General features: G+C 39.4%; 2 protein-coding genes across 3 annotated transcripts; both read right to left on the bottom strand.

The window, feature by feature from the left end:
- Positions 1 to 16,820: 16,820 nt before the first annotated feature.
- LOC140481644 (ephrin-B2-like) lies at positions 16,821 to 72,842 on the bottom strand. Of its 2 annotated transcripts, XM_072578160.1 has the most exons (5): positions 72,107 to 72,842; positions 45,972 to 46,255; positions 26,497 to 26,589; positions 24,892 to 24,990; positions 16,821 to 20,181 (listed from the first exon to the last, which is right to left on the bottom strand). In XM_072578160.1, the coding sequence occupies exons 1-5, from the start codon at positions 72,226 to 72,228 to the stop codon at positions 19,769 to 19,771; spliced, it is 1,011 nt and encodes a 336-aa protein (XP_072434261.1). In that variant the 5' UTR covers positions 72,229 to 72,842; the 3' UTR covers positions 16,821 to 19,768. The 2 variants fall into 2 exon arrangements, with proteins under 2 accessions (XP_072434261.1, XP_072434262.1); XM_072578161.1 differs by lacking the exon at positions 24,892 to 24,990.
- Positions 72,843 to 96,771: 23,929 nt separating this feature from the next.
- LOC140481645 (arginine and glutamate-rich protein 1-like) lies at positions 96,772 to 123,779 on the bottom strand. Its single transcript, XM_072578162.1, has 4 exons — positions 123,224 to 123,779; positions 104,596 to 104,821; positions 100,792 to 100,875; positions 96,772 to 97,663 (listed from the first exon to the last, which is right to left on the bottom strand). The coding sequence occupies exons 1-4, from the start codon at positions 123,526 to 123,528 to the stop codon at positions 97,496 to 97,498; spliced, it is 783 nt and encodes a 260-aa protein (XP_072434263.1). The 5' UTR covers positions 123,529 to 123,779; the 3' UTR covers positions 96,772 to 97,495.
- Between the last annotated feature and the right edge of the window lie 20,400 nt (positions 123,780 to 144,179).

A 144,179-nucleotide genomic window follows, 5' to 3' on the forward strand; every position in this document is an offset into this window, starting at 1 on the left:
ATCTTTTGAAATCAGGTCCCCAGAACATTAGCTGAGTTTCTAGATTAATAGTCCAGTGGTAATACCATTGCCTCTAATGTTTGGTCAAGCCATTTTTTAAGTTTACAGAATTTCTGTCTGTATACCTCTGCATCAACAGCTATGCACTTAAAATAATGGACTTCATTTGCTTAAAGTCAGTATCACTCCTCTCAAGAGACATCCATCTTTTCCACATCAAATTCGGGATTAAATAAACAAACGTGAAAACTTGAGACTTCAGTTAGTTAGATCTGCTTTCCTCTGCAGACCTGCTTTCACAGTTCAAGTTGTCTCAGTTGGAACTTTCTTTCTCTTCCTCTTTCCTATCCCTGGGTTTTCTTTCTTCTAGCCATTCTCATTCCTGCCTTTCCCTCTCTCTCAATATCTCTCTTGGTTTTTCTCTTCTATGTCTTTCTCCTTTCCTTCCTCATCTTAGTTATTGTTCCAAAGATGTGCAGGTTAGATGTGATGACCATGATAATGCTGGGTTATGGGGATAAGGTGCGGGAAATAGCTCTGGGTAGGATGCTCTTTGGAGGGTCAGCAGAGACTTGATGGGTTGAATAGCCTCTTTCTGCACTCCAGGAACTCTATGATTTGATAACTGTATTCCATTTTGTCTCTTTCACTACAGATAAAAACAAGGACTGCAGATGCTGGAAACCAGATTCTAGATTAGAGTGGTGCTGGAAAAGCACAGCAGTTCAGGCAGCATTTGAGGAGCAGGAAAATCAACGTTTCAGGCAAAAGCCCTTCATCAGGAATACAGGCAGAGTGCTTGCAAGGTGGAGAGATAAATGGGAATTTATCTCTCCACCCTGCAGGCACTATGCCTCTATTCCTGATGAAGGGCTTTTGCCTGAAATGTCGATTTTCCTGCTTCTCGGATGCTGCCTAAACTGCTAAGCTTTTCCAGCAGCACTCCAATCTAGAATCTCTTTCACTACAATCAGGTTCTAAATCTAGTTTGCTGCTTGTTCTGCAATTACTGTTTTCCAGACTTTGGATGAAATTCCACCTCTAAGTATGTAGCTACTCATTTTAATTCTTCTTAGGAAAGGCTTTTAGTTTTTCATAATTTATTTCATTCTTCAATATGAAAGCATTAGTATCAAATATGAACATGTTAGCATTTTTATATCTTAGACACTCAAGAACAACTCTGTTTCAGTTTCTCTATTTAAAAAAAAACTGCTTTTCAAGCAGCAATTAATTTGGTCCACTCAATTCTGGCATTCACTCTGGAAATATCATGCTGAACCCCCATATTTGTCATGGCAGGTGAAATGGGGAAATTGACTCTCCTTTTTTTAAACACCCTTCTTTCAGTCACAACAAATATTTTTATTTCTTCTTTCGCACACAGCTGTTACACTTCAAGTAAAGATGTAGTTTGCCAGGTCAAAATGAAGCAGCCAATTACAAAGTTTTCCCAAGTGAAAGAAAGAGAAATTTTATTATCTACTAACTCCCAAACAGGAAAACAACATCAGATACATTAAAATATAGGCAATATATTTAAATGGGAAAGAGTTTAATACAAATAGGAAGAATAAAGACTGTGTAGTTTAAAAGTCTTTGGAGCTTTTAAAGTTTTAAATTTTTAATCTGAGACGATCATTGTTTAGTTGAGATTCTCTGCAGTTGTGAAGTTTGTTTTGGTGAACATTTATTTCCTAGTTTGCTTTTTCACTGTGCTCTGTCTTTTCAGATGGAGGGAGAGAGGGAATCTTCCTTATCTTACTTTCAAATCCATTTTCCTTCTCTCTTTTGCTATTCAAAATCAGCTTGTGAAAAACAGTTCATTTAAGGTTCTTGAGTCTGCCCCTATTGTCTCTCTAAGCAACATACTGCACAGTCAACCTTACAAGAACAACATGTGAAACTATCAAACAAGGGTGAGTCAAAACAGAAGCTGCAAATTTTTTGACACATACTCTTTTGCTTGGTGCCAGTGTTTTTATATAAAATAGTGATTTCAGTGCAAAAGTCTTATTTATTTCAAATTGGTGCCTTGACCTTGCTTCAATCTGAAGTCAAGTGACCACAACAGCCATTTTAGGTCAGTTTTGTCTTTCTTTTCAAAACAATTTCAGTCTATGAAAGATCTTAGATACAACAACAAATGATGTAAGTTAAAATTTAATAATCCATATTTACCACTGTCTAAACAGTGATTTGTTGCATGTGGTTGCAATGATATAAAGGACTTAACGCTAATGATTGTCATAAGCTTCACCCCTTTGATAATATTATATGGTCTTGGGCGGAGAACAGCTAAGGATATCAAAGCAGTAAAATCAACCATTTGCTTCTTCTTCAATTGTCTCTGTAACAATATTGATCATATTAACGTAACATGTACATTGATGTTATTGGGAGTACAGCTGATGATATTATAGCTTACCAAAGTATAAAACAAGCCACAAATATTTTTGATGAAGTTCTAAACACATTGATAATTGCTTCAATCTCAAGGCAAATGAAATTCTCAAATTAGCAATATTAAATAAAAGAGTTCAACATCTTTACAATTCCATGAATAATTAGATTAATGATCCTTACTGATTAGCAGTAAAATGCGACAATGGAGATTTAAAGTCAGAATTAAAAGAAGGCAGAATTGTGTTGGATTTGCTGATGGGACTTTATTAGTTTTATTACAGTCAAAGGAAAATTGGACTCTAAAGGAAGCTTCTCAGAAGCTGCATAATCAATCATAAGAGGAGAATATCAATTTTATCACAGGAGTTTAGCAGGATCCATTCTGTTCTCTAGGTACAAAATGTTTAAGGAAACACATAATAAGCAGGTGCAGTGAATAAGACAAGCATCAGATATTAACAGTCAGCGTCAGTACCATGGATCAAGAAAATCTCATAAGCATAAACGGCGTCAGATATTCAAAAACAATGTTTTAACTGTAAAACAATAGATCATTTTCAGAAAATGTATTAAAGTACAACAAGTGTAACTATGTGATTAGTGGCCTGATCTTGAATAAACATTCTTTATAGCCAACAACAATGCAACTGCAAGGTCTTAAGAGGCATAGTACTTAAGATTAAAGATAAGTTACAAGCAACTCTGCAACACAAGGGTATCATTTAATGGACAATTTATACATACTTCACAATCAAGAATTCTCATTCTTGAACAAGATTGCATGTTTTGATCATAATCTATTTTAATTGGTGGAAGGAGTCAAATTAGTTAAAGTCAAGGAACAAACAGATCAAGGTACATTTGGTCATGGAACAGCAGATCAAAAGATATCCAGCAAAGGATTTCACAGGACTCACCAGACTCATGGCAGAACCCAAACCGAAGGTAGAATTCATCAAGATTCACAACGTTGGTTTCAAAAATTCATACACTTAGCAACATAGAAACCTGTGACTTTAGCAAATTGGCAGAAGTATTTTCCACTGCCATCAACACCAAAAAAAGTCCATACGCCAAGGCTCAGCAATGTTTGTGGGAAAACACAAGCAATTAGGTAACCAATGTCTAAGCATATTCCACATGCTGCAAAGCGTAGCACAGCCTAGTGAACAAATAGCAATGTCAGATTTGATTATCGTATTAGATACTGAGGTGATACAAGTTCAAGCAGCATATTTCAATTTTTTTTTATTCTTCCAGGAAGAATTCACAGTGTTAGGAGTAGATATCATGTCAAGAAAGAAGTAATCATCAAATCATAAAACTGAGATAGCAAACATTCTGGTTTCACTATTTATAAAAACGCCGAAAGAATATCAATGGATTCAACCTGAAATACTGAATCTAACCACTTCTAAGCACATAGATTTGGGAATAAAGGAACATAGATTTACTGATGAAGGGTTTATGCCTGAAACATCAAGTCTCCTGCTCCTTGGATGTTCCCTGACCTGCTTTGTTTTTCCAGCACCACACTCTCAACATAGGAACAGGAGTAGGCTATACAGCCCTTCAGCCTGTTCTACCTTTAAGTGAGATCATGGTTGATATGAGGCCTAATTCCATATACCTGCATTAGGCCCATACCCCTTAATATCTTTGGTTAACAAAGATTCATCAATCTCAGACATAAAATGAGCAACTAACCCAGTGTCCACTGCTATTTGTGGAAGAGAGTTCCAAGCACCTGCCACCCCCTCTGTACAGAAGTGCTTCCTAACCTCTGTCCTGAACACTCTGGTCCTAATTATCAGACTAAGCCCCCTAATTCGAGAATCCTAATCAGTGGAAATAATTTACCTTTATCTACTCTGACTTTTCTTTATAATACCTTGAAGGCTTTGATCAGATCACCACTTAATCTTCCTAGTTCTAGAGAAAACAGACCCAATTTGTATTATCTCTCCTCATAAAGTAAAGGGAAGATTGTTTAGAACAGAGGTAAGGATAAAATTCTTCAGCCAGAGAGTGGTGAATATATGAAATTCACTGCCACAGAAGGCTGTGGAGACCAGGTCATTGAATGTATTAAGACAGAGATAGTTAGGTTCTTGAGTGTCAAAGAGATCAAGGGTTACAGGGAGAAGGTGGGAGAATGGGATTGAGAAACTTATCAGTCATGATTGAATGGCGGAGCAGATTTAATGGACTAACTTCTGGTTCAATGTCTTATGGTCGTCCGTCTTATAACTGCTGAAGTCCAGCATCATTCTTGTAAACCTAAAGTGTACTCCTCCCAAGGTCAATATATCCTTCTGGAGGTGTGGTGCCCAGGTCTGCTCACAGTAACTCCAAGTGGGGTCGAACTAGAGTTTTGTATAACTGCAGTATAACATCTGTACTCAGGTCCTATAGATCTAAAGACCAGCATTCCATTAGCTCCCTTGATTATTTTCTGCACCTGTTTGTGACACTTTTAAGGTCTCTGCACCTGAACCCCCACGTTGAGCAAATTACTAGCAAATTAACAATAAAAGCGGTGCACACAGTTTGAAAGTGGGGTGCATACAATTTCATCATTTAGAAAGGACAACCAATTTCCACAGATTCAGGCAACAGTCAAGAATAAGTTACATGGATCAGAGATCCAGGATACTTTGAAAAAGAATGTATCTGCCTGAATCGTGCAGCCATTCTCCTCAAAGCAAAAGTCATGAGATTAAATGTTCTCCATATATTAGAGTGGAGCAATTGCCTGTGTGAGATGGAGAGATGTCATCAGTGAGGTAAATCCAAGAGATAAAAGGTTAAAGGGATTTTCAGACCTCACTCTATCACAACAGAATCAAAGATAATAAACTTCAACCCACAGCTCCACAAAGTAAGGAGAAAACAATTATTTTTATTCGCTCGTAGGGCATGGGTGTCACTGGCTGCGTCAATATTTATTGCCCAGCCCTATTGTTCTTGAGAAGGTGGTGATGAGCTGCCTTCTTGAACTGCTGCAGTCCATGTGTTGTAGGTTGATCCCAATGTCCTCAGGGATGGAATTCCAGGATTTTGATGCAGCAACAATGAAGGAACAGTGATATATTTCCAAGTCAGGATGGTGAGTCGCTTGGAAGGGATCTTGCAGATCATGGTTTTCCCTTATGTCTGCTGCCCCTGTCCTTCTAGATGGAAGTGATGGTGGGTTCAGAAGGTGCTGTTTAAAAATCTTTGATGCACCTTTTAGAATCTTGCGATCACTTGAATTTTTTTAACTTGGACACTTGGGGGGAAATGGAGTAGTAATATAAGTAATTACATGCACAATAACTATTCATTATGGAGGAAAAAAAGCTTCAAATTAACATCCACTTAAGCAACTCTAGATTTTGCCAGCTGATGGTAATGTTGGATATGACAACAATAGTTTGTTTTGGTGAATCGTCATCTCTTCAGAACCTACTGCTTTCCTAATTCATTAGGCCATCATCATTGCTGTAAATATATTCTGCTGTTGCTTGTAATAAAGAAAAATAAAGTGTTTGATACACTTAGTTCCTGTCAGAACCTCAAGCTGACTCATGCTACCTCACAATCAATTAAGCCCTTTTTTGGCACATCCTTTATCATCTAGGGGAGCAATGTGATTAATTTTCACCAGCAAGATTTCACAAGCAACACAAAGAAAATTATTTGTTGTAATATTGGTTGAGGCGCATATGTTGCCCAGGACATTGGGAATGCACCTTTCTTTGTCCTTAGGAGATTTTGTGTGACCTAAAGGAAGCAGCTGGGACTCGGTTTGATATCCTATCCAATATTTAGCATCTTTGTCATTCCCTAGAGTGAAAGAACTACCAGAGAGAGAACCAAAGGTAGCACTTGTCATTCCTTCAGAAAGGTTGTTACTATTATAATCTACAAGGTCTCTGAAACCTACTATTAATAGACACTCAATTAAAATTACTACCTGTGATCAGAATCCTTCATTTCTTATCTGGCCCATAATTCAGTATTGAATTTATAAGTTCCTTTTCATGTTATGAGTGTTCACTATAGTGAGAATTGTGAGGAATTTAATTAATCACTTTTTAAAAGTCAAAATATTCAAAGTTGTTATTAATTTTTATCTCCAAGAACTCTTCATATTACCTGCATTCTCCAGGCATTCCACTTTTTTTGTTAAATATTACCTGCCCTTCAAGAAAACATGTTGGTTCAGATTTATTGCCTTAACTCATTATATGCTTTTAAATTCCTTCCTTCACAACAAAGTTAAATATTTTCCTACTATAAATGTCAAGCAAATAGGCCAGTATCTCCCAGAAGCAACATTTTGACCTTTTTAAAAGGCTGTTATTGCATCTAGTGTTTTGTAATCATCCAATGCTATCCTTGTACCCAATAATACCTAGCCTCATTTATTTTATTATTCTTACAGCTTGTTTTATACTTAGCCATGGCCCAAATCTGGTTCGAATTATCTTGTGGCCCTGTGTCTATATAAGGGGAATGTTGTGCACGTTGTAATATGTTTTTTTTGAGAGCATTTGATAAGGTGCCACAAAAGAGATTTGTTTTGGAAATTGAACCAGATGTTATTCAAAGGAATTTCATCACACTGATAGCCGGAAGGTGGGTGACAGACAGAGAATAGGAATACATACAAATTTTTGTTTTAGATATGGGGAATGTTTGCGATGATGAACCACAGGAAATTGTGCTGAGATTTCTCTTCTGATTTGAATTTACATAAATCACTTGGACAAAGGCACACAAGGAGGGGTCTCAAGTTTGTTGATGGTACCAAATTCATCAACTTGTCCTGAAGGCATGGAATTTGTCCAAGATAGATTTCCAGACCCACATCCCAGATCATGATCAGCCAGGTCACCAGTGGTCTTCACTAGGAGTTCTTGTCGCTCAAAGCAACCACAATCAAAATAACCTCTGTGTAATTCTATAATTGCACCACCGATTTAATGAATAAAGAACTTGTATTCAAAAAGCACCTTCCAAGACCTCAAGACATCTCAAAGAAATAGTTTTGATGCATAGTCACTGTTGCAATGTATAAAATGTGGAAGTCAATTGGCACACATCAAGATCTATAAACAGAAGTGTGATAAGGATGAGAGAATATGTTTCAGTGATACTGATTGAGAAATAATAGCTTTTGTTTGCATCCAGCTGACTTTCAATGAGTTGAGGAACCCATTTGACTTCCAACTCATGAAGCATAAAAGATGCTATGATACTGTTTTGAAGAAGAACATGGGACTCATGTTCTTGTGAGTGTGTGTGTGTGTGAGAGAGAGAGAGTGTGTGTGTATGTATGTGTGTGAGTGAGTGAGTGAGTGAGTGTGTGTGTGTGTGTATACCTCATGCCCATACCCATACCCTGTGATACTGCTTCATGGTGACCAACACAGAGGTTCTTTGCTGGTAACCTGCTCTGACTTCCATGTCAAGAATTCTTGGCATTGAGTTTTCTTGCAGTGGGTTGTGGGATTGAAAATTGCATCTTAATGAGGTGAACTGCGCAGTTAATAACATTGTTAAGAACCAATGATTACTTAATACCTAACTGGCCACTGCCCAGTGAAAATCTGGCCATCCAAGTACAGACTTTTCACTATTTAGGGTGGCACAGTGGTTCAGGGACCCCAGTTCGATTGCAGCCTTGGCTGACTGTCTGTATGGAGTTGGCACATTCTCCCCATGTCTGCATGGGTTTCCTTCTGGTGCTCTGGTTTCCTCCCAAAGTCCAAAAATGTGTAGGTTCGTTGGATTAGTCATACTAAATTGCCTATAGTGTAGGTTAGGTGGATTAGCAGTGGGAAATACAGGGTTACTGGGATGAGGCGAGTCTGTGTGGAATGCTCTTTGGAACATCGGTGTGGAGTCGATAAGTTGACTGGCTTGCTACCACACTGAAAGGAGTCTATGAATGTGCATAGGCCAATCAGTGGGCCAACATATTGGTTTCAACTTCCACAATGTGCTACCATGCACAGACCTCGGAGATTCACACAGTACAAAAATTATAATTTGAGGGAATGTTGGTGTCTGCACTTCAAACATTCTCTTATCAAAACTTTTCCTACTTTTAAAGAAAAATCTCAAGTGGAAGAAATTACTCCCAAAATGCAAGACTCCTTTGGTACTACACAGATGTATCGATCTAGATAAAAGGGCAGCACAGTGGCACAGTGGTTAGCAATGCTACCTCACAGCGCCAGGGACTCGGATTCAATTCTCGCCTCAGGCAACTGTCTGTGTGCAGTTTGCACGTTCGCCCCGTGTCTACGTGGGTTTCCTCCGGGTGCTCCGGTTTCCTCCCACAGTCACAAAAAATGTGCAGGTTAGGTGAATTGGCCTTGCTAAATTGCCTGTAGTGTTTGGTGCAGGGGTAAATGTAGGGGAATGGGTCTGGGAGGTCCACTCTTCGAAGGGTTGGTGTGGACTTGTTGGGCTGAAGGGCCTGTTTCCACACTGTAGGTAATCTAAAACATTTCAGTGTCTGGAGCAGGAAGCAAATCCACAGCCTCCTTAATCAGGATACGCAATCTGGACCCAGCAGCTGAGTCTCTGCTCTTTTTGTCACTCATTTAACTCTTAGATTTCAAGAGGTAGTTGTTACCCATTGCCAATGCACACCATTAGATAAATATTCAAATGTCGGGTTCCTCTGGAGCGACTTAAGAGACAATCCCATAACTCTGCTGCACCTGCAAGACAATATTGGAAGCAGGTGGGTCCCAGACAACAGCAGACTGGGAATGGTGAGCATTTTGAGAAAAATACAAGTTTCCTTGTTGACCAGTGGAAACTGTTGGGTTCCCTTGGGCCATTATGAAGAAACAGTGAGCCTCTGCTGTAGTGTTCCCCCTGGGATGCCTCCAATTGAAGCACAAGTCATCTTGCCAGCCTATTCCCCAACCTATCCACAATCCCCCCCACCCCCCCGACCACAGCTGCTTACACACCAGAAACTGTTCCCTTCAATCCCCTGATGGCAATAATCATGTCATTCCTGCCACATTTCGGTGGGAGAGTCAGACTGGGAATATTTATTCGTTCAGAAGCTCAACAGGCCCGTTGTCACCAAACAGATCTGAGTCTCACCCTTCCCAGCACATTGCACTCATGACTAAGATAAAAGCAACTGTTAAGCTGCAAAATGATGCAGACTGGTGATGTATTGGGTACCTTTGCAGCTGATGGGAGTGCGAGGTGCAATTCTATGAAACAGTTCATTTAGAACTTAGAGCACTGAAAGGCATTCGACTGCAAATATAGGCCAATTCTGAACAGAGTGGAGAAACAAGAGACATGGAGGTGTTGATAAAGCGATCTTTAAAGTGGAAATACAGGCGAGAAATAGCTGTCAAAAATAGTGAAATTCTGTGTTTTAAAAGTCACTGCCAGTAAGAGATGTTACACTGATGAAGAAAGACTTGGAAAATCGTAGAGTGTTTTTTCTTCACCTCTCTCAGCTTCTTTTTAAACTACAGTCAGAAGCAATCCCCTGTCACGGCTCACTCAACTGACTGTAATTGCTATTTCGAAATGGCCTTTGTATTACTACTTGTTATCAACTTGTTAATAGTTAAGCTGCAATACTCCCAATTACAGCTACTTTATGTGGAGCACCTGTAACAAATAGCTGAAAGTATTTAAATCTCACAGCCTATAAATGTAACAGTCTTTGAAAGATTTATTGTCCTGATCTAATACTTGCTCATTACATTCTGTTCCCAATGATCAGTACGTTGAGTTTGAAACATTCTTTCCTATTAGCTAGAAGATTAATTTAACAGTTTCATTAAACTCCTGTGATGTGAATAATTCAAAGTAAACATCTTTAATGTTCATCGTTGATCAAATTACTCTCTTAATATTTAATAGATGAGTAACCAGTTGCAGTATTTGTAATAGTGTCTGGCGCTTTAAAGTCTGAGGTATTTTATAGCTAAATCCTTTCTTTGAAAGTTAATTTTGTGGATTCTATTAAGGGAATAGAAAGAAGAAAAGAAAGAACTTGCACTTATACTTTATACTTATCTTAACCTCAGGATATTCCACAGCCCCTGATAGCAAATAAAGAGCATCAGGCTTTTCATTTCAAAGTAAGTGGTGAAAATCGAGAAATTTCCCAGCTCTGCGTGCTCGCCTTGGGAAATAGTTCCTCATAAGATGAAAAGTGCATTCCATGGGCGGCATGGTGGCTCAGTGGTTAGCACTGTTGCCTCACAGCGCCAGAGACCTGGGTTCGATTCCAGCCTCAGGTGATTGTCTGTGTGGAGCTTGTACATTCTCCCTGTGTCTGTTTGGGTTTCTTCTGGGTGCACTGGTTTCCTCCTACAATCCAAAAGGTGTTTAAAAAGCATCTGGATGGGTATATGAATAGGAAGAGTTTGGAGCGATATGGGCTAGGTGCTGGCAGGTGATATTAGATTGGGTTGGGATATCTGTCCAGCATGGATGAGTTGGATTGAAGAGTCTGTTTCCATGCTGTATATCTGTATGACTCTATGTGCAGGTTAGGTGAATTGGCCATGCTAAATTGCCCATAGTGTTAAGGGGTGTGTGGGTTAGGTGCATTAATCGGGGAAAAATGGGTTACTATTTGGAGGGTTGGTGTGAACATGTTGGGCCAAATGTTTCCACGCTGTAGGGATTCTATATTACTAATGCGTGCTAGAGTCAGGCCAACTCCCCAATGACAATTCAAAGGCTGCTGAGTGCCAGTTTGCTGGGACTTTGTCATCGATATTTTCTTCAATATTAAGCACTACATCCTAAAGATTCATATCCCCTCCCTATGTCCTATCCATGTTGACTCAAGCCGCTGACCCATCCGAAAAGGCCCCCAATGCCAACTCAATGCATTTCCAATGCCCATTCACCCATTATAAACTCTGAGCAGAACCAGGTAATTTTAGGTAATCATGACAGGAGGAAAAGCTAAAAGAAAGGCTGTTCATATACTTTGAAAAACTATTATTGTTACAATGGTAGTCAATGCAATCTTTAAAGTATCAAATACAGAAGATATAAGCAATTAACGACTGTTTATTTTGTGCAGATAAAATGGAGCCATTGACAAAATATATCAAATCATACAATGTTTTCCCTTGTGTGTACCTCCTTCAAATAAAAAAATTGAAATGTTTCAAGGGGGTTGAAGTATAAGAGTAGGGAAGTCTTACTGCAACTGTACAAGGTGCTGGTAAGGCCACATCTGGAGCACTGTGAGTAGTTTTGGTTGCCTTATTTAACAAAAGATATCATTTCCCTGAAGGCAGCCAGAGAGAGTTCACTAGGATGATCTCTGATATGAAGGGATTGTCTTATGAGCAAAAATTAAGCAGCTTGGGACTCTATTCACTGGAGTTTAGAAAATGAGAGGTGTTCTCAATGAAATGTACAGGATCCTTAAGGAGGCATGACAGGGTAATTGCGGATGGGGGATGTTTCCCCTCATGGGAGATTCTAGGACCAGGGGCATAGTCTCCAAATTAAGGTCCAGTAATTTAAGGTTAAGATGAGGAGGAATTCCTTCTCTCAGTCAGTTGTGAGTCTTTGGGACTCCTTGCCTCAGAGAGCTGTGGGGGGAGCATTCATAAATATGTTAGCTGAGATAGATAGATTCTTGAACGGTAGGGGAATCAGGAATATGGGGAAAGGGCAGGAGACTGTGCGTGAGGAGCGTCAGATCAACCATGACTCTTGAATGGTGAAGCAGGCTCAATGGGCCGAATGGCCTGCTCCTGTTCCTTTTTTTATGGTCTTTATAAATGTGAGCTCCCAGCGTCTACCACTTAGAAAGAGAAGAGCAGCAGACACATGGGAACATAGTTACCATCAAGGCTTCCTCAAAATTCGTACCATCCTTACTTGGACTAAGTTGTTCTTCCTTCAATTTCTGCGAGGACAAAAATCTGGCATTCCTTCCTAACAGTTCTGTGGATGTAACTGAGATCATCTTAGACAATGTGGTTCAATGCCACTTCTTCAACATTGCTACCATAAGCATCGGGGATACCAGTCATTTGCAGTATGTGTTCAGTTTTTCCATCAGGGCTACTGTTAATGATGTAAGTTATTTAAATGCACACAACAAATGAGCCTTGTTACACTTCATCAAGGCAGGAAACAAGTGCAAAGAGGTCTATTTTGAAGTGTCAACTTCAATTTAAAAAATCATTAGAATTAAGTTAGAAAGATATACAGCTCGTAAACAGGTCCTTTGGTCCAACTTGTCTATGTTGACCAGAAATCCTAAATAAATCTAGTCCCATTTGCCAGCTTTTGGCCCATATCCCACCAATTCCAATTCATATACCCATCTAGGTGCCTTTTATACGTTGAGTCTATATTGTAATATTAGTCCTATAATGGTGCTTTTTAAAAAAAATTCAGGGAATGTGGGCATCATTGGCCAGGCTAACATTTATTGTCCACTGGTCTTGAGAAGTTGGTAGTTAGCCATTCTCTTTAACAGTTACAGATCATATGGTGTATGTACACTGAGAATGCTCTGAGGGAGGAAGTTTTGGTCCAATAACAGTGAATGAACAGTGATACACTTCTAAGTCATAGTGTTAATGTCAATGACATTAGAAATACAGAAACCCATCTAAATATTCAGGAGAAAAACTGAAAGCGCCGCAGATGCTGTAAATCAGAAACAAAAACAGAAGTTGCTGGAAAAGATCAGCAGGTCTGGCAGCATTTGTGCAGAGAAATCAGAGTTAACGTTTCGGGTTCAGCATTCTGAAGAAGGGTCACTGGGCCTGAACAGTTAACATTGATTTCTCTTCACAGATGCTGCCAGACCTGCTGAGCTTTTCCAGCAACTTCTGTTTTTGTTTGTGGTTGCAAATATTCTGGAGACTTGGGTATGAATCCCATCAGGGCAGATGGTGACATTTGAATACAAGATGAACCTGGAATAAAAAGCCAACCTGATGAACACCATGTAACTACCGTCAATTGTTGTAAAAGAAATCTGGTTCACTAATTTCCTTTAGAGAAGGAAATAAGCTTTCTTTACCTAGTCTGGACCAGGTGGGTCGAGACCAACTCTTAACTGTTTCTGGTAATTAAGTACGGGCAATAAATGGTAACCAAACTGATACTCGCATCTCATGAAACAATTTATGGGTGCAAACGTTCCTTGCCAATTACCAAAGGAAATCTGAACGGTGTGCTGCATTTGGAAAAGGATTGTTTCAGTATCTGAGGAGTCCCAAATTATGCTGAATACTGTGCAATCATGTGAACTTCCCCACCTCTGATCTTACAATGGAAAGAAGGTCATTGATGAAGTAGCTAAAAGTGATTGAGGTGAAGGCACGACCGTGGAGTATGTCTGTGGTGTCCTGAAGCTGAAATAACTGATCTCCAACAACCAGAGTCATCTTCCTTTGGGCTTGGTATGACCCCATTCAACAGAGAGTTGTCCACCTAATTCCCATGTAATCCAGTTTTGCTAAGTCTTGTTGATGGCACACTTGGTCAGATACTTTGGCCAACATTTATCCCCCAGTGAACATCACAAAGCCAGATTATCTGACCATTACATTACTTCTTTAAAAAAAATTTAAGAACTATTTTGTGTACTGGGAGAAATAAAAGAACCCAGAGCACCAACTCTGACATTTTCACGCAGGATTCCTGCAAGCAGGATATTTGGAATGATTTATTCCTGGAGATGCCAAGTGTCACTGCTGTTGTCATGACGATTCTCCAAGCAGCATAAAGCCATATTTGCTATGAAAATGCTTTGGTGATGTCATTGTACTTTCAGTGCATGTTCCTAAGCAAAATGTAAAAGCTAACTTCTACTGATCCTACTTCTTGTCCCCTTTCTCTTCCACACACCAATCATGATGGTAATTTCACTGGAGTGCACCTTCATAAATACTGTTAGTCTTCCAGCATGTCTACATTAAATACTCTTGTAAGCTTCCAGGGAAATGGTGCCCTTCAAAATAGCGTATTTTGTAAAGAGCATGAAGTGAAGTGTATTAAATGTTTGGAAATGAAGAGGCATTTACAGACGCTGAAAAAACAAAGCACCACTTATAATATTCTTAACCTACAAATATGTCCCTGACCCTGAATAAAGACTTAAAAGAGTTTTAATTAATCATGAAAATAAATATATGATAGACTAATTTCTCATTAAACAAAATCCCAATCTGTGATCAATAACAATCAATCTCTATACTGCATCCTGACTAGTAATCTTAAATTGCACAGGAGAATGGGTTAAAATAGCTGTGATTCCAAATTGCCCCCACTCAGCACACTGACACTATCTCCACTTATATCAGTCTCAACAGTTAATATACTGTCAACATTGGCTGAGGAGAACTGCATTCCTAATCTCATATTTTGCACAAATAAAGTAGTTACAAGAATAACACTGCAAAATTATTCTGCATATTTCCTTTAACATTGTTTTGGTAGCAATTTACATATTTCTGAACTTTACTTCAGAAATAATACATGTTGCAGTAGAGCATGCATAGTATTTTTTTCCAATTGCTTTGAAGAATGTGGGAAATTCCCAGCCCTGATTATTTTGGGCTATGCTGAAGAAATGTTCCAAGATTAATTCCATTATTACATGTGCACAGCAGCTCCTTTGTACAGTCAGCATTTATACAGATCAGGAAAAATTCAAGGTGTATTTTCAATTAGTTGATCTCAGAACAACAAGATAAGAGTAGTAAAATTAGCCTTAGGATACCTGGTTTAAGGAGGGCATAATCAGAACAGCAATCATAGTTAGCCAGTAATTCTGCATGTTTGAGTTTTGCCAATAAATAGGATCAGGCTGATTTGTGATGCCTTTATGGTTGAAATGCTCTGTTGGTCTTATAACTTTGCATGCAAAATGGCTATTTATTTACACGACTAGAGTGAGCTCACTACCTGTATGTTCCCAAGCAAAAGTCCAAACCACTTGCTTTACCTGCACATTAGCCTTAAGCATTCCTTGCACAAGTTCATCCAAAACTCTACAAACACTTACAATTTTCAGGCCTTTTAAAAATATTCCGCTTTTCTATGCTTGCTGTCAAAGTGAATAAGCTCACAGCTCCCAACAGTATATTCCATTTGTCACCTTATATCCACTTACTGGTCTTTTTAAATATTCTTGGAAATCTTTTATGCCATTCTCACGTTTACTTTCCATCTGATTTTATAGACTCAGAAGACTTAGATATATTATCTTCAACATTAATATATAAAGTGTAAATAGCTGACGATCCAGAGCTAACATTTGTGTCACTCTATTAGTTACAGCCTGCCAACTTGAAAACATTCTATTTATTCCTATATTTTGCTTCCTGTCCATTATTGAACCCTCCAACTTTTGTTAATATGCCCAAACTCCATGAGCCCTCATATGACATATTGAGTATTTGTGTGATATTTTATTGAAAGCCACATTGAAAATACAAGTTTATGATGTTAAATGGCCTCCCTGGAACTAGCCTATTACCTACATCCTCAAAAAGACTCTAATTATTCTTGTGAAGCTTTTCACAAGTCACATTCCCAACCAGAAAGTAGAAGAATATATTCCATGAAGACTTGCATAAAAACAAGCCTTTTTTTTAGCTTTCTCCTGATTAATGTCCTTCCTTGGAACATGCTGCGATATCATGAAGAACTGAGTCATACATCTTGCTATTTCTATCCATTATTTTTATCAGATTGGCAATTATGGAGAGACCTCACAAATATGTCCCAACACATTGATAGCAAACAGCAAGAAGAATCAACAATTTCCTTTGTTGACTATGCTATTATTTTATGGCATCCTGCTCAGGTTTCCAAATTTTAAAGCCCCATACTCTGGAATTACTTGGAAACCAGGTTGGTATGGATGAGTTGGGCCATAGGATCTGTTTCCATGCTGCAAGGCTCTAAATCTTCCAGCCACTGTCCACCTGCAAGATGCTGCTTAAAGCCCACATCTTGCACCAAATATTTAGTCACGTCGCATCCAACCCTCCTTTCTTTGGCTCAGGGTCCACTTTTTCTTCTGATTGGGTCTCTGTCGAGCAGTTTCTACACTGAAGGCACTCCCATCAATGCAAGTTGTTGATGATTTGTGTATGAACTTCAAAGATAAGTGTCAACAGGCACTTGATGTTACAGCCAAATCCAGTCATCTGCTCATTTAACATGTACAAGTATGCTTTCAGCATGTTAGTGGTCAGAAATTGGAACACTGGCTGTTTTTTCCCTCTCTCTAACCCTGGGGCACTGAAAACACAACTTCATAATTCAATCTCCTGCATTTTATTTGAAACGTAATGAGCCATTTTAAAAGACCTTTGTTTTGTGAGATTTCAGGAAGTATAAGGAGGAGAAAAAAAAAATGAACCTCAGGCAAATTTCCATAGGAAAAAAAGTCTTTTATTTAAAAACAATTTCAGTTTGTAACAGACTTATGGAATGTGATTTTAATTTTGTTCATTTTTCCTTGGACTGCAGGAGGGTGAAGGTGAAAATTAAGTCAGTTTCAGGAAAAAAAAGGTTGAAAAATCAGATGAAAAGGGGAAAATGAGGAGAAAGCAACATTCAATATTTATAAAGCAAGCTTAATACTGTGTGTACAAACTGGACGAAGAAACAATTAAATAAATATTCATGGCACAAATATGCAGCGGTCAATTTGGTAACCTTATCAATTTTCATTTCTCTCCATTTTTAAACAGTGCAAAGGATGACACTGCTTTGAAAACCAGCTATAGCTAAAAATACATTGCAAAAAATTCAGATTTTATACAAAACATCCTCCTTAGAATTTGTTTAAAAAAAATCTTCTATTTACACAGACATTTTACTTTAAGGAAAATTAAGTCATGCTCTGCTGTGAAATTCTGTTACTAAAAAGGTGAATAAGGCTATTTTAATTCTCCCTTCCCTCCCTGCCCAAATTGTTGTACGTTAAAATATTCCACATATTTACAGCTTCTTCACAACTAGCCTCGGTGTAGTGTGTGGTGCAAATTCTAAAACCAGGTGATAGGAACGAATGCTTCTGCAAAGGCAGTTGCAGTGACATTCATCTGGCAAGGAAGGGTAAGTAAGACAAACTATATGGGATCTGAATAAAGTGCCTTACTCTATATCGGACATGGAACCACTGCACATTTTACAAACCAGACATCCCATAACTCCCCGCGCTGGATTTTTTTTTTCAAAATTGGAAACTTGTTGTTTTCAGAGTCTGGCTTAAAGTGAAAACAAAGTCAGGCACAGATCACCCACGAAGTGTTTCATAAAGAACAAACAAAATCTATATAATTGAGAAGTGTCTCTGCTAATGTGTTTCTTGTATTGAAGGCCTATAAAAATACATTTTACATGGAAATGGTGAAAAATCGGATGTGCAGATAATGTACTTAATTGCCACGGCAACAATTTAAGTACACGCAAACTGTTTCACCTTTGTCGCCACTGTAAATTTTAGGCTCAAGAGTTAGGTTGGACGACCATTCTAGGTTAGCCTTGGGATTCCTCAGCCCAGTCTTTTCCAACAGCTAATGCTGCACACTCTTTGAATTTTAAGTTACAAGATATCACAGTTTGGACAGTGTCACGCAATAACTAATACATAGCCTGCACTACACGTCACCACAGGAGTGAAGATGATCTTGGAATGAAATTTCCCAGTGCCAGGCTACTACTGATTGATATTAGTTTAAGAAAATTGCTTTCTAAAAATTAGGCCTACATGTAAACTAAATAGATCCAGGCTGGAAAGCCCTCCAATTCTTGCAAATAAAAAGCAGGAGCAATTTCCCAGCTTTTGTTCCTTAAGAAGTCTTATGATGACTCTATTTTTGTATTTGTTATTTATGGAAACATGATTCCATTCCCAGCAGCAAGTGTCCAAATGTTTTATGGCGATGTTATGACCATCCAGACAGACTAATGTTCAAATGATCTTCATTTGCCCTCTGTGCGTTCTTACAGAGCAATGCTTACTACAACAATTGGCCCACAATATTCTGCTTCATGGGTCTGGTTTCTGATCACTTCTTCTCCCTTCTCCATTAAATGAAGAATACTTGATTTTTTTTTTGTCTCAATAGTACTCCAAGGATAAGGCCTTAAAGGAAACTGCAGCAGTATTTCAGCCACAGTGATAAGCTGTACCACGTAATTCAGAGACTGCTCCACAGTCTATTCATATAAATCAAACCATAAGGCAGTATATTTCCTCAGACTGTTTGTTTGTACCACTGTCACACTGTTCTTAAAAAGCATCGTCACTAGTGCCACTCCTGCCTTTTATCACTGATGTGTGCTCTCCCCTTTAATGTGTCAGTAAAGCACCACACAGATGGAGGGCTTTCATTTCTCTTTCTTTCTCTAATTCAGTTTTGTTATTACTTTAGTTCATGTAAAGTGCAGCCTTACATGCTTGTCACCATGTCGACAGCCTACATCTTGGAACTTTTAGTACCAAAGTGCTCCCTAAATAACCTACCTCTACACTTGCTTCTCAGATTCAAAAAGGCAGCAGCATACAACTGCAAATGCAGTTAAATGTCACAGGTGAACATGGTCTCCTGTTCTTGGCCGTCATGTGCTATGTATGACTGGAGGGACTCCTACCTGTATGTGGACATAATGTATCACTTTCTGTATGACTGCTTAAAGTTGGCTGCTTTATACTGAGCACTACCACTGGTGACTGGGATGTTCGATTCAAGTTAATGTTACGGTACTTTTTAGAAATTTCCTGATGTTACAGTGATCGCGTTTGAAGGCAAAGAGGCCTTCAAGTTAACAAGTAATACTGGTAACAAGAAAATAAGGAGACAGAATAAAAACCAAAAGTACAGAAGACCAACAGAGGTGGATTTATGAAATCCGGTTATTATAAAAGATAACAGTCCAGGGAAAGTGGAGACTGACTATTTTCTATTGCTGAATATCCAAAGCTTAAAATGTTACTAATTATAAATACAGTGATAGATAGTTCAAACATCCCTTTGCCTCTTGCTTTCTGGTATGTTTTAAGCATATGGTCCAGAAATTAATAGTAAGAGCAAAAGGTGGAATAGTTTGGTTGAGTCCCTAACTCAACTTTTCTCCGGCTTGCTGCTCCTGTTATTTGTAAGCAGTTTCCTACACATCATACACACTAACCAACTCTCTCTTCAGCTGAATTTCCTGCAAGTTTCCACCTTCCCCTTTAAATCTCCTACACATTTGAAGTCAATCCTGGTGCAAAGAAAAGTCACCACTAATTTCAGCAGAAGACCCAGGTATGCAACAAGCCAAAAAATTTTCTCCAGGATCCCAAACCAGCCCCAGTTCTGGCAGATCAGACCTTGTAGTATATATTTGCTGGGCTTTGTGGTGGCATCTCCTGAACTATATACACAGGATGTCCATAGTCTCCACTGACTTTTTCATAGTGAGGGCAGAAAGCGCTGTCCGCAGTCCTTAATGGAATGATAATATCACTAGGTTCGGAGCCATTGTTGTTGCCTCCCCTTTTGGGGGTGGCCAATGTGCTGAGGGAGAGAGTAGTGGTGTGTTGCGGGGAATGCTTTCTGTGTCGTCTCTTGTACTTCAGCAGGAGGACCACCAACATGATGATGATGATAATGAAGATCACGCATCCAGATCCAATGCCTGCAAATAGGGCCACATCGGGGCTGAGGAATCTCCCCTGGTCCGGGTCTCTAGGCGCAGTCGAAGGTTTATTCTCACCACTCAATGAGCGTGTCCCACCTGCAAACAAAAATAACTGTTTGAATAATTTGATTCTTCAAAACAAAAAGCCCTTTAAAATAACCACTTCTCTCCCACGATTAAAATAATTGAGGGTGCAGTTTCCAAAGAATGAATACTTTCGGTCATCCGGTTTGATATTATTTGAATCAGCGAACCAGAAATCTGTGCACTACAAGGCAGGTTTAGTGATTCCACCAGTAGATATGGTCAGAAGTCACACAACACCAGGTTATAGTCCAACAGATTTATATGAAATCACAAGCTTTCAGAGTGCTGAACTTTGTCAGGTTCACCTCCATTAGATATGTTGCTGATGGAAGTAAGCTTTGCAGAGAAAATATATTAATGTGAAATAATTACTAAATTAATACTTTGCATACTTCCTTTAATATATCAATTGACTTTGAACAGTCCACCAAAACAAAGGGAATTTGGTCTTCAGTAAAAAAACGAAGCTTTGGTAATTGAGTTTATCCCCTGGTTAGCCAAACACAGATACCAGTGGGCAAAGATAAATATTTAAAATGACGTATGCCTACACATTATCCCTGGACCTTGTTTTTATGAATAAATCTTCATCAGTCAGCAACGCAGAATGGAGCTGACAGCTTCACTTAAAACAGATGCAGGCTTGCCTGAGGCAGTATGGGAAGAGTAAGAAAATGTAAATCCTTAAGACAATTATCCCTAGTCATACTGTCTGACTAGCTACAGCCCCTTTGCTGCTGATGCTGAATGTATTAGTCATTCCATATGCTGATAAACAAGCCAGACTATTCATTCAGCAATAGGACTATGTGTTTGAGATTTCTTTTTTTTTCTCAGAAGACTTGTCTTTATCTAACTTACAGTTCCAAATGTAACAGACCATAAAATTAATTTATATGGCATTTTTTCCTTGTAAAGCAGAACTTTGTAACTGACAATTATATTCCATCTTTGTAAATCCACTTGACTGGTAATCTCTTTCCCTTGTCATGTTGGATCTGTTCCAAATCTACTTTGGAAAATTTTGTTACAAGTAAGTGTCTCCACTTCCAATTCCCATAACCTGGTGCACTTGAATGGATTGTGAAGGTAACCAGGTGATGTACTCCCAGAAGAGTATGTTACATCAGCTACACTTCTCCACTGGTTTCATTGAAATTGAGGAAGATTCTGGGGGTGAGGTACAGAGTCCACAGTGTTTATTTACTGTAAAAACTAGTCAAAATGCTGAACTGAAAAGAGCAAGGCAGAAAACAAAATATGATCTTTTGACTTTTCAAATATTTTAAGGATGAAGAAAGATTAAGTGAATAAAGGATTCCCAAAAGAAATTATTTTGTATCCAAGAGTCTGGAAAATTGAGTGGTGTTTCAATCAAATCTTTTTAAATTATACAAGCATTCAACAGGGTAGATACAGAGAAACTACTTCCACCTGTAGAATCCAAATAATGGGGTATATAGTCATAAAATTCAAGCTTCAGCAATGAAATCAGATCACACTTTTTCCAGAAAAAGTACAGTCAGAAACCTACAATTTTCTTACGCAATCAAGAGACTGCCCTCACTACTGGAAAATGCAGAACACCAGTGACCACTATGACATTAATGAAATAGATTTGGCAAAACAGAGAAGGTAGAGAGATCTTTCTTATAAGTCATGACACAAAATGGTACTATTTGAATAAATTAATAGATTGACCTGATAACTCTACTAAATCTTCTGACCTTAAGTCATTGACCTGAATTGTTAACTTTGTTTCTCTCGCCATAGATCCTGCCAGACGTGTTGAGTGCTTGTTTAAAATTTGTAATATTTTACTTTTGTATTTTTCAAGGCACCAGTGTTGCAATTTACATTGAATTGTCCTTATGGTTAAAGAGCTACCGACTTTATATCACGACTCTTCTGACATGGACCCAGTGTAATTACTGAGGTAACCACAAACACTGCTACCGGTCAACAATTACTTTCCTGGAACGAAGCAATTTGCAAATGAACTGATTTAATTTGCTGATATAAAGGCCTGAGAAATGGAATTCTGCCATGCTGCCAAGGTTGAGTTACAGGACAAGAATCAATCCCACATGTATGTGAGTACTTTATACCGACAATAAAAAATAAAACTAATAATGACAGGCACTGCATTTATCAGCAAGCTGACTGGATTCCAGCTATACACAAAAATGTAGGGTAGTATTTTATCTAAAATATGGTTTACTTTCTAGCACACTAATGTAAAGCAAGTTCGTGGGTCTGAAACATAGATTTATATTCTTGAAACAATAAACAGATCCCTGTGGGGAATCACAGGTTTGAGAAATTGTAAAATCCAGTCTTAGCCCTCCCCTCTGCTGCTCAAAGCATTGCTAGCCTTGTTGAAAAAATATTCTACTTAGCAGGCCTATAACAGTCTCTCAAAGCTGAAGCAAAGCAAGGCACGTTAACAGATATGATAAAATCAATCACAGTTACATTAAACAGATTCTTGTAAGCTGCAGCTGAGTGTTAGCCTGACACAGCAAGGAAGAAGAACAGGAAGAAATTAAAGGCTTCCTTCTCCTGTAAGCACAGTACATAGAAGCTCTCATTATCTGTCAAACATCTGGAATCATTCAAAATCCAAACTCCCGAGCAAGTAAATTAGAATATTAAATTCTTTCATTTTAATCTGGCTACGTCATTGTGCATTTTTTCAGCAATGTAGAAGGACAGCGAGAAAGTCTAAAGGATTAGGAGTAAAAGGAGATTGTCAAGAATTCGGCAAGAAATTGGAAATTACTGTTACAGACATAATTGATCCAAGTGCAGAAAATGACACGAATCATGACAATTCTAGACGCTTTAAAAGCAATTCCTCACTATGGTTTACAATCACACTGTAGCTGTCTTGTGAAAGTGGTGGACTCATATTGCTTGTCACAGCCCTAATTTGAGATGGAAGAAAACTTATCGGGGAGTACTGAAGTTATCGCCAGATTAATGGATATCATATAATGGCACAGATGGCTATTTCATCCTTCAGGTCTGCTGAATGTCTTGTGAAGTACTACTTCCCTCACTTCATTAAAATATTATGTTTTAAAAGAACCCTGTGATCTTTTTTAGGAGGGGTTTTTTTGGATTGGACCACAAATAGCCATCTCAGATAACTAAACATCTGGGTCGCTGTCCCAAACAGTTGATGCACCAGATATAGAAGCGTCATGGACTGATAAATGACAACCAACACAGATTTGTTGGAGTCAAACTGTGCCTTAAAAACATAATTGAATTCTTCAATGAAACAAAGTACCATTGATGTAGATAGCTGTGCATATATACTTGGTAAATGGTGTGATTTACATTGCTACATAATAGAATTATTAGCGAAATTGAAACCCATGGGATAATAGAAAGATGGCATGGACACAAAATTGACTAAGGTGACAAAACACAAAACATAGTTAAGTGAATGTCTTTCAAACAGCAGAGGAGTTAGCAGTGATATTCATCCATGGATCAATATTAGGACAACTGCTCTTTTTGATATATAATAATGGCCTTGACTCAGGTATTGGAGGTAAATTTTCAAAGACAACTAACACAAAACTCAAAAGTACTAGACAAATAAACAGGTTATGAAAAGACTTCACCAGAATACTGTCAGGCTGACAAAATAGGCAGACACATGTTGGATATATTTTAATGCAGGAAAGTGAAAAGTGATACAATTTGGGAGAAGGAGTGAGGAGGCAATGTAAGATAAAGTGGTACAATTTTGCAAGGGTGCAGGAACAGAGAGGCTGGTTGTTCACATCCATGAGTCTTTGAAAGTGGGAGGACAATTCATTAAGAAAACACATAGGTCTCTTGGCTTTGTAAACAGAGGGATAAAGAACAAATGTAAAGATGATATGCTGAACCTTCATAAGTAAGTCTTAGATGGATGACTGTCAAATTCTGGGCAGCACAGTTTAGGTGGGAAGTCGAGGCCTTAGAAAAGATGCAAAGGAGGTTTGCGAGAGTGATAACATGAAGGACTTCAGTTCATAGGAGAGACAGGCAAAGCTGTTAATATTCTTCTTAAAGCCAAGAAGGTTAAGGGCAGATTTAATTGGGATGTTCAAAATTATGAATGAGCAGATAAGGAGAAACTGTTTCCACTCACAAGAGGATCGGTAACCAAAGCACACAGATTTAAGATCATAGCTTAAAGAACCAGAGAAGAGAGGAGACTTTTTTTAAAAGTAGCAGTTCATGATCTAAAATGTACTGCCTGACAGAATGGAAGAAGTAGATTCAACAGTAACTTTCAAAAGGGATTTGGTTTTGTACTTGAAATGGAAATGTTTGCAGACCTGTGGGGAAAACAGCACAAGAATGTGACTAATTCATTAGATCTTTCAAGGATGGTAGACTGAATGGTCTCCTGTGCTCTGTGAACCTAAGTACAAGAGTCCCATTTGATCAATACGTCACATACATACAAAACTGAGCCAAACTAAGTAGCGAAACAATTACGGCTCATATAAAGATGCACTTAAGTCTCACACAGGAGTAGTGCTTGTCACAGAATCGCCAGAGAGACCAGGAGTCCTGCCATTTGGTCATTTGTGCCAATGACCTTCATGTTTCATTCGCCCATGACGTGGGCTTTCAGGCAGGTACAAGAAGTTCCACAACTTCAGCTCACAGGCGAGGTATCTTCCTTATAATCAGCTTCTACTAGATGGTTACCTTCACTCTCGGTCTTTTGGGTGGGCTTGGTTGTGATGCCATCCCCTTCTTTTTCAGGAGCTCTGGTTGATTTTTCTTTTCGTCCCACAGAATTTGCATCTAAAAAGTTTTTAAAAAGGTTGTTTCAGTTACTAACTGCAAGGTTGAGTTACCTTCATCAGTCAGACAAAGGGGAACATCCCTCAATACTGATGCGTTATCGCTCGAGCAACTCACATTAAAGTATCGCAGACTCCAGGTGCCATGATTGGCGTGAAATCAGTTTGCCTTTAGTTTTATCGGTTTAACATCTTGGAAGCTACTTTGGTGGACAGCAATGGTCAGCAAACATCTTTGTTTCAGCTTAGGACTTAACCAAATGGATCAGCAGAACCTCTACTTATAGAAAAGTATAATTTCTGTCCTGACAAAATCCAAGGTGATGAGCAATTAATTGCAATGCATTTTGATAACAAAGTGATTTAAAACTTTAATTTTTGCAGCAGCATTGCCATGCTTGGTTTCTAAGTTCCTCTGAAGCACTAGGCAGTTTTTAAAGTGACCTTCTCTTTGGCCTGGACTAAGCATAATAAAACTGCAGACACTCGACAATTTTAAATGCTGACCACTCAAGTATTTGCAACAGCTAAAGAGAAGCTAACCACTATCAGGCAAAGCTTTTCTAGATGATAATTCAATCAAATTGTGGATGCTGAAAAATAATAAGTGGACACTACACTAACATGACAAGTGCATGAAACAAGTTGAGTGGGAAAGTTACAACATCAATGCACACACTATTTAAAAATTAATGTAAGCATAATAGAATTAATTTTCAATAACCATCAAGCATCATTACAAGGAATCTTGTTAGTAATAGCTACATGCAAGACATTTAACCAAACGTCTTCATTCTTGAGCAAATCCACTTCATATTAATGCATTATGAATAATGATAAATGCAAGCCAGTATTGTATCATCTCCACTCTTTTAAAATGGTCAACTCTTTTTCAAATCTTTAGATAACTGGAAAATGCAAAGTTATATTGCCAATAATTAAAAGTGGAACAGTCTCAACTGGTTTCTTTTTGCCTTGGTTTCACTGCCTTTAAAGAAGTAGACTGAATGGTCTCTTGTGCTCTGTGATTCTAAGTACAAGAGTCCCATTTGATCAATATGTCACATACATATAAAACCTTTTACAGTGTGAATATTGATTAAAATTTAGGGCAAGCTCATAGATCACTTCTAATCCTTATGCACAAAGTCGTAAACTCATATAGCACAGAACCAGACCCTTTGGTCCCACTAGTCCATGCTGAACAGAATCCCAAACTAAACTAGTTTCCCCTGCCTGCTCCTGGCTCATATCCCTCCAAATCTTTCATCTTCATGTATCTATCCAAATGTCGTTTAAACATTATAATTGCACCCACATCCTAAGGAAGTTCATTTACAGACTGATTCCAAGACTACAGAAATGTGCAGGGTATCCATTAGGCGCTCCTCACTGCTGATGTGGACAGATCCCCACAGTAATGAACAGACTGTGTTGTGCCTTATTGTGAGAATGATTTTGAACAGTTTCTCGGCCTTGTCTTTGAGAAAAAGGATGTAGTTCTTACCTTGTCCAACTTTCATTATAAGCTTCATGGCTTTGGTCTGGCATACACCACCTTCTCGGTTTTCCAGGCCTTCCAAAGTACCATTTGATGTTGCTAAGGAAAGGAGAAGAAAGCATGATCATCAAAATTCAATCTGACAGAGTCCGCAGAAAGGTACTCTCTGAACAAAGTCACTATCACAGGTTATGTATTACAATATCAGCCACAAGGCTGAACACTGGAACATTTTATGCATTTGTTGTGAATGCCAAAACCATTGGAGGAACAATCATGCTCAGCGTTATGGTCAGCTGATAACACCAGCCTCTGGATCTGGGTAACCAGGAGTTGTGAGAAGGGGAAGGAGGTGAGAACAGACAGGAGCTGGTGGGGGGATTTATCTGGAAGCTATAGAGACAGGATGATTGGGGAGTACGAGGGACACAGGCCTGCATTTAAGAGAAGTGGCTGGGGGTGTGTCAACTCCAGCAAGTAGTGTGGTGGCTGGAGAGGGCTGATGTGCAGTGAAGCAGTGATGACCTCAGGAGACCTGTTCAACAGATACGGCAAGAGAGGGGTGGTCTGCATCATCAGTCCCAGCCTCCATCACCAAGTCCGTAGGCGTTGTCATTCCCAGCCTACTAACATCAGCGTAGACACATCCTGCAATAGCCACCTAACATCACGAGCCTCAGGAATTATGGATAATCAATCATTTATTTGGTACTTCCAATTCCTGCTTCTAGAATCCCTTCTGTGTGGAAGCAGGCCATTCGGCCATTGAATCCACACCAATCCTCTGAAGAGCATACCCTACTCACCTCTGTAACCCTGCGTTTCTCATGGCAAGCCCAGCTATCCCTGCACATTATGGTCAATTTCCCATGGCCCATCCACTTAGCTTGTGCATCTTTGGAGGAAATTATAGCACTTGAAGGAAAGCCATGCAGACTCCACCCAGGCAGTCACCTGAGGGTGGAATTGAACACAGGCCTTGGTGCCGTGAAGCAGCAGTGCTAACCACTGAGCTACTGTGCTGCCCTTCTCTCCCCTTCACATAAGGCAACAGTAATCTCTCAGCTCTCAGTCTAATCTTCTAAAAAGCATTTAAGAATAGGCTTGTAATGTGGCACCACATCAACAGGTTTGGAGAATTGTGGAGACATATGGCTTTTAGATGGAAAAATCAATGACATAAAGCAATTTTGTGTGTAAATCACGCCTGTCAATGCTGGAAGTGGTTTTTATAACTGATTAGAAAACACCAAGGACATCACTGTTAAAACAACTTGCAAACATAGAAGAACAAACGCAGGGCTCTGAAATTGGTAATAAAGATGCTATCTCTGTTGCACCACCTGGTCATTTGGTTACAGATGTACACAAGCAATAGCTAAGTGAGGAAAACCAAGCTATGAAACTAATTCCAAACACCATTAGCTGTTCGAAAATCATTCCGAAACCAAAATTAAACTTTGTTGCAATGTAATTCATTCAGTGCTTTGATTATTGAAATTGCAAATAAATCAACATATTTGAGAGTCTCAAAAAGATTGTGGCTTCCAGACAGGATCAAACATTAGTTTACTAACCATACAGTTTCAGAAATAGCCACAAGAGTAGAATAAATGCTACAAAGTCTGAATAGCTAATCTAAAAGACTACATTATGTGCTAGTCATTCTGAAACAAATTTCGCTCATTTGTTTTTTTTTAAATCAATACTGATAAAGTTAAAAATTTCATTTTAACTCTGATTTATCTCTTTTTTAAATGCACGATTAACAGAAAGAACTCGTATTTATCGAGCATCTTTCGCAAATGTAGTCAATACTGACATGTGATAAATGTGCAGGCCAATTTGTACACAGCAAGCTTCCATAAACAATAATGAAATAAATAACCAAGTCATCTGTCTTTAAATGATATTGGCCCATGGTTGGCAAAGACACTGTCCCTACGCTTCTTTAACTAGTGCTGTGAGATCTTTCGTGCTTAGGTACAAGGCAAATGGAACCTTGGTTATATACTTGTTAAAAGGTAAAGTTGACATGGTCTTTCCAGACCATAGGGTCACTTTCTCATGAGAGAGAGAGAGGACTGGTAGTAGTTTGACCTGAGGGTCACCATGCCTCAGGCAAGGGGAGAGGTTGAGAAGGAGAATCCTTTATAGTAATCTCAGCTGGTGTGGGAATTTATTCCATGCTGTGGGTACCACACTGCACTGTTAACTGGTGACAATAATAAATACAGAATTCATTCTGCATACTGCAGTGATGGGAAGGATGCTTGATAATATAGTGTTGATGAATTAATGCATACGGTTGATGTTATGAGTTTGACGAAGTACCCAGGGTCAATAAGTGTATCAACACACATTAATTAATTTTCCTTCCAAACACTAACACCTTCAAGGCACAATGATGGAACTGTTCACTGTTCAAACAAAAAATACAATTTAAAACAAAAGTAAAAGTCATTTTGTTTTGGATTGTGAGTGAAGATTATTTTGATACTCTCTGAATGTACATGCATGAATTCATCCAAATCATGCTTTCAAGAACTGCACTAATACTCTTAATTCATTTAATAAATATGTAAAAAAATAGAAGCAGAAGTTCAGCACACATCAATAAGATCATGGCTAATTTTCTATCATAACATCACATACTAAATCTGCATCCCTTGATTCTCAGTGCCCAAAACTATGCCTATCTCTGTCTTGAACATACCCAAAGAGTGAGCCTCCATTTCTCTCTGGGCAACAGAATTCCAAAGACCAGCAACATTTTGAGGGAAATAAACTTGTCTCATTTCAATTCTAAATGGTCGACCTTTCACTCTGAGTCTGTGACCCCATGTTTTCCCAGCCAACAAAAACATACTCCCAGCTTCTAATTGTCAAGCCCCTTGAGAATTTTATATCTTTCAATAACAGCACATCTTATTTTTCTAAACTCCTGACAGTATAGGAAATATAAAGAATAATGACCACAGGCTCAAAATTTGCTTTGGCAATACAGGTATGTTTAGCCCACTTCTCGATATGTTCTAACCAACCTGTTCAAATGATATGACACACGTCTAGAGCAAGTGGGCTTGAACCCAGGTTTCCTGGTTCAGAAATAGAGACAATATCACCACAACACAACAGATCAGATTTTAGCTCATTTCATTGATGTAGTGCTAATTTAATGCAGGTGTTAGCCTCCTTTACTAGTAGATAAGCAAGGGTCAGGAATTAGCTGAAGGTGCACCCTCTGTCGATGCATATAGCTGTTAAATTGGTTCTGTCTGTCTACAGCCAGCTGAACTACTGTAATTATACCAGATTCTGCACCATAAGAAAAAAAATGATAAAGAGATGCAGAGGCATTAGTGCAAATTGGCATTTGTATATTCTAAGCAAAATAGACCATAAGCAAACAGCAGATTAAAAGCAGCACTGACAGAAATTTTGACACAGAGATCCTGTGTGGCAGGTTAAAAAAGAACAATTCTTAACTGAAGTCAGTTGTGATAGGTTGGGTAGTGAACTGAGCCACTAAAGGGCATCCATAGGCACATGACCAGAAAAAAACTCAATTAAGAATGAATAATTAAAACATGATTTCCCATTTACTGGGGCAAAGCCCTCAAATGAGTGTTGAACAATGTAAAACCTGCAAGTTATGGCAGATCACCCTGCAGTGTGATACAGAATTATGTAACAATATCATATAAATTAGAAAGAAGGAAGTCATCAGAGCTCAATAGTAGAGCATCTACCTGAAAATCATGCAAATCCCCAGTTCAATTCCAGGTGCTTCCTACCCTGCATATTATTTCCCTTGAAATGTTTAACAAATGTCTTGTGGTGCAATGAAAGTGTTCCTGAGCTTGAGTTCAAGTCCCATCTGTTCTAAAGGTGCATTATAACATGTCTGAACGTGTTCATTCAAAACAATTTTACAAGACTTAAAGAGAACAACTAAAAGCAGTTGCAATGCTGAATTATTTTAAATTGAGCTTTGATGCATCCTTTATGTGTCTGCTCTTTATTTCAGATTTATTACCCATCAAATTATTTTGGAACACCTGCATGCATTCTTTCTGTCTGAAACTGCTTTCAGATAAGGCATTCCCCAGGATTAATTGTTTTCAGCTCCACTAAATTTCAGACAAATGCATTTAAATGCTTGCGATGCTATTTGATTTCATGATTATCTTTTTCCTTCTTATCCCTCTATTCATCCATGCCATCTGAACACATTTCTGCTCTTTCTTCTCTAAAAGAGCTTGTTGAACCTCCTCTTATTGAAGCTGGTACCACGGCCACAATCTGAAGCCCTCCTCAGTTCTCAGTTTGACCCAGAACGTTAACTCTCATTTCTTTCGGCAAATGCTGCCAGTCCTGATGAGCTGTTCCCAGAATTTCTGCTTTTGTTTCTGATTTCCAGCACTTGTGTCTGAAGTCCATGTCTTAAGCTGTTATCATTTACTGGCTGTGTAATGGGGGCAGGCAGATACACATGACAGTGGTCTGTTCAGGGTGCCAGTATGCAAAGCGACCACCTTGATTAGATCTCTATTCAAAATGCATGAAAGAATTATTGGTGGAAATTATTGGCATAATTTGACACTTTCGGAGGCCACGTAAGAAAGAAATGAGCAATTCTACTTGCAACCACCTGAGAGGATCGACTGTGTTTGCTTTACAGGATGTGCCACTTGTCAATCTTTAATCCTCATGAAACATCTTGGAATGGGATGGGAACAAATATCTAATATGATTTCAAAAACTCACATTATACAAAGACTTGTGGCTGACTGTCCTAGTTGGAGACATATCACAACCCAATCCACATAATTAATCAAACAATTAGGCAAGGGTGCTTGCAGAAATTATTTGAAAAATTCATAGGGGCTGTCAAGCCATCCCCTCACACATTCAGCTGCATGAAGCCAAGTTGTAAGCAAAACCTCCCACTGCAAAGCCGCGCTTTACATTCTCAAAAAGACAGAAATCAACTGATGATGCTCAGGATATAGGCGCTTCATGTCATTAGCACTTGTTGAAAGCTATGTGTGTAAGTCAAACACAAAAGCGAGTGCAAAGTATTCCCAACAGAGTGCAGCTGTCGGGCTGTGATCACTAAGCAAACATCAGCTGCATTACCCTCCACCTCTCGCTTCTTTTTTAAAGATTTGCGGCCCAACTTGAGAATACTTTTCAACAGCAGACTGCCTCTCAGGTCAACTGTTTAACACATCATATCGTTGAAAAGAGTTTTGAAAACAAGCTCCGTAAGTTCACCCTCTGTGGGTTCTCAGTCTCAGCAAGCTCATCACAGCCAATGGCACAAGGTAAAATGTGTCACTGGTGCATCTTGAAAACTTCTTATGGAGAATCCATATTTCACATTCTCAGCTGTAGCACTATACATTCTTGCAGTCAACATAAACTGAAACGAATACTTCATTGTATGGCCTGGAAGTGTTTAACTCTATGGCTACTTTGTGTAGGATTATGGGAAACTTGAATTCCATCCATCAGTTGTAAATGCTAGCTGAGTGCTAAAGTGCAGCAATAATAGCATTTCAAAATAATGTTCCACAGTTTTTGCAACTTAATGTTAGGAAGTAGCTGGATGCAAGATTTTCAGGTTGAGGTCTCAGCCCACTCATCCAACTAAATCTTAATAGCTTCTTGGGAGGAAAAATGGTACTCAAGGCTAGAAATTATATACTTGTCATGGACACGACTATGTTTTTAATCAATATATGAAAACCTGGCCATTTTATTCAAGTGGAGTAAAATATTAAATGACAATCGCTTGCAACACTGAATGAAGTTAACCAGCCAACAATCAGATATACACAAAATCTTTTAGTCTTAGTCATGGTTGCATTTAAACTAACACAAATTACCCATCTGATGTGCTACTGTAGGAGATATTAAGGTATTCTAAAATGAAAATAGCTGTTTTTTTTTAAACTAGAGTGTGCTGTTTTTACATTGCATCCCTATGATGCTGGTAGCCGTCCACACAAGGACCTAATAGCAACCAAGTGGTTTTAAAGGTCAGGAATGGAAACTTTCATTCAGTCTGGGGAGTGAGTCAGTCGGGGGGGGGGGGGGAAGAGAACTGATTTGCATCATAATTCCAAGGAGAACAATGTCACCACTGGCTTCATAATGTTTATGTAGCTGCGGCATCTATCAAAAATAACAAGGACTATAGGCACTCTTGCAGGGTTCTCATCAAAATTGTGCACAATTTTAAAATAAGTTGGTGACATGAATTAATGAGGAGAATTGAATGCACTTACACAAGTGCTGCTTCTGGATTTGATATTTTCCCAATGCCCAATGGAAGGGAAGTAATATTACTTTTTAATATGTCTTCATTTGATCATTATTATGCTGCTTCTCTAGAGACTGCTCCACAGGTCTTAGCTACCTCTAGTCTATCAGGTCAGTAACATTGCTGCGTTTTAATCACATGATGGATCAAGCTGTTGGATATGTGTCTATATTGTCACACACTCTGCTGGTAAACAGGGGTTTCTTGATGGGGAACATCAAATTCAACCATGTTTTTTTTTCTTCAAAAATTCACAAACAGAAGACAAACACAAATGATGTTTTGAATGCTTCTGCTTGATTCAGAATAGCCAAATTATTGTATCCTCTGCTGAGACATAAATGCAGTCTTAAACTTGCTTCTATTTCCAGACATTTGCTGGTCAATTTGCTGCGTTTGTGAATTCAGCATGGACCCTGCTAATTAGAAGAGGTCAGAACACAAAGGTTTTAAAAGTGTTTTAAAGAAAGAGCTGAATGAAAACAATAAAGAGGTTCATGCCTCTCTCTAAAAATAAGCACAGGGGAAACACTACCTCATTTTACAAGTTATCAGCATCAAGCTAGTTCACATTATTTCAAAACTGAAAGTCCGGGAGAGGAAAAGAACATTCAATGGAAATAGCTTGCATTACAAAAGACGTTTTCTTTTTAAAAAGAACAATATTAAACTTGAAAATGTCTAGCTGTAGAGTCAGCCTGCAGCTTTTGTATTCTATTTTTAGCTATTTTTCTCAAATGAATTCTCTGATAACATCCATGTGGCACCGAATTGGAGATTCTGCCCAATGTTTTGTTATTTTTGTGTATCACTGAAAAAAAAAAGACACATTTTGTCAAGACTTTTCATCTTGCCCTTATCAAGGCAACTCAGTTATTCCCTTTACTGGTATCCTGACAAACTGACCTGATGAGTGGAAGACCAAACCCTTTGACAAAATGTATCTTTTCTCAGCAGCACACACTCAATGGTTATTTTGTCCTTTTGTCAGAAAGCTCCCAGTTGCAAGCTGGCCGACTGAAACCAGCATTTGATCAATTATCTCCACGGATCACATGCACCCAGTCTTTAAAAGAAAATCCACTGAACAATAACACAACGCTCGGACCAGCTCTCTTCAACCTAAGGTATCAGCTGTGGCTCAATCTGTAGCAATCCTGCATTGGAGTCATGAAAGTTAGTTCACACCCCAATCCAGAGAATTCAGCACAAAATCTATATTGGCGTTGCAGTACCGAAGGAGTACTGCACTGACAAATGTGCATCTTTCAATCATTTAACACGGACTCTGTCCGATCTCTTAAGTAAACAAAATCATTCCAACTGTGCTCTTTGAAGAACAGCACTCAAGTTATTTCAGGTGATTGGTCCGACACATATCCCTCAACCAATTGGTTATCTGGGCATTACCTCATTGTGTGTTGGAGGCCCTTGTGCAGTTTAATTCCCATTCCCTACATTACAGTAGTGACTTTGCTCCACTTCAAAACAAAGGTATTTACTTGCTGTAATATTGTTTAAAATGTTCTGAGATCACGGAGATCACATTATAAATGCAGGTCCTTTTGATCTTTCACACATTTTCCACCTCCCCTCCCAGTTGCTGATGGCTCAAGCATATGGCAGGATTCCTTTCTACCTTGGAAATGCAACAAATGTCGGACATTTGATTAGCAAAAACACCACTTCAGCCGTTACTGACTGATGAATTTTCTTTTGACTTTTTAAGGTAAAGTTGCCACATTCAGTAGGAATTTACTCCAGAGTATTGTTTCCTATGCTAACAGGTACCAATTCAAACTGGTTAAGTAATCATTATTGACTGCAACTTTCAGCGTAAGGCAAGGGTTATGTTAGTATCACAATATTTGTTCAAATGATTTTAAAAGCAATGAACTGCACATCATTTTGTGCAGTGCCACTAAATGAAAAACAGGCAGAACTTTGGCCTTCAGCTTTAATTTCCTCCAATATTTTTGATTTGGCACAACATCACACGTTGCATATGCATGTCCATTATTCTTTGAACCAAGACCCAAAGGCTATTTTCTATTTTGGTTTTTCTGATAGACATAACAGTAGCAGAGCCAGAAGAATACAAGTTTAAATGTCCACTTGTCAACCAGGACTGCACTGCGCTCCATACACTTGATCGGGACACCAGATCACAGCACATCATGAAAATACTGTAACCTGCCTTCTCTCCCACCATCACCTCCACAGCCCCCACCCCATCCCCCCCCCCCCCCCCCCCCCCCGAGCTTCTCAGAGCCTGGGACCATACAGGAAGCTAACACAAGCCATTTCTCTTAGCAACAGGCTCAATTCATAGAAGACAAATATTTGTGATGTCAAAGTTATACAGCCACATTCAAAGCTGCTCCTATATGGGCATGGAATTGAAATATACCAATGAGTTTCTTTAAAAATAACACCAGCTAAGAAAACAGCAAAGCCATAACTATACATTAGTTCAAAAATGGTATTTGCTCATTTGCCCAAGAAAATCTACAAAAAGAAAGCTCAACCCCTGTTCAAATTTCTGTAGTAGGTATTCTATCAACCATTAGTTCTGTGTATAAGTCAACCTCAAGACACAGATCAGCAGTTGATGGGGTTCTTAAATCTATCAAATTGACTTATGGATCACAGATCAAGTGTGGCTAGGCAAAACGGCATTTATTTATCTAACATCAGTTGCTCATGACATCTCAAGGACAATGGTCCAGCTTTTTAAATACACAAAAGGTGGAAATAAATCAAATGCAACATGTAAGCTTGCTGCAACAAGGAGTAGGAAGGACAAGGGCTCCTCCCCCAGAAATCAGCCCTTTGTAAAGCAGACTGTGGAAAAGGGACCTCATTGAGCTGCACCACTTGTAATTCCTTTTCACTTTTCCCTGATGAATAAAAGAAAACACGTTTCTTTTTCTTCGTACGTTCCACAAAATGCAGTTCTCTTTGGTCCAAGATGATGATTTTGTAGAGATCAGGACTGGAAGTAGAGTAACTGGATTACATGCTGCTGATGAACTGCTGAATAGAACACATTGCTGAAGAATGGTAATGAAATCTCAGCTCCACTGGTGGCAAACGCACCAGGTTTCCATTCTGTATCTTCAGGACAGCGGAAGGCACAAATGAAGGCAGTTCTAGTTTAATGCTTTCTGTTAATTAGTCATGCACCTAATAAAACATCAGCTATCAGTAGATTTTATGTTTCTTTCACAGCCAAATTAATTATGCTACATTCAGCGTCAGTCGTACTTTTTAATGTGCCTCCTTGAGTTACGACACTTATTAACTGTCATAAAATGCAGCGGCACTGATCCAATATTTTTCATTCTAAAATATGATTATACATTTCCTAGGCAAGTGAAAAAGGGAAAAATGTCAGATTAGTTGCATCTCAAAAGGGGTACCTTACCTTTAGATAAGAAAAACTTTTGCCAGTCTAATCAAGATTGCCAGCAACAAGAAAACTGAATGCACTGAGGAGTTGCTAACTTTCGCCTGTCCCGTTATTTTAGGAGACACCACACAGCCTCTAACTCAGTGGGCCGCTTGGAGGGGGTAACTTGATTTGTTGAGCTAACAGGAAAGGTCAGTGCCATGTCAAGTTTTATGCAGTTGCCTTTCTCCATCTGGGAGATTTCCCTTTACTGTTAAACAAAAGCATGGTGGGTGCCTATGAATATTCCTAACGCTGGCAGGTTTTTTTTCTAATCAGCTCACAAAGACTAACCTTCTACTGGCAAGCATGAGAATATAGCATTCACCTCCCCCATTCCCTTCGTCAATAAGGCCACTTATCTGGAATGGAAGCAACAAGCGCTGCAGTAATTGTCTTGCATTATGCCCAGGTCCTTCAAGGACGACAAGGAATTCTTTAAACTCGAGTGTCTCGATTTAATGAGCATAGATTCTAGGGGCTATGATTGTCTTCGAAAATGCAAGCTTCAAATGTTGCCTGTGGCAAAGAGAACGTGTGTAAGAAGGACACTTCCCATGCCTGTTACAACACCCGACATCTACTGTAGCTCTCAGGAAGAATCAAATACTGGCAACATGTACAAACAAACCGAATTTTCATTTTGGGACTTGAGAAATTTAAAGGTAATACTTATCAGCTCCAACGTACTGTTTTGCTTCTTTCAACTGTGGTTTGTTAGTTTGCAAACAGCACTGACAGACAAGCCTGAAAAGCCAATCTTATTTTATAAATTGATTGATTGGCTTATTGACACGTATACTGAAGTACAGTGAAAAGCTTTGTTTATGAGCAGATCATAGGATGTACAGAACAAAAGATTTAGATGGAAGCATACAGGTGACATTGCACAGGGTGTACAAGTGACAAACATAGTGTATGGAACAACTGGGCTGACTTTCCCAAAAAAACACTGGCTGAGCATCAGTTTTGGGGAATTTCACAGAGCTTGAGTGACATTTTGCTTGCAACTCAAAGTGTGCACCACACCTCCAGACTGCTGCTACCTTGCACTTAGCAGGTGGTGAAATACTCACTGGTGCCTGGGACAATGTTTGCTTAAAACTGATTTGGAGATGCCAATGTTGGACTGGGGTTACAAAGTTAAAAAAAAATCACACAACACCAGGTTATAGTCTAACAGGTTTACCTGGAAGCACTGCTCCTTCATCACAACCACCTGATGAAGAAGCAGCTCTCTGAAAGCTAGTGCTTCCAGATAAACCTGTTGGACTATAACCTCGTGTTGTGTGATTTTTAACTTTGCTCAAAACTGCACCACTCCGAGGGCACCAAAGCTTCTCATGATCCATACGCAGCGATCAGTGTTAGGCACGCTGACCTGACAGTGACTTCCAGTTCTGGAGGTCACTATTAGGCATGACTCTCAGAAACCCACACAGCTGGTAAGAAAATGAGAAGTATCATTGACCTAGAACCTCCTGGCATCCACCATGTGGGCATTATATTAAAACCTCAGCTGTGCACTATGTCAAACCCTGCCAGCCTGGTCTGAACTAGCCTGACAGAGTCTTGTTCTTCAAACTAAATCATTCACATGGTCATGAATGATAGCTAAATAGCTACAGATTCTGTTGTTGATGGCCCCCTTCAAATCTGTTAGTCTTTAGGCTATAATGACGAGAGACAATGATTGTTTCATTCCCGCAATTAGTGAGAGTTCTACTTTTATTCTTAAAGGGAGTTGCTTGAGGGAACCTTTCACCTCCAGAAATGTGCTTTTTTTAACATAGCTCCTGTCCAATCCACCACCCAGCATTTGGGCTGAATTCAGTTAGTTCTTGGTTCAGCTGCTAAATTAAATATTTTACATAAACAGCCACGTTTTAAGGGTGGGAAGGGCTGGCTAGTGATCATATGTCTTGTTTCAATCACACTCCTGCTGACTGACCACAGCCAGCATGAGAAAGGGAACTGAAGAGTTCTGGGGTCTAAGCTGTTCCACATTGTCAGTGGGGGAGAAGGATTCATCAAGGCAGAAAACAAGAAGCATCAAAGTATATGCAAAGGACTGCGATTAAACACATAAACAGGCAAACACAAGTGAGTGATTCTAACTATCGTAGAAGTAACTTACTCAACAGCACATGCTGACTGAAAGGACTACTGCATTGTCTATCACTGTCATCTCTCACTCATATAACATTGCAATAGAAACCATTAGAATGTGACAGTATTGATGGGATACTGAACATTGCAACAGCCTTGTAACTGTGTGAGTGCAAACTGATACAGACATCAAATTCAGTGTTTCTCTTTTCATTCCATATTTTACATTTTTCTAATTAGCAGGAGTTCTGCTAAGCTTAAGTACACCACAGCCTAGCTGTTCCTGAGATGGAGAGGCTGGGAGGGGCACTGTAAGGGGGTGTGTTAAGATGTAATCTCACTTCTATGTGAATGCCGAAAATCCAGTTAATGGACCAGAGCGCACAATCTCAAACCCCACCCAGACAATGATATTTCCATATTTTCTCTCAGTGTCAGTTGCTAGATAATGACACTGACCCCATACCAGGAAGCTAACTCACTGGATCGCCCACCTATCAGCTCACAACATGGGTAACTATCTCGCTTCATCAAGCACCGTGACACTCTTGAGCCTGTTACCCAACGTCGCTGACCAACCAGAGGCTAGCAGCTTCTGGGTCCTAAGAACTACCACTATAAAGAGCATCCCAGAGAGGCTGCAGTGGAAAGAAGGGTATGTTTGTCTTTCTTTTTCTTGCAAGGTGCGAGGGGAAAGGGAAGGAAGGTGGATTTCAAAAGCCACCTTTTGCCTGCCATCCATCTCTCCAGAGGCCCCCAGGACTGAGGCAAATGGAGCCTCCCACCCCCATCCTCACATAACCACAAGCAAACTTAGCAAAAGCTCACAGGTCACTTGCTCTGTTTTCCCAGTTGGGAACTATCCACCTTTCTCATCCCCAGGAGGTGGGTGACTACGGAAGTGGTGAATTGAGGCCATTAACAGACCATGTGCGAGCCTTAAATGCTGTACTGAGGTAGTCATCCATAGGCATTCTTCATCCAGCACTGAACTGCTGACGCGGCAAGAGCTAGGGGACATAATATATGAATAACAGCTAACCCTTTTAAGATTGAGATGAGGAGAAACCTTTTCTCTCTTAGGGCCATTCATATAAGGAATTCTCTTCCCCAGAAGGTACTGAAGGCTATGTTAGGTAGATTTTGATAGACAAGTGAGTCAAGGATTATGGGATGTGAACAGGAAAGTTGAGACCACAACTGGATCTTATTGAATGGTGGAGTCAACTCAGACAGCCACATAGCAACTCCTGCTCATACGTCCTTGGTTTCTTTTGAATTATTCTCATAGATGGACAATAGTAAAGAGTGATTAAAAGTTAAGAATAGGATTCCATTTACAAATTATCTATTGAAATAATCTCTCTCTGAAATAAAAAACCTGAAATTACAGTGTGAGGTGACAGAATAAGTGCTAATCTCTCCTTGTTCAAATTGAATGCATTAATATGCTTAAAGCTAATGGGTAAATAATGAAGCAAGTTTATTTTGATGAATACATTAAGTCCTGTGAAGTTTTGTCACGTGGCTAAAAGCAAGACCACATTTTTGTCCACTGAATATTTTTGTTGCTTTGGACCCAAATGCACACATTGCCATTTGTAAAAGAAAAACCAAATTAACCACGTAACAAAACCACAGAGACACTCGGCCTCTCCATATCCATGATTCCCAGTCAGGGTGAATCTTTTTGGGAAACTGGGATCGAAATGTAAGAGCAGCCTCAATGGGTTAATCAAAAAATAATTCTAAAGCATTAAGATCAGCCTGTTTCAGTCCAATGATTTCCACTTTTGAAAACCATCCAATCACAAACATAAGCAATGATATTAATGACCCAATGATTACCCTGTGCGCTCCAGTCAGGCAGAATGTACTGTTTTAAGTAGAAGGTCATCCCTTGGTTAGTCGATGTCTACATTCACTGAGTTAATTCCGACTGACAGTTTGGAATACAACATAACTAATGAGAAAACACACCGCTCTCCCACACAATGGCTGGTTTTAAAACCACGATGTACATGAAGCTATTTGCTTTGACTATAAACAGTCCTCCAGTAAAGTTAATAAAGTACCACAGTCAGCTTGTGCCCTATTCATGAACCTTATTGCTTTACAAGGCGAATCTTTTCTTGGTAGGAATCTAGAGCAATTTTCCACCTGTCTGCTTCAATAAAACATGTGTTTGTCGTACATTTTCAGATCAAAGACAACAATATAATGTTTGTACAACACTAACTGCCATTGATATTATGTAGCTGTTTTTACATTGTATTTAATGGGATTATGTTTGTATTTATCAGAATTTTGTATTGTCATCTTCAGTTGATGAATGAATCAACTCCCAATGCATCTCTGGAACATTTCCTTAACTATGGAGAGTTCAGGTTTTTTTTAAATGACCAAAAGCTTTGGCACTGTGACCATTATAACACTGAGCAAAACATTTCTGATCAAGGTGTATGCCTTGCAATTAAAGATGTGGGATTCATTTAATTAAATATGGAATATTTCCTTGTGATACTCGAGATGGCTGTATTTGTTGCCTCTGTCACTACTCAGACTCTGAGCTCTACATTGTTCCACTAAACATAATGTCTATGTTTCAAAACTAACAATATCCACCAGGAAAATCATTCAACATTATAACAAATTGATAAAAAAACTAGTAATAACTCAAAGTTGAGAAATGGCATGGAAGGAAACAAGGGCATTTCTCCATTTGTTTTCAACTGTCATCTTCAAGAAGAAATTAATGTGAAGTCTCCAATTTCTCAGTAATCTCCATCAGACAAGTCTCTATCGCTCTTTCACTGAGACTCCATGTTTTCTCTTTAGCAGTCTGAAACAAAATGGGGCTCAATTTTAACTCACACGGAAAGAGACGAATGGCAAGGATTGGCAGTGGAAAGGTTTAGCCAGTTTTGGCACCTGGACCTGATTACAATGCCACTTACTGATAACCTGACCAGAGAGGCCATTGGGCCGGGAGATTTCAATCACCTGCTCATTAACGTCCAGCGCAGCAGGCTACCATCAAGGAGCCAGGTGAATGATTAATGCACGGGAAAAGCTCTTGGGGAATGGAATCCTGGTTGAGAGAAAGCAGGAAACTGAAAATATAGGGAACCTAAGGTTTTCTTGTGGTCCCTAAGGTACACTCCTACTTCAAGGAAGGTCAGAAAGAAACATGAGAAAAATGAGAACACTACTGGCTCCAGCTTCCTGTGTATATGCTTACAATAGCACCCGGGAAATTAGATTTGGTTTCCTTGCTGGTTACAATTTAAAGTTTGAACGGGGAAGGAATGGTGTTGAAAAGCTATCAGACAGCCCCTGCTTTAAGTTTGACATTTGATTTCGACAAATGGAGTGCAAAGTGAGTTAAAATTGACCCCAATTAACAACTGTTCCACAGAAAAACAAGCCAGCAACTTACAAATCCAAGTGATTGGTGAGGGCACGCCTGGAATACAGTGTGCAAGCTTCGGTCTCCTTATCTGAGGAAGGATGTTCTTGCAACAGCTGCAAAGGGTTACCAAATTCATTCCTGAGATGTCAGCACTGATGTAGATGGAGGGACTGAGTCAGCTAAGAGTTATACTAACTGGAATTTAGAAGAATGAAGAGGGATCTCACAGAAATCTATAAGATTCTAATAGAACTAGGCAGGTTAGATGCAGGAAGAATGTTCAAGATGATGGGAATTTTCAGAACCAGAGGTCCTAGTTTAAGGACATGGGGTAAACATTTTAGAACAAGAGATGTGGGGAACTTCCTTCACCCAAAGAGTGGTGAGCCTGTGGAATTCATTGCTGCAGAAAGTGGTTGAAGCCAAATATTATGCGTTTTCCATAAGGAGGTAGACATAGCTCTTGTAGCCAAATGGACCAAGGAATATGGGGAGAGGGTGGGATTAAGGTATTGAGCTCGATGATCAGTCATGATCCTGCTGAACAACTCCAGGGGTTGAATGGCCTACTCCTGCTCCTATCTCCTTTGTTTAAAGGTATCAGACACAGGTATCTGTAGATTTTTATTTGTTTTACTTATTTTGTCATTTGGTAATAATACTCCTTCCTGCCTCTAAGTCAGATACTAGAGTTTAAGTTCCACTCCAAAGACTTGAGGAGCTGATCTACACAGGCACTCCAAAGCAGTACTGACGGCAGTGCTGCAGTGTCATTGAATTGACAATCTGCTCACTCAAGTGGGAGTCAAATATTCCATGTGCTGCTTGAAGGAAGGCACGGAGTTCTTCCATAACCAATACTTTATCCTTCAACAAACATAACTAAAACAAATTGATTCTTGCAATCTAATTGACTGCCTTGTAACATACAAGCGACTCCATTTCATTGAATGTGAAGCACGTTAGGATGTACTGTGGTTGTCACATATATGCAAGTCATACTTTGTATATTTTTAAGCACCGAATGGCCTGTTTCTGTGCTGTATTGTTCATTGTTCTTAAAGACTTGTTTTTCAGATAGACTAGCAGACCTCAATACATATACTTCAGAGCAATTATTTTACACTTCAAATAATAACCATATTGTTTACATTATCAGTTTTAGAGAACTTTGTACTAGTCTAGCAGTTTCTACTTAAAGCTTTCTATCCATGCATAATAACATTTCCTGTTTCTAGTTTCCATTTGGAAAATAACTATATTTCCACGCTTCACGTAAAGACCATTCCTTATTACTATGTTGCCTTGAACTATGGCACTTAAAGTTCTTAAGTAAGATGGAAACATAAAGCTTTATAAACAACCTATGCATTCAGTACTTCTTGCTTCAAGCAAAGGGCCAGGACGTTAAAAAGAAAGAGCTGTTTTATACTGTCTGCTTCTGCCAGGGTCCATCACTAAATAAAAGGTCACTAGTCTCCAAATTTCAGAATTGGGTTTAGCTCTAGGGTTTGGCTTTGTGTGGCAACTGGTTTCCATTAATTAAGTCAGATGCCATCAGACATCACATTTGCAGACAAACATTTCAAAATATTGCATGTTCTGAACGCTGTCATTGTCATCCAACTGCAAATTGAACTAATGAGGTCCATTGCAGACCTGTAGCATTTGCATGCTCCCTCATTTCTTGTCTGAGTCAGAAATGTGTTCTACTAGACCAATGGAAGGATTGTAAATTAATGAAGGTGCTGTAATGGGAGACTGAGAAAGGCTGGGGGAAACACTAAAGGCCAATTTCACAACCTTGGTAATTTGTGAACCGAAGACAAGCCAGAACTCTGCTTGTTAAATCCAGATTGTTATAAGGTTGCTTCATATATAAATTTAGGACTGATTAGAAAAACAGACAGCTCGCCAGCATGGGAATTTATACAATGTATGACATACAACTCCTGTAGAAGTGTAAGAAACATTGCTTATAGACTATTAATAGACATGCAGTACAAGCAAAATGCAGTGAGTACACTCATCTCCAACTATTCATTGGTCTGTTCTAATTAAAGCTGCACAGTCACACACTTTATATGCAATCACGATTACTACTGCTCATTAAAAGTACAAATGAATTTGAGTTTTACATATTAGAATAAAGAATTTTGACATGTAAATTTTAAAGATATTTTTCTTTCAGTCTGCCTGAAAGTAGAATGCTCCCACATTAAAGCACTACAGGGCCAACCATATTGTATGCTCAAATGTCTGGAATTAAGCTTGCATTCCAAGATAAGGATATTATCACAAGTCACAGGCAGAGTTTGTTAGTTGGGAACTAGCAGCCTGTGATTGGGGAAGAGTAGTCAACCATGGCTAAATATGAAAATATGCCGTGAACAGCTAACCTGGAGAAACATTCCTCCTTGTCTCTGGATGCACCTCTAAATCTAACATCTCATCACAAAGCTTTCCATTCCTCTAACTTTAACATCTTCCACTTCTCTCCTTGTTTCACCCCACCATGGGAAGTCACAACTTCTGACATTTTAGTTGCAAAAGCAATCTCCTCTCTTTCCATTTGTCTTTCTCTCTCTGCAAGACCATCCTTAAATTCTATCTCACTAACCAAGCTTTTGCTCGCCTCTCCTAATATCTCCTTCTTTGGCTTGGTGTCCATTTTTGTCTCATTGCTCTGACATGAAGAATGTTTTTCAATGCTAAAGATGATAGATAAGTGCAAGTTATTGTTGCTGTATAATATTATTAATAAATGCCACAGAATTGCTGGGCAGAGTTTCCCGCTGGGTAAAGGGACCAGCAAGATGGTAAGATAGATAACTCATGTTCAATGGTAGACAATGTAGAGGTTGACTCTCTTCTCTGATTTCTAATCTTCTTAGCATTCAGGATCTAACTGGCATCCCCGATGGATCATCTGATAGGACCTCACTAAGGATTTGTGGAATGCCTGGAATTTCCAATATTAAAAAATGTATTGCTTTTTGCATTAATTTGCAAATTGCAGGATTATTTCAGCTTATGGTTAAACTTACTCAGAATGCAATCATATAGTTAACCTTGTTACCCTTGGTGATTTCAAGTCTTAAAGGATGAGAATTAAATATTTTTTAAAAACTGACAAAGAGATTAATCCAAAAAAAAAATTGGCATTAGGTCTTACTTCATCATGTATTGCTGTGTATATTCCATATTTTATTATAGGCAGCTGTTTTTGGTTACAGATTTCTCATATTAGAATGTTACTTCCCTTTGTACTCAGTCCCTGTTCACATTTTCTTAAATAGCCAAGACCTAAGGCAATAATTAGATGTTTCCTTTAGTATTATTGACTGAATTGCAAGCAGAAAATTCTGTTCACATTTTAATGAGGATTGAATTCAGCATGCAGCATTTTCTAGGCGAGACTTTCGTTTACACCTAAGTGATTAACGTGTGGAATAAGCTGTCATCCATCTTGGATATCTGTGCCTGTTTCATTCCTTTAGCACATTTAACTACAAGGAAATGACCTTTTCTTTTATTTTCCAAATTTATATAGAGGAAGCAAGCTGTTAGCTCAGTGTAGATTGCAAAAGGAACATACCAGCTGATTCTACAAATAAGCTGAGTGTACACAATGATTTACAGTGATACTGCAAGACATGAAACTGACAGAAGCAGAAAGGTTCAAATGAACAAGGCTGGAAACAAAACAGAAAACTACATTAGCCTAAACCTCAGACTTCTTCCTCTGCTGAATTATCATCTCAGAGAAAAGCAGACACCCATTTCCCAATGGTCTGGTCAATTTTGTTTGTTCACCAAAACTGCTAAAAATCAGATTTGTTGGTCATTCACTTAACTTGAATTTGTGAAACCTTGCTACATGCAGATTGGCTACATTTGCTATGTTGTCAAGAGTGTGGTGTTGGAAAAACATAGCAGGTCAGGCAGCATCCGAGGAGCAGGAGAATCGACGTTTCGGGCAAAAACCCTTCATCAGGAATTCTCCAGCATCTGCAGTTTTCACTTTCTCCTACATTTGCTATGTTTACTGGCTCTAAGGGATATCCTTTGGTGATGAAATTTGCTACATGGAAGAAAGTTCTTTCTTTTGGAATTTTTGAAGTGTTTGTAATTAATTCAAAACTGGCAAGGCAAGATACAAAATTGTTGATACTTACAAATAATATAATAGTCCTCATATTTTTTGAATTCCAGTCCCCAGAGGTTAGGGCTAAATTCCTGAAACTTGATGGTAAACTTGACATCTTGATCTGGCTTGTTGCAATTGAGTAATGGTGTGGGGCTGGGCACAGCATTGCAGCTGTCAGCTTGGTCTTTCGACACCAGATACAGTTTAAAGTACTCATACTGTCCAGTAATCCTGGAGTCCACCTTGGGACAAATAATATCCAATTTGTCTCCTATCTGTGGGTACATCACCAGACCTTTACTGGGTAGAAACCTGGAAGTTAAAACACACGAAAAAAAACATGTAAATAAATGTGCATTTGCCAAAAAGAAACAAACATATTGTTTTGCAAACTTTTCGTTTCCTTTCAGGTTTTACAGGAAGGTGGAACTTTATTAGTAACTGGCTGCAATAATAAAGTAGATGGGGATGGGATGTCAAATGAAAGCAAATGAAAATATTTTCCATTGATCTCTTTTATTGCAGTGTTCCTTTTGGATCAACTATCACCCCTGAACTTGCTCATTCCAAATAGTTAACTGTGAAAAAGTCTTACAAATGTCTATTTGTGCATTTTCAGCTCATTTGTCACTTTATTAGCCACATTATAAGCAGAAGGATATTGCAATTTGTTGAACAATTCATAATCAAATTTGACAGGTGAATGTTCCTTTCCTTCTCATGTTCACCATACAGATTTACAGACTCCCATTACAGAAAAGTAAGGAGATGAAAGCATATCCTAAAACCACATAAGACAAGAATTAAGGTACATAGAATAGAATCTCCACAGTGTGGAATCTGGCAATTCAGTCCATCAAGTCCACACCTACTCTCTGAAGTGCATCCCACTCAGACCTACCCTATCCCTGTAACCCTACACTTCCTATGCTAACCCTCCTAACCTGCGCATCTCTGGACACTATGGGCAATTTAGCTTGGCCAATCCACCTAACCTTTAGACTGTGGGAGGAAATCACAGAGGAAACGCACACAGACACAGGGAGAATGTGCAAATTCCACAAAAACAGTTCCCAAGGGTGGAATCAAACCCAGGTCCTTGGTGCTGTGAGGCAGCATTGCTAACCACTGAACCACCATGCCACCCTGCACATTTTTGGTTAAATATCTTAGGGTAGAATAGAACTTGGGAGCCCAATTCACATAGTTTAATGTCATCAAAAAAGCTACAACCTCAAAATTGTACACATGGTAATATAATGCATGTTGCTGCAAAACTTGTTTTATCCATCAAAGTATTTCCGGGCATACAGCTTGACTGATCTTACTCAAGATGCTAAGAACGTTCAATTACTACATTTCTATCTGTATACTAGCTCTAGTTATGTTTAGCTATGCACATTCCAGTTAGTGCTTGACAGCAGCTCCATAAGCTTGTTGCTGCTGCTAGAATATCCTCAAGGGCCAGAGATAAAGTGCCTTTGTTGCATAAAGCTGATAGGGTTTTATAGCACATTTGACCAAAGCTGTACACAGCTAAAACTACAGAATTTGTCAGGGATTACAACTCAAAGAAACATTTTAACCATTATTCAGCACTTCATAATTGATCTATCCTGTAAGTTTAATTGCATATTAAAGATTTTGAAAGATAACTCAAGCAGTTCATCTCCTCCAGATTAATTGTGTCTGCTTTACAAAATGGAGAATAGATGAATGAACAGCTTTGAGATTCACCCCACAATGCAAGGTGGGTTAACTGCTTATTGTTTTTACTATTTGGCCAACAATTGGAGATAACTGTGTAAAGTACGAAATTGCAGTTTTCAGATGACACAATTACTTCTGTACATGGGTCAGGCCACCAAATGACATCATATTGCTGTCCATCGACTGAACTGAAGACCGTCCCCATCTCTAATTTCCTCTCACCCTGCAATCTTTAGGGGTCTTTGCATTCCTTCAATTCTGGCACATCTCCAAATTTATCATTCCACCATCATTGTGTCTTCTGCTTGCTAGGCTGAAAGTCCCAGAATTGTTTTCACTAAATTTCTCTGTCTCTTTATGTGTCTGTTATTTGAAGGGCCTCCTTGAAATCTACCTTTTAGATCAACCTTTGATAGTACTTCTATAAGTGCCTGGGTATGTGTCACATTTAGTGAGATAACACAACTCTGAAGCACATTGGGGCTTTTAATCTTCAAAATGCTCAGTACATGCAGGTTGTTGTTCTATTGCGCAGCACATAACTGAATGGACGTTGGAATGCTGTTACTGCCTGCCTAAAGTCTGACCATTTCTCAAATTACAAATTCGAGATAGACTGCTTGATGAATATTGTCCAAATGTACAACGTCCCACCTTGAGTTTCTTGCACAGTTGTCAGTAGTCAAAATGCCACTGGCAACTCTGATGTTGGAAACTTTGAGAAGGTCAAGTCATGCTTTCGTCCATGCAAAATTCATGTATGGTTTGCATGATGGATCTAATTTTAACTCTGAATTTTGAAAAAAATTCCAGAAACTGGAAATTAGAAATTGGTGGGAAACCGGAGTTGGTCTGGCACCAAATTGGGTCCAACTGTTTCTGTATTTAATTACTGTAAATGCTTATGAATTCTATGCTGATTTTGAATTAATCACCAAAAATTGCAACGACGTTTACTTCACAGATATACTTCAGATTAAGTAGTCTTGTTCTATTTTTGGTTTATGCTGCTGGGTAAGTCCACAATAACCATGCATAGCATGGGAAACTCACAAACTGCAATGGTTTTATTCAATAAATTATCCCAACAATTCCATTGCCATTATATTTTCGTGACTTTTTTCCCCACTTTGGAACTAAAGTGAAATCAACTTAAGGAAATTATGATCAAGCATATGACCAATATCATTACCATAACTACAATTTAAGGAACTAAAATTATGATCAGTTCTGCAGGATAAAATGTTGCTTAAAATCAATATATTTAAAGTAATTTGATTTACATGATTATGAGGTATCCACAAATTGATAAAGGCTTAAACTATCCCAGTGCACTGAGAACCAAGCTGAATTACAGTAATTTCATATTACATGGGAGGTACTTAATGCCATGTAATAGTAGGATTCCTTATATCATTCACGTTATGCTTTACAATTCGTAATTAGTATTATGGCCTGATACAATGTTACACTGGGGTTTTTAATCTCCTCTGCTCCAAGTCAGTAAAATAAATGATCACAATTATGTGGTGAGAGACTGATCAATCTGTTAAATTTCAAAATCTGAGTATTTTGCATACAAAATTGTCTACCGCACTTTGACCAGTGTAGAGATGAGGAAAACAATGCCACAAGCATCGATATCAATGTTAATTCTTGGAAAAGAAGGATATCAGTGGCTTCATGGATTAGATTACTCTCAGCCATTGTATACATTAGCTTACAGTTATATCACTTTGTAAAATTAAATCAAGCTACCCGCTCCCTTGCCCAATGGACCATCATGTGTTGATTGGCTCACTTACAATCCAATTGTTTCAATTATGTTTACTGGAAATTGTTCATTCTAATAATCACATCGAAAATAAAAAATCATTACTGATAGCATCACGAGAGTTTAGCAGGTCCTTGCGACTATCGCTGTACCAAAGAAGATCGAAACTTCTATTACCCAATCAAGAGTTTAATGCCAGAACTAACCCAGTAAATGGATTACTGTTGGCAACAAACTAATTACAATCAGAAAACCTGATTATGGTTTCTTTATTCACTAACTTTGCTAAAAATACTGCTCATAGAAATACACAAGCAAAAAGGTTTCTGGAAAATGATTGTAGAAGAAGGCAGAACAATTGTGTAACCATGAAGAGGTCTAGTTTATAATGACCTAATGCTTCATTGGGAACAGTAATCTAATCAGGGTGTGGATGTCATGGCCCATACGTTTACTCAGCTTAATAGGTTATTTCAATTTGCTGACGCGATCACAACTAGTTAGACATTCCACGATGGTCACTATTCTCTAAAGCATTATTTTGCACGGGCTCTTGTTTCAATGCCTTTTTAAAATAAAACCCTTGCTTCAAATGTGAATTCCATGCTGAGTAATTCAGTAGTTTACCTCAGATTGTCATTGGATCAATGATACCTTGGATTTAAATCCAGCCTGGACTGGTTAGGATTGTAGTCTTCCTCTTCTACTGAGAACAAATATCAGTCATAATTTATGATAATACACTCAGTTGTTCTTGTGGTGGGAATGTTTGCCAAATATGAATGTTACTCATAATGAAAATTGACGAAGAGTCAAAATCTTATGTTTTACCTGCAATGCCAGCAGTGTTGGCCATGTCACCCAATTTTTATCAAAACAACAATGCCTTCCAAAGGAAGATTAAAACTAAAAAACAACTTGAGATGAAGAATAAGAATAATGCGGGATTCTCTGCAACCAACCCTTTGTAGAAAGCATCCATGGGATAGGTTTTGATGTTGTGCAGCAGTGACCTCTCCAATGGAAACACAAATTTTGGCGAGATGTAAACTGAACCATTGATTAGTTATTATCCATTTTGCAGCACAGCGCATAGTTAACATATTTGAAGGTGAGTGGGAATGGAATTAGTGGGTTGGCATTGGACAAGATGGTTTTTGTCCAGAAAGTTCAGTTGAGCTAAATGGCACGGGCCTGGTTCAGTCCCCTGGAATGTTCGATGAAATCATTGTAAATGGAAATGAATTTCTGGGTAGATTTTATTTGATCCTAAATGGAATTAGACTTCATCTGACTTCAGCGGACTCTTCTGAAATCTACTAAATTGAATTGCAATTGTATAAGGGTTTGGAGCTTAGCCAGTAAACAGATCACTTTCTATGTTCATGATCTGTGCCTCAGCTCCAGCTGCTACACTTGAATTTGTTGCCAGACTACTGTTTTCTGTAGGTTTGACAAGTAACAATGCTATTTTAGTGATTTTGAATGCAAGTCTATATACTGAATTTGTAGCAATATCAGATAGCAATAATATATGACCAGGTCTCAATTTAAATAAAATAGTCAGGATAGTTCTTTTAACTACCACTGTCTTTAGCATGTTAGACTATGTTACAACATTATTGCAGTTAGTGGCTTAGTGATATCATTTAGACAACAGGAAATAAAGAGACTACTTTTTTTTTGTAGCAGAAATATGCACAAATTGTAAAGATCTTGCGTGAATCCAGCTCTGTTTGTGCTTCTGACTGCAGCGATTGATCATGGATTATTGATCACTGAATTTGATTGTTTCTCTAGATGCTTAACAACGGCGCTTATGTGACTCTGCTTGTATATAATCCGTGACCAGTCAGCATGTGATTTTAATTTAACAATTACAATTGGTAACATAGATCATCGTCTTTTATGATCTCGGAGTCGGGAAAGAAATGGGACTCCATTCAAGAAGCAGTTTCTATTTTTAGAGTTGTAAGTAGCAGTCTGAGCAAGGATCATGGATCACTCCTCCTTCGGGGCTGCGTTCTGACAACAAAAAATTGTGATCATCTTTTTCTTCTAGTCACCCTTCAAATTTTCAGTAATTGCAATTTATACTCTCACTTAATTTCCTCAAGCATTAAACATTTCACCCCAAATATAGCAATTTACCCCTTTATTTGATCATAACGATATTATTTCCAGGGATACAATCTTTAGTAACTGTAAGGAGTGATGTTTAATGTTTTTTTAAAGAATAATGATGAAGCAAGAATGACATTTTATCGTATAATTGGCTGTTAAAACTGTTGATGGTCAATCCTGCAATGATTTCTTTGCAAAAAGTTAATGCAGATCCACAATTAAAAGAACATGCTGCAGTTTCAAATATGGAGCACATGAAAAGATGCCAGAAAATTGTGCAATAACCTTCCTGAAGCCTTTAGTTATTCTGTTTTTACATTCAAGGGGTCAGGTGCCCTCTCTTCAATTTAGCCAATAAATACTTCAGCGCTGATCCTCAGAGATAGTGTGCATGGTTCTTATTAGAGAGATGAACACACGACAGCAGAAAATTAGCTGTTGCTGTAAGCTGTTCAATTTTTTTTGTAAATCATGTAGGTTTGTAAGCAGTAAATCTGTAATCGACAGATATCAAGTATGGAAGCAAATGATGTTTAACAGGAATAAAGCAACAAAGATAATTGCCCAGTTTTTTTTGCAAGCTTGCATCAAAAAAATTAGCATAATAGTCACTTATAGTGCAAAGGATTACGGAAATTCAAAGATTCTACATTGGCTTTTATTAATGTAGTTTATCCCCGCAAAACAGAATTCATGCAAACTTTCTACACTCAAGCTAGTTCTTTGCACAGGAATAGATGTAACCCCAAATAATTTAGACTCGCAGGGTCTAAAGTCAATGCTGTAGTCAATTACAGTTTCATTTTTAAGTTCTTCAACTACGGCTCTATTATATATTTAAATATATAAAAATTGCATCATAAAATTTAAATTAGGAACTGAACAACTGTGACAAATTAGATTAGATTACATTACATTACAGTGTGGAAACAGGCCCTTTGGCCCAACAAGTCCACACCGACCTGCCAAAGCACAACCCACCCATACCTTTACATTTACCCATTTCCTAACACTACAGGAAATTTAGCATAGCCAATTCACCTGACCTGCACATCTTTGGACGGTGGGATGAAACCGGAGCACCCAGAGGAAACCCAGAACTAGTGAAATGCAGAAATAGTTTTACATAGTACTGCTTCTAGCAATGCTATGTAGTCTCACATCAACTTCCTAGGGCTAGGCACTGCATGGGTGACTACATGCATAGCCCACTCAGTTTTCTTCAAAGGTGTCAATGACGATTGCAGTGGCATGTAGCAACCCATGGCCTGTGTAATGATATTGCACCACTGTGAATGATTGGTTCCCGCACAGTGTCTAAAGTAAGTAAATAATGGTCTGATGGCTTTAAATTTTGACTTTTATAGATAATGAGGGACTTGATGTAAGATTATTGAATTAGTTTGATACTTTGCTCAAGCCTCAACTGTTCATATCAATTTATGCCTTATTTACTTTGGGTTTTACAACCTGGTGTATGGCATGCTAAAAAAACTGGCAGGTAATTTTGGCATTGGAAATGAATGGCATGGTTAGTGTAGAAACCAACATCTTTCTTGGCAAATTCAAGGAAGTCCTCTTTGTAATAACTTCAATGTCTCATCCTGGAAGGATTACGGCATTCTCAACTATACTGTTGACAAACCATAGACCATTAATCCTGAATCTTTAGCTTGGCAAACATAAGGTTTTGTTGTTTATATTGACTTATTGATATATTTTTAAAATCCATTTGCAACTATTAACTGCACAAATTTAAAAATCCAAGTCATGTCGATATTAAATTTCCAACCTATGTTGAGTGATTAAATGGAGCTTGTAACTATGTGAGGAAATTACTAAACTGACATCAGCAAAGCGTTGCAGGAGTGGCTGGATCTGGTTATAAAAAGCATGGAACTATTTTTTTCCAAGCTTAGATAATATATCATGCATTCCACCTACATTCATTGTATATCTAAATTGCAAAATTATTTTATGTAATATATGTATGGCTGTGAGTTCTTGACAATAATATTTTTGTTTTGCAAGACATGTATCAAGTTGAGAATTGTAATGACAATAAAATGTAGATGGACCAACAAAGGAATGTTTTCATTGCCTCCATTATGAATAAAAATGTGTCAAAATTAATGTGGAGAGAGCAGGCAAAGAAATATTCTACACTTCAGTATTTGTGCACTTACACAGCCATATTCTTAGGTATTCATTTTACCAAAAGTCAATCGAGAGGATCAGGGAAACACTTTGAGAGAAAGTAACTGGATTGCTCTACCTCATGAAAAATGATTCCAAAACGTATGCTTGGTGCTTTCATCAAAGATGACACTTTGAAGGAAAAGATTTATTGTCCTTGTACAAAAAAAAAGACGTGTTATTGGCAAATAGCCGAGTTTTGGTTCCTCTTTATTGTAGTTTTAAAGAACTTTGGTTTGGCAAAGATGAAATAATAGAGCAATTTAAACTGCTGAGACATCTACCCAATGCCTTTGAGTCATGTTCCAGAAAATTAATGGATTGCTGTGGATTTGCGATAAGAGCATACGGCTTCTGAGGTGAGGCTGGACATTCTAAGTGGAGACTCTGATTCAGGCAGAGAGACCAACTGCTGCTCATACAGAAAGGCAACAGATGCTAGGCCCTTACAAAATGTAAATAGATAGCTACACATGACTAGAAGTGAAAGCTGCCTTCTGACAAACTGCGTAGAATGGCAAACTCCGCATGGACTTCAATGAGTTTTCCTTAAACAAAAGTGCCTAAATGTTAGGCACCAAGGAAAGCCAGATGGATCTTAATGAAAGTAATACACCGGTATGGAACCAGTCTCCTGCTCTGATGGAGAAATGGGCCTGGACATGATTCCAGTATTGTCAGCTCCGACAAGCTACAGTTTGGCTCAGGTCCCATGTCCGAGTCTGTACAGTGGTAGCTATTGAAATAGTTCTGTGTTTACCTTAAGTTACAATACAATTGCTCCATACATTGACTGTCAACGGTTAGGAAGCAAATTAATTTCCAGTGGCAAGAAAAAAAGACCTAAAAATCCAAAAGAATGTACTTATATAAATCTTTTACAAAATAAAATTACAACAATGATTCTTCTGCACAACAAAAGGCAGTTCATGTGGCTTGAGAAGTTGAACTATTAAATGCTTTTGGATAAACATTTATTACTACGCCCAAAATACCACAAAATACTTTCTTAAATTGCTCAACAAAACCAAACGGTTTATTTTCATGTATTTATTACTTTAATGAAGACATCTACTACTTAGACTTTACACCATAACTTGAAGACACTAAATCTGCGGTGGTTGTTAAATCTGCTAATGACAACAAGACAGAATCACAGAATTCCTACAGTGTGAAAGCAGTCCATTCGACCCATTAAGTCGACAACACCCCTCCAATGCCATCCCACACCCCTCCTCTATCCCCTTTCCCCTGCATTTCCCATAGCTAACCCAACTAGCTTGCATGCCCCAACACTACGGGCAATTTAGCATGGCTCAGATCTGCACATGTTTGGTGTGTGAGAGGAAACTGGAGAAGCCCACACAGACACGGGGAGAATGTGCAAATTCCACACAGACATTCACCCAAAGGTGGAATCGAAAGCGGGTCCCTGGCGCTGTGAGGCACTGTGCCACAGGAAGAAGAGTAATTTACTAAGAGGACATAATAAGTTTACTAAATAATACAAATCGGTAAAGTGAGTGAGCAAAAATTTGACAGATGGAATATAATGTGGGAAAATGTGAACTTGTCCAGAAAATAGCATATTATTGAAGTGGAGAGAGATTGCAGAACTCTGCATTCCAATCAGATTAGAATGTCACGAATTACAAACAGGTTGATATATAAGTACAGCAAATGATTAAGATGACAAATGGAATATTTTTCTGCAGTTGGATTGAGCCTTAGTGAGACCATGTCTAAAGTATTGTTCACATTTAGAAATTAATTTAGAAATTATATCATTGCATTAGAAACTGTACAAATAAGTTCATTTGACTCATTTTAGAATAAGGGTGTGATCTTCTAAGGAAAAGGTGGAGAGGTTGATCTTTTATCCACTGGAGCTTAGAAGGATGAGAGTGATCTTATTTATTCATTTTGGGTTGTGGGCACCACTGGCTAAGCCAGCATTTATTGCCTGCCCATCGTTCTCTCGGGAAGGTGGTGGAGAGCTGCCTCCTTGAAACATACAAGGTCTTGACGAACACTGACCAGATGGATGCTGAAAAGATGTTTCTCCTCATGGGAGACTAGAACTTGTGGATACAGTCTGAAAATAAGGAGTCTCCCATTAATGATGGAAATCAGAGAAGTTCCTTCTCTCAGTGGGTCATTAGTCTGTGGAATTCTCTTCCTCAGGCAGAACTGGAGGCAGGAGAAAGTGAGGACTGCAGATGCTGGAGATCAGAGCTTAAAAATGTGTTGCTGGAAAAGCACAGCAGGTCAGGCAGCATCAAAAGAACAGGAGAATCGACATTTCGGGCATAAGCCCTTCTTCAGAACTGGAGGCAGGGCAAAACAATATTTTTAAAACTAGTTACACGTCATGGAAAAAGGCCCTTCAGCCCCTCATGTCTGTATCAGTCACCAAGAACCTATCTATTCTAGTCCCATTTCCCAGCACTTAGCCTAAACCTTGCTATGGCATTTGAAGTGATTGTGCAAATACTCATTAAATAATGTGATGGTTCCTTTTTCAATCACCCTTTCAGGCAGTGTGCTCCATATACCAACTACCATTTGGATGAGAAACCTTGTTTAAATCCCCCTCCAAACCTCCATCCCGTTGATTTAAATCTATGACGCCTGGCTACTGATCCTTGTACAAAGGGGAAGGGTTCCTTCCTATCTACTATATTTATGGCCCTCACAATTTTGTACACCTCAATCAGGTCCCTTCTTGACCTTCTTGAAGGAAAACAACTCCTTCCCGTCCAAAAGCTTTTCACAGCTGAAATGCTCCAGGCCAGGCAATCGCTTGGTGAATCGCCTTTGTATATTGTCCTGTACAATCTCACCCTTCCTACAGTGTGTTGACCAGGAATGCACACAGTCCTCCAGCTATGGTTAACTAACATCTTCTGCAGCTCCATCATAAACTCTCTGCTCTTATATTCAGTGCTACAACTAACAAACGCAAGTATCTCGTTTGCCTTCTTAACCACCTTACTCACTAGCCCAGATGTCTTCAAACGGTCTGTGGATATGTACATCAAAGTACCTCTGATCCTCTGAGGGCTTGATTTCTTGAGGGCTACCATTCCTTGTGGACGCTCTTGCCTTGTTATTTCTCCCAAAATGTATCACCCCACACTTTTTAGCATTAACTTCCATTCACCATTTGGGTGAGATGAATTCTTAACTGAGAAAGAGGTCAAAGGGTATGGAGGTTGACAGGAAAGTAGAGTTGAGGCCACAATCAAATCAACCATGATCTTATCAAATGGCAGAGCAGGCTTGGGAGCTTTCTCCTGCTCCAATTCTATTAGCATGTTATGTGCTGGCACCTTCAACACAATGCTCGAAAGAGTCATTCCTCTTGTAAATATGAATGAATTAGACATAAGCTATGTTACAAGTTCTTACTTTTAACATTGCTCTTGGTACAAATAATATTGCCACACTTTTAAGTGACAATAAAAGTCACAATTTTATATCTGCGCACAATGTATAGATTTGAAAAAATCCATGGACGAAAACCATGCTAAATTGTTGTTGCAACTTAACACCAGATTCTGGATAGTTAAAAGGTCAGGTTTGTATAACAGTTTGTTATTGATAACATGTAGATGCTGTCAGAAACACAGACCACTTCACATCAGAGCTATGACAAAGAGTCCTCTCGAAATGTTAGCTTGCTCTCTCTCCATGGATGCTACCTGACCCAACGTGTCCCACTTACTTTTCCCCAGCCTTGCCCCACACCCCTATTTATCTCTCAGCCCCTTTCCCCCTCCACATTCTTGATGAAGAGCTAATGCCCGAAATGTCGACTCTCCTACTCCTTGGATTCTGCCTGACCTCCTGTGCTTTTTCCAGCGTCACACTTTTCAATTCTGACTCTCCAGCATCTGCAGTCCTCACTTTCTCTTCCACTACAATTCCGAGCACTTTTTTGTTTTCAGTACAGATTCCAGCATCTGCAGTAATTTGTTCCTGTAATACCTACTGAGGTATGTTGATCAAAACTAAATCAAAACCACTATTTGGATTAGAAAGGGCTATCACTGATGACATTCACCCAAGTGTCATTCTCTCTCCATGTGGTCTTGAAAAGATTGTGGAGTGATTGTGCTGCATGATATATCTGATCAGGACAATCAAACCAAAAATCAAATTATTGTGTTGGTTATCATTGTAACCTTGGCTAAGAGATTACAGGAATGTTAGGTTAAAGCGAGGACTGCAGATGCTGGATTATCAGAGTCGAGAGTGTGGTGCTGGAAAAGCACAGCAAATGAGGCAGCATCCAAGGAGCAGGAGAATCAACGTTTCAGGGTCTGCTGAAAACATGCACGTATAAGAATTTCAAGGAGCAGCAACTGACTTTGATATTTAACATGGCTTGTTCTGTATTACAAAGCAAGTAACTTGTGAGCTGCCTCTGACCAAACAGAGGTTTTAGATGTCTTTACCTCTGTTTAATTGAGAAAGTTAAATAGATACATTCTACCTGTTATTCAGACAAAGTTAATTGCTTTCTTCCTCTTGCACTTGTAAATGTGGGTGGAGTGGAGAATGGTTGGGGCTTGGGATATGCAAAGTCATGTTGTAACTTTTCAACTGCAATGTTCCTCTGAGGCTTCAATGGAAGTGAAGACTGGATAACTACAACCTTCCATCCATTGCAAATTATCATACTAATTTCTGCTCCTCACTATCATGGCTACTCTTTGCCTGCAAATTGTAGAATAAAATGAGCAGTAATATACTACTTACTATCTGCATCTAATGATCAGTCATTTTTTTAATGAGCCACTGAGTCTAAATAAACAGGAGCTCCTTGAAAGTGGTGTCGCAGATCGATAGGATAGTGAAGAAGGCGTTTGGTATGCTTTCCTTTATTGGTCAGAGTACTGAGTACAGGAGTTGGAAGGTCATGTTGCGGCTGTACAGGACATTGGTTAGGCCACTGTTGGAATATTGTGTGCTATTCTGGCCTCCTTGCTATCGGAAAGATGTTGTGAAACTTAAAAGGATTCAGAAAAGATTTCAGAAAAGATTTACAAGGATGTTGCCAGGGTTGGAGGATTTGAGCCAAAGGGAGAGGTCGAACAGGCTGGGGCTGTTTTCCCTTGGAGCGTCGGAAGCTGAAGGGTGACCTTATAGAGGTTTACAAAATTATGAGAGGCATGGATAGAGTAAATAGACAAAGTCTTTTCCCTGCCGTTGGGGAGTCCAGAACTAGAGGGCATAGGTTTAGGGTGAGAGGGGAAAAATTAAAAAGAGATCTAAGGGGCAACTTTTTCACACAGAGGGTGGTACGTGTATGGAATGAGCTGCCAGAGGAAGTGGTGGAGGCTGGTACAATTACAACATTTAAGAGGCATTTGAATGGGTATATGAATAGGAAGGGTTTGGAGGGATATAGGCCGGGTGCTGGCAGGTGGGACTAGATTGGGTTAGGATATCTGGTCAGCATGGACGGGTTGGACCGAAGGGTCTGTTTCCATGCTGTACATCTCTATGACTCTAAAACATGTTCATTTTGAAGTGCATATATGTTGAAGACCACAAGTAAAAAACATTGATCTTATGTTAGAAATGTGTATGTTCAGCCTCTTGCTTATACTTGTGACCACACTCAAGACATAAAAGGATAAAACAAGCGTTAACGCTGAGACATGCCAGGGAGCGTGTACCAAAGAACTGTACATTCAAAGCCCACTATTCCATCTATCTATTTCAAGAGAACATCCTGGATAGGAATGTGTTAATGTTTAAATACTATACTTCTGTTGTTCCCAAGGTTCTCCAGGCGCAACCATTTTTACTGCTTCCCCTCCTCCCCTCCCCTCCAACACCCCCAAAAACATACACTTTTGACAGTGGTAACAGATTCTAGAAAGTTGCCTTTCGGAGTATTTATATTTTAAGCGTCACATTTATTTTATCAGCAACCATGCAATCTAAACCTCTCTGTCTAATGTGTGGATTCAGTAGTAATGCAACTTCAAGACAATACAGTTGGCTGTTTCCTCAGATTTTATCCCATGTTTCCATGTAACTTCACCAAAAGTACATTACAACAGCAGCCTGGACTGCCCCATATCATAAACTCGTAGAGCAAGCTGGTTTAAATGCCTCCATACTGCTAAGAAACTGAATCTACTGTCAAGTTTAATGAAAATTCATTAATATCACAAAATTGCATGTATCAATATTTTGGGCATGTGGTGCGTTTTGGGTCTTCAGAATGTTGCGGCTTATGGATTTTCTTTGAACCACCCTGTAAATTCAAGGCTGGAATCAGTAGATACTTGGATACTATGGGGTCTGAGGAAATGCAGCAAGGTGGACTTGAAGTGGAAGACCAGCCCTGAATTGGGAAATAGACTTGTTGTGCTTATTCCCTTACCCTTGCTCCTATGTTTTATATTGCTCTGCATCTGCAACTTAAGTTTATTTGGCAATAAGGTTCCAGTCTCACATGCTGAATACGTTACATTCAGTGTTTAGAAGAAAAAGTTGGAGGCTACAGCTCTGAAACCCAATTACATCAAGGCTTCATTTGAACAAATGAGACCAGCAAAATAAGTAATGCAGAAGATATGATTCCATCAGCAGCTTCTGAATTAATGTGTCACCAGGCAATTCCAGTGTGTATTGTTTTCAGAACAGGACATGAAACATTTTATAAATTAACTAATGTCAAACAGTGAAGGAAGTTGCCTTCAATATTAAACCTGAAAATGTATTGCTGGAAAAGCGCAGCAGGTCAGGCAGCATCCAAGGAGCAGGAGAATCGAGGTTTCGGGCATGAGCCCTTCTTCAGGAATGAGGAGGGTGTGCCAAGCAGGCTAAGATAAAAGGTAGGGAGGAGGGACTTGGGGGAGGGGTGTTGGAAATGTGATGGGTGGAAGGAGGTTAAGGTTTCAGTTGATATCATTGTCTTTTGATTCAGGAGGGCAGGGGTAAGAATCAGCCAGTTTCAAATCATCATCAAAGTAAAACAAAGAACTGCAGATGCTGAAATTCTGAAACATTAACCTCGCTTTCTCTCCACAGATGCTCCACAGACCTGCTGAGTTTCTCCATCTATTTCTGTTTTTGTTCAAAATCATCATCCATTGGCTTTCACTTGTGCGGGCATTGGGTTGGGACAAATCAAATTTAGCTACATTTCTCACCCAAACTCATTATCAAGGTTTGAAGCTAAATAATATCCAATGAGTGATGCACTGGAGGGTGAACAATACGCTAGTCAGGAAGTCAATTTCTTCTAGGAAGAAGTGACAGGGAAAGAGTGGAAAAAACTAGTGAAGATTATTAACAACAAAATATTTGCCTGATATTTCTTGACCTTTTCTTGTATGTGTAAAAAGTTGGAGAAACAGAAACCTTAAACCTTATTAGAACGGCATTAACACTTTCACTACCAGAAGCTATTTAAAATCTAAATATAAATACTAAACGCCTTCAGAAAAAAAGACTGCTTTACTTAGGAGTTCAAGTCTGGAAACCTCCTTCCAAATGGCACACAGTGGATCTATCCTGCTGAAATGCGAACTAACAGCCAATAAAACAATTGCCATTTGCTGTACCTGGCAAAGTGCTGAGGTACTCCCAAAGCTCGATTGTATTTGCTCTTTCAAGCTGAAGACTTTTCAGGATCCAGCACAAAGACACGATGTAAAACTTGTACAAACACAATAACGTCATGAAAAGCAAAACTCGGCTCATTGAGACCACACTGACCCTTGGAAGAGCATCCCACACTCACGTCCCTAGAACCCTGCATTTCCCATGGCTACTTCATCTACCCTGCACATCCCTGAACACTACGGGCAATCTAGCATGGCCAATCCACCTAACCTGCACATCGTTAGACTGTGGGAGGAAACTGAAACACCTGGAGGAAACCCATGCAAATACAGGGAGAATATACAAACTCCACCCTGACAGAGCATGGTATTGAACTCAGGTCCCTGGCGCTGTAAGGCAGCAGTGCTAACCACTGAGCCACCATGCCGGCCCACAGCATGGTGAAGGAAAATGAAGGAACCATCTCACTCTGACAGGGATTCTTAGTCAACCTTCCCACACCCAGTCCTGAAGAAGGATTACGCCTGAAACATGGAATTCTCCACCTCCTGATGCTGCCTGGCTTGTTGTGGTCTTCCAGCCACCTGCTTGTCTACCTTGGATTCCAGCATCTGCAGATTTTTTTGCCTCTAAGGGATTCTTAGTCATCTTTCATCCCAACTGGACAGATTTTAAATGCCTTATTTTTTTATCTGAAAGGTTATGCATTTGACAATTGGTACTTCATTTAAACTTCCTCTCCATTTCCTGAGACTCGAGATACTTCTTGCAGCCACGGCGGTGATTGGCTGGCTGAAGATCAGACCAGTTCTGCGAGGTGAGAAGCAGCACTCGGAGAGACACAGTCAACAGAGCAGTGGAAGAACAATGTAGCATGTTTATCTCTGCCTCTCTCATGGAGTGTGAGACCAAAGCCTGTGCCTGGACGATGGCTGCATCAAAAGCGCTCTATTTTCCTTTCAGATAACCTTAGCCCCACCAATCCTCCTGTGTTCAGTTGCTACACAGCGTGTTCCTGTCTGTGGAACAAATAGATGAAAGAAGCTATCTCAAAGCAATTCTAATCCAACCGAATAGCTGCTGCTGGGCCAAGAGTTAAAAAAAACCTAACCAACCCATGGTACAATCTGGAGCTTTGGCATACAGGGCTTCAATAAAGCATCAAATTAAATCTACCTTTTTCGTATTACACACAATGAATGAACAAGAACTGAGCAGCTTTTCTTTACCATTCTCCAAACCCAAGCCAAAAAAAACAGGCCTTTTATACATCCTAATCCCAGCCTGTTCTTATATAGTAAAATGCTCAACAGCACTGAATGCTACTTCCCTCTTTTCCTTTTCAAATTACAATGACAGATGTGTCAGTTTGGACGTGAACAAAATCTATATGTTGCCTTGGCAACCCCAGTTCCCACTTATATTTTGTATATAAAATGGACGCATTTGCTGTATTATTTATCAGAAAGAAATAGACTGGTAGTTTGCTTTAGAAACGATCAGATTACTACAGCTGATGTCTTTGTGACTGCTTATTTCAATCGTTCCAGATCCGGCTCTTTCTATTCTGCCCCTTAATTTACATTACTGCTCCAATCTGCAGTGTAATCCTTTCATTGTCAATTACTTGAGGGCTGATTTCCTTTTAAATAGAAGATGATTGTGGTATGGCTTTTTCCTAATTTTCCATTCCACGTTGGGAAAAAAAAAGTATTTCTAAAGAAAACACATAGATACATCAGCAAACAAACACTTCAGTATGTCAAACAACTCAGATCCATATCTAAAACTATGAAAATATGGGAGACTAGACACTGTGGGTGTCACATCATCAATCTGACTTTAGTTTCCCTTCCCAAAGATGCTGCCTGACCTGCAAAGTGCATCATATTTTATTTTAGATTTCTGTCATCCACAGTAGCTTGCTTGTGTATTAGGGGAACAGAATCCAGAAGTACTTTTAGCAAATATTTTAGCACTTTTTAAAATGCCACTAAATTACAGAACAAAACATATATTGCAACAAACTGCTTTCTTGCAGCTTGGATCAGTAAGCATATTAGAAGAGAAAACATGTCCTTTGGGAGACTATGACAAACTAACTCTCAGCAGTTTGGGAAACCTGTTTGTCTACTCTCTGAAGTTTTAACATGTCAATATCCAGCTTCATGATGTGAAATCGCAGCACAAGACTTGCAGTACAAACGTTCATCACTGTCATCCAATTTATGAGAAGCCTCAACTTCATTACTCAAGAATTTCTCTAACATTTTACTATTTGTGCACAAAATTAACCAACATCAAAAGACAATTTTTACCTGACCTGACTTCTGCCTTGATGCCACAGAAGATTAACTTACTCCAGATACTGTTCTTACTTATAAGCTGAAACAAATTGTAAGATGATCAGCAACCACATTATTATCATAATGTCTGCATTCCTTTAATATTAGATAATTTTAAGCAACAGTTTGATAGGAAAGTCATACTGAAATCCCTCAAGATTAAAAGTAAATTATTTCTCCAATGAAACATTTTGTTCCCATAATATGTTCTCTGCCTTGCAGTACAATAAGCATTTTGGAACCCCCGCCTTTCCCATGATTGATCTACAGGTAGACAGGATTGAGAAATAGGTTTGGCATATTTGCCAAATTCAAAATTCCTCAGGGGTTAAACATGAAGGTGGAGGTGTTAAAGTATAAAGACAGGCTGCTTTTGATTTATTTTTGCTTTAAGACAGTGAACATTCTACATTCCCATGTGCCTTTTTTTAGACAAGAACATAGAATAAACACTGTAACAATGAAACTGCTGTTATCTAGTACAGATCTATTTTGTCATACTTCGTTTAATTGGTATTTGCGACTTCTTTTAACATCTCCTGCTGATTTCCAAGCTCAGAAGTTTGTAGCAATTTATTTTTATCAAATTACTGATTCCTTCGTAAATTGCAACATCTTAAACTCTTTTCACAGTAATACATCATTTGCTTTTAAGAAGCATATCATCACTTGTTAAAAACTGACAGAATTTAATATTGAGTGAAAGATTTGTCAATCAATTTATGTACACTAAAGACATCAAGACAATCTGTACTGATTTATGTTCTCTCACATGTCCAACCTTTCACATACTACTGTAAGACAATTAGGAGAGTTTAAAATGCACCATCATTGTGCTTGAGCCATATCCTTTTTAATAGTGGCTTCTGCTGCAACATATCTAAAGCCTTTCCAATTAAAGTAAAACAAGGATCTTACTCCTACGGGTTCAGTTTATCCATGCAATGCTTTCTTTGTTTAACAAAATGTTACAAGGGTACACTAAAAAGGCATTGGGAGCAAGTTCCTCATTATTTAGTACTAATTTAGGAAAGGAAAAAGCCCTCATATAAATGCAGTTCTGCAGTCAACTCAAAATGTTATCAATATGCACCTGCTTGTGTACCAAAAAAGGAATGTTTAATTGGGACCAGTTTGCATTAGTCCATGATCAGTTTGAAAGGACTAAGTCCAATCTAATTTAAATGTGCTTTGACATAAGAATTATCCTGGACTAACTAAATGAAGTTTCCTCAAACTCAGTAATGCCAGTCTACTGATTCTCTCCTAAGGTATTGTTGTACGAATGTGAAGCATACTCTTCATATCAAGTTCCTGTTTGAATGGAAACATTACCTGCTTCTTTTGTGCAATGTAATACCTTTCCTAATGTTGCAGGATGATGAATTTATTGAAAGCCCATGTTAAGTGTTTAATAATTTTGCTTAAGATCATTGCTAGTTTCATGTATTTTGTGTTTTCAGTTATCATAATGTATGAAGTGACTTCTGTTCCAGAAATCTGGTGAAACTAATGTCCTCCATATCCAATGACATCCTTGAACTTGAAGTAACTTAGTAATTGAATGTAGATGTTGCTCCATTAAGTGAAAAGATTGGTTGCAGCAATTGGGAATTAGAACTTGTATTTAATTAAGATTACAGAGGAAGGATCTTTTTTCAAGTCGCAAGAAACAAAAGTGCAATTCATTTTCAAATGACATTTGGGGGTTCTAAGGATCCTAAACCTCCTTTTTAAAAATGATTTTTAAGCAATATGTGTGGAAACGTCATAATATTTACAAAAGTCAGTTTTCATGTCTCAACACACAGTAAAGAGACATGATCATTACAGATAAGATGCCATATTAAAGTTGGTAACTTGTGAAGTAACATTTTTCTTCAAGTGGAGACCTGGACAATCTCCTCTCCCATTCTTCCAATCAGGGCCAAAGTACAACAGTGGGACACTGGCTTTTTATCATCCCTAATGCAGGGACACAGAAACTAACAATCGCACTCCAATGATAACCTAAGACACATCAACTTATATCTTACATCATGTTGTGTATTGCATTTAACTACTGAACTAAGCCACCAAAGAAACCCGACGATGCAAGAATATTAATAAATGCTTATTGCAAAGTAGAAAACTGTCATTCTTCATTAACCTTAAGTATAACAGCAACAAATAAATTATCTGGGTTATTTAAGGTAGTTGGCCAGAAACTAAGAAAATGTTCATTGAATTAAATTCAAATCTTAGTATTTAATCCTGCCATTAAATAGCTGCATCAGTACACAGAACACTGTTGTTTAAATTATGCCCATGAATTTTGAAGGCCTCAATAATGCAGATGCTGATGGGTCTTCAAAATGCAAATGGAATAACTTGTCATCTGAGAGCTGTCCTCTATCTGAAAAGTGACATGCTTTATAATGAAGCTAAATTCATTGCTTGGCCATTCCGAGCATGTGAACATAAAGCACAGTCTTTCTGCTCAGCACCGGGGTTGGCATTTACATTTCTCATGTTCTATGTGTCATGAGCTGCTACTACCTTTTCACTGTCCCCAATCTCCATGGAGACTTACGGCTGGGATATTTTGTTTTAAATAACGACTCGTCACTTTTCTTTGTGGTTCAGATTATTATGATGTAAATCAGCATCCTGCCAAAAATCTGCTTTTAATCGAGAAATATCAAGGGTGTTGCCTCTATCTTTGATGATGTGAACTGAACAGACAGGCTGAGGTAAAATGTGCTGTGCACAGGCAATTGGCAGAAATTATCTTTTACTCTTGTCTCTTTGAATTTACTTCAGAGAGAAAACACAATTGTATGACTGAGATCCAGAGTAAACAACAACCTTTTCCAACAAATTACACAGCATTCTAGTGAAGCAATCATGCTGGATTTAAAAGCTATATTAGTAATGATGTGTCTTCTTAAAAGTCTTTCCTTTTGAACTAGTCTATCATTCTTAAAGATGCCAAAGATTGAATATTTTATTTTTATTTTCTGAAATCCTGGAAAGATATAGTTTGCTGTGTATAACAAGCCATCATATTATTTTACCAGAATGGGTTGCTTTTCTTTATAAATCGACCTGCTTTTAGCACATAGAACTTCAACCTAAGTATATTATATTGCAAAAGAGTTCCCAGAATAATGGAAACATGACAGAATGATTTGGGACAATAAAAGCTGTATCTTTTTAACTGCTTCCCCTTAACAGCAAAGATATTCACAATACAGAGAAAGTTCAGTTATAGGATAATGTCAGGAATGAGAGGTTATCAAGGAAAAAAAAGACCCTTTTTTCACTGCCTCAGAGAAGATTAAAGGACCCAATAACTACTTTCAGAATTACAAAGGGTTTTGGAAAGAAGTGAGTTATGTCAAATTAATTCCATAAATGGATAATAAAGAGGAAAAAACTCATGATTCTTGCCGAAGAAACAAAACAAGTAGACTATTTTTAAAGAATCTATTGTTCATAAAATACCTCAGTCTGAGCAGCTACTGAAATAATTATTCTAATTTATAAGGGAATTCAACATGAACTTAAAAATAAAAAGAATTGAAACAGCAACTTCAGTCGAAGAGACACCATGGGTGAATAGACTCCATGTCTGCGTGGTTCCATAATAAGTACAAAGGTATGGCCTGTTTTCTGTACGTTATGTAGATAGGTGAACAGAAAAAAACTCGCCACCTATTCAGATTCAAATCATCTGCTATAAGCAGAAATGAAAAGGTGAATGAGAAAATGAGATCTTCCTGTGGTTACATGTAGCTTGAAAATCTTTACCAAATAATTGTTCTTGGAAAAACATATTTGAATTTTCTTTGTACACCTCTGCATCTGGAAAATGTTAATTCTCAAACAACTCCTGCTGTCAAGGATATCTTGTATATCTTCTGAGGTTTTAATGCAACATTGTTGTTGTAAAAGTGAGCAAACAGCAGTAACTAGAGGATAGTGAAGTGCCTAAAACTTCAGTGCAAATACCGACCTCTCCATTCTAACTGCATGGACACACTTGCACTCAAAAATAACCAGAAGACTGGACGTTTATACATGTGATAAGGCAGTTTGGTTTATGGTGAGATAGGACTAAAACAAAATAAAACTCAGGAATTCAGTGATAAATAATTGTCATGAACACTTGTAAGTAAAACTAAAACCCATTTCATAACAGCGATTTTTGGAAAGGAAGAAATCTGTTAACATTAATTTTACACATATTATTGCAATAAATCAATTGATTATACCATTGACTAGAAATGTGAATTATCTTTCCATCTCTTTGTGTCCTGAGAAATAGGGATAAAGGATCAAATAGACTAGATGTATTACTGCTTTACAATAATTGATCTACGTGTTCTATAAGTACAGCAGAAGCTAACCTTACATCAAGGTATGAAAAATGCTCAATCCTTTCCACACTAGTGGGCAAACAGGCGATGAATCTATACTTGCACAAATGCTTCAACTAAACTAACATGTTTGTGATCAGGATGCTGTTTAATTCCAACATTTCTATGTGGAGATTCTCTGGTGAGACTTTGTTGCAACAAACTAATAACTGTAGAAAATGGTCAGTTCCCTGCAATGCAGGAAGACATTGTAAGGCAGGTTGTATGGATTTGACAAGCCTGTCCTTGTCAGGCAGTTTAAGGGCCATCTTGAAGCAGGCTCTTGTAAACAGACACATAATGAGATACAATACCTACTAAGCAGAGTTTAAACCTGCTTAGATTTGCCAACTCTGGTTGAAAATACTCCTGGAAGTTTATATTACTTTCTGCCCAACTGGTCTAACAGCCATTTATTTCTCTTTAATACTTTATTAACTAATAAACAAAAATGCTACAAGGAAAAGCAAATACCCTTTTTAACACCACTATACTTTTTATCCTGGGTTTCTCACAGTAGTGTATATGTAATCATAATTCCTGAGATTCTACGGGAATTGTAAAAATGTAGTCACCCTTGTGTTTTTTATATATATTAAGGTAGCTGTTAATAATTGTTATGTTCTGAAAAAGTAATAAACCTCAAGAAGTCTGAAATGTAGATGTAAGGATAATGGTAATGTACCGTGAGATACAATATTCCAATTATCCAAATGGGATTCTTTGATTCAGATTGTAAAACGATCTCAGACTGTTTTGGTAGTGCTTACTGAATACATTGTTCATTCGCCCACAACCTTGTATAAAATATAATTTCCAGAGAAAGTACCAATAACCCATGAGGGAAACAAAAGGGCTGCACACAGCTAGTAACTGAGTAACTGAGGTGGTTGCTTTAAACATCTGAAGAGTGACCTCTGTAGGATTGTACTATTTTGGAGAGCTTTTCATTTCTACCATGTAATGAAGTGAAACTGCACTTCAGAATAAATTTACACTGCCTGACTGAACTTTCTTTTCACTTCTGATTGGAAATCTTCTGATATGTAAATAATATTAATAGCCCAATTACTAGTTTGGGAATATTCCTATTTTTTCTCTGTTCAAACTTAAGTACACCTATTAGAAATTGCTATAATTGGATAAAAGTGTTAGTTTAGTCTGATTAGGGTTAAAGTGTAAGATGCGTTTTGTTTTTCATATCCATATAAAGAGCACTAGAGGTACATTAACATTATTGCATAACTAAGACGAGTGAAATAATAAAATTTCTAACTTGGTTAAAGGTACAGGCACTGCCTATGCTTACTTAACAGTAGACTTATCAATGCAGGGCGATCTGAATTTTGGAAAGGCAAAGCGAGATTTGATTATATGCCATTTGCAGAATGTCTAAGTTACAGGGTGTGTATCTCTTGATGTGCAGAGAGAACTGGAAGATATTATCAGGTTGACCGCAAGCACCATTCGATCTGTTAAGTTTGCACAAACGTGTCGTTTATCTAAACTGTTCCTAGAAAAGGCCTTAAACGAGATGTCTTATTTTGCACAGAAACCTAATAACAGGGTACTGAGGAAATGCTCCGGTAATTCAAGCATTTGGGCATGAGTAGCGGATTTGTCCCTATGTTCTGGTTGTGTATGCTGCATAGTTAGGAACCCAGATACCTGTTGCTGCTGGATCCCAGCATAACGTGAGAGCCCTGGAAGAAACTGCAGAACAGTTAATTCCAGCTCCTCGCAACTTTCTTCCTAACTTTCTCCCTTCTAGTGGTCACCGAAGGGGCTTACTTCAGCGAAACATTATGAGGGGTTTTGTTGGAAGTAAGGTTCTGGTGAACAACCTTTTAAAATGCCCAGGAAGCCTGCCGTGCTAGGAGTGAGAGAACGCTGGTTTTCTGTAGTCCTTGCGAAATTGACTCTTCCCCCCCCCCTCCCCACGGGTGATAGCTGGAACCTTTTTATTCCCCTAGCTTCTGTCTCCCTTCTGCAATCTGTTCTTAACATTTAAATGGACAATTTTCTCCCACCTCAAGACTAGCCAGAAGTGCTCGCACCTGCCGACCCACTGCTAAATGGTGAGGGGATTGCTTTCTGTGGTCCCCATAACACAAAGCGTTTCGAGAAGTCCTTTTCTTTCTCTCTGGATCTCTGGAACATATGGTGCGTTAATAGCAGGTTTCACAAGTTTCCCTTCTCAAAGTGTGGAAGAGAAAAAAAAATTGACGCAACTTGTATTGAACGGAGGTGTCACTTGGGCCGAAGATAAATGGTGAGGCTGTAATGTGATTTCTCAATCAATTTTCCAGTTTGTTTATATATATATATTCTGTGCCTAAATCTAATCCAAACCTGGTTAGCTTCGATCAGACTTCATCGATCCCAAATTTCAAAGAACACGCGGCACCTCCTTCCACATTACCTCTCAGATTTATATGTTGTACATTTTGAATAAAAAATCTCTAGAGAGCGCCCGGGAGTTAAATAAAAAGTTCAGATTTCGGAGTTATACAGGCAATCCCGCCATTTCTAGTGGGTTATCCCCCCTCCCCCCAACACTTGTCTCTCATCGAAATGAGAACCTATACTTTCACAACACAAGCAATTTTCAAAGTTTAAAAGTAGTGCAGATTTTTTTTGCAGCGTGGCAATTTGCATAGCAAAATGTTAACAGTGAGAGATTTTTCACAAATATTAAAAGGTGGATCAATGCACAAACTGCTCACATTCCCTGTTCATTCGAAATCCTGACGAATTGAGGGGCTGTGTGTGTATTTTTTTCCCAAAAGGACAGAGTGAGTAATAAAAAGATACGGGGGGTGGGATGGGGTTAAACTGAGCCTGTTTAGATTTGTCATCAAGTTTCTTATCTTGACCTGTTTTTGGTAACTCGGACACCCCATTTGCTCTAACACTTTAAACAAACATTTGCTGAATGAGTTCCAACAGAAAGGTTTAACCCAACTCCGATAAGACGCTGATTCATAGACTAAACACTCGGGGAGCAAAATGATTGCAACTGTTTGCTTTTCCACTGGGTTAAAATGATAGTCGGGGGGGGGGGGGGCGAGTAGGAGATCAGAATTATTAAAGGGGAGGGGGGGGCAGATTGCGATGGCAATGACACGGGATTATTTTTAAAAACCCTGAGCTTTCACGTTCAGTCTGCTGTTCTTACACCAGTTGCATTGGGAGACATATGAACAATATCAATCGCTGTCATGAAGCTCAGAGGAAGGTCTGGATGGACGCGTTCATTTTCATTAGTGCCTGCACCTCGTTGCGGGGATTATCGGGCAGAGTTCGCCTACATTTCCTCCACCAACATTCGTATGAATTTGAGTGGGATGGGGACGGGTGGGCGGGGGTTAAATGCACTCCGGACAATTCCCGAGGTTTCCTGGAGACAATCGCCCTGCAGTCGAAACTTCAGGCAAAGGCTGGTCTCCTGCAGAATCCGTTCGGGACACTCCCTGACCGCCCGGATCGCTGTATCCTCCCGGGTATGAACACCGAGCCTGTTAACGCCACCTGCTCCCTTCTGTCTGCCCTCAGCCACCGCGGATTTCTACATCCAGATCTACTCGAAAAGCTCAATCTGACCTCTCCCTGCAATCCCCCCCCCCCCCCCCCCACTTTCCCCCCCTCCCCACTCCCAAACACGGCTGAGCCCACGAGGATCTGTCCATTTTCCTGTGCCCCCACCCACTCTCCACCAAACTCGCACCCACCAGCTCCCTGCTAATCATAAATGTAAAAAAATCAAGCCAACCATTTCCAGTCAGACTGGAGAGACAGTGGACCGTGGCAAACCGAGCGGATGGTAGGCAATGTTCGCTATAACCGGCTCCGGCGCTATTTCTTCTAGGACTGTCTCAATGAATATACACCGCTGTCAGGAGAGTTACTCCCCCCCTCCCAGAGAGGGAAGCCACGCACGTTGTACTATGTTTGTGCAAGAAATTAAATCATAAAATTTGCAAAGAAAAAGTGCTGAGCCTTCAACTGTTGACGTTTCACTTACTTGGGATTTGAGGAATTCCAATATATTGGTGCCAAAATTTCACAGTTTGATAGAGTCACCCTGCACAACACGCACAAAACTCCCAAATAGTTTTTCCAAAGCGAGTTCCTTATTGCCATCATCACCGCTCACTTGGTCCCAACACAGTTCGGGTAGAAAGCGTCCCGCGTCCCTGTCAAACCTCTGGACGGTATCCTCTTTCCAAAAAAAAATAAAAGGAAGAACCAAAAGATCCGGGAGTCCGCCTCGCAGTTGCTGCTGATCCGCTGGAGTTGCGGTTGGCAGAGCGGTCTCTCACACTCGGCCACTCGATCTCCACATTCCCACCGCCAAACCAACACCGGCGACGCGCTCCTCTCAGATCGCTGCTACTCTGTAATAGGTTGTTGTTGTTGTACCTAGATACCTGCTGTACAACGCGACGGCGGAATGAGCCAAGGCAGGAGAGGGGTGGGGGTGGGGAGTTGAGGAGGGGGCCGGAGGGGGTGGGGGGGCAGTGGGAGATAGAGGAAAAAATAATCAGTTGCAAGCCTTCTTTCTCTGCAGTCTAATCAGTGCCTCAGCTGTTTGAGACATATGTCCAAGTCTGTTCGATGGGGTTGTTTCACAGTGAGTGTTGCAGCGCTCTGTCTGTGTTATTTCTATCTATATGTGTGTGTGTGTGTCTGTGTGTGTCTGCGTGTATTCCCGTCTTGCTCAACCCTCCACTTGGCGACTTTCACCATCCAGGACGTGATGAGACTGCTCTTTGCAGGAAGGTTATATACCTCCCAACAGCAGGCTCCCACAGAGCCCGCCCCTCTCCCCAACACCCGCTCATTGGTTCACCCGGCCACCTGCAGCCGCCGCTTCCCGTTGACTGACAGCCGCATCCAGGCTCCTATTGGTCCTGAGAACCGTCAGTCCATGCCTCTCTCTCCATCCCTCCCTCCTCCATTGTTATTGTTCCATGGGGGTGAAGGCTTGTCTGAATGAGCAGGTAACTCAATAACACAGAGCAAGGCAACACTGTTGCAGCCTGCCCATGTAAATGCACCCACTGTTCCATTTGCACTTGCTAATTGGAAGGATTGCACTTTAAGCCCAAATCTCATTATCGTTTGATTAAAGTGTTGATGGGGAATCTGAGGGGGCAGGGGTAGAAGAAAAGGGTCGCGGGTTTTAAGGGTGGGATATGCCCCGCGAAACATTGCACTCAGCAGCACCCCAACAAATTGGTAGCATCTTCACTTTGTCATAAAGTTTCCCTCGCGTTGTTTTTTTTTCTCTCTCGCTCCTCTCTGGCCAATTCTGTCAGATTGCATTGGAGCTGGAGAAAACGACTGTCAATACAAGGTTAGATGTTTGCACGAATCAAATCGGGGGAAGTGCAAAATCGTGAGAAAGATTCGCCCCAGATAGAAGTAAATGGGCATCTCGCCAAGAGGTATGCACTGTCCATTGATTTGCTGAAATTCCGTGCATTTGTGTTCGATTGAGGGAATTATACGGCTGGTTAAAGGCACTGATGTATTTTGTTATGGGCTGGGCATTAAACGCAATGATGTGAAGGTATGATCTTCCAGGCGCCAGTCAGGAGTTTGCCAATCTCAGTTTTTTTCATGGACCGACAGCGCCCACTAGAGATTAAATCTTTAATTTTCACAAAAAAAGAGAAACTCCCGCCATGAATTCTCTCTCTCAGTCTTATCGCCTTCTTAGTTTGGAACATTCTCGCACCTCTTCACTGTCACGGTAAACTTTTAAAAAATAACATTAATGCCGAGATTTAAAAAAAGACTTTGAAGTCTATCTTGACTTGACCGACACTGTTAGCTTCTTGAGGGTTTTAAAGTCTCTGAGATGACTTAATGTTACTTTTGAAATTCGCGGGAACTAATGGTCGGGGGAAAATCAGTCTTTGAAATCATTTGTTTCTGCAATATTTAAATTATTAAGAGATCAACGTGATTGCGTTGCGAGTCTTTTGGAACCGAAATGGTCAGATAATCAGTTCATTTAATATTTGACAGTGAAACGGGCACCCATGAGGCAAGAGCGGATTTACTGTTTAAAAAAGAACGATCTTTCGGACAATTACTCAGTACTTGTCATAAAACCCTTGCCCAAATCCCTTTAGTGAATTGTAATTCTCCCAACTCTGTATTAGTGTATCTAGAATAAATGGAAATGTTGAACTGCACAATCGGGAAAACGCGAGTCTACAATTAAAGGGAAATGTTTAATGGAAGTTGCAAGTGAACAATTAATGTTTAAGTGTAAATATTCAATCGATGAAAAGCAAGCACAGACGGGTCATTAAAAAGTTCCATCTACATATGTTGCATCTAAATCTTGAAAACAAAATAAAAAGTGCGAATAAAAGGTGTTAGTTTTACTTAGGTGTGAAAACATAATCTAATTTAGAGGCGAGAGATTCCGAGTGTTCGCATCCTGAGCAATTAATCCCATTTAGTGTAAACGGATTTGATGAACTTCGTACTAAGAAAATAAAGGGACAGAAATGAAGTGTCCAATTTGACCAGCGTGTGATGTTCTGGACATTATGCAGAATGATTTTCAATGATGACTTATTCTCAGTAAAGGTGGAACACAATTCCTCTTCGTTTCCAGGTTAGTTTGAATCATGTCCCAACTAGCTAAAGAATATAAGGTAACTACAGACTTGTATTAAAAATATATCTTAGCGGTATAATGTCAGCTGTCAACCTTAAAACAATGTTGTTTCCCTTCTAATAAAACAAATCTTAGTGAGTTCTACACTATCCAAATTAATCCCGGGCGGATTGGATCGAAAAATGTGATAATCTCAAATTTAAAGCGATGACATGGAAGGCACATAAACCCTTAAACAAATGTGATTGCGCATAAATCCAGGAGTCACCTTAAAGTTTTCACTTTGTGTTTAATAGTTAGCGATCAATGTGAACACGGGGTCATTACATGTAGCAACGTTCTGAGGCGGTACACAGATCTGTGGAAGGAAACAAATGCATGTCGACATTTTCGTCTTTTTTAAAATCAAGACCAACACCCTTTTATCGTTGAGTTGGAGTTTTATATTCGGAACACTTGTTTATCCCGCCCACCGGCCTGAGAAGACATGGGTTAAACAGAAATCGTCACGCGTGTCTCCTACAAACAGCAAAGGATTAGCTACGATTGTAACTCCTTTCAACATCACTCCTAAACATTACAGCTGTCGACACGTTTACTGCAGCATTTTGTACGCCAATTCCCACGCTCGTCATGAAGTCACTGCAACTCCCCCCCCCCCCCCCACCCCCCCAACCACTTTTGCGGGTAATTAATAACTTCGATCGGCCAGAGGGAGTTTGAGAAGTTTTGATTCTCCGACACAAGTTGACGCGACTGCAAACCCACGCGAGTAAAAGTAAAGACCGGCGTGTTAGTTTGGAGCTCTTTAACGAGACTATCTCGTTATCTCTCGGCACTCCCGTTGACTTGAATGCCCCCTGTTCCAGCAACAATGCACCGGGTGTGTTGCTTTTTCTTTGGGTTAAACTAAAACTTCACTGATTTGCGTGTTGTTTTTCCGGTGGGAATGACGCGGGTTTATAAAATAAACTGTGGGATGCTGGAAATCTGGAACAAAACCAGAAATTGTAGAGAGAAAGCAGTAGACACTACTGGAGAACGGTCCGAAACGCTAACACTCTTTCTAAACTGCAGTTGAATATCAAAATTGTGGGACAACTTAAAGTTACGGAAGGAGAGGACGTTAGTTAACACAGATTTTGCGCGTTAAGTTTTTAACGCTGAACAATATAAGAATTGCGAAAAGCTCAATTAATCCTTTCTTTGGTGTAGATCACCTAAAGCGCTCGTGTGTTTTGCGGCTGTTATTAAAGTTCTAACCTGAAATATACAGGAAGCAGCGGGTTTGCTGAGTGTCTGATCTTTCCTTTCACTGTGACCCAGAATAATTGGCAGCAACACCAAACCAGAGGGTAAAGAAATATGACCCCTGCGTCCGATTTATAAAAGTAACTGCTCACTGAGATCCCAGAATAGGATCTGTTACATATCGCGTATGATGCGAAAACCGTTTTCAAAGCAAAAACCATTAAATTGCAATTTGACATTTTCCCACAAAGTTCCTCCAGACATTTGATATGCAAAGTGGCGCCTTATGAAACGATATTTATCACCTACCATAATAACACTGGCCATTCCAAAACTGTTTGACAGCATGTTATTGCTATGATGTTCCATTTCAATGTAAACAATATTGTAATGAATTGAGTACGGCATTTAAGTCAAAATGCTACACGTCCAAAAGCTAAAAGACACTGAATCCGGTTTTTATTGTGTCAGCTAATCATCTGAAAACAATAAAACAAAACATATAATTGCGGTTGCATGAATCATGAAGTAGAAAAAGATGGAGGGACTCAGCTGGTCTCCTCGCATCGAGGGAGAAAAAAACAAGTTAATGATTCGGATCCAGTGGACCTTTATCAGAACGGTCATCTGCTTCCTCTCAGCCGATACTCCCGACGCTGCTGAGTTCTTTCAGCAACTTCCAGTTCATCGAAAGAGAAAACGCCCTTTTGCGATTCCCTTTTTTGAAGTTATCAGACAGTTCAGAGAGATTCTGTCTTCAGTTGACCTCATATCCTGTATTGTCCCGAATTCAGCTATTTATCCCCTTGGTCAATATAATCAGTATCTTTAATTTCCTGGGGGGATAAAAAAACTACACAGTAGATCAAACAGTTCAGCAAAGAAGGGATGTAAGGTTTCTGAGGGATTTCTTGAATTTTTAATGTCATTGCACAAGGTTTTGGAGTGTAACCCAATTGGTTTTCCTTCCGAGGAGTGAGACAGATTCAGCATTGTAGCTTGCGCATGCTATAGATCCTAATGATGGTTTGGTGAAAACCAGTTAAGTATGATTGGGAAGGTGCAGCGCTGGTTGAGGTCCAACTCACTTTGGATTTCTTCAAAAAGGTCACACAGGGATCAAAAAGAAGGCACAAATGAAACGGGCTTGGCCGCACAGAAGCAACGTAGTCAGCTGTAATGAAAAGTGATTTTGAACAGCTTCCATCTTTGTCCCCATTACAGGTATCTGAAAGCAGGTCTGAATTCAGAACACTTGTTTTTCTTAAAAAAAAAGTCAGATCCATTGATACACTGTCAGGAGAATAAAACACGTGCCTTTTGACAGGCTTTCGGTTACTTGATTATTTCAAATGGAAAACTGGATTACTTAAAGTATATTATAACCGAACAGATGAATCCCATAGCGAGAAGAAAGCCATTCGGCCCAAACCGCTGTGCTGGCCGCTTGAGAGACTAGGTTGCACTCTCGCTCCTTCTCCATAACCTTGCCCTTGGCTTGTTTTTTGTTCTTTTGAAGGCATACACCTTCAAAGAACTTGGAGATTTTTGAAAACCTGTTTGAAAAGATTTGCATTTGTGCCCTAAACTGTGCCCTAGTGACGTTATTTAATTCCAACACTAAAGAAACAGCGTATTCTTTACTGGCAAGCATTTTGAGTATGTATTTGTATTTATAGCAGTAAGGACAAACATTTGAATGGATTATATACAGCATCTATAGGAGTAAGTACAAACATTTAATTATATATAGCATCTATAGGAGTAAGGACAAACATTTGAATTAATTATATATAATATCTATAGGAGTAAGGACAAACATATGAATTATATATAGTATCTACAGAAGTAAGGACAAACATTTGAATTAAATTATATGTAGTATCTATAGGAGTAAGCGTAAACATTCAAACTAATGATGTACATTTGTATCTGTAGGAAAGAGGGCGGAAAAGAGAGAGACAGATTTAATGGAAATACGATCTAATTCGGGAAGTGGCTGTGTAAGTTTAGTTCGGACAAGTGAAGCAAGTTGTGTAGATTGTAGCACACGGTGAGATTTCCGGCACAATGAACCGGGTTAAATGTTACTCAGCAGTGCCGATTTCAAAGCTAACCCGGAAATGCTGATGATACAGTTTATTCTCCAAATCTGCAGATTGGATTTAAACGCTTTGTGCGACTTTATGGAAGATTCACTTGTATAATCACATACGACTTGATAACGGTGATAATTGTATTCATCTTCTAACAATTTTATAATGTCTAACCTGAGTCCGTGGAAACCCAAAGGAAGGGCAGACGCCAGACGGTCACTGAACCCAAACAGAAAGAGGGTCTTCTCTTCAGGAGACCAGTATTTCAAAGCATTACTGCATTGGCTTCTTTCTCGACCTGAAATCTATTACAGTCCATTAACCTCGTTTTAAAACATTGTCATTACCTCATTTTACACCCGGCTTGTTATTCCTATGGAAACTTCTATGCTGCAAATGTAAACACGATCTCTCTTCCAGAACGACAGAGGTTACTTGTTGTTTCAGATTGAATCAGCTCACCCAAAAATAATAATAACTGTGCTGTGCACCTTCACACACCGAGATATATCGACCAGACCCATTAACAGGTAACCTGCAATGACAATCAGCCAGCTTTGTTTACCTGGAAAATGTATATCTGATTGTCAGAAACAGTCTTGTGTTACTGTCTTGTGGTCTCTTCAGCTGTAATATGAAATAAAAGCTTTTATATTTCTTACCTGCAGTTATCGCAGGGTTTGAGCTATAGGGAGAGGCTGAATAGGCTGGGGCTGTTTTCCCTGGCGTGTCAGAGGCTGAGGGGTGACCCTTATAGAGGTTTATGAAGCCATGAGGGGCATGCAGAGTGTGAATAGACAAAGTCTTTTCCCCAGGATGGAGAAATCCAGAACTACAGGGCATAGGTTTAGGGTGAGAGAGATAGATTTAAAAGGGATCTAAGGGGCAACCTTTTTTCGCAAAGGGTAGTGTGTGCATGGAATGAGCTGCCAGAGGAAGGTACAATTACAACATTTAAAAGGCATCTAGATGGATATATGAATAGGAAGTGTTTAGAGGGATATAGGCCAAATGCTGGCAAATGGGACCAGATTAGTTTATGATATCTGGTTGGCAAGTGGAGTTGGACTGAAGGAGTCTGCTTCCATGCCAACTTTATGACTATGACTCTATGCTCTCATGTTTCCATTGGTACCCTGTGGAATTGGTCAGCAGGTTCTGTTTTATATTGACTGTAACTGTGCTGGTAAATATTATCAGTATCATTGCTTGCTGTGCAGTTCATTCAGGATGATGTACCAGCTGAAGCTTTAATACTTACCTGTTTATCAAATGATGATTGACATTAGGCGACCAGATCCTGTGAGAGGTAATTTACATTTTATAACAAGTATTTTATACTTTATAACAAGATCTCCCTAAAAGCAGGGTCAAGCAAGCTCAAGGCTCAGAGTCAGCTGTGGAGTGCATATGTCTTCATCCTTTATCTTCATGGTTGGTTCGGATGTTATGGGGGTATTGTATAAGTTTTGCATCAGGTTTGTTGGTAGTGATGCGCATGAAAAAATACAATAATTAGTACCATCATGTTGCTAATATGCAAAGAAAACCATTCTGAAAAATAGTGTAATATACTCATTGTCTGTTTTGTTTGAGAAGATAATATCGGCAATTTGTTTTATCAAACTGTCTACTGTCAAGTCAAATTATCTTCATGGATGCTTCAGATTTCTGAATTTCAGCCTAAGACTAACATGTTTCAAGTGGTGACTTAAGTCAAGTGACCAGGCTTTTAACAAGTTCCCCTGTTCTTTCCTAGTGTCATGGACGGACATGAGACAGACAACTTGGCTGAAGCATTTCATATTTGGAAAGATGGAAATTTTTGGCTGTCATCAGTACTGAATTAGAGAATGGGTGTAGAAAGCAAAAGCAGCAAATGATCAACAGGATGTCTTCAAAGAATTCAAATCTATACTACAAATGCTCCTTTGGGCAGAAAGGCAAGGTGTTGAGATCATATGAAATAGTAACAAGCAGACCATTCAGCCCAACAATCCTGCACCATTATTAAATAAAATCAAGACTGCTCTAACTGTGGTCTTACCTTTGCTTTCAGGCACTCCCACCCATGTCCCAGTCTAATCCTTGGCTCCCTTGTGGATAAAGTATCTGAGATAGCGTTCACTGGCTGTCTAAAAATATTGAGATTAAAATGAACAGAAGAGGAGGCTTATAAGGTGTAATAGGTTCATAATTCAGCAGAAAACAAAGCTGAATAGAGAAAGTACAGAGAGAAATTGGAAAGGGAAGGAAGAAGGGGAAGGAGAGTGCATGAACGTAGATTTGTGTTTGACAGAAATGGAAGTCCCAAAATCTTAAATAAACATTTCAAGAGTGAAATGTAGTCAAAGCAAGGATAGAGCCAATCAGGCACAAAAACAGACACCCTGAAGAGCTGGCAGGCATGGCTGATGGACTGAGTACTTTGCTTGCCATCACTAAATAAAAGAATGTTGGCAAATTCACATTACAGGACGAGATATAGAAACATTGGATGGGATAAAAATAGGTAAATCAGAATTTAACAGTTGGCATCAGTAAAAACGGTCCTTGGTCTAGACAGATATTTCTTAGTTGTTGAAGGAAACAAGGAGAGAAATAATGGAGGCTTTGGGCACAGTCTTCCAAATCTTCTTCCAAAAGGCATAGTGGCAGAGGATGGGACAACTACAGACATTCCACTTCTGACAAAAAGGTGGAGAGGCACAAACATGTCTACTATGCTGAAACTTTAACAATTCCAACTGAAATATTGGGTCCAACTGTGAGCACTATACAGGGTCTTACAGAAAATGCAATGCAGGTCTACTAGAACATTGCCAGCAGTGAGTGAGGTCTACCAGATATGTGGAGAGACTAAAAGGGCTAGGGTTGTTTCCCTTAGCACAAAGCTGATTATGAGAATTTTTAAAATCTGCAAAAGGCTGGATAGAGTAAATAAGAAAAAAAAGATGTTTCAAATGGCAGAATGATTGGTAAGCAGACAATTCAGATTTAAGGCAATGGGTAACAGATCAGTGACAAAATGAGAAGTTATATTTTTACACAATATAGAGTCACAATCTGGAACACACTTCCTGCAAGAATGGTGGAAGCAGATTAAATAATATCTTTTAAAAGGGAATAGAATAATTAGGTGAAGGAAAAATACTGAAAATTTATTCACTTCAATGTTTTTCACTGCTTCTGCAAGTTCTAGCTTCACAAATATTGCTAAGCCAATGGTTATTTCTTTATGTGAGCCTAGACAGAGTTTTTAACTGTGTGGTTACCTTGACTGTTCCCAGTCCGATCTAATCTGCCCTATATATCTATTTTCCAGCTGAAGTCACCATTTTCTGTACTAACAACAAGCTAATTTTACATCTCTCCAATCAAAGAATGGTGCAAACAATTGCAGTGTTTATCTTGTCACCCTGACAGCATTCAGTTCACCTTACAAGTAGAAGGAAGATGGAGAGTTGAAAGAACGATGAATAAGAAAGATGTAACATTGAAAAATAGAGATAAACAGGATGGAAATAAAGTTATTAAAACGTCTTAGTTGCTTTGAACGGTGTATTAATTGTTATAAATCAGATGTTCTGATGTTAAAGAAAATTACTAAACAGTATAATAGCGGTGTGTATACACTGCACCACTGAAAGATTTTCCATACTACAATGTCTTGGGACTATACTCTCAGAAGGACATGACAGAATGTGGGAGCATGTGATTCTCGGAAGCTGCTAGTACTCCCAAAGGTTGATATTTGTATCTCACATTTGGTCAGTGCACTCAATGGAGTGCAAAAATTAATCAATAATCTTCTTCAGAAATCAAAATGTTAGCAACTGCTATTCAGTGGACGTTTTAATGCAGTTTGAAAAAACTGAGCTTTCTAGTTAAAAAGAGAACTTGCTTATCTAAATTTTAGAAGTTCTTAGTATAGAGTGAAATGTTTGCCTGTCACAATCAATAAACAACTGCTAAAGTCTGTTGTATGCTGCAAGCCAGAAGTGAAATATTATTGTAAAAGACTGCAAGTTGTCAATCCTCCCAAGGAAAGGTTAGAAGTTACATTCTAAGGCCTTCAAATGGGAGACACAAGGATTACAAACAAAAATTATTACACAATTGAATGTATGTTTTTTTCCCAGTCTCTATATTTGCGGCACGGTGGCACAGTGGTTAGCACTGCTGCCTCACAGCGTCAGAGACCTGGGTTCAATTCCCGACTCAGGCGACTGACTGTGTGGAGTTTGCACATTCTCCCTGTGTCTGCGTGGGTTTCCTCCGGGTGCTCCAGTTTCCTCCCAGAGTCCAAAGATGTGCAGGTTAGGTGAATTGGTCATGCTAAATTGCCCATAGTGTTAGGTAAAGGGGTAAATGTTGCGGAATGGGTGGGTTGCGCTTCGGCGGGTCGGTGTGGACTTGTTGGGCCGAAGGGCCTGTTTCCACACTGTAAGTAATCTAATCTAATAATGTACAATAAGGGAGTTGAAAAAAAATCCCTGTGTCTGCTCGTCAAACTACTATTTTGTCGACACAGTTAAAAGTCACACAACACCAGGTTATAGTCCAACAGGTTTAATTGGAAGCACCAGTTTTCAGAGCACCACTCCTTCATCAGGTGGACAACCATCTGGTGGTGTTGTGTGATTTTTAACTTTGTACACCCCAGTCCAACACCAGCATCTCCAAATCACTTTGTAGATACAATGAGGCATATAAGTGGGGCAAGGAAGACACACAGTCCCGCCAGATTGGTCTTCTTCCCCTGTCAAGTATTTTAATCCCAATAAGATCATCCAAAGCTGCAATACAAATTCAAATATTCAGTCCAACACTGAAGCAGTAAATATACCTCCTGTGTATATTTACTAACTAATGGACTTGTCATGTTGTACATTAGTGGTCAATGACCTGAAGTGAATCATTTCAAGTTTACTGTGACCCAGCCAAGCATGACACGTTTTACACAACATCATAGTAAAAATAGACACTACTGATATTGAAGAATACAGGGCTCACAGCCATAACTGTGCACTGTTTAGCTACAATCTTTTAAAAAAGATCTTGCTTAGAATACAAATAATGTTATTCCAGGACTCTCTTTATTTTTTTAATGTTCATTCATGTAGTTTGGGCATTGCTTGTTAAGGTGGAATTTAATTCCCATTCCTAAGAAAGTGATGGTCTTCTTGAATCTCCACAGTTCTTGAGGTGTAGGGACACCAACAGTGCTACTATGAATGGAGTTCCAGGAATATGACCCAACCACAGTGAAGGAATGGCGATGAAGTCCCAAATCAGGATGTGGTTTGGGGCAAGTGGGGGGCATGGAGGACCATGTGCCTTTGTCCTTTTAACAGCAGCTGGAGGGAAAGGGGTGGTTGAAGACGTCTTACTGTTTTACTGCAGTGCATCTTGTAGACAGTACACATTGCTGCCGTAATGTATCAGTGGTGGTGGGGTTAAATGTCAAAGACGGTGGGTAAGTTTCGAATGAAGTGGGTTGCTTTATCCTGATAGTTTCAGGGATCAATAAAATGCTATCTCAATGTCAAGGGTAGTCACGCTCACCACTCCTCCTCCCACCCCCAACTCTGAGTTTAGCTCCATTGTGCAAATTTGGAACAAAACTGTGAGGAGAACAGGAGCTGAGTGGCCCTGACAGAATCCAAACTGAGCAGGTTATTGTTGTCAAGTGTCACTTAATAGCATTATCACCCAAACCTTCTATCACTTTGCTGATGATCAAGGGTAGACTGCAGGATAATAATTCTCTGTACTGGATTTGTCCTGCATTTTGTGGGCAATTTTCCACATTGCTAGATTGATGCCAATATTGTAAGTGTTCAGGAACAGCTTGGCTACGAATGTGACTGTTGTGGAGCAAAGCCTTCACTACTATTGCCAGGATGTCGGGGACAGCAGGTTTCTTTCCCTAATGGTCTTTAGTGAACTAGATGGACATTTACAACAGTCTTAATTCATGGTCACCATTTGACTAAATTTATGAAAAACATCAAATTGACAATCTGTAGGGATAGGATTTGAACCTGAGTCACAGGGTTGTTCACTGTCACTTATCTGCCTCTATGCTGTGTGTCAGGCCTGTCTCATTATAAAGTGGTAGAAGATAGATCACTGGTGAGTCAAAACAGAGGAGGCACTTGGCTTAGTTAAGGTAGTTGATAGATGATAAAAAAAAGTACAAATTACAAGTTACTAGGACTCACAGGAGCTGTAGAAGACTAGTTTATGAAGACTATGAAGACAAGCTGACGACTCATTGTCCCTACTCAAAAACGATGTGTGACATTATTAGATTGGATGGAGCTCAATGAGGCATAAAAATAAATCCCAGCAGCCCCATTGCCTTGTACAAGGCTATATCCTCATGGTTTACAATGCTTCCAAGTTATGTGACAGCCCAAAATGTTGAAACTGTGATTGCTAAACTAGTGGTTATATATGGGCAGTTCATTCTTCCAGTTCAGAAAGCATACATTAACCACTACTCTGTTTACTGTCACTGAGCCAATATTATACTCATATTGCTCCCATTGCTTTTATTCTATTGATTATAACTTTGTTCATAGTCTGGTTAATTCTTGAATATCTTAAATCATATAATAGTTATTTTCTTTGTGTTCCTTATACTGTGGGAATATGTGGAATGTATACTTCTTTTGAATACTCAGAAAGAGTTTCATACCTGTCTTAGCTTTCCCAAACTGATTGGCTCTTTTCAAAATAATTCCTCAAGTAGACACATTCATATGAATTCATTTGTTCTTTTCCATAGCTTGGGTGTTCCAAGACTTTAAAAATACCACCATTTCGATTCAGAAAGAAGGCACATAAAATTAAATTAATCAACAAGTGTTAAGTTTGAAAATATGTCCACAGACAACAACCACAAGAAACCTTGAAAAAGTATAACAAGATCTTTTAGTTCATGTAATTGAATTGAAGGATTTTATTTAAAAGCTGTTTGCATTCTCGAAGCTAGATTTCTACTGGACCGAAATTAGTCGAACAAGGACATTTTTATCATTTTAGGTCAATTTTTGTGGAATTCACAATGGGTGCTTTTAGCATTAAAAACAAATTTCTGGCAATAGGATCCTCACAAACTTCTACAGTTGCACCATTTGAAGGATACAGTCCGGGTGCATAACAGCCTAGTGCGGCAACTGCTCTGCCCAAAACTCTAAGAAACTCTGTGTACAGCCCAGACTATCATGGGAGCTAACCTTTCATCCATGGACTCCATTTACACAGCTCACTGCCACAGAAAGGCTGCCAACATTAGCAAAGAACCATCGCATCCTGGTAATAATCTCCTACAACCTCTTCCATCGGGCAGAAGATACAGAAGCCTGAAAACACACACTAGCAGGTTCGGGAGCAGCTTCTTTCCAGCTGTTATTTGACTAATAAATAGTCTATCCAGCCTTAAATAATACTGACCTTTCTAAACCTGACCTTGCCTAGTGCACGCCCGGTGCAATGTCACCTGTATACCTCTGTCTAAGTCTTTCTGATCTGTACATCCTTGCTTACAATGATCTGCCTGTACTGCTCATAAACAAAGCTTTTCACTGTACTTTAGTACATGTGACAATCAATCAATCAATAAATCAATCAGTTTTTGTTTTCCAGAATGCTGTGACCTTTCTCATCATGTATGTTATGAATGAGATCGGACCCCCTCAAAATATTTTAGGAAGGTAGCCTACACCTTAACTTTTTCTTATTTCAAAGACAAATGTTAAGTGTCTTAGATGCAACACAATTGGTCAAACTACTTGGTGTTAAGCAAAACACAATTTATTTAAACATTGTAGTTAAAATGCAGCTAAAGAAAGGGGAATTTAGATTAATTTAACTGTTGGAAAACTTAACAGAACAACAAGTACAGTAACTATTACTAATTTCCTGTTCCAGGTAACATCACATAAACACACCCTTTGGCAAAAAGGAAAATTCAGACACAGATTCATACATGCATAAGACTAAAAGGCATAGGAGCAGAAATTAGGCCATTTAGCCAATTAAGTCTGCTCCACCATTCTCCCACTTCCTCCCTATAACCCTTGATCCCCTTGATACTCAAGAACCTATCTATCTCAGTCTTAAATATACTCAATGATCTGGCCTCCACAGCTTTCTGTGGCACAAAATTCCATTGATTTACCACACTTTGGCTGAAGAAGATTCTCCTTATTTCCATTCTAAAAGGTCTTCTGTTTATACTAGGCTGTGCCCTTGGGTCCTAATGTCTTCTACCAATGGAAACATCTTCCCAACATCTACTCTGTCCAGGTCATTCAGTATTCAGTAAGTTTCAGTCGGATCATCCCTCATCCTTCTAAACTCCATCGATTATAGACCCAGAGCTTATCATTCCAAGGACCATTATCACTAAACTCCTCTGAACCTGCTCCAAGGCCAGTACATCCTTTCTAAGATAAAGGGCCCAAAACTGCACATCGTACTCCAAATGCAGTTCTCCGATCCAGGAGGAAAAAGCATCAAGAGAAGATTCAGAGAGAGTAGCAGCTAGGAGACATTCGCTGATACTCACAACGTTTTGGAGAGCTCAACAGCTTAAAGTTAAACCTAAAAATTAAAACTAAAACTAGAAAGCCTGGTCTATGAGAGCTGGCAAAACCCAGGCTGCTCTATTGTTCCAACTTGTAAAAAATTCTCAACGCTTCACAAGTCGTTTACTTTCTGAGAGATAGCTCAGAACCTCTGCCATATAGCCTCTCTTAAAAAAAAGCACAAAGTAACCCCTTGAAAGCCACATGATCATCACACTTTTTGTATAAAAGTCACCCGAGTAAAGACAGCACTTTAAAGTTACAACAAAATTGTTCAGATTATATTATTTGTTGGTCTTGCTAGCTTATGGATGGTAACGTTAAAAATAAAATGGGAATTTAGTTAATGTACTTTTGAAAATTGTTTGCTCCTCTTTGGAGTTTTTTGCAACCTTTAAAATCATTCACATTTAGTCAATCACATATTTCATTGGTAATTTAACCTACCAGCTTATTTACACCATTTATTTATTTTCCCCTAATAATTCTGATGCTTTGAGGCACAAAAGTCTCAAAAGTAATATGTTTGACACATGGTTCCATTGAAAGATGATATGTAAGCTAGATATGTGGCATTTAATTATGTCGATATTTATAGATCAGTAATCCCAATTTCCTCTAATTAGACAGTGTTTGTTCCCACAGTGACAATGTACCTTAAACCTAGAGATGAAGGATTTTATCAGGCATATCTCAAAGAAACAAGGAGGTAGAGGGAGATAAATAATTTGACAGCAAAATTTGATGATAATAGCTGATACTTATGATTGGTTGCTGTTGAAGTCTTTTTTAACAATTAAAGAAGTATATGGTTTTTATAATGCAGCAACAACATTCATCTTTTTTTAGAATAACACTTATGGCTGCTTCATACAAGAACTTTAAATGTAATTAGGAGAACTCAATGATGTATTAACTGATATAACTTCCAAATTTAGCATAAAACTGACCCTTATGATTTTTGAATTATAGGAGAAAGCATAACAAAGGAGCATAATTCATATATGCAAATTAGGCTAATTAATTTTATTTATGACTTTATTATCCTTTATCATACCGTAATAATTATGCCCTTGAATCTTCATAGGTAGAAAACCCAAACCTTTTTTACAGTAAGAATACTTTTTGTAATTAACCCGATCTTCCTTATGAAATTGGGCTAATTAACAAAATTTATATTATCCTAATAACATAGTGGAGGTAATTTTCTAACCGATGAGAATTATGGCCCTTTAGGGATTTAGCGTAGCATTAAATTCTTTTATTTGCAAGCCATTTTGGGGAGGAGTGGTTTTCAATAAATTCCCATCAGACCAGCTCCTGGCAGTAACACACACAAGAAGTTCACCGCCATTATTTATATCTAGTACTGTACCTCAACCAGCCACTTTATTTGAGTGATATGAGCTGTTCAATTCTAATGAATACTAGTGAATGTGACATTGGACACTACTGATGATAATGAAAATGCCAAAGTCTGGAAAGTGATATTGGCCATTTCTTTTTTTTCCCTGTCTGAACCTAGAACAGTACAGGTCGCTCAGCCCTCGATGTTGTGCTGGCCTTTTATCCTGCTCTGAGTTCAGACTAACCGACATAAACTTCATTGTAATAATTTCCATGTGCCTATCCAAGGGTCACTTAAATCTTGTATCAGATTTTACTACGGCTGCTGGCAGAGCATTCCACGCACCCATTACAATCTGCTATTGTCTCATTTCATAAAGCAATTTTGAAAATCTCACTTGTGGAAAGGTATTTGTAAAGTATCTTTAAACACCTCGGGACATCCCAAAACGCTTTATTGATAGGTCACACAGTGCCATTTCAAGTCCGACAAAGGGAAGAATTTTCTTCCTGTACACTATACTCCAATGCTTTCTGCAAATATATATCTTTAAAATTAGTTCAGAGTTATTAGTACATTTTTAACATTGTTGACATTTCTGAGCCCTGATTTCTTTCCCTAAACCTCGCTTCCTTTCTCTCTTGGCTTTTTGAAGAAACCTTTCTAACACACTTCTTCTTTAGTCTTTTAATCATCTGTCTTAATGTATCCTTCAGTGGTTTATTGTGAAAGATGTTGGAATATTTTGCTACGTAAAAGATATGCCAGAAGGATCCGTGCTGGGTCCACTACTTTTCATCATCTATATAAATTATTGGATGTGAGCATAAGAGGTATAGTTAGTAATTTTGCTGATGACACCAAAATTGGAGGTGTAGTGGACAGCGAAGAATGTTACCCCAGATTACAACAGGATCTTGGCCAGATGGGCCAATGGGCTGAGATGTGGCAGATGGAGTTTACTTTACACAAATGTGAGGTGCTGCATTTTGGGAAAGCAAATCTTAGCAGGACTTATACACGTAATGGTAAGGTCCGAGGGAGTGTTGCTGAACAAAGAGACCTTGGACTGCAGATTCATAGCTCTTGAAAGTGGAGTCACAGGTAGATAGGATAGTGAAGAAGGCATTTGGTATGCTTTCCTTTATTGGTCAGAGTACTGAGTAAAGGAGTTGGGAGGTCATGTTGCGGCTGTACAGGACATTGGTTAGGCCACTGTTGGAATATTGCATGCAATTCTGTTCTCCTTCCTATCAGAAAGATGTTGTGAAACTTGAAAGAGTTCAGAAAAGATTTACAAGGATGTTGCCAGGGTTGGAAGGTTTGAGATATAGGGAGAGGCTGAACAGGCTAAGGCTGTTTTCCCTGGAGTGTTGGAGGCTGAGGGGTGACCTTATAGAGGTTTACAAAATTATGAGGGGCATGGATAGGATAAATAGGCAATTTATCCCCTGGGGTCGGGGAGTCCAGAACTAGAGGGCATAGGTTAGGTTGAGAGGGGAAACACATAAAAGAGACCTAAGGAGCAACCTTTTCACGCAGAGGGTGGTACGTGTATGGAATGAGCTGCCAGAGGAAGTGGTGGAGGCTGGTACAATTGCAACATTTAAGAGGCATTTGGATGGGTATATGAATAGGAAGGGTTTGGAGGGATATGGGCTGGGTGCTGGCAGGTGGGACTCGATTGGGTTGGGATATCTGGTCGGCATGGACGGGTTGGACCGAAGGGTCTGTTTCCATGCTGTACATCTCTATGACTGTATGACTCTATGACTAATTAGGGCTTTTAGCCTTTACCTGGAAATGACATGACTGAGTAGTGTGGAGTGCATTTGATGCACAAGGCACCATATATGGACCAGGCTGGATAGCACTCCCTGGCTATCAATTTTCAGATGTTTATATATAAGCATTGAAGAAGAGTGCCCAGTACGACTGAGGGTTCTCAGGAAAAATTAGACATTGGTAACAAAGGCAACTTTACCAATGTAGCTCATATCTTAAGTGTGGGCTATCACAATGTTGGTTGGGTCCATTGTCACTTGTGGAGCTGTTGGAAATTAGAATGGCGAAAATGGAAATAATAAAAATAAGTTTGTCATAGTATATGATGACAGTTCAATAGAAAGAGTTCAACATATTCAACAACACATTTCTCATTCCTGTATTAACATAGGATGCCTGTCTCATATTAGTCACAATTTTTCACTGAAATGTTCTGCATGATTTTAATTTGCATTAAAATCTGTTTTTTTAATTATAGAGTTTATGATTTTTTTTCCAATATGAAATAAGCAGGAACTGAAATATGTCAAAAACAACCACATTTTCCCTTAATTATGGTTTAAATCTATGATTTCTCAACTGAGGCAGAATGATTCTTATCATCCTATCATATTAATAAGCTGAAACTTAAGTACCTCCTAATTGAGATTTAATGGTAAAATATACTGCCTTATGTTTGACTTTAAATCATAAAGCAACTTGGAAACATTCATCTCAGTCCCAAAGTATAACAGAAATAACTTAGCAATTCTAAATTACTATACGTAATGCCCAATTTTCACATGCAAATTAAATTTAATTAACACATTTGGGTGACTTTTGTTCTCACTAATTTGACATTGTTTGACTGAGGAGTCAAACTTAATCAGTTCAGCATGTAAAGTATGTGACATTTCAGGAATATATGTGCTGCTTCCTCTCTACATGTACATCTTAGACATGTTCCATCCTATTTATGGTAATTTTTCCAAAGTTTGATTGCTTCAGTTTATGTAGGCTCAACAAAATGTGCCATAATACTTTCTTCTGGGTATTGTAGGAAGCTGTTACTAAATTCATAAACAATGTAACCAGACCCCTTTGCAATTAAAAATTAATTGATATATAATTTCTGGTGCTTTCAAACCTTTAAAGTGGTTGACGTCTTTGTGTTGAGTTAAATAATTTGCACTCAACCTCTATGGTGGGATAACTTTGGATCAAATACTAGGCTAGCTGGAATGCTTCTTGTTCTAAAGGTTGCCGATGAATTCCAGCAATGAAAGACACTTGGCAATAGTTGGTATTTGGATGATGATTCAAATTAAACCTTTAAAACTCTAGTCAGGCTTTTGAGATTGTGATAGTAGCAGGGGATCTATTGCTGGCATTGTCACAATGACTTGTATTGACTGAAGTCTTCTTTCTTCTCAGTATAATAGGTCATCAGATAAAAGAAAGATTTTAAAATCTTAAAGGTTGTGGCTATAGAATTATTTGGACTCAGATTACTGTCAGTTCCTTCAAATATGCATTCTTGTCACCCTTCCTAGATGATAACAAAACTACTGCCTGGCACCATTACACTTCAGCCTACTTACTGAGATGGTAATTTAATGGGGCAGTGAAAACAAATTGATTTCCAGTCTCTCAGGAGAGAGAGAGACACACACATGGCACTCTCTTCATTTTGGCTGTTACCTCACATTTTATTTCATTTTGCATATTTCATGCTGCTTATCAATAAGATTCACAAATAAATGGGAAGCACAGTGGCTCAGTGGTTAGCACGGCTGCCTCACAGCACCAGGGACCCGGGTTCAATTCCCGCCTCACTGTGTGGAGTTTGCACATTCTCCCCGTGTCTGCGTGGGTTTCCTCCCATAGTCTAAAGATGTGCAGGTTAGGTGAACTGACCATGTTAAATTGCCTGTCATGTTAGGTGCATTCGTCAGGGGTAAATGTAGGGGAATGGGTCTGGAACGGTTGCTCTTCGGAGGATCGGTGTGGACTTGTTAGGCCGAAGGGCCTGCTTCCACACTGTAGGGAATCTAATCTAAAAATGAACTGAATGCTATACAAAATGCTTTGAAGATCCTGGAAGTGAAGTGGCAAATTAGAGGCCACCTCACTGTCACAGTCGGCATTGCCTTCATTTTAGTTTTCCTTCTTTGTTGACTTGACTCACCTGCAGCCAAAGGGCTCAGGACTGCTACATTACACTTATGTAACTCTTGCCATATATGAACAGCAACAGCTTTGAGTTATATATCTTCCTGAATGTAGAAAAATCGTTTTAAAGTTGTTTTAATGGGTCACTTTCTGTAATCCTAAATCTAAAGTATATATTTTCCCTAATCCTTTAGCTATCCAAGAGATAATTGAAATGAAAGTGGGATCTCAATTTATCACCTTACAGCATCCTGCATCACACACACTGCTCCAGTAGCAACACCAAGAGAGATATACCCACTTCATGGGAGTCAATTAATAAGTTGCACTTGGAACCAATTCGTGAAACAGAAGGAGGAAATGTAAGTGATCAATTAAAGCCAAATATGAAGACTCCTTCAGCTGCTGAGTCAAGCATTATAGTACCTCAATCAGAAGCTTGTGGAATTATTAGATAATGGCCCAGGCAGCACATCCATCCTGATTTAGTTGCACCTATTGCAAGTGCCCATGATCTATATTTATACAGAACTGCATGAAATAAGTTGAATGATGATTTATTGTTACTTGTACTCAATAATGAACAGTGAAATAGAGCAAAAGCTTCAACTGACGCCACAATCCAGGACCATTTTGAATAGTTTAAGAATAAAAATAAGTATAGCTGAGAATCCAGTTTCATTCCGCTGACTTCGCCATGAGCCCTGAGCCACTTGACCAATGACACTGGCACTGGCCATCCTCTGCTGGACTCATCAATGTCACAGTCACCTCTCTTCAGCCACCAACTCTTTTGTCACTGCCCACGTCGCCGATGCTGGGTCCTGTGCTGGACCCACACTCACCCCGTAATGAGGAGCCCCCCAGCTCTGCCACCACTACCACCTCGTTGATAACCAGGAGCCCCTGGCTCTAGCCTACCACAACCAGGAACTGCTACCATCGCCTCGCCGATAGCTATGAATCTCCGCTCCAAGCCTACCACAACCAGAAACTGCCACCACCTTACTGATAACCAGAAGCTCCTGGCTCTGGGCCTACCAAAACCAGGAACTGCTGCCACCGCCTCGCCGATAACTAGGAATCCCCGCTCCCAATTTATCACAACCAGGAACTGCCACCATTGCCTCACTAATAACTAGGAGTCCCTGCTCCCAGTCTACCACAAGCAAAAACTGCTACCACTTTCTGATAATCAGAAGCTCCTGTCTCTAGGCCTACCAGGAACTGCTGCCATCGCCTTCTGATAACTTGGAGTCCTTGCATTATTCCCACCACAACCAGGAGTCCCTGGCTCTGCCATAGCTGACACTTGATGTCCCTGCTCTGGGCCGACTATAACCAGGTGTATCTCGCTCCGCTGCTAGGCCAGGCTGCCACCTTACCGAGAGTCCCGCTTTGGCCACTGATGTACGTGATGTCACCCCTCTTCTATGCTGTCAACAGGAGGATGGTGAAGAGAGAGAAAAAGAAACAAAAAGGGTGTGGAAAGAATGGAGGAAGTGGCCAGTCTGGAGCAGACAAGCTCCCCCAGATAAGCATATTTTACTCTAGATTTGTCCTTGTATTTTTTTCATAACTAATCTAAATCTCAGGATTCAAATACTACTGTTCTCCAGATGCTCCATAACTGACATATGATCCACATGAATGATCTTATTCCTAAAAACCAAATTCAGCAATATCGGTTTCCTCAAAAGGCTGGAAATATATTGATCAACAAACCATTCCTGAATACACTTCACCAACACTTGTTCCTCTCTTCCTTTTCACAACGTTATTATTTCAATCTATATTAGGATAACCAAAGTCCCTCATCAAATTCACAGAAAATGATGAACTGAAACTTTCCTCGTGAACTTGTGTCATTTCACATCAAATTTAAATTTGCCATTATGCTTTATCCAAAGGCCTGAACAATGTCATTTAAAGCTTGACCAGAGCGCTCAAGTGCAGTGCATGAATCATTCCTTTTCTCGTCTGCATCTTCTCACAAATTTGGAACATATTTTCCATTTGAAATAAGCTTCAACGAATGGGAGTTGAAAACATTTTACTCAGTTCTGTGGGGTCACAGATTTGTGTACTGTCGAATGTAAAACAGTTTCCTTACACCAAAATAGGAAATCTCAAAGGCTTCTATCTTGTTCTGCTCTTAACATGATTCTAGGAACATTTGAACCAGGAGCAGGATGAGAAATTCAATTCCTCGAATCTGCTTCATCACTTAATACAATCACAGCCAATCTCATCTCAGCCTCAACTCGACTTTCCTGTCCCTTTCCATAACCCTTCAGCCCATTACTCCTCCTCAAACTTAACCAATGTCCCAACATCCATCACTCTTTACAGTAGTGAGAAGTAATTTTGCCTCAACTCTATTTTAAATCTGCTACTCCATATTCAAAAACTGTGGCCTCTCATTCTAGATTGCCCCATTTGAGGAAACATCCTCTCTACACCTATGTTGAAACTTCCTTTCTCATCTTACATCTCCTCATTCTTCTAAACTCTAGCGAGTAGAGGCCTGATCTGCCTCTTCTTTGGGCAATACTGGCATTGTTAGTCTCTCTTGATCTATTCATTGTGCACTGAACTAGTTGAACTCTTTCTGGCATGTCAAGAAGATTGAAATCACGACATGCACACATGCTCAAGAATGAGGTTTCTTATTAACTCACGAATAAATACTTTATATTCTTATTAACTCACGAATAAATACTTTATCAACATAAACATTGTTTGTGTAGTGTTGCCTGAAGCACATCTTAAAACCTTGACGATTGTTCCACTTGGGCCATATAGTTTTACTGCTGTTGGCTGTAACTTGGTTAATCACCCATGGTAAATTATTTGATAAGGCAACATCATCTGTGTGTGTCAAGCTAAAAAATAATGTGGTAGCCATTAACATAAACAGATTTGTCAAATTTGATTGGTTGGATCAATTTCTTCTAAAGATACATTGAATTTTTTTAGATAATTCTAGTTCACTTTAACATCCTTTGTATGAGCAATTGTTTGACTTTTTGCTGCTCTGTAGTTACTTCAACACATCTTCAAGTGTTCTATGCATTTGTAAAAGTATTACTTTTTAATAACCAGGCACTACTTCTGCACGTAAGGCTTCCTGGTTCTGCAGCATAGACAATGATTCTTAGCATCTGATCTATTCTTTGTATTGGCTTATCATGTCTCTTTATAGAATTTATAGTACATAGACTGAAAAGATTCTTTGACTCTCCTACTATGGTGTTATCCTTCCCCTCTAATGATTCCTGAGTTTCTTCCTAGTTTCTACTTGCAGCACAACCAAAATAGATATTTTGAAAGTCATGGAATTGTAATAGATCTGACAAAGAAAATGAGGTAGCTATTTCAACACACCATTAAGTTCCTTGCCAACATCTATCTCAGGATTGCTGCAGTGCTCCAGCACAGCTCAGGACAAGCTGGAAGAGCAGCACCTCATTTTTCACTTGGGTGCTCTAACCTTCTGTACAAAATCTTGAATTCAACAATTGAAGAGCTTAAGGCCATATCCTTACCCCAACCCAAACACACCCAGCCTTATTACATGGTTTGCTATACACACAACCCATTGTTAGCCAATAGATTTATTATTATAGCTATTAATGCTCCCAAGGCTGATCGTTATCCACACCATTGCCAATTCAACAGTTCTTCTCTCTTTGAGCTCTATCTCCACCTATCATTTATTCCTTACTCCATTTCCCATCTTCTGCTTAAAAACAATCTTTTCCTAGCTACCATCAGTCCTGAGGATGGGTCACTGAACCCAAAATGTTAACTGATTTCTCTCCACAGACACTGCTCGATCTACTGAGCTTTTCCAGCGATTTCTGTTTTTGCTACAACTACGGTTCTCTATTTTCCTTGTCGCCATGCCTTTGCTCATTATAGTGGCAACACTCATTTCAAGCTTTATTTACTCCTCCATAAATTCTACCTTTCTCAGAACATCCTGTGCTGTTAACTTTGTTTCCCTTTGCCCCACAGATATTTTTAACTTGATTTACAGAGCTCCAATGTTTGCCTGCTTCCCAGCTAACCTCTAATCCAAATAGTGCTGACAGATGCTTGTTTCTCAATGGAATGTGCAATTACCAAGTGTGACTAGCGGCTATTTGCAAATATGGCCCTGATGTCAAGGGCAGTCACTCCCACCTCGCCTCTGTAATTCAGCTCCTTTTCCAATGTTTGGATTGAGGTTGAATGGGTTGCAAAGAATATGAAAGAGTTTACAATCGGATCAGCCATGTCTTGTTCCATTGGGAGTAGGCTTGAAGGGCTGAATGGGGCGACTCTTGCTCCTTTGTTCATATGCATATTCATGCATTGGTGCCATGGGCAATCTCCTTGCATGCATTTATTTTACTTCAAAAAGCTTCGTGCACAAGTAACGCACAGTCTCAAGTGCTTCTACAAATCCGGTGATGAAACACAATCCTCAACAGACATTGAATCAGTGTATGGTTTTAAAGTACCACCATGTACAATAGAATTATAGATTACAAGTATTATCAGACTTTGTATCACATATTGTTTAAGACTGTTATTCTGTCCACAACAAAGTGTGCTATAGCAGCATGGGAAAAACAACTGGTAAAGATGTTAGAATTCACCACATGCTTGTTATTTGGTCACAATTTCTTTATACTAACAGCACACTTATCAGTACGTTCAATAACTAGCCAGTATCATGTATATATACTTTCTCACAATCTCAGTGAGACAATGAAGAGCAGTTGCAATCTGTTTTCCAAAGTTCTTTAAATAAAGAAATAATTCAAATAGTGCATTTAAAATCTTATTTTTATTTGTGTAGTTTGTACATTTACAATATGGGGAAAAAAGCACGCTAACTTTTGCTAAATGATGAAAACAAATCAGAACATTAAGAGGTATGTGTACTGCAGATCCAGACAATAATTCTCCATGCCCCCAGAATGTGGTGAGTTTCCTTACCTGTGAATGTCAGCAGCCATTCCAGAGACAACAGCATTGAATTTGTTAACACACCACAGACAGACTCCACGGTTAATTCAGGGTTTGTCGGGCTATCGATTTTGATTACAGATCAAAAACAAATGAATTTAAAATGGGCACCATTGCTAATTTGCTTCATTTACAGTTGATATTACTACATCATCCCAATACTACTTAACATTTACATCACATTGGGTTTGCTAAGTTCACGACAGCGGAACCCATCTTTAGATCATCTCTGTGAAGATCCCTTAATCTTTCAAAGTCCCAATCTACTACAGCCAATTTGTGAAGAAAACTGATGAGGATGATTTGTTTGAGAACATTTTACATCTACAAATCAGAGATGCTCTATACAGGGTTCCATTGTACTGATAAACAGGATGTTGGATTTCAGTTTTAAAATCACATTTCTCATTCTGCTAAGAAATGTTGTAGAGCACAGCCCACATCTGATCATTCGAACTTTGTCTTTTCCAAAAACACTTCAACATGAAGCTACAAGGTTAAAAAAAAGAACACAAGCACAAAGTTATCCAACAGAGCTTTTCAGTGAGAAGGACAGCTTTGGCCTGGACTTCCCCTTGCCCAGGATCAGTTTTTGTTCTTCCTTTTGTTGGCGCTGTCTTTCTTGCTCTAGCTTCATCCTTTCTTCATGGATTTTTCTTTGCTCTTCAACAATTTTCAATTGCTCTTCAGCCTGTAAATTCAAATTTTAAAAATCAATTGCTTAAAAATCAACAGTTTCCATTACAGAAAACAAGTTGAAATTTTGAGAATGGATCACAATAGCAAGCTCAGGTAAACCTGCTCTGAAATGACTTCAATTCTCTGAGATACATTTAAGTAAAAGTCATAGAGGAAACCAATATTAGATGCCAATCCTTTAGCTGTCAGATTCAAAAGGCACCAAGATACCTTAAATCACCAAGACATTAAAAGAAAACAACTGAAACGGAAAAACCTCTGAATGGCAAGAGTGCATTCACCACTGAAAACATTCACATAATTCTGATTCTTTTGGGCAGATAGCAGTCACACAAAAAATAAAAATGTTTCAGATCAGCCTACCGTATAGATCCATGCTGTCGTAGAATATACCTTCTTGTCAAAAGGACTAAGGAAATTGAGCCCATTTATAATTTGAAATCAAGGCTTGACCTGGTATAATTTATATAAAAGGTCTCACATTTATATACTCTAACAACTTGTGTCTTTCTTATTTTCTAAATACTCCAAAGCCCATTTAATACTTTTGAATTGCTTTCAGTAATGACCTACTGGGAAATGCAGCAGCCAGTTTACACACAAGATCCCACAAGTGAGATAAATATTATTAAACATTATGCAAAGTGTCAGCTGAGAGATAAATATTGACCATGACATCAAAATACACCTGCTCTCATTTGAATAGTCCTTTGGGATTCTCTAAATCCATCTACACAGATAATGCAACAAATAAAAAACTACCTTCAACAATGTAGCACATGTTCAATAATGTATCAAAGGTATTAATCACTCAGAACTATGAGCTCTGGTTTTGAATTGGGTATCAGAAGTGAGGTTATTATTGAGGCAAGATAATACCATGAGAAGAAATATCAGACGTGAAATGCATATTGCTGAAAAGTCAGTTCCCAAGGCTCAGGAGCTTAAGTCTTGAGAATCATGGGTAAGTGGGTCTTATGAATCATTGATATATAGTCATAGACCTGCACAATACTTGGATCGCATGTGTTCACATGGAATTACTGCAATTGAATTCATTAATGTTTAGATATCATCCATGTAACATCTCTATAGTTTTAATTTTTTGGATGCTGAAAGCAAATTATGTTTCTGCATGAGTTCATAAACCTGTCACATCTGCAACTCATGGACTTTTAACTTGATTTGTAATTCTATTACTTGACATTCACAACACAACTTGTTTAAGGACACTTTTGGATTTTAAACAGGGAGTCTGCAAAATAAGTAGCTATTTTCTGTGCGTTGAGTCCTTCCCTATACCACTAAAGCAAAGGCGGTTAGTAATGACAGGGACATCGTTTGAAACCCTAGTGATCACAGAGCTATTTTATCTGCCCCAAAAATCTATCATTGCCTCTAAAGAGATTTGCTTCTGAGTTTGCAGAGGTCCATGCCATCCTGTAACATGAAACATTCTACCATACTGACCGTTAGACTGTGAAATTTTTGAAAATCCTGAAATATGATAGCTGCAGCCATTCTTTGTTAATTGGGCCAAAGTTTGACATTTTCAATTAAATCAAGTAGAACCAGATAACAGTCCTGAAGTCAAGGTTCCTCGATTTCAACAGTCCATTTGTCATTAAAATAACTATTTTGTTGCTTGGACAATATCATCCATATTAAATCACAAAGGATCATAAACAATCGTCAAATAAATTACCGTAGAGAAACTGGCTATTGCCTCTGACAAAGACTTCAAATTGAATGGCAAGGCCAAACATTTACAGGTTCGAGCAATGTCTGAGTAAGAACTAGAAGGGAGACCAAACAGGATGGCTGTACTTGGGTTGATATAGTGTTAATGATACAACGCTGATCATATCTTAGTTGAGAACGTATTAAATTGCACCCTTTAGTAGGTTGTTTTGGCTGGGGGGGGGGGGGGGGGGGGGGGGGGGGGCGGGGGGGGTAGAGGGGGAGCTGTTCAACTGTTTTTTCTTGAGTTAAGTGCGTGCCCAGGAACTTGAAGCTAGATGAAATGTTTTCAGCAACAACCCAGTCCATGGGAAAGCAGCAAAAAAATCAATCAATTCCAGTAAGCAAACACAGCACTCTGGCTACTTAATTTGAATTGGCAAGCTGATTCCAGTTTGTAATTGATATTGAGAAAAGCTGTGCGAATCACAATGCCATTGCCTTAGTTGTGCGCACCAGAACAGAAAAATGATTGGAAGACAGAAATGCTCAAGAACGCTGCGAATTTTAACAAGGAATATCCATGTGTAAAATCAAGAACTCTGTAGTCTAGCTAGAGAACCAGAACTTAGAAGCTTCAGTAGTCAAGCAGTGAAGCACTCATCTGCATCAAACTCAGAAATACCCAACACAGAAATGTATCAAATAATAAGGCTGAAGACATGCACTGAGTCAGTATTGAGTCACAGATACTGAGAGACTTGAAAACATGACATGAACTACATCCTGAGCCAGTGACAGTGGAGTTACTATAATTGGATTGAGTAGCTAACACTTAGAAGTTCCTTAATGAGCTGAAGTACACTGCAACCATAAAGTAAGGATACCCAAAAGAATATTCTTCCTGTGTGAAAAACGACAAAAGAGGGATGTATAATCCCTCTATCCTCACAGGATGACAGCCATATATTTTGCATCTGTAACTAAGTATAATGAACTGGTACCCTCATGCTTGGAAATTAATATCAATATGCCATTTTTGTTGCTACATTTGCATCTTATTAGGTCAAACCCTTCTGTTCTGTTAGAAGAATACCACCTTTATGTTCTATGGTAAACAGAGGTAAAGATTCCTCAGCTGTCATATGCACCATCTTCATTTTTAAAATAAATTATACTGTTAGCTTGGTAACTGCATCAAGATGCTCAGTCAACACCAATACTCAACACAATACAGGCTGAAGAGAGGAATGCAAATGTTTAATGGTAAGCAACACTCTAAATCACCATTCCCAAGACAAGCAATTAAGATACAATTACGCTTAGTGAAAAATACAAGCTTTAGTCTATCCTACTATGGAATTGAGAACATCTTTCACAATAAGAGAAGGATTTGCTCCATTCCATTTAATACATTAATTTAATCTTATTGAAACCTACCAATTTAGCTTGAGCTTCTGCTATTTTTCGATTATTTTCCTCCAATATTCGCTCAAGTTCTTCTCGTTTAGCTCGTTCTTCCTCCTAAATAGGAGACAATATAATGTTAATAGAGAGAAATAATTTTAATATTGCATCTACACTAACTGCTCCTTCCCTTAGTATTCTTTCCTTCCTCTGACTATGCCCAAGACAGCCACATTTTTATTGCCATTCTTGTGAACTATTTTGCCCCTAATTAAATTCTTCCTGGGTTTAAACCATCCCACCCCAGCCCTCAAACAGCAATGACCCAAACCCTCCTTTGTCAGGCTTGCTGATATTACTATTTTTAAACCACACAATACAACTGCTAAAGAAACTTTACCAATTACATTAACAAAAATAAAAAAGATAGAGTTTTTCTCAGCAATTACAAATACCTACGTATTCTTTACCTATAACGCCATTAATCAGCATTAAAAGTTGAATATTTACTGTCTCGTCCAGTGTCCTGCAGAGTGTGCTCCTCGGCTGCCATATGCGCCAGCTTCCTCTTTAAACTGATTTGTACTGTTAGCTTGGCAACACCTGCATCAGCAGCTCAGCCAATAACAAGAAACACAACACAACGTAGGCTGAGCTGAGGAATGCAGATGTTTACGGTAAGAAGAAACAATATAAATCACCATTCCTAAGGCAAACAATTAATAAGAAAGATACATTTACTGTTAGTGAAAAATACAAACTTTAATCCATCCTTCTGTGGAACTGAGAACACCTTTCACAGTAGGAGAAATGATGGTTTGTTCCGTTCTGAGAACATTAAGTGCCATTTAAGCTATTTGTGATCCAGTAACTTTTCAAATCAAGGAGGTTTGTTATTACAAGGGAATGAGTAAATGCTGAATGATTTATACTGATTTTGGGCTCGAAAGATTTTTGTTATGATGTACTTCAGCTACTAAATACATTTGAAAGTTTGAAGGTCATTCCGCTACAAAGTTCAGGCAAACACCCAGTAGGTGTTTAATGTTTACAATTTCACAATGTACACAGAACGGAAAATTATATTTTCTGTACTGTGAATGGCCCAGGAAATTTGCCCTTTGTCTGTAGGATGACAATGTTAACATGAAGCCAAGCAAACTATGAAGAAACATGAAAAAAATGATCTTACTATGATTAGTAATGTGCTACAAGCTGACACTCATCAACCCTGGAACTTAAATACCTGGATACAAATAAGTTAGAATGCAAATTATAACATAATAGACATCACCTTACAGTATATCAATATGCTGAACACTTACAACTAAAATGAAATGAAAACACAAAAATAAGGCAGCACTGGCTATCATGCAACTTATAATAGTGTTTCAGAATATAAACTCAATTTGAAGGTCTTTAATTTTATAAAATGTCATTTAAATTAACTGTAGCATTTTCCTAATACATTTTATGCTGCTCTTTGATGCATTCAATGTAAAGAAAATGTAGAATGATTTCCCCTTCAAGGCTGCAAACAAGAAAATTCTGAAATGAAAAATTTTGTGACAGACCAACTGAGTAAACAAAAAAAAACACTCCTTCACGATGTCAACGGATTAAAGCAAGAAATTGCAAGTTTAGGTACCAAAACTTAATTACTTGTAAAATACATCATAAGTCAATGTAACCAAAGTTCTGGTGGTTATATTTCTAGAGGAATAACAAGTACATCTTCATCAACAAAACAAACTAACCACCATCCCTTTGAAGACCTCAGGCCAGTAATATACAGTCTTAGTCATCAATGTTGATGCACTGGCAACCACTAAATGTGCTAATGCCGTTTGTCAACATGAAATAGCATAAGACAAACAAATGCAATTCATTCTTACCTTCCAGAAAAGGAGGGGTATTAAAGCTTACAGTATATTTTTTTATCTCTTGTACATAGTAAGGAACTTTACATGTGGATTTCTTTTTGAGTGTTAAGGTCATATGACTGCTGTGCATTAGGTCTGAGTCTAGGCTTCGATCTCGTTTGAGGTCTGAATTGAGATATGAAGGCAGGGGAAGAGAGGAAGGCATAAAATGAAAGTCAAATATGCTGAAATAAACAAAAGGAGAGGGGCAGCAAAGATCCAAACTTAAGTCTGTGGTTTCAATTTGACAATCATGAGATTATGACATTTTTTCCTTCCATCATTTACAAGAAAATCTGATCAACTACAAAAAAGATGTACACCTACCCGAAGGCAGGGGCTGTTTGAGAGAGATAATAAAACCTTTTGATAATTATAAAACAAAGGAAAATTAATTATTTTTTATAATGTCATTGACATGGCCTGTAAATATTTGGCATGAATGTACAGAAAAGGAACTGGGACTTCAACTTTTTTGGTCAGTATGAACAGGGTGTCAGCATAAATGCATAGGGCCACATGCTGTATAAAACTTTATAAAGCAACACTGGATTGCTTGCATCATATGGTAAATAAAGCACTACTGCTTGCTTTAGTTCTAATTCTACACAATGCCTGGCATTAAAGTTTAAATGTATTACTTGAAAGAAAATGCTCACAATGAGGTGGTTTGTAAAACATTCACAGGATGAGGGCTTTGTTGGCTCGGCCTTCATTTATCACCCATTCCTAATTGCCCACAGGTAGAAAGTCAACCACATAGCTTTGGATCTGGAATATCGCAGATCTCCCTCCCTAAAGTACTTTTCCACAATTGACAATGGGTTACATGGTCACCATTAAACCAACTTTTTATTCCAGATTTTTATTGAGTTCAAATCTGCCATGGTGAGATTCAAACCCATGTTTCCACATACTAGCCTGTTGTCCAGTGAAATTACCCTGCACCACCACTTCCCTAAGTCACTTTATATTCAAACGGTTAATGTGAAAAGTTTTGAAGTTGAATGGTCAGCTAGGTACTGCACTTTTCTGTATAACTAAACATTTCATTTCAGAATCCAGGGGTGATGAGTGCAAGCAAAATTAACAGAAGTAGCAATTCACTATTTCACAGGAAGACATTTTCCAGCTTCTAATACCATGACCATTGAATATATAGGATGTCTAGCTTCAAAGAGGGACTCACCAGTCGCCAATAGCCCTCTTGGGAGGAATAGGCACTTATAACTACATGCTGGAGGTGGGTAACAAAGGACTAGCTCCAGTCCCACAAGAATCCTTTGAATAAAATGGAGGCTGATATCAGAAACCTCAAGATAAAATTTCCCCTTTATAATCTGATTTAAGATGGATATATAGCAAACATAAACCACTTGCCATGAGCAAGCACTGCAAGTTCAACCACATTGACCTACTTCAGCTTTGGAAAGACTAAGCCACTTGGAGTAAGGATGAAATACAAAGTGTTTACACAAATGAAGGGCAAATTGCGAGACTGAAAAGCCTTAAGGAAAAAAGCTTTTGCGTGGTTAGGTTAAAAATTCTGCAGCCATGGCAAAAGTTTCAATTAAACTCAATTCTGGGGAAAAGATTTTCAACAGAAATTATGCTGGCACATTAGTATTTTTTTTTACCAAAAGTTCTTGAATTTAAAGAGCAAATGCCATGGAACAATGCTTTGTGTAGCCTAATTAAAAACTACATTTAGCATCTCAAACCATTACAAAATGTTCATTTGTACATCAGAAGAAATACAACTTATGAAAAACAAAGCTATGGTACTGCAGACTGCTGGAAAAGGGAAAGATGTATTCTGATTCCATTTACTGATGAAGATTAAGTGGTGACCATTGACTGCGACTGAAAGTTTTGCCATGGACTGTCGTTTGCTTTTCCAACGATCGAGCGTTACCTCTCTAGCTTTCTGTGCAGCGAGCTCAGCATGTCGCTGCCGCTCAAGCTCCTCCAACAGTTGCTTTTCCATAATGCGCTTGGCCTCCTCGACACGCCGGAGTACCTCACGCTCAATCTCATCTTTACGTTTTTCCAACTCTTCTTCCACACGTTTGGCTACAAGTTCTTCCACTCTTCTTGCAGTTTCTTCCTCAATCAGCTTCTCTTCTATTTCCTGCTGTCGACTTAAGTGTAGGAAAGAAAACAATTAGTAAGCATGTAAAAGTGGGAAAATCCAAGAACAAACAGTTCTATTATTAATCTGGGGATAGTAGCCTCCATTCTAAATCAGAATATTGTGGGCCAATCCATACACAACTGCACATAACATATGCTGACTATGCACCATATTACTAACAACAAACAAACACACCAACCTGGACCCAATATACCAGCCACTACAGCAGACAGCTCGAACTGACAACCGGAAGTGGCAGAGACAGGCCACTATAAATGCCGGAGGAAACAGCACAGAAGCGCTTCACAGGAGGCTCCCAAGCACTGAGGATGCCACCTAGACAGGGGACGAAACATTTGCAAGACAAATTCCCAGCTCGGTGAACAGAACCACAACAACGAGCACCCGAGCTACAAATCTTCTCCCAAACTTTGAACCATATTACTAAGGAAGCCGCTGAAAGTGTGAATAAAACTTCAGCTCTCTCAGGTGCAAGTTAAAAGCGCCCTTAGAATTATTTTGAATGAGAGCAGGGGAACTCACCACTGGAGACCTGACCAATGATTAATTAGACAACAATGCTTGAACAGTTTATTGATTATTAATTGCGTACTGTTAGTGGGGCCTTGTTGTGTGCAATCTGGTTTCCTTTTTTTTTGGTGTTACAACAGTGACTACACTTCAAAACCACTTAAATTGGCTGCAAAATACTTCTATGTAATAATTATTTTCCCCTCCTTCCTTATACCTGCTTCCCCACTTTTTTATGGTTTATTTCTCCATACCTCCTTAATTCTGCTCCCCCCCCATAATATATGGGAACCATACTTAGTCCTCAGTCTGCCTAGACGTTTTAAAATTTATTATTTTATGGGATAGGAGTGTCATTGGCAAAGGTGGCATTTGCTGCCCATCTTGAATTGCCTTTGAACAGGGTGGCAATTTTTCAGCGCAGTTAAGAGTCAATCAAATTTCTGTGTATCTGGAATCCTATGTTTCAGGAGACATGAGTGAACTGGATATGTTTTAACAACGATCAATAGCAGTTCCATCATCAGCACTACTGGGACTAGCTTTCAATTCCAAAACCTTTTATTGATTTGTTTAAATTCCATCAACTGCTGTAATAGGATGTGAACCCATGAACCTAGAGCATCAAACTGACCCTCAAATAATAACCTGTAACAACTTTCAGTATGGCACTGTCTCCCCTTTATGGATGGTACCTCCAAAAAAAAATCATGTACTGAATTAATCAATCTACAGAAGACATTCTGCAGGATTCTCATGCTTTCCTCCTCCAAGTTTGAGTGTGATCGCACAAGATCCAATGGCACAGATGAAACCAGTCCAAGCTTGTAGCATGAGTACATCAAAGAACCTATAGGGATATAATCTTAATGCATTTAATTAAGGAATGCAAAAATGCATAAAATTCATTTCACTGAAAGTAAGTACTCTAGGAGCTGCAAAAGCAAAATTTATCAGAAGCATTGGTAATGGTTTTGTGTAACCTGGTTTGCAAAGTATATTTTTACTGCCATTAAACAGGTCATAAATACATGTATTAATAGGTTCTGACTGAAAATTTTCAAGCACAGGTAGGCAATCCTTTATCCAAAATTCTGAAAAGCTCCAAAGTTTTTTTGAGAGTTTTTTTTCTCATTATCAAGGTTGTTTGGCATGCAAACAGTTCCTGAAGAAGGGCTAATGCCCGAAACGTCGATTCTCCTGTTCCTTGGATGCTGCCAGATCTGCCGCGCTTTTCCACCAACACATTTTCAGATGCAAACAGTTCACCCAAGTCGACACCCACTCGAAGCATGTCACTCAGTTGAGACGTGTGGGGGCGTGGCCAAGCACCAGCAGGCCTCAATTCTCTCTCAAGGCCCATTTTATTGAGTGAGTCTACTCCTCCAGTAAGATTTTTTAAAATTCTGAATTCCAAAAACCTGCTGGTCCCGAGCATTTCAGATAAAGGATTGTGCACCTGTATTTGTTTTTTTAATCAAAGTATGATAGGATCCTTTAATCATTCCCATTTCAAGAGTAAATCTTGTTCCAGATATTCCAACAAGTGTAATTTGTTTAAAAAATGCTGCTATTGGGCTTTTTTATTTCTAGTTAGGTATCTAGAGCCTGGTTACTTCAGAAATACAGTGCATACCTGAAATCTGAGACTTCCATGTCTAGCAGCAACATGTAGAGTTACAGTGTATATATGTGCATGACAGCGTGTGCATGGTTGTCAGGGCTGGTGTTTTGTGGGAGATGGGGCAAAAGAACAGTATCAGGGCAGGCAACATGTAGTCAGTTGTCATGGGTCCTAACGACAGGAGTCGTCAAGGGAGGTGTAGTTGTGCATCAGTTTAATAGTTACCCAGGAGCTAATCAAGGTTTTGAAATCTCTGATGTTAAGGATTTTTTTTGGGGTGGGGGTGAAAGGGGGAAGGATAGAGGAGACATGGTCTGCCCCAGATGCTGGGGAACTGCCCATGTGAGCCATCCATTTCTCAAGTAGTATCCATTGAGTCTGCTGCCTCTGGGCTTTCACAGCGTCATGGCGCATTACACAAGTCCATGTTGCTGCAATGACTATTCAGAAGTAGGCTCAAGCACTCAAAACATTCTCAAGCAGGCAGCCCAGACCGTAACTTTGCAATTTGTTTCAGTAAGCGTACAGTGAAAATTACCCAGAGTAAGTTAGCTAGGTTGACTACCAGGTTTTAAAACAAAAATTTATTAACAAAATTACAGAATGAAACAAAGAACAGAATATAGAATACCCACAGACCTCATCTATCCAAACTAGACTTAATTATGCTGTTCTGAAAATACACAATAGTCCCAATAAGCAAACCACTCAAACACAGAGTAAAAATGAAACAAAGGCTTACAGGTCAAAGTTAGAAGGGCAGAAGGAGAGAGATTAGCAGCCAGTTTCCACACAGGCTACTGTTGAACCGAATCAAAAAAGATTTCAGCTTTTAGGGCTGACCATACCCCTTTCATTATATAGGTTACTTCTAAAACATGAAAGTTGTGGCTTAAAATATCATCTATTGTTTCGGAGCCTGGACTATTTTACGACCCCTCTGAAAAAAAACAAGGACACAATCCTTGAGAAAAGTACCAGCTTTATGACAGTTATTGGAACATCCAGCTCTTATGTCTACATTAACTCTAACATTAATATGAGCAGGACCAACATACTTTTGTCAAATTTTTAAAAGTTGTCATTCTATTTATATCAAGAAGGAAAACAGTTTAAAAACAGTTTGAGCTTTCTAAATTAGGACAAAATGGGAACACCAAGTCGTCTTGTAAGGCATCAGAAACATCAGGGAGAAGATAGACTCAGAGCTTGGGTCTCAATTTATCATCTGAGGAAATAATCAAGAGCTGTAGCAGACTGGGGCACATTAGAGTTTTAAGAAGCATAAAACAAAGTTAACTATGAGGGGACAGGAAGCATTGAGTAATTAAAGGTGCGAACAAAAAAGCAGTTGTCAGGTGTATAACAACTGAGAACCAGGTCAAAAATGGAATGCTCAGAGAAAATTGAAAAAGCGGGGGCGGCATGGTGGCTCAGTGCTGCCTCACAGCACCATGGTCCCAGGTTCAATTCCTGACTCAGGCGACTGACTGTGTGGAGTTTGCACATTCTCCCCGTGTCTGCGTGGGTTTCCTCCGGGTGCTCCGGTTTCCTCCCACAGTTCAAAGATGTGCAGGTTAGGTGAATTGGCCATGCTAAATTGCCCGTGGCGTTAGGTGAAGGGGTCTGGGTGGGTTGCTCTTCGGAGGGTCGGTGTGGACTTGTTGGGCTGAAGGGCCTGTTTCCACACTAAGTAATCTAATCAAAAAGACAAGAAGAAACTGACAACTAATGTATGCTGTACAAACCTTCAAGTACAATATGTGGAGGCATGGGAATGAGGGTGATTTAGCAGTTTGGATCAGAAATCGCTAGTGAGGTACTGCAAGGATCTGTTTTGGGTCCACTGTTGTGTGTCATTTTTATAAATGACCCAGGTGAGAGGATGACACTATGGTTGGTAGATTTGTGGATGGTGATGAAGGATGTTGTAAATTAGAGAGACGTAAATAAAGTGCTGGGGTGGGCTGCGTAGTGGCAAATGGACTTTAATGCAGAAAAGTGAGAGATGATTCACTGTGGAAGGAGTAACAGGAATGCAAAGTACGGGCTAATGGTAAGATTCTTGGTGGCGTAGATGAGCAGGGACGTGGATGTGTGTTTACCTATTATTTACTTATCAATGCTACCTAACTATGTGAACTGCCTGTATTGCTCGCAAGACAAAGCTTTTCACTCTGCCTTGGTACACATGCCAATAAATTCAATTCAATTCAGAGAGATCTGTGTCCAGGTACATAGATTCTTGTAAGTTGCCACCCAGGTTGATAGGGTTGTTAAGAAAGCATAGTGTGTTAGCTTTTATTGGTAGAGGAATTGCGTTTTGAGACCATGAGATCATGCAGCAGCTGTATGAAACTATAGTGCAACCACATTTGGAGTACTGCATTCAGTTCTGATCATGGATAGGAAGGATGTGGAAGCTTTGGAAAGGGTTCAGAGGAGATTTACGAGGATGTTCCTTGACATGGAGGGAAGGTCTTACAAGGAAAGGCTGAGGGACTTGAGGCTGTTTTTGTTAGAGAGAAGGTTGAGTGGTGACTGAATTGAGACATATAAGATAATCAGAGGGTTAGATAGGTTGGACAGCGAGAGCCATTCCTTGGATGGCAATGGCTAGCATGAGGGGATAATAGCTTTAAATTGAGGGGTAATAGTTATAAGACAGATGTCACAGGTAGTTTCGTTATTCCGAGTAGTAGTAGGGGGTGTGGAATGCACTGCCCGTAACAGCAGTAAACCTGCCAACTTTATGGGCATTTAAATGGTCACTGGAAAGGCGTATGGAGGAGAATGGAATAGTATAGGTTAGATGGGCTTCAGATTGGTTTCACAAGTTGGTGCAACATCAAGAGCTGAACAGCCTGAACTGCGCTGCAATATTCTATGCTCTACAGATATTTTAGTAATTTGACGATGGTTTAAAACCAATAAAAGGAAGTGGCATTTGATGGGCTGTCTACACTTGATTAGGGGTATCATCAGATGAAATGTTTCTTAAGATATTATGGGAAATGAAAGTCAAAATGTTGACTTATGAAGATGATGCCACTAAGCAATTTAGAGTGCATCTTTCACAACTATTTCATGCATCACTATGATTGCAATTTTTTGAGTGATGGGTTCCTATCTGCAAACCAATGCTGCATTTTTGACAGTATCTTTTGTCAATTATTTGTCATAGAGATGTACAGCATGAAAACAGACCCGTCCATGCCGACCAGATATCCCAACCCAATCTAGTCCCACCTGCCAGCACCCAGCCCATATCTCTCCAAACCCTTCCTATTCATACACCCATCCAAATGCCTCTTAAATGTTGCAATTATACCAGCCTCCACCACTTCCTCTGGCAGCTCATTCCATACACATACCAGCTTCTGCATGAAAAAGTTGCCCCTTAGATCTCTTTGATATCTTTCCCCTCAAGTTCTGGACTCCCCGACCCCAGGGAAAAGACTTTGTCTATTTATCCTATCCATGCCCCTCAAATTTGTAAACCTCTATAAGGTCACCCCTCAGCCTCCGACGTTCCAGTGAAAACAGCCCCAGCCTGTTCAGCCTCTCCCTATCGCTCAAATCCTCCAACCCTGGTAACATCCTTGTAAATCTTTTCTGAATCCTTTCAAGTTTCACAACATCTTTCCGATTGGAAGGAGACCAGAATTGCATGCAATATTCCAACAGTGGCCTAACCAATGTCCTGTAAAGCCGCAACATGATGCCCCAATTCTGTACTCAATACTCAGACCAATAAAGGAAAGCATACCAAATGCCTTCTTCACTACTCTAGCTACCTGCGACTCCACTTTCAAGGAGCTATGAACATGCACTCCAAGGTCTCTTTTTTCAGCAACATTTCCTCGGACCTTATGATTAAGTGTATCGGTCCTGCTAATATTTGCTTTCCCAAAATGCAGCACCTCACATTTATGTGAATTAAACTCCATCTGCCATTTCTCAGCCCATTAGCCCATCTGGTCAAGATTCCGTGTAAGCTGAGGTAACCCTCTTTGCTGTCCACTACACGTCCAATTTTGGTGTCATCTGCAAACTTACTAACTGTACCTCTTATGCTCACATCCAAATCATTTGTGTAAATGAAAAAAGTAGAGGACCCAGCACCGATCCTTGGGGCACTCCACTGGTCACAGGCCTCCAGTCTGAAAAACAACCCTCCACCTCCAAAGATCTTCTCCTTTGAGCCAGTTCTGTATCCAAAAGGCTAGTTCTCCCTTTATTCCATGAGATCAAACCGTGCTAATTAGTCACCCATGGGAAACCTTGTCGAACACCTTACTGAAGTCCATATAGATCACATCGACTGCTCTGCCCTCATCAATCCTCTTTGTTACTTCGAAAAACTCAATCAAGTTTGAGAGACATGATTTCCCACGCACAAAGCCATGTTGACTATCCCTAATCAGTCCTTGCCTTTCCAAATACATGTGCATCCGGTCCCTCAGGATTCCCTCCAACAACGTGCCCACCACCGACGTCAGGCTCACTAGTCTATAGTTCCCTGGCTTGTCCTTACCGCCCTTCTTAAACAGTGGCACTACGTTGGCCGACCTCCAGTCTTCCTGCACCTCACCTGTGACTATCGATGATACAAATATCTCAACAAGAGGCCCAGCAATCACTTCTTTAGCTTCCCACAGATTCTCGGGTACACCTGATCAGATCCTGGGGACTTATCCACCTTGAACCGTTTCAAGACATCCAGCACTTCCTCCTCTGTAATCTGGACATTTTGCAAGATGTCACCATCTATTTACCTACAGTCTATATCTTCCATATCCTTTTCCACAGTAAATATTGATACAAAATACTCATTTAGTTTCATCCCCATTTTCTGCGGCTCCACACAAAGGCCACCTTGCTGATCTTTGAGAGGCCCTATTCTCTCCCTAGTTACCCTTTTGTCCTTAATGTATTTGTAAAAACTCTTTGGATTCTCCTTAACTCTATTTGCCAAAGCTATCTCATGTCCCCTTTTTCCCTCTTAAGTATACTCCTGCCTCCTTTATACTCTAAGGATTCATTCAATCTATCCTGTCTATACCACTTGATCTATTTGTCTCGAGCAAATTTGGAACATGCCTCCTTGCAAAGATTAGAAGATTTACCATCCACAATATTTGAAGAATTTTGTGCCAATTAAATCAAAGATGTTTCTGAAGAATGGTAATAATATTTCAGGAATACAATTTAAGCATCAGGCCAGATGCCAAGTAAATCTTTCCTACCTTCTGTCCTAACTGTAAAGATCATTGCTTAATGGGATTTTTCTCTCTACAACAGCCATTTTGTGGTTTATGAGTGAGATTGTTAATTACTTGTAAAGAGAGACATTTTTGCATTAGTTGCCATTCCTCAATAATATAAGTGAGACTTTTTCTTAAGAGCATTTGCAATTTACAAAGGGAACTTCCATCCATAAGTCTGAGTAAATTTGGACTCTCAGATAGTTGAATGTGACAAGGCAGATTCTAAAACATGACTACCCATTTTGGATCTTTCTCAAGGCTTGCAGGATTTGTGTTGTCCTTTTCTGGCATTTCTGATCAAATGTCCTTGTGTTTCAATTTTACTAATTTCAAATTGCTTATTTTCAACACTAATGCACTTTTTGTACACCCATTTAAATCTGGCCCTGTGAACAATTTAAATTATTTGATCCATGAATTATCAGCACCGTGAACACATTACCCTGCCGACCACATGATAACTGACTTCACCAGTCTATATGAAAACCAGTCACATGAGGCAGAATCTTCTATTTGCACCAACATCTGAATAAATGACTAATTAGCAACTAGTTGCCAAGACATTCAGAATTTTTGTGGTTATTTTGATTTGCTGAACAAGCTGTCTGGTCAGCTATTAATTGAATTTGGTAATCAAAGGAGAAATCCACTGAAAAACATTACTTGGAATGACTTCATGCGGGCAAAAGTGTAATTTTGCCAAGCCTTCATGTTTTGCAGAACTGCTGACATTTAGCTCTTTCATAGGATGCAAGTGAGCTAATGAAGATTCCTTGAGGTAACTTATTCCAAACGCTGCTTTAAGCGATTCCAAGATTAAAAACAAGCAGTTAAGATTTTAAACTCACAATACTAAACAAAATGGAACAAAAAGGCAGCAATGAGCAATTATCCACACTGAAAAATAAGTACTGAAATATGAAAACAAAATATCTGTAGGGGAACCAAATACAGTGCCGTGAATGTGATTTCAGTAAAACTATAAGGCACATTTGAACACTTATATCTGAACAATGTACATAAAGCCTTTCCAAAAGCGCTCAACAAGACGCTGCTAAAAACAGGTTAATTCAAATGATCTGTGCAATGGAAAGCAGATTCTGCATTAGTTTGGGAATTAGTTCAGTTCCCACAAGCATAGTTGCTCATGTTGAAAGATATCAGCACAAAATCAGTACTATAGTATCAGTGTCACTACTAATAGGTTAACAAAAAAATCAGGATTAGTCCCTTGCTTTGGCTAATAGTACTGGATACAAAAAAAAGGTAGGTGGAAAAGTCCCGAGTTCCTGAACTTAAAACCCAAAAGAACTGCTGTAAATCAGAAACAAAAAAACAAAAATTGCTGGAAAAGTTCTCTTCCCATGTTGCCAGACCTGCTGAAATAAGAGTTAACTTTCAGGTCTGGCGACCATTCATCAGACCTGAGGGTCACCAGACCTGAAATGTTAACTCTGATTTCTCTTCACAGATGTTGCCAGGCCTGCTCAGCCTTTCCAGCATTTGCTGTTTGAGTTCCTGAACTTGTTTGGATCATCTTAGGCAGTGAGAAGAATTTGTCATTTTACCTTGTTGAATTGGTCTAGAGTTTGTTCTTCTGTCTCTCCTAAGATGTGCACTAACTAATGAAGGGAGCGTTTGACAGCTTGATGAACCACTCAACTTTTCCTTGTTTGCTTCTTCATATACTGAAGTTAACCAAACCTTTCAACAAGTGCTAAACTTGGAAGTTTGTGGTCATGAACATACTTGCAAATGAATTGTCTAAAAGCAGACCTCAGAAAGCTCTTATATAAGAAATGTACTTTTGCAATTTCCAACATCTAATACAATTCTCCAAATTAATTTTTAACTATTGAGATACATTGCAACCAGGTAAACTAGGTGCCAGCATATTTAACCTCAAAGAACTTTCATACTTTGCTTCAGTCAGCTTGGGCAATGACAGTGAACTTAAAGTCTCAAAATTTAACAAATGAAGTGGTACCACTGTCCTGTTATTTGAATTAATAACTGTCACATGTACCTTGCTACAAAATTACAGCTCTCTCACGCTATCATAAAATGTAAAAATAAACCATAAAGAAATAAAGAAAAAATGTCCAACTTTCAAGTCCTTCTTGTTAAGAGTTCAGTCGTGGGCCAGGGGCCTGGGGAGCCTTTCCATTGCTGCCGGAGCCAAAGTCAACACTTGCCCTCACTGACACCCTGACCAATGCAGTTACCATTGACACTGCCTGGTACTGTACCTGTCCAATTCACTCCACTGCTGCCACGAGTCTGCTTTGGGCCCACCTTGCCAATGCAGCCACTGATGCCTCTAGGTCTCATACTGGGCCCAAACCATCTCTACCTCCTTGAATCTGCGCTGGACATGGACGCCATTGGAAACAAACTATACTTTGCAGTAACAGTCACGAGTCAATGTTAGGACCCCGCCTTGATAATCTAGAAGCCACCAGGAACGCAAACTCTCCTCCAATGTCACAAGTCCGTACTGCTGGGCCTACTCACTGCCGCAAAGTGTTGCCACATGGATTGCTTCATCATCTGAGGAATTATGAATGATTCTGAACATCACATCGCCAGCAAACATCCCCATTTCTGATTTTATGGTGGAGGAAAGGTCATTGATGGAACAGTTGAGTATGATTGCAACTATACAACTACCTAGATACCTGGTTGTAATGCATCCCAATAATACTATGAATGCTCGCTAGATATTTGCCTGCTATCTTGTTTGGGCATGTGTGTAAGAGACCAACAAGGGAAAAACCAAGTCAATTTGCTGGATACCTATAATTTTACATCAATTATATGTGCTCACAGCAATACTATCTATTTTCTTTACTTTGATCTGTTCCGTGTAGTGACTATTGACTTTTACTTTAATCTTTCCATTAAGGTGAACAACTTCACATTTTCTCATATTACATTCCATCTGCTCAACTTCTATCTAGAGTTGCATCCTTGTTATGTCATCATCACAACATATTTTCCTACCTATCTTTGTCATCTTTGTGTTATGAGATATTATATAAATTTGGCCAGTTTTCTCTAGAATTTAGAAGGTTAAAGAGTGATCTGATCAAAGTCTGCAAAATATTAACAGGAAAAGACAGGATAGATAAAGAATAAACTATTTTCACTGTTAGGGATTTTAGAATTAGGGTGCATAATCTGAGAATGAGGGCCAAACCAGTTCAGGAAAGATGTTAGGAAGCACTTCTATACAAAAAGAAATACTCTGCCACAAAAAGCAGTGGATGCTGAATCACTTGGTAGATTTAAAATCCGAGACAGATAAGTGTTTGTAACGTAAAGGTATTAGGGATATGAACCAAAGGTAGGTACATGGACTGAGGCCACAGATCAACCATGATCTAATTAAATGGTGGAACAAGTTCAAAGGAGCTAAATGGCATTCTTCTGTTTCTATGTTCCTATCTGCAAATGTGGCCATGATGCCTTCGACTGTCTCATCTGAGTCATTGATATATGTTTACAAAGTTGAAGGCACACTACAGACCCCATGCAGATCCCACTCATCACATCTTGCCAAACTGAGAAAGATTCACTTATGCCAGCCAACCAGTCTTCTAACCCTAGCAATATGTTACCCCGACACCATGAACTCCCGCTCTGCACAATGCCCTTATGTGGAACCTTGTCAAATGACATTTGTAATTAAGTGCAGTACAACGAGCTCACCATTTCCCATCTTGCACAGTATAGTCAGCCAAAATTTTACTGAATGGCAGAGGAAGATTAAGAGCTTCATCCTGTCTTAGTTCTGATGTTACAGCTGCAGACACAGATGGTAATCAATTTTCAAAAGCAAGTTCCCTATAAATAGCAATCAGAAAATGATCAGAGTGTTTGTTTTGGTGATATTCATTCGGGGTCAATTAACGGTAGCCACACGGAGAAAATATTGTACTTAAAATAGTGCCTGGAGATCTTTTATGTTTATCTAAGGTATATATACCTCAGTATGAAGACTGCTGCACCTGAAACAAAATCGTAGCACAAATGTGTAAATAAAATCATGCAGAAAGGACAAGGGCTTACATTCCCAAGACAAAGGTGCATCTCAAGTAAATAAAGTCATAAAAAGGTGAATAGAATACCAGGAACTCGGTATAGATATAGAAGTTAAAAGATAATTGTCAATCTATATGAAACCTTTGTAAGTCAATAGTGGGAATATTCTGAAGCCTGAGCTTTACCCTACGCATACAAATCTCAGAAAGTAAGTGTGAAGTCTAGTTTTTTAGATTAGATTACTTACAGTGTGGAAACAAGCCCTTCTGCCCATCAAGTCCACACCGACCCGCCAAAATGTAACCCACCCAGACCCATTCCCCTACATTTACTCCTTCACCTAACACTACGGGCAATTTAGCATGGCCAATTCACCTAACCTGCACATTTTTGGATTGTGGGAGGAAACCGGAGCACCCGGAGGAAACCCACGCAGACACGGGGAAAACGTGCAAACTCCACAAAGACAGTTGCCTGAGGTGGGAATTGAACCTGGGTCTCTGGCGCTGTGATGCAGCAGTGCTAACCACTGTGCCACCATGCAACTAATTGGCGTGAGGCAACACAAAAACCAATTAAAAAACTGAGATGGTGTATTCTTACAAAATAGGGTAAGTGATAGGAATTTAACCGGATATAGAAAAATGTTTTTGGTTCCTAAACAGAAGGGGCTTTTCATAGAAGACTGAATGTAACATACTGAACAACTTTATTTAAATGACACATTTAACATTGCAAAGCATCCTAATGCAATACTTGTGACAACAAAAAGAACCAGAACCAGACAAGACAATATTAGGATAGATGACCAAAACCTTAATAAAGTATCTTAAGAGGGGAGAGATGCACAGAACCAGAGTTTTAGGTAGGAAATTCACAAGGTTAGAACCTAGAAAACTTAAGACATAGTTAAAGTGAATCAAACCAGCCATGCACAAGTGTCTGTAACTGCAGAGATCTCAGAAGGTGAATTGACCAGTGGAATGTAAAAAGGTAAAGCTATGGAGAAACAGTAAACCAAGGATAAAAATTTCAAATGTGATGTTAGATAAGGAGCCACAGTAGGTCAATGAGCATGATGGGTAATGAATCAGGAAGCAAGCTGATTGTTTGATGAGTACAGGCCTTTTTAAATTTAAGGTGAAATCGGCCAGGGAAGTACCAGACAAAAAGGTGAGACAAAAGTATATTGAAAGTCAGGACTGAGACAGAAACATTGCATTTTTTTTAATATGTAGGACGGTGCACCAATGGAATGTCTGAGAGATGGTGACTGGAGGAGACAGCATGTCAACACACATAAAGGGATTAAATGAGGAACAAATTTGAAAAAGAAAAGGATGTGGGAGCAGAGCAAGCACATTAGACCTGTACTTGTACCACTGGACCATTTATTTTAGGAGTTAAATAGTTGCATCAGCTAATATACATTATGTACAAAAATAGACAACCACTTTATCTAAAATCTGGATTTTGATTTAAGCAAAGGATAAAATACTGTTGTTGGTTAATTCACCCTACATTGATTCTGAAGTGTTTTTCTGTTCTTTTTCTTACATGATTGCATTTGAAGTCTACGTCTGCCAACTGAAGTCTCTAGGATCAATTTTTTGAGATTTTTAGCAGCATTCAAAAAACTATATTCCAGAACATTCACATGGTTCATTTGATAAATACACGTCAAAGCTGCACCACATTAAACAGATCAATAACAGCTCAAATTTAACACTCATCCAAAGTAACAAAGAGATTGGTCACAATGCTCGCAACCATTATGTGGAGGAAGAGAAGAAAATATTTCAATCCTGACTGTTCAGCAATTACTCCAAGTGTATTTGAGAACAGGGATGGTTCAACATTCATAAGTTATATTAAAATAATCAGGAGTTACTGTTCTCCAACAAAGTTTGCACTTTTACATAATGGTTAAAGGAAGAAAAGAGCTAAGGGCCAGGAACAGAAATAAACTGGAGAAACTCAGAAGGTTTGCAGCATCTACAGAGAGAAATGGAGTTAACATTTCAAATCCACTGGCCTCTTCGTCAGAACAGATGAAGGGATATAAAGAGGTATCGTTTGAATCTAGCTTAATTCTTCATGTGTAGCATATATTATATATAACACACACACACTCATTCATCAAAGGATGTCTGAACTCTCACTCCTGATGCATTGTTATAATGTACTTCATAGCTCATGAATAATTTAAGAAATTATGCTTGCAATATTAGAAATTAAAGACTGGGCTACTGAATTACAATAAGGTTACAACATAACATCTGAAATGACTGTTGCACTTTCAAAGCTTACAGTAGCAAATCCAGTTAATTTCAAGTCACCTCCTGATAGATACACTTGATTTTAGGAAAATTCATCCTAGCTTCGAAGCAGACATGCCACTCAGCTGTTTTGAAAGAAAGCATCCACACAAATGACAACGAAATCTGATGAAATTTCATAGACCCAAAACTTTATTTTGAATAATGCACATCTTTTCATTATTGTGCAAGTTGGGAAGGAGAAAATGAGGTGAGAATTAATAGGTTAAGAATACTTCCTCCTACTCCTGGAACTTATAACCCCAATAATATAGGATATTGAGTGCAGATACAGTAGTGTGATAGATTTTAGCCTATGAGATTCCAAGGCATACGATCATTTGCAATACAACAATGATCAGCAGCCTTGGAAGAGTTGAAGTGATAAATTATTTGGGAAATGTCAACTTAATATCAGAGAGGATGCAATTCCAAGTTCTTTGGAAAATACGTGGAGATTGGGAGAGGGGGTTGCAAAGTGTGGAATGAACTTTATCCCATACCTGATTTTCACAATGATATGACCTCAATGAATAACATGAAAAGGATCAGATGGGTAGACATGGGAAGGGAGCATTTGATAATGGCTGGTAAGGAGAAAGTGTGGACAGCAAATGCTGGAGATCAGAGTTGGGAGTGTGGTGCTAGAAAGGCACAGCAAGTGAGGCAGCATCCGAGAAGCAGGAGAATCGACGTTTCGGGCATAAGCCCTTCATCAGGAATTATAGCTGACAACACTAGCAATAGCAAAGTTAGAAAGTTAGAGGAGGAAGTGATAGGTGATAGGTCACTGACGTTACTTTTTATCTTCTCACTTCTTAATTAGTGTTAGATGAAGGTGAACTGAAAAACCTTTATCTTTAATCTAAGTAAAACTGAAATACACAGCAGCAGATATATAGACAAACACAGATTGGTACTCATTCTATTTTCAAGCACAGAAATTCCCCTTTGTTTCTGAATTAGTTCTAACTTTGCTTCAATTTCCACTTACATACATACTTCTGAAAAGAAATGAAGACGACTTAGTTCACAATCGACATAATTTCTCCATTAAACAAGTCACACAATTACTCAAAAAGGAGAAAAGCGACTATCAAGCCCCTAAGACATGTCTTTAGATCAAAATCCCACATCAACCTTGTACAGTGTTAATTTTACAAGCATGAATTGAGGTTGTCTATATTTTAATAAAGAACCAATAAGCAGTATTGATTTTAAGGCAAGTTTCATCACTGATTTAATAGCCACACAAAGCAAAATGGACCTGAACTACATAGAAGACTTGCAACATCACTTTAGATTAAAACAGAATAAGTGAATGGGTTCAGAATTTTTGCTTGACCAGCCCTGGGGTGGAAGCCAGTAATGGACAATAGTACTTAGACTGCAAAAAAAAGTGGAGAACCAAACATCTTTCTTTCTTGATCCATGTTTATATGCAGCTTACATCTGTATCCCAAAATTGGATTACAGCCCTAAAATTATCTTATTGTATTGCAGCAGAGTTCTCTCAGACAGCTATCCAAAAAAACCAAAACTGAGTGTTTAATTGCCTCCACTTCTCTCCTACAAATCTCCCTGTTTGCCTTGCAATGTCTTTTCCTCAATGACTTTGAAGCACTCTTATCATGAACTCTTATGAATCTCCCACAAATTTTCTTCCCCACAAGTTTTGCTTTGTTACCATTTCCTTAGCCTGTGCCATGGTTGTTCACCAATATAGAACATGCAGGAAAATGGAAGGCAACAGGTGGGTTGGAAGCAGGTACAAAACTGAGGTGAATTGGTTAGATTTGTCAACACCGTGGAAGAAAGGGGGTGTCCTCTAATCATTAGAATCTCTTTTGGGTGGTCTACATAGTAGCAGAGACACCAGAAATGTGTGTACTGGGCATATTTTGCAACAATCACTTATTGCAAGACCACGACACATTTGACTTTCCTTATACTGAAATATGCTTATAGCTCAAGCTCTCCGCATATGCAGTAAACAAATTCAATACAGAGATAACAGACTAGCTGAAATTAAATTAATTTTGTACTAAAAATGGTTTTGCAGTAAACGAATAATGGAACTGAACACATTTATAAAGTCTTCTAAAGGTGGTAAACATCTCAAGAGTGATCAGCAGTTTTTAAAGGTGCATCAAGGGCTTTCGGGATGGAATTCTAATGTTTGCGCTTGAGGTAGCTAAAAGCACCATGGAGTGATTAAAGTAGGTGGTGTACAAGATCAGAACTGAGGGAGCACAAAACTCAACTGTGTTGAGATGGGAGGTCAAAGAGGAGATCAAAGCAGACCAGAGTTAAATACATGTCAGCAGGAAATGAATGAATGCAAAGTTGTTGCAGGTTAGGATGACAAATTTTGAGTTTTGAATACCCCAAATCTATGGAGGCCTATGAGAAAAGCATAGGATTTGGCAAAGAGATTTACCATAAGCACAAGAAGAGTTTTAGCAGCAGATGAGCTTACACTGAGCAAAGTCAGACAAACTCCAAAAACAAACCTTCCAGCTCAGTGAGCAAACTTACATCCAAAAGTCAGACAATATTATGGACATGGAGGGTAGTGGTCTTCATGACTGCAAGGACATGTAGTCAAAAACTGACCTGGGTCAAATACAATAGGAAGGGTACAACTGAGCTGGGCTGGCCTCAGTTGACAGGGAGTGTGATGGGAGTTGGTAGCAGAGGAATAAAGTTTGCAAAAGGAACTGAAGAAAACCTTCCAATCCCAATACTTAGTTGGAGGAAAATACTGCTTCCAGTACTGGATGTCAAGAAAGTGGCACAACAATTTTCAGCTATTTGGAACATGATGTTGCAATGGGGTGGGGAGATTTTTGAAGAATTTCAGAGATGCACTGGCATTGCAATATGAATAAAAGAAATTGCTGTGGATCTGACTGGAAGAAGAATGGAACCAGATATGTTCAGTCTGACACAGCTGAATAACAAATATATGAGAAGTTGATGGTAGAAAGAAGTCTCAAAGGCTGCTGGCAGGTCAAGAAAAGATAACACACCAGACAGAAAGAAACATTAAATGAAATTTATGGCTTCAGTTAGAGCTGTTTTAGTACTGGCAGGAGTGGAAATCTTATTGAAACAATCCAAACATGAATTTACAGAAATAAAATTAACAGGTAAGTTCAAGATATTAAGGAGTTGGGGGAGATGGAGATGGGCAGAAATATCACTAACTTTTTTTGAGAGGGGTGTTAATGACAGATTTAAGGGGAGAGTAGTTCCAGGGGACAGAAACATTAACAAGGGTAACTAAGACGAGGTGAGAACTTCTTTTAAAAGTAGATAATTCAGGTGGCTGGCAGTTTTGTAGAAATAGAGTCAATGAGCAGCAACGAGTTCCACAGACAAGATCTTCTTGGAGGGCAGAAACAAAAAGAAAAAGGAATCAACAACAGGCCAAGATTGCTTCATGATTCAATATCTACCTCAATTTCAGCTTGCCCCATTGCTCTTAAGTCACTAATTCAGTGTCTAAAAGATATTGATCTCAACTGAACTGACAATTATCTCCGTCCTAAATAATCAACTCCAGATCCTGACTGCAGATTCCCCAGTCAGAAGGGAAAGTCCTTCTTATACATACCCTGTCAACTCTTAGAAACTGTGTGTTTCAATGAGATCAACCATTCATTCTTCTGGACTCAAAGAATATAAACCTATCTCTAGAATAACCTGCAACAGCAGAGTGCATTTTCAAGGTCTTGGATATAAACCTGATAAGTATGCAGACTGCAAGCTAAACACATATAAAGTTATACTTTTAGCACACATTTTAATCTAAAATAATTCCAGGTGTAACTTTGGAAAGCATTGTACAATGAGTACAAGAATGTTAATGGGTTTGTAATACCCATTAAGCACCAACATGCTGACATCTATTTTTCTACAGAATTCAAACACATGCAATTTAGATCAATTTCATATCTTTCCACTGGAAAAAAATCCTTAATGGTACAGAAACTTTTTTAAAAAAGCTCTTCAATTGCCAGGGTGATAGCCAATCTAATGTGCTGTCTTCAACAACCAGTGGGAAATAACCTTTTCATAGGGAATGACCCTGCCAAAACCGCTCAAAACAATGCACTGAGCTAGTACAGTATATTAGCAAAACTCTTACCCAAGGATTAACAGACTTAATGTAATCACTGCAAGGTTATGTACAGGGTGGCATATGGGAAGTTTATAAAATAAACTACGAATATTAAAATAGCACAGAAGGATCAAGTACTCCTGGTTTACGTACTAACCACCCCCTCTTCCCCCCAGTACAAGTGGGAGTCAGACCTTTATATTTTCCAGAAGGACATAAAAATGTGGGCACTCTTTCTTTAACTGAGTGGGGAGGCTGCCATTTTAGATCGATCACCAAACTGAAACCCCCGCAGCAGGTCTGGGACCCTCGGCCGCCTCCCACCAAACCCCCCCACATCCTGCCCATTCCCCAAGCCTACTCCCAGGGCCAGCACAGGCCCCTCCCCCCAGCAGGAAATCTCCTCCCCCCACCCCAACACCATTCCGCGACGCTGTCAAAATCGAGGCCGAGGCCTCGGCGATTCGGGGCAGGCCGCGGAAACGGCGACACTCACATCTTGCGCTGCCTCTCCAGCTCGGCTTTCTTCTCCTCCTCCTCCCGCTTCTGCTTCTCATCCAGGCTGCTCCTCTTGCTCAGGTTGCGGCCGAAGATGTCGATGCGCTCCGGCGTGGTCCGGCAGCGGGAGCGGGAGCGCGACTCCCGGTTGGCCGCGTGCCGGCGGCTCTTCTTCTCCCGGGACTTGGAGCGTTTGCGGGGCCGCTCCTTGTCCCGCGAGTGCGAGCGGGTCCGCCGCTTGCCGTGCTTGCTGCTCTTGGCGTGCTTCGAGCGCGACGAGCTGCGGCTCCGAGACCGGCCCATCGCCGCCGCCGCCGCCGCAGCCACCGGGTGGGGTGGACGCTCCGGTCGAAGGCTTCTCCCCCCCCTCCTCTTCTCTCTCGGTGGGGTGGGGGGCAACCTGAACGCGCTTCCCGTCCGCCCGCTGCTCGAGTATTGCCGCTCCCCCGGCTTGCAGGGCTTCCAGCGGCCGCAGGTTCCCCGAGGCCTCGCCCACGGAGACGCGATGGAAACAGCGACAAAATGGCGGCGCTGGTAAATATGGCAGAGAGGCTTCGGCACCTGCACCCACAGTGCACCGCGCCTCCGGAGATTGCCGAGCGGCTTCGGCTGTCAGCGCCTGCTGTGCGCTGTTGGTGGGGGAACGTCACAGCGTGCCAGCCATGTGTGCGCGTGTGTGGTTGGACGCATCCGGGAGGCTGCTGTGGTGCAGTGGTAATGTCCATGCCTAGTGAGCTAGGTGACCTGCGTTCAAGTCCTCTACCACCTCTAGAGCTATGTAATAACATCCTACCTCAAAATTGCTCCAGATGTGTGTAATAATACCTCGGATCAGGCTAGCAGATATCTGACAGGGAAAACCCTTGTTAGACACTGGTTGTGTCCCTGCATCTGACTCAGGTTCAAGTCCCCTACCTGCTCCAGAGGTGTGCAATAACATTGCAGAACAAAATCATGTGACTCAAAGATATCTGACAGAGAAAGCTTTTATTGCATAGTGGTACTGTCCCTAACTTTGAGCCAGGAAGCATAGATTCAAGCTCACGCCCTCCGCCCCCCCCACCTACTCTCAAGGTGTAAATAACATTAGAAGACAGGTTGTGTGGAAGATAGCTGACATTTGTTCACAGTGGTAATGTCCCTACCTCTGGGCCAGGAGACACAGGTTCAAATCCCACCAGCTCTGGAAACAGACCCTTTGGTCCAACCCGTCCATGCTGACCAGATATCCCAACCCAATCTAGTCCCACCTGCCAGCACCTGGCCCATATCCCTCCAAACACGTTCTATTCATTTACCCATTCAAATGCCTCTTAAATGTTGCAATTGTACCAGCCTCCACCACTTCCTCTGGCAGCTCATTCCATACACATACCACACTCTGCAAGTAAAAGTTCCCCTTAGGCCTCTTTGATAACTTTCCCCTCTCACCCTAAACCTATGTCCTCTAGTTCTGGACTCCCCGACCCCAGGGAAAAGACTTTGCCTATTTATCCTATCCATGCCCCTCATAATTTTGTAGATCTCAATAAGGTCACCCCTCAGCCTCCGATGCTCTAGGGAAAACAGCCCCAGCCTGTTCAGCCTCTCCCTATAGCTCAACCCTGGCAACATCCTTGTAAATCTTTCCTGAACCCTTTCAAGTTTCACAACATCTTTCCAATTGGAAGGAGACCAGAATTGCATGCAATATTCCAACAGTGGCCTAACCAATGTCCTGTACAGCCATAACATGATGCCCCAACTCCTGTACTCAATACTCTGACCAATAAAAGAAACACCTTCTTCACTATCCTATCTACCTGCAACTCCACTTTCAAGGAGTTATGAACCTGCACTCCAAGGTCTCTTTGTTCAATAACATTCCCTAGGACCTTGTCCTGCTAAGTGTATAAGTCCTGCTAAGATTTGTTTTTCCAAAATGCAGCACCTTGCATTTATCTGAATTAAACTCCATTTGCCACTTCTCAGCCCATTGGCCCATCTGGTCAAGATCCTGTTGTAATCTGAGGTAACCCTCTTCGCTGAACACTACACCTCCAATTTTGGTGTCATCTGCAAACTTGCTAACTTTACCTCTTATGCTCACATCCAAATCATTTATGTAAATAATAAAAAGTAGAGGATCCAGCACCGATCCTTGGGGCACTCCACTGGTCACAGGTCTACAGTCTGAAAAACAACCCTCCACCACCACTCTCTGTGTTCTACCTTTGAACCAGTTCTGTATCCAAATGGCTAGTTCTCCCTGTATTCCATGAGATCTAACCTTGCTAATCAGTCTCCCATGGGGAACCTTGTTGAATGCCTTACTGAAGTCCATATAGATCATATCCACCACTCTGCCCTTATCAATCCTCTGTGTTACTTCATCAAAAAACTCAATCAAATTTCTGAGACATGATTTCCCACACACAAAGTCATGTTGACTATTCCGAATCAGTCCTTGCCTTTCCAAATACATGTACATCCTGTCCCTCAGGATTCCCTCCAACAACTTGCCCACCACTGAGGTCAGGCTCACCGCTCTGTATTTCCCTGACTTGTCTTTACTGCCCTTCTTAAACAGTGGCACCACGTTTGCCAACCTCCAGTTTTCCTGCACTTTACCTGTGACTATCAATGATACAAATATCTCAGCACTTCTTGTAAAGGGGAGGAGGTCTATTGTTAAAGTATTTGGTTAGATCAGATTCTCACAAAGTTCAGAAATAAAATGAAACAAACCAAACAGCAGCAGGTACAGGCACCTCACCTGTAACTATCGATGATGCAAATATCTCAGCAAGAGGCCCAGCAATCACTTCTCAAGCCTCCCACAGAGTTCTCGAGTACACCTGATCTGGTCCTGGATTTATCCACTTCATCCGTTTCAAGACATCCAGCACTTCCTCCTCTGTAATCTGGACATTTTACAAGATGTCACCATCTATTTCCCTATAGTCTATATCTTCCATATCCTTTTCCACATTAAATACTGTTGCAAAATACTCATTTAGTATCTCCCCCATTTTCTACGGCTCCATACAAAGGCCGCCTTGCTGATCTTTGAGGGGCCCTATTCTCTCCCTAGTTACCCTTTTGTTGTTGCACCAGGGAAGCAACACACCATTCTGCTTTTTTGCTGTTGGCCACAGAAATGTCTGTCTGTACCTCTGACTACAGAATCCCCTAACACAATTGATCTCTTGGAAGCTGACATACCCCTCATTAGAGCTAGTCTCAATACCAGGCACTTGACTGTTCATGCGATGTTCCCCTGAGAATCTATCACCCCTACCTTTTCCAAAACAGCATACCTGTTTGAAATGGGTATATCCACAGAAGACTCCTGTGCTAGGTGCCTACCTCTCTTACCTTTCCTGGAGTTAACCCATCCATGTGACTGTACCTGAGACATTCCCCCCCTTCATATAACTGCCATCCATCACATACTGTTGCTGTTGCAACTTCCTCATTGCTTCTAACTGGCTCTCCAACCGATCCATTCAATCTGATAAGATTCGCATCCAACAGCATTATGGCAGATATAATACGTAGTAACCCTTAAACTCTCTTTAAACTCCCACATCTGACAAGAAGTACATATCACTGTACTAAAGGCCAATTTTTTTCCTTCACAATTTACAGTCCCAGAATATAACACTGTCTTATTCCTCTACAAAACACTGCCCAGGTTAAATTAATAGTTATGGCTTATATTTTAAGTTTCATGAAGAGACATATCTCCAAAAATATATAATCAAGAAAGAACCCACTCTATCACTACTGCAACCTTTCTGTTGGACACACTTAAAACAACGATTAACTTATATGATTCTGTGCTGTGAACTTTGCCCAAATAGGTTCCTCCAAGATTTATTGTGAATTTCACTGTTTGTTAATTTTCCCAGACGCACTCCAATACCCAGCGATACATGAATTGTCGAATAACATTGTACCTCAGAAAAGATATGGAGTCATAGAGTCATACAGCACAGGAACAGAGCCCTTTGGCCTAACTTGTCCATCCAACCGGGTTTTCTCAACTGAACTAGTCTCATTTGCCTGTATTTGACCCACATTCTAGGTTGATTATAAAATATTGGACTTAGAGTTATTGTTGCACAATGGTTTTGTACCTACTTCTAAACCAGGAGGCCTAGGTTTAATTAACATGTGCTCCAAAGTTATGTATTAACATTTCTGAACAGGTAGAATAGAAGACATCTTAATAGAAGCTGGAAGGAATAAGCCATTTGGCCCTTCAAATCCCCTCTGGCTAGTCCTCTATCTCAGTCTCATATTCCTGCTTGCTCTCCAGATTCCTTGATGACTTTTAAATTTATGCATTGGTCTATATATTTCTCGAATATATTATAGGGAACAGAGGAACAGGAGGAGACAATTCAGCCAACTCTAACATTTACGGCTTATCCAACACATTTATTCATCCCAACCCCCATAACCCCACTGGTCATCAGAAATCTATCAATCTCATCCTTAAACATACTCAAAGACTGACCTTCTGAAACCTTTTGGGATAGAGAATTCCAAAGATTAACAACCGTCTGAGTAAAAAAAATGCATACATCATGGAAATTGGAAAACTGAAGGTGTCAAACAAAACTGCAGATTAAAAACCTGGTACAAAAAAAACATTGGAGCAGCAATGAATTAGTTCAGGAGAATTGTCATGTTTTGATTTGGCACTCTGCTAATGCTGCTAGACCTGCTGAGGTTCATCTTCACTGTTTCCTTCCTTTCAATTGCATTGCTAGTATCGAGTGCTGTTTGTGTGAAGAAAGACCTGATAGCGGAACCTTTCTCCCTTGTTCCCTCATCTAAAGCTTCACCTTCACAAATACAGGAAATTGCCCAGCTACATCCTAAGTACCCAATCAATTAATCTGTCAGTCAATTAGATCATCAGTGGAGTGATGAGGTTGTTGAAACTACTATCAAACAGCATTGACTTAGAGCCTGCTCACCAATGCTCAGCTTGGGTTATGTTAGGATCACTTAGCTTTTGACTTGGTGCAAATGTGGATAAAAGCCCCCCATTCCTGTGAATTCCTGGAATGAGGTGAGTGTGACTGCCGTTGAAGTCAAGGCAGAATTTGACTAAATGTGGAATTTTGTAAAATTTAAGGCAATGAGCATTAGAGAAAGCCAATGACTGGAGTCGGACTGTGTACAAAAAAAGATTTTTTATTTATTCACGTGATGTGTACGCTGATAATAAGGTTTGCATTCATTTCTTATCTCAAACTGCCCTTGAAAAAGTGGTGGTAATCAGCCTTCTTGTCGTTATTCACATGATGTAACCGCCCATACTCCATTCCCTATCATTTCTGCTGCTGCTAGAGAGCTCTCTGAGGTCTGAGCACAACAGCGATTCTGGATGTTGGTGTGTTCGCTGAGCTCAGCAAGTACACCTACGTCCAGAACCTTAACCTGAGCTACAAATCTTCTCAAAACTCACTAACAACAGCAATTTCCGGACTTGGACATCAGTGCATCAAAGCATTAATTGGCATGTGCAAGACCCATGAATGACTACATGCCACACAACATTAAAGGAAATATCATTCCCAAAGTACTGTCAATTTGGAAATTATAGGGTTTTGAACCAGAAGTGATGAAGGAACAGCAAAATATTTTGAAATTGCGATGGCATGTGAGTTTGAAGGGAACTTTTAAGAGTTGTTAATTCCATGTTTTCCTTGTCATTTTAGGTGGTAGAAACCAAATGTTAATTCAGTTATTAAAGAAGTAATAGCAGCACATTTGGAAAATCATAATCTAATCAAGTAGTTTCTTACAAATGTATTAGACTTTTTTAAGGAAGTCTCAACCAGTGTGGATGGAGGGGAACTAGTACAGGTGTTATATTTGGACTTGCCGAAGGTGTTCAACAAGGTTCCATACAAAAGGTAAGTTGTAAGATAATAGCCCAAGGTTTTGGAGGGATTGTGTGGATAGAGAGTTAGCTACTGGGCATGAATCAGCAACAATGCAACCTGTGACCAATGGAACCAAAAGAGAAAATGCTGGAAAATCTCAGCATGTCTGGCAGCATCTGTAAGGAGAGAAAAGAGCTGACATTTAGAATCTAACCCATTGTCAAAACTTTGACAAAGGGTCAGTTAGACTCAAAACGTCAGCTCTGTTCTCTCCAAAGTTTGTGAGAAGATTTGTAGTTCGGGTGCTCGTTGTTGTGGTTCTGTTCGCCGAGCTGGGAATTTGTGTTGCAGACATTTCGTCCCCTGTCTAGGTGACATCCTCAGTACTTGGGAGCCTCCTGTGAAGCACTTCTGTGATGTTTCCTCCGGCATTTATAGTGGTTTGAATCTGCCGCTTCCGGTTGTCAGTTCCAGATGTCCGTTGCAGTGATCTGTATATTGGGTCCAGGTCGATGTGCTTATTAATTGAATCTGTGGATGAGTGCCATGCCTCTAGGAATTCCCTGGCTGTTCTCTGTTTGGCTTGTCCTATAATAGTAGTGTTGTCCCAGTCGAATTCGAAACGACACGACCAGCTATCCTAAGTAGCCACACACGCAGATGACAAGCAACATGAATTCGACTGGGATAACACTACTATTATAGGATAAGCCAAATAGAGAACTGCCAGGGAATTCCTAGAGGCATGGCACTCATCCACAGATTCAATCAATAAGCACATCGACCTGGACCCAATATACCGACCACTGCAGCGGACAGCTGGAACTGACAACCGGAAGCGGCAGATTCAAACCACTACAAATGCCGGAGGAAAGATCACAGAAGTGCTTCACAAGAGGCTCCCAAGCACTGAGGATGTCACCTAGACAGGGGACGAAACGTCTGCAACACAAATTCTTTTCTCTCCTTACAGATGCTGCTCGATCTGCTGAGATATTCCAGCATTTTCTCTTTTGGTTTCAGATTCCAGATTCCAGCATCCACAGTAGTTTGCTTTTATCTTGTGACCAATGGAGTTCCATAAGAAACAGTGCTAGGAAGTCAACTGCTCACAATATATATTAATGACTTGGAGGAAGGAAGTGAATATACTGGAACCAAGTTTGCAGATAACACAAAAATAAATGGAAAGGCAAGTTAAGGGAGAGGTACAAATAGTTCACAGAAAGAAATTGATGGAGCAAATAAGTGGGCAAAAAGTTGGCAATGCAGGAAAATGTGAAATTCTTCATTTTGGAAAGAAGAACAAAAGAACAGAATATTAGTTAAATAGAAAAAAGGACTTCAACGGAACTGGGAGGTACTTGTGAAACCCAGAAAGCTAGCACATGGGTGCAGCAGGTAATCAGGAAGGCTGATGGAATGTTTGCCCTAATTTCAACTGGGTTTTAGAATAACAGTAGGGAATTGTAGCTGTACAAGGGGCCGGCGAAATTACATTTAGAGTACTGTGAGCGTTTTGGTACCCTTATCATTTTTGGAGGAAATTCAGAGAAGGTTTACCAGGATGATGCCCAATATGAAGGAATTATCAGCAAAGGCTAAACAAACTGGGAGTCTACTCACTGGAGTTTAGAAGAATGAGAGGTGAACTCATAGAGTCATAGAGATGTACAGCATGGAAACAGACCCTTCGGTCTAACCTGTCCATGCCGTCCAGATATCCCAACCCAATTGAGACATAAAAGCTACTTAAGGAGCTTGGCAAGATATATGCTGAATGGATGTTTCCCCTCATGTGAGAGTCTCATACCAGAATGTATTGTCTCAGAATAAAGGGGTGTCAATTTAGGACTGAGAAAAGGAGGAATTTCTTCTCTCAGATGGTTGAGAATGTTTGGAATTCCTTGCCACAGAGAGCTGTGGGTACAGAGCCCTTGTGTATATTTAAGATGGCGATAGATTCTTGATAGTCGGTGAATCAAGAGTTATGAGGAAAACGCAGCAAACTGAACATGAGGAATGTCAGATTAGCCATGATACTATAAAATGGCAGAGCAGGTTTGAGGGGCCAAATGAAGGGCTCTTGCCTGAAACGTCGATTCTACTGCTCCTCGGATGCTGCCTAGCCTGCTGTGCTTTTCCAGCACACACTCTCGACATTGAAGAGCTAAATAATGTCTGCCTCTTCCTATATATGATGGTCTTATGGTCTTAAATTGTGAGATTAAAATCCAGGAAGCTTATAGAGGTACATCTTGTAGATGGTACAAACTGCAAACATAGTGTGTCTGAAGAGGAATTGTTTGTTTAAAGTGGCAGATGGGGGCCATGTCAAGTGGATTGCTTTGTTTTGGATGCTGTTAAGCTTTTTGAGTATCGCAGGGAAGAGTATTCCATCTGCACCCTTACTTTGGTCTAGTCATCTTAGCCAAAGATATTGATAAGTATTTCCGCAGAGCAGTTCACTAGACTGAACCATCTTCAGGAACTTCAACAATGACTTACCCCAATTATAAAACTAGAAATGTTTGCTGAAGCATATGTAATGTCCAGCATATGTAATGAGCTGTGTTGTCAGTAGGAGACTAAGTCGAGGGTATCAGTAAGTCAGCAATGCCAGTGGTGGGTTATGACTAGTGTGTCAGTGTGGAGGTAAGTTGGGTGTGTTGATAGGGGTTTGGTTGCAGTTTAGTGTTTTTGGGTGACAGGAGAGTGAAGCTTTGGCTCCTGATCACTCCTATTTGCCATTCTGCTTTCTGAGAGCAGCACTCAATAAATCAGGATTATAAGGAGAAGGCAAACTACCCAGGTTTATATGTTGGGAGGCCAAGTTGGGGCCACAAGCAGAGGCAGCCATGAAACCATCTCAGGCAATGGAAAGGTTGGGGTTCCAGTGTATGGTGACCTATCAGTTCTTCCAAATCTGTGCAACTCTCAATCCCAACAAGTTCCTCACTATTCTGTGCTAATAGAACTGGAAGGTTTGGACCATAATCTTCAATCCATGCTACAAATCCCATTCCCTTACCATTAACTCCATCCTTCAACTTGACAATTGTTTGAGGCTGTACCAGATTATCCTGCTGTTGTAGTTGATCCCAAAATTAGCTGCTAAACTTACATCCACACAGTCACCAAGACCACTTGTTTCTATAACTGTAACTTTAACTGGACCAGCTGGATAATTATTGTGTCTCCAAGAGCAGTTAGGAGTTACTGCTCTGAATGACTCACCCTGTGTCTCCCCAAAGTCGAGCCACAATCGTCAAGATGCAAGTCAGAAGTGTGATAGAATATTTTCCACTTGCCTTACTGCATGCAGCTCCAATAACATTCAAAAAAGTAACATCATTCAAGATGAAATCATCTGTATCATTGTCACTTTACCCAGCACCTTAACATGCACTTCCTTCACCATCGTATCTAAAGATGCAATGTGTTCTCCATACAACAGTTATAGCAAATCGCCAAATTGCTTCTTCGAAAGCACCTCCCCATATGCAACCACTATCATCTAAAATAATAAGTTCATGAACTGTAGCAACTCAAGGAAGTGGCTCACCATCACGTTCTCAATGGCATTTAGAAATGGACAGTAAATGCTAGACAATAGCACCTACACAACAGCACAGAATAATCAATGATATTAATGTACTGCTCCATTTAAGCAGAAGCTAAATACATGAGAGTGAAGGAGAAGGAAGATCTACTAATAGGATTAGATGGGTGGGATTGGGTAGAATGATTTGCAACTGTGCTGCAGAAGCAAGATAACTTGAAGAGGTATTTTTATGGTGATATAGTAGGAAAATAGAGATGGGGACCACTGGGGTGACTGTTGAATCACTCGTGAGACAAAAGGCAATCAAGTTTTGGTGAAAAGCTAAGGTGTTAGAAAGGAGAGATTGAGGTTTCACAGCATGGAGTTCCAGAAAGTAATGCTGAAATCTGTACTTGTCTGCATTTACTTTGTAACCTTCAATTAAAGGAAATGACCATCTCGGTTGGCTTGTTTACAGTCAACTTTCTTCACTCCAGTATGCAATTACTGTTTTATAACTCCTTTGTCCAACTTTCATGGTCTGACACAATTACCAACAATGCCTGGGAATTAGTTTGTTGTGAGTCATTTAGCTTATTTAGGAATTTAATCTATCTAATATGTCTCTGAATCATTAATTTTGCTTTGTTATTACTGCTTTGGGACCAATGTTGCTTATGTCTTCCCATGTGAATGTAATGATTCATAATGTTATCCGGAATGTTCAACCATTGCTTCAGTTCTGAGGTCCTAAGAAAATGAAATGAAGAATTGTATTCAATATAAAACCAAACAAACAGTCACAGTTTACTGTCCCACTTTTGTTTCAGGGATTTGCTGTCCAAGCTTTGCGTTATCCAATCACAAAGGCCTGATTTTCTTTCTCTGCTTTGAACGCTTGTGGTTGTTTGCACTGCTGTCTACTACATTATTCAGAGAGCTTTCAAAATTTAAAAGAAGTTTATAGATGAGTATTCAAATGTTGGATTGTCACATTTAAACCCAATTGGTGGTGTAGTGGACAGTGAAGAGGTTGTCTAAGGTTACAAAGAGATCTTAATCAATTGGGTCAATGGGCTGAAGAGCAGCAGATGGAGTTTAATTTGGGCAAATGTAAGGTATTGCATTTTGGTACAACAAACAAGGGCAGGACATATACAATTAAAAGTCCTTGGGCAGTGTTGTAGAACAGAGAGATCAAGAGATTCAGGTACATAATTCTTTGAAGTTTATGTCACATATAGAGAGGGTGATTAAGAAGATGCTTAGCATGCTTGCCTTCATTGCTCAGATCTTTGAGTATCGGAGTTGGGACATTATACTGAGGTTGTACAGGACGTTCGTGAGGCCTCTTCTGGAATACTGTGTCCAGTTCTGGTCTCCCTGCTACAGGAAGGATATTATTAAGCTGGAGAGGGTTCAGAAGAGATTTACCTGGATGTTGTCAGGAATGGAGGGTTTGAATTATAAGGAGAGGCTGGATAGGCTGGACCTTTTTTGCTTGAGCATTGATGGTTGAGTGGTGACCTTATAGAAGTTTATGAAAACATAGATAAAGTGAATGGCAGGTGGCTTTTCCCTAGGGTGCGAGATTCTAAAACCGGGGGGTATATTTTTAAGGTGAGAGAAGAAACATTTAAAAAAAGACATGAGGGCAATTTCTTTTAGAAAGACAGTGATTTGTGTGTGCAATGAACGTCCAGTGGAAGTGATGGATGCAGGTATAGTTGCAATGTTTAAAAGACATTTAACTAAGCATATAAATAAGTAATATTTGGAAGTATAGCTATTGGATCCAGGTTGACCTCGTTGATTATGTGATTTTTGATTGGAGTTGTTAACCTGGGCGAACCAGGAAAGCCCTGGTTGACCAATATAACCAGGAGAGCATGCCCTAGTGTCCCTGCAGAAGGAGCACATGGTGTCTACCAACACCTCGAGCTGTTCAGGGAGAGGTGGGCACAGCAGGGAGTGGAGTGCTTTATTTCCCCCTCCAACTCTATTTTGATTTAATCCCTGCCCTCCCCTTCACTTTTTTGATCACACATCATTGCCCTTTGATGTGGAGGGCAGTGCTTGTCACTGGCCACCCGGGTGTTTCCTTTCTTCCTGGTGGTGGAAAATGAATAAAGATTTATACACCTGTTGTCTCATATCTGCACACACAATATGAATGCTGGGGAGGATGTAAGCACTACCACTGTTGGGTGGTAGTGCGGGGAAAAGAATAATGATAATATATGTAACCAGGAGAGGGCTCTCTTGTGGTATAGTGGTCGTTTCTGGACTGGGAGGTCTGGGTTCAAGTTCTACCTAACATCTCTGAACAGATTGATTAGAAAAATAGGTTGTATAACCAGGAGATTACAATCTCCTCAGCTGAGTGAACTGACTCCAAGCTAGCTGGCCATAGCCAGTGTACTGTGCACAAGTCCATAAAGGGTGACTTGGTATTGGGATACTGGCTCCTGTGCAGTTATTTCAGGAAGGATATGGATCAAGTATAGGAAGGTGGGACTAGATTAGTTTGGGATTATGGTTAGCTATACTGGTGGGACAAAAGTGTTTGTCTCCATGCTGACTATGGTAGCAAAGCAAGAGCATGTTATACCACAGATATCAAGCTCAAATCAAAAGTTGACCATATTCTGTTAACTTCTTAGGCTTGGTTTTTCACTGGACAGGAACTTCACTACATTTTTGTCCAGCTATTGTAGACTATCCACAGCTATCAGCAAAAACAGCTTAATTGCTCTTGGTTTAAGTTCGTCTCTGAATCCAAAACTTTATTTCATGTTATTATATTGCTGCAAGTAAACAAGTTACATCAATATGAAAATATTAATAAAACAAAAAAAAAGCTTTACATTATACAATGGGAAAAACAAACCAGATAGTTTAGTCGTTCAGATTTCAAAACCTGTTTATTTTGATAGAATTGACACTTAACAAGAAAAATAAGCGATATTCGTTTCAACCTAACAGGGACTGATCAGTACAATAAGCTACTTATAATTTGTTTTACACAGAAATAGCTCCATTGTTGCTGGAAAACTGTCAAACATGATAAAATGTAAGATGAAACAGGAGTGATACAACTTGCATTCTGGGTTCCTTGCTCTTTGTGGTCTAAATTAATGATTTAGACCTACATGTGGAAGGCACGATTGGGAAATTTTCAAACAAAACAATACCTGTCCCAGTTGTTGTCAGTAAAGAGGATGACTGTGGAATGCAGGCTGAGACCAATGATTTGGTTGAGTGGGCAGAAAAGTGGCAAATAGAATTCAATTGGGAGAAATGTGAGGTTATGTGTTTTGGGAGGGCAAAGAGAGAAAAGGAATACAAAACAAACAGGAGGATATTGGGAGGGATAGAGGAATTGAGAAACCTTGGAATGCATGTCCATGGGTCCCTGGAGGTGACAATGCAGGTAGATAATGTGATAGAGAAGGCAAATGCTTTCCTTCATATACAAAAGCAGGGATGAGATTTTGCAACTATATAAAAGACAATGGTTATCCACAGCTGGAGTTCAATGTGCAATTCTCGTCACCACTTTACAGGAATGTCATAATGCATGTTTCTTTAATGTGAATTGGATTTAACGCGTTTGAAGAATTTAGACTGTTATTTGTAGAATACAAACTTTCCTTACCTGCTATAACACGATTCCTGCCCCATTAGCTTAAATGGCGCGATTATTGCATGATTTTCTTATAATGCAAGACCGCATGAGAACAGAACTATTGCGTTATATCAGCACTGCCTGTAATTGTCAGAGAGAACATACAGAGGAGATTTACAGGAATGCTTCTGGGGTCTGGAAGTGGCAGGTATGAGGAAAGATTATGTAGGCTGTGATTTTCTTTAGAACAAATGTGGGATGATATAATTGAGATGTACTAAAGGAGTTGGGTAGAATAGACAGGGAAGTTGTACTTCCCCTAGCAGACAGCCCAGTTACAAAGGGACACAAATTTAAGGTGATTATTTAGAATAGAAAGGATATGTGGAAAAAGTTTTACCCACAGTGGTGGGTGTCCTGGAAATGGTTGTCATATTTTCTGGTGAAGTTGAAAACCCTCAATTTATTTCAAATGAACAAGGATCTGCACATTAAGCAGTATAACTTGCAAGCTTGCCACTGAGTTTTAGAAAGGGGATTAGAAGAGGCAGCCAGTTTATTTAGCTGGCACAGACACATGTGTTGATTGGCCTATTTCTGTGCTGTAACCTTTCTATGGTCTAAGGCTCAATGGCATATCTACTTAAATGTATGAATCTCAGTTTCCTTTACAAATATTATAACTGTCAGAGTCTCTGAAAGTCACTGAGTCATGGATTCATTAATCTTTAAAATGGACTTCAATTCACACAGTGAGAAGCCAATTTGTAAAATTGGTTGAAGGCCCTAATTGGATCATTGGATCAATTTAGCTATTGACATCAATCAAGCAATCCAAATAATTTTTTGAAAATCTTAATAGTGTTACCCTTTGGTTATAGACCCAGACAAAATAATTTCTCTCTATTTACTTTATCACAATCTTGTACAACATAGTATTAAAAGCCACAATTTTCCAACTCATTTCAGTTCTGAGGAAGAGCCATTTTGGACTCAAAACACTACCTCTCCACAGATGCTGCCAGATCTGCTGAGTTTCTCCAGAACTTTTGATGTTTGATTTAGATTTCCAGCATCTGCAATGTTTAATTTTATTTGAAATCTAGGCATGATCTATTTAAATTCCAGAATATAATGTTATCGTTCAAAATGAGACAGCTCTCTTAATTCTTAATCTCCGTACACTCTCCTCTTTATGTGAAATACTTTACTGATAGGACTTCTGGATCTTTCCTGCTTCATATTTATGAATGATTCCTGAATAGTGTTAAAATGGACTGAACGAGACTGTCCAGCTTCCTTTAATAATATGATGTCTCGGAATTTGTTGACCATGAGGGAATCTCAGACAATGGCTTCAGAGTCATGCAGAATCACTGTCATACCGAAAAGCATCAACTTATACCAAAATGCAACCATTAGAAATGACCTGTGCAGTAATTAGGAAAGATTGCATAAACAGAGACTCGTATGGATATGATACAGTTTGCATCATGTCCTTTACAAAGCCCTTTTTGCTCTAAACATCCATAATTTTTATGGCTAACTTAAGCAAGCAAGAAAAATACTAAAACAGAGCACAGTTTAATCAGTGTAAGAGATGACAGTGGCACACTTGCCATGGCAAATGATAATGACACTTGAACACAAGAGTGGCAGGCTGATGTCAATGGTTTCTTCCTCACAATGCTGCTGTAGACATTTTTAACCCCTGTCTTTAGGCATGTGATGAAACACATCCGGAGCAGATGACACTTGAAGCCAGGCCTCCTGGTCTGGAAGTAGAGACACCACAACTCGAGCCCCAAAAGTGCTGATATAAGCGTCCCTAAATTTTTTGAGCAACTTGCCTCCTAACATGGATTTAAATGTTCCCAAAGCGGAAAAGAAAATGCTTTTCCTATATTTGGATTTTGCAGTGATAATTCTACTCAATGCTTAATATTACATGGATTCACTTGGGGGGGAAGAAGACTCACAAATGGGAATGGGCATCATTACACACAGTTAACCAGCACCCGTTCATTCTGACACAGCAACACAAATCCTTTTTGCTTAATTATATGATTGCAGTGTGGAGCTTATGCCAAGTATTCTGTGGAATTGCTGGAATCCTGAGTAGGAAAAACAAAATTGTGAGAGGCTGGTATGCATTGAGCTAGGCAGTACTAAAAATAAGTCAGCACCTCTTAAAGGGAACCTTCCTTTTGGCTGGAGAATGTGCTGAACTTCATTACAGAACTGATTTTGACATGGAAAAGGCAGAGGAATGGTGCAATATTTCAGACAGACGTGCTCCATTGTTATCTGAAGCAGCAGTGGAGGCCTTGGTGCAGCAGATTGATGTGAGTAGAGAGCCTCTCTATCCACAGTATGGCTCTCCAGATAAGCAGTTGGAACAGTTAACATTATGGGTCAATATCAGCAGTATAGCCGTGAGGAAGTGGACACAGTAACACAAGAAGCTCAATAACCTGAAATGAATGATGAGTGAGTGCAAATATCTTCACATGCCACATTCTGTCACCTGCTCCTCTCACCTTCCAGAATGCACTGTCCATCAAATGTCCATGTCATACCTCACAACAAAATCCATCGGTCAATTATAAGGGATTTTAACTCTTCAGATATTAATTGGAGCTGTTAGCTTAGTTGTCTGGATGGCTGGTTTTCAATAAAGAGTAATACCAACAGCATGTGTTCATAATCCTGTACCAACGAAGTTACCACAAAGCACTCCCCTTTTCAACCTCTCCCTTCACCTGAGGCATGGTGACCCCTCAGGGTAAATTATCACCAGTCACATCTCTATAATAATAAGTCCTATCATACACTAGGGCTATGGGAACTTTATCTTTATAATGGTTTGGACTGAAACGTCAGGGAATGGGTTCAAGAAATTTGCAAATAACATGAAAGTTCGTAGGGTGGTCAGTAGGGAAGAGGATGACCATAGATTGCATAAGGAACTTTAAAAGCATAAACAGACCATCATGTACAATGGCTTCTCTTCCAGTTCCCATACAGTTACCTCTAGTAATCTCAAAGGATCCATCAATGCCCCCCTCCTATTTCTCATGAACTCACTGTACATCAGCAACCTCACCAGAAAATATGTCAGTTTCCTCATTTATGTTGGTAATGTTCAGGCACCATCTCATCAACTCTACAACACCTCAACTGTCTTTAAATTGCCACACTACTTGTCAGCATTTAGTACTTAAAGATTGAGAGATAAATTTTCCAGCTCCACACTCTTGACTCTGATCTCCAGCATCTGCGGTCCTCGCTTTCTCCTTATTAAAGATTGTGATGGTCTAAACAAGCATTATACTTGAGCCAAACATTTGGTCATTTGTCCTAATATTTCCCTTTGTGAGTGCGTATCTTATATTTCTTCACAGAATTATAGAATGGTTACAGCACAGAAGAAGCCCAATTATGCCATCTCTGTGACAGCACCTCATCTACTCCCTCTCTGCCTCCTTTTCACACCACCTTGCAAAGGTTTTCTCTTCAGGCAATGATCCTTTCTCTTTTGAGACCCTGATTGATTCTACCACCAGCACATTCTCAGGTAATACATTCCAGGTCCTAATTCAATGTCTCCCAAACATTATTACACTGTGATCCCATTTTAAGTTGTTGTGATCCCTCAGCAAAATCTGAGAGACAGGAGCCAGCAGTAAAGTGGGGGATAGTAAAAGATCTATGAGAGTAAGCGGGAAGGGATGGAGGTTGACGTCAGATATTACTGCCTCAGAGCTCAGAACCACAACATTTCAACTTGTGACCCTACCCTCTACTACGGAAATCTTTGACTAAACCGTTCTCTGCTTAGAAAAATAACTTTTCCCCATGCTGCTATTGCTTTTGTTAGTAATCACCTTAAATGATGACCTCTGGTTCTGGACACTTCTACCAATGGGAATAGTTTCTCACTTTCTACTCTGTCTAGGCTACACATCAGATCACACCCCAGCCCCCTCCCATTTATCTCTCCACCCCCAAGGCTCCCAACCTCATTTCTGATTAAGGGCTTTTTCGCGAAATGTCGATTTTCTTATTCCTCGGATGTTACCTGACCTGCTGTGCTTTTCCAACACCATTCTAATCTTGACTCTAATCTCCAGCATCTGCAGTCCTCACTTTTGCCTTCACATCAGATCCCCTCAATCCTTTCTTCTCCAAGGAGAACAGGTCCATCTTCTATAATCTACCTCTATAGTTGAAGTTCCTCATCACTGGAGCTAACGTCATGAATCTCTTTTCATCCTCTCGGACGGTGTCACATTCTATACTGCAGTGTGAAGCACCTTGAAGTATTTCATAATGTTGATGGCACAATGTACCTAGAAGTGCAAGCTGTTGTTGACCTTGGAGCCCATTCTTTCTAACCAGGAAGTGAGGTTTACTTCATGTGAACAAAATCCGGTGCAGTGATGGCTTATCCTGATTTCTCAGCTTCTTTTGGAGCTTAAGTAGAAGGCACCCAATGCCTCAGTGAAAACTCACATGAAAGGCATGAAGTGCAGCTGGTTACCATACAAATAAAGCCTGCTGCTCTTTGGGCTTGGTTAACTCAATTGGCTGGATGGCCAGTTTGTGATGTGGAGTGAAGACAATAGCAAGGGTTCAATTCCTGCAATCAGCTGAGAATATAGGAAGGTTAATCCTTCTCAACCTCTTCCCTTACCTTAATTATAGTGACTTTCAGGTAAAACCATCACCAGTTGTCTTTCACTAATGGGAAAGCAGTCCTACACCAGTGTTACCCTTTTACTGACATTGTGGCCCACACTGCTACCTTCAGGGCTGCAATACCGTGTTTAAGGGGGATTGCAGGGTCTCACTATTTTCCAAAAGGTTACTCCGCTCACTGAAGCATCATGCCAAACAAATGATAATGATTCTGTGGGGTACACACATGCTGTCCATGTTCAGGCCAACAGCATTCACTGTCACACCCCTGACAGTCTAGAGTTCCCTCCACTGTCAACCAGTTAAACCCAAACTCCCTCTGCCCGTGAGTCTGAAGCTGTAGTTGTTTGAGACTCTTCTGCATTTCTGTTCTGTGCTCACAGGACAGCAGCCTTGTCTGTGCTGTATCTATTAAAGTGCCTGTGAAGTGGTTGCCTCTGGTTGTGTGCGCTGCATGACAATGACAGACCAGGTAAGAAACTCGTCCAAGGTTACATTCCAAACCAAAATCCCACTTGTCATTAACAAACAAGAAAAACAAACAAATTTGCATCCACAATCCATAAACTTCCTCTCCCACCAATGCTCTGTAGCAGCTGTGTGTACCATCTACAAGATGCATTACAGAAATTCACCAAGGCTCCTTCAATAGCATTTTCCAAGCCTGTAACCTCCACCATCTGCAATGATAATGGCAACAGACGCATGGCAGCATCACCACCTGCACATTCTACTCCAAGCCACTCACTATCCTTGACTTAGGATCACTGTTCCTTCTGTGTCATTGGTTCAAGATCCTGGAACTCCATCTGTAATTGCATTGTAGATCTGCAGCACTTAAAAAAGGCAGTTCACCATCACCTTCTCAAGGGCACCCAGGGATGGGCAATAATTGCTGGCTCAGCCAATGATACCCAGAGATAAACATCTGAGTTACTCAAATTACACAAACATACACATGCCTGTTCTCATGCTTTAGCAGTTCATTGTTCTCATCAGTCTCTTGTACATGCCTTGTGCATATAGACTTTATGCCATACTGGGATCAGAATGATATTGGTACACGTTGTTGACCATTCGTTTGCACGATGTTCTTTCTCCAGGAGTGTTGGCCTTGTGACATGCTTTGCTGCCCAGACTGCTCAATTCCCATTGTTGAGTTGCTATGGATCTCTAGGTCTGATAGCTCATCAATTCACTCTGTAGGTGATGAATTCAAACTTCCCATCAGCTACCTAAAGTAGGGTGACAGTTTCTCCAGTAATGTGTAGAGCCTGCAGATATAACGGTATATCTGGTTATTCAATTCCAATGCATATTATCAAGGGGAAAATTGCTGTACAGGTCCAAAGTTGAGAGCTTTGAAAGTTTGTGCTCTGACTCTTCAATGCTCAACTCTAGCAATGGTTTAGCAGTCTTGCCACAATGAAATCTGGTTATCTGCAGTTTCACTTTGATTTTGTCACTCACATCTGTAGTTACTTTTGGCTTCAGTAGCTTTTTTGCCATTGGAAGTGTATTTTGGGTGTGGCATGGCTTTAGTCTTAGTATTGGAACTACTTTTCATTCCATGAATAATAGTGTTTCTCCATTTGAGTATTGCCTTGTTCTGGATTCCTCAATTTTCTTATGATTCACTAGCCTTTCTATTTGACTGGGGACAATGTAGCAATATTATGAGGCATTGAATTTCTCAGTCTTTTATCAAGCGAGTGAATTCTTCACTCATGAACTGGGACCATTTTTGTAGAAACATTGAGGATCATAGATTGAGATGATCAAAAATTTCATATGATAAAATAATTGTCTCTTGGTGCATTGTTGTTTTGGGTGGAGGAATGGAAATATTAATTGAGCTAGCAAACTGAAACTGAATGGAGAACGTGTACTCATATGTCTCTTCATGCTGTTACATGGTGTGGAGAAAAGTCACAATTGAATGGATTTCTCATTCCATGCTTCCTTACATTTTCATATAGCTTTTGATTAAATTGCACATGGGAGAATTTTATTTAAATTAGACGTCAGTTGGATCTTGGGAACTCAAGGTAAAATAGTTTACAATATTGAACAGATCACTAATGAGAAATTTATTGGCTAGTTTTTGAGTCTAAACTAATGACACCATTATCAGAAATTGGTTATGTAACTGTGCAATTTTTTAAACCATTATGGTCCTTGCTGGTGATGCAAATTCAGAACATTATCTCTGTCATGTCAAGACAGAGATAGTTTTGTTTACGTTTCTAAACATTTCTATCCTGAATGTTGATATCAATTGTAAACATGCACAGTTCATCAATAATAAAATGGCTGAGAAAAGCCAGAGAGCGTACTGTATAACTTTCTGAAGAATTTCTATCTGTTATGCGATTTTAACAACAAATGACTTATAAATTTAATATTGAGAAATATTACATAATATTTTGAAAGTATACAAGTGATGCAACTCAGTTAGCACATGGAGACACAGATAAGAATCTAGGAGTAGTGACAGACTGTTCATGATAGAAGTCCAGAAAATGTGGCGCAGCAATTAAAATAGAATCAAGAACAGAAATTGCTGGAAAAGCTCAGCAGATCTGGCAGCATCTATGGAGAGAAATCGGAGTTGATGTTTTGGGTTGAGTGACCCTTCCTCATAACTGGGGAACAGAGTTAACTCAGCAATTTCCATTTCTCTTTCTGACTTATTGTGTCTGCAGTTCTTTCATTTTTTTAATGAAAGTAGAATATTTGGGATATGGAGCCAACAGAGGTGATACTAATGTTACACAATGTGTGAGTAGGATTGCAGCTTCAGTTATTGATTCAGTGTGACAATATTATTGTGATTCTTGTTATAACCCTTCCTGTAACATAAACTGCAAGTCGAGAATACACTTCAAATTCAATGTATCGTGACACATTTAGTATTGAACTAAAAATAATAGATAACCAACATGTGGTGGGGCAGAAACGTTTCCGACTGCTACAGAAGCGCAGACTAGTTTTCTACCTAAAGTGACACATAATTAGAGTCAACAGATCTTCATCAGGGGATGTCACAAATATTCGTGCTTTTGAGCCTGTAATTAAAATCATTGCCAGAAATCATTCCCTCTCTTCCTCTCGTGCACTGATTTGCTCGTGCCTGTCTATTTGCTGTAAACATTTCCTTGATATTTGTTTAACTCATCACTCATTCGTAATCTCA

This window comes from Chiloscyllium punctatum, chromosome 9, assembly GCF_047496795.1.
Source record: "Chiloscyllium punctatum isolate Juve2018m chromosome 9, sChiPun1.3, whole genome shotgun sequence".
NCBI classification, from domain to species: domain Eukaryota; kingdom Metazoa; phylum Chordata; class Chondrichthyes; order Orectolobiformes; family Hemiscylliidae; genus Chiloscyllium; species Chiloscyllium punctatum.

Coding starts and splice junctions, on each gene's coding strand:
- LOC140481645 (XM_072578162.1), bottom strand. CDS start 123,528: ATGGGCCGGTCTCGGAGCCGCAGCTCGTCGCGCTCGAAGCACGCCAAG. Junction 104,822..123,223: donor CTGGAGAGGCAGCGCAAGAT/GTGAGTGTCGCC, acceptor CCTACACTTAAG/TCGACAGCAGGAAATAGAAG. Junction 100,876..104,595: donor CTGCACAGAAAGCTAGAGAG/GTAACGCTCGAT, acceptor TCTCCTATTTAG/GAGGAAGAACGAGCTAAACG.
- LOC140481644 (XM_072578160.1), bottom strand. CDS start 72,228: ATGATGGCAATAAGGAACTCGCTTTGGAAAAACTATTTGGGAGTTTTG. Junction 46,256..72,106: donor TGGAATTCCTCAAATCCCAA/GTAAGTGAAACG, acceptor TTTAACTTCCAG/GTTTCTACCCAGTAAAGGTC. Junction 26,590..45,971: donor TGAGGACTATTATATTATTT/GTAAGTATCAAC, acceptor TCCTTTCCTTAG/CAACATCAAATGGTACTTTG.